Source organism: Centruroides sculpturatus, unplaced genomic scaffold (assembly GCF_000671375.1).
Source record: "Centruroides sculpturatus isolate CEXI.00-Female unplaced genomic scaffold, Cexi_2.0 scaffold710, whole genome shotgun sequence".
In the NCBI taxonomy this organism is placed as follows: Eukaryota; Metazoa; Arthropoda; class Arachnida; order Scorpiones; family Buthidae; genus Centruroides; species Centruroides sculpturatus.
Window position 1 is genome coordinate 16,287 of NW_019385086.1, and position 126,284 is coordinate 142,570.

The following is a 126,284-nucleotide window of genomic DNA, read 5'->3' on the forward strand; positions in this document are numbered from 1 at the left end:
CAACTAGCATACAGTTGAAAAATATTTGGGCTGAGATGGCTTTAATACACCAAATGCACCGTATTTTTTCCTAAATATACTGTGCTGGAAAGCATCTTATATGCTGTAAAATACAGTAATATACAACATGTGTATAAAAATAAAATTTTGATATTAAATGTATTCACTAGTGCTATAATCCATGGGAATTGAGTGCTCAGTATGACCATTCATAAAACAAGACCCAAAAACTTTACTGTTAAGTAGTGCCTTATTATTGTGCATATGACTAAATTTGGACAGGTTCCCTTGACTTTAACATCAAATTCAGACTCTCAGATTATTAAAAATACTGTAGGAGAACTGAATTTGACATAAAAGATTCTGGATAAAAAGAGAGCCAAGAATATCAAGTGCATGTTTCCTTAGAGTTGTATACATCTCCAGTATGACAGGTGGATTTCTTTTCTTCCTTGATTTATACTTACCAAAATCATGTGTTTTGTATAAACAAGGTTTCTCTGTAATTTTACAGTGAAAATAAGATGCTATTTTGAAAAATGTTCCAGTCAGCAATTATAAAAACTCTGCCACTATTCAACATCCATCCAGTTTATTACCACAATCAATCAGTTTGTTCGAGTTGTACTCTAGAATTACAATTATCACGAGTATTAAGAAATACAACGTATTCCGCTTATTAGCTAAATTGTAAATAGACATTTCAAAATATACAACCGAAAACAAGATTTTTGGTATGGCTATTTAATCAATATAGTTTTCCCATAATTATACAAAAGTATTATGTGCAATCTTTGTATGTATTTACATATTTAATCACTCTCGTTAAGTAATGTTAGATAATTAGATGTTTCCACAAAAGTGTGCCTTACAAAAATTGTTGTTATATATAATGTATAGAACTAGGACTTTGTTCTCTGTTATCACTAATGCTAATAGCATTGGAAATCTTGTCGGCTTGGAATATTTTTGCTACTAGAATGTACTTAATTCTGTATATTTTCTGAAAATTAAAATATTTTAGTGTTTTTTAATTTTGTGATATTATTGCCTCTAATTTTGTAAATTTTACTCTGCACATCTTTTAAAGAATATCCTACTAATTACATTTTCTGTAAGCTGAATTTGGTCAAAAAAAAAGGATTGTTTTACAAGAAAGGCATTTTGACGGCACCCGTGAGGCACACTCCCTCTCGTACGTCACAGATGGTATCCTGCGGACAACAGTGTACTTTATCGGAACAACATACAGCATTCGGAAGGGGACAACATCCCCATTGACCACTCTGTAGCTGACAGCAGGTAGCGTTATCGTTACACCGCGTTTGATCTTCACAGACGACGTCTTCAAACTTGAGAGCTCGTAAGGTTTTTAGTTTCGTAAAGACTCTACCTTCCTTAGCTTTTATGCAGGTGTTGTTTCTGTAGCAAACCAAGCCGTAGGGGCAGCAGTGGAGTCCGTCCGTGCAGCAACTTCCTGCAGGATAGGGACAACAGGTATACTGACCCGCTGGTGTGATGCAACAGGGGTCACTTCCTTGGCACATGTGGATGCGATCGGGACAGTAATTGTTTACACTAGAAGCTTCCTTTGTAATCTGAAGTAGATTATTGGACTCTTGCAAGGGAGCAATATCTAAGAGTAGTATTTATAAAATTTATTTAAAAAGATCCATTCTGAGGTGGTAAATTCTGTTAAAAAGTGAAGCATTTTCTTACCTTCCCCATTCACATCAGGACAAATTGCAGTAACAGCAAAAAGTGTTAGAAACCACAAAGCATTCATCATCCTATTAAATTTTAAATGTAATTAACACATTATTCTTTTTATAGTAAATTATAGAATCTATGTTTTGAAATGAATGAGGAAATCTTACCAATACTAAGCATTCAACATTTGATTATGTTGTGCTACAAAATCTCTGCCCCAGCGGCCATCATCCGAAGCCAAGGTAAATGGACTATGGATAAACTGATGATATCGAAGGAGACTAGGGTGCCACTGTACACTTGGATGGGGGCATGTATTGTTCAGTGTCACGTGTATAAATCATACCTGCATTGTACGTCTGATCTGTTTCATTTGGAGAAACCACGTATTTATGACTTTTTTTTAAATATATTGCAAAACGACTTCCAACCACTTAACACTTATATAACAATCCACAAAACCTTTTTTTATAATATTAAGTGAAATGTGATCATTAAATATAGGGAATAAGCAGAACACAGAGTAACATAAAACAAATACAGCAGACACGTGCTAATCCGGCCATTCTTTGCACAGAGGAATGCAGGATTACAGAGTATATAGGATTAAAGGCAACGAATGACATTGTCTGTCGCCCTTCCGTGCTGATTCTTTTTGGAGCTGTATTTTGTTGTGAGATTGTGCACAGAGAGACAGTAATTGCAAGTTTAATTCTTTAATAAAGTTTATGTTACCAGTTTCCTATATGTACTTTAAAAAATAATAAACATGAATCAGAGAAAGATATCTTGATGCGGTATGTCAGATAATTGAGAGACCAGATTAGCAAGAGTATACTTTTTTTTTGGTTGGATTTTTTTTAACTCTCCGCCCTGTGGGCACTAAGAGGGCTTCTTATTGCAAGCCCATTATGGGTTCGGCCAGGCCCACAATGGGGCTGCCGGGTGGTGAGGGACGGGGCCCGACATATCCGAACGGACCACCCCCAAAAAATTCCTGGTGAATTTTCGACCCGTTCAGATTCGAACCCGAGTTCCCCAGAGCGGTAGGCTGCCATCCGGCCGCAGCAAGAGAATACTGTTATAAAAGCAGTTTGAGGGCTTTGTTTGTTTGTTTGTGTGTGTGTGTGTGTGTGTGTGTGTGTGTGTGAATGGATAAATCGTTTTGGATGATGGCCGCAAGGGCTAGTTGTTAAACAATAGCTGTTCGCTAGACGTAAATTCATATCAGTAATGAATACCTCAGATTAGATACAATACTAGTCAATACCATAAATGCTGATAAAAAAGTAATGAAAGAGACGGTTGATTCAGATTTGTAAAGATTTAAAAAAAAAAAAAATAGATAAAATTTAGATTATAGATAAAATAACTAAAGTCTGGGCAAAATTTGATTTCTAAATTCAATGCAACCAATTATAAGCAAACTAACTCTACTAACGGAAATTTAGCTAAAAACCAAACTGTTAAAAATAATGTAAAAACAGGAATCGATAGCAAATTAATAATTAACTTAATCTGTCGACTAACGTCTTCGCAATTCCTGGTTAAGTTCAATAGGTATAGTTTGACATTAAACTCGTTCCACTAGAGGGCGACGAGTCTTCGCTGTCGATTCGTACGTTTTTCCTATGTTTTAATGCACTTTTTAAAGATATGTTTTTAAGTTAAATATCTGTTTTCTTAAAATAAATTTAATTTCTTTATACTATATTAAGGGATTTTATCTATCATCGTCACTTATATCCAATAAAAATAACCCAACATTAAATAAAATTTTGATTTTTCTTCTATCCGAAAGTAACTTCTACCAAATTATAAGATATACACGCTGCTCTAAGTGCAGAATATAGAACAATCGATTATAAAATTATTTTATATAATCTTTTAAAAACGTACTACACAACGTGACTAGTAGAATATATTATTTGTTAATATTCATTTGAAATAATAATAATATTAAACACAGTACTTACGAAGTAGTTTTCGATCCCCTTAATTCAGAAAACGAAGATACACTCTTCTCCACCCTCTCCTGTATATATACTCAGCTGATATTGACTGGGAAAGATCACGTGCTGATATAATCAACGGTTCCTGCAGTCTGATAACCAATCACGTTATTAGAAAATGTTTTTCTTCTATAGTAAAAAAATACGAGTGCTTAATTATGGCTTAGTAACAAGAAAAATAAATATAAAATTTCCTAAATTATTGTATATGATTTAACATAATTATATTCTTAACAAATAGAAAGGATTATTTTAAAAAATCTAGGATGAAATGTATTTAAAATATTACACATTGTACACACACTATGGGTTTTTATTTGTATTTATTCTTCGATTTGTAATATTTTAAAATAAATTATTACATGTTTTACTTTTAGAATAGAAATTAGAGGCTCTAAGTGCAAATAACAGTTTGTAGGATATATACAGTGAAGAGGATAAATAAACAAATGACTTATCTACTTCAGGTTCAAAGTTTTATTAATTAAATAAAGTTAAAGTTAAAGTTTCGTCGATACAATAAATATATTGCATAAAATTGATGTTATTAATACAGAATTATTTTAAACACATAGATTTGCATTGGACTCTCCAAAATATAGATAATTTGATATTACACACGCACTAGTAATATTAAAAAATATTTATATATTAATCTAATCTCGGTTATTTTCATTTAAAAAGTTAAGCAATGCCAAGAAATTTTTTATCATCAATAATTTAAAGGAGATTAGTAATAACAGAACAATTTTTGAAGTACGATATTACCCCGCTTTACTACCTACCTAGTCATTTAGTCAGCAGTCGTAAAAGCGAACCGGGATTCTATAAATTAACAGTGGCGCGCCGCTTCCCTTGTATTTTCTAAAAAATAAATACATATTAATTTTAATTATATGAAAATAATCCCACAATATTTTATTATAACCGCATTATCTATCTTATACAAATTTCTATACTACACGTGAAAAAAAGATAAGATCGCTATTGTATTGTATATTCGAATATTAGTAGCGGAGTGGAAGCACTGTATTGTTGGCTGTATTATTATATTACTCACGGATTTCAATGTTAACCGGTATGGGTACTCTCGGGATTTGGCAGCCCGCGTGCATGCATGCACGCACCGCACACCTAGCAGGACCGTCTCTGATTCCACTCGTAGGGAGCTATTTGACTAAGTGGTTAATGTGATGCTCCGGAAGTGGGTCGAAATTCGTGCACGGAAAATATTTTAATTTCGTATGAAAAAATTTTATAATTATTAATCTTATTGTAAAAAGAAACCGTCAAACGCAAAATGAATATTTTATGTCCATATAAGGACATATCTGTAAAAACTTCTAAGAAAGTCGAACTACTCAGGTTAAAACAATGGATGAATTTGAGTACTTAGATCGAACGTCTTCGATAGGAATCAAATTGTCAATCGAAGTTGACTCACCCCGCGATCTGGGCTCCGATCCCGTTACAATTCGTAACGAGGAGGGGGACCAATTGGAGAACGGGGGAAAGTCGACATCGACCTATCGGAGTGTTCGATCAGGGACTCAGAAAAAACTTATAAAAACCGCGCAAAAATAGGATGTGACGTTCTTGGTTCTAAGTTCGGTGTGCTCCGCTTCTGGATTTTTCCTGCGGTTCAACAACGGGAACTTGGTCGTCATTCCGAAAGAAGTTTTCGCCATCCCGTCCCAGCAAGTTTCGCCAAGGGTAATCTGCTACGAGAATCACCCCTTCAATTTATGCTGTGCGCCCCGGAGCCTACGTTTTCCTCATCATCTTCGCCAAAAGGAGAAATGATCGTAGAAAAGATTGAACTTTATTTACGAACTGATTCACTCTGCGGATAGGCTTTACGCCGAAGTAAAACAGTAGTTGTAAGAAAAATTTTTATTTTTAAAATTTTCGCTGGATGATAATATTGTTAATATAAAAAAAGACAGTCATTTTCCAAAAATATTTTGGAGCGATTACCGTTTATTTCTTTAAAATGTTCTGTCTTTTTTATATTAAAAATTTTTATATTTATTAAACGGTATACGATGGAGAACCTGTCTCAGTAAGTTTTTTCACTCCCACAAGACAGTGCTGACCGCTCGACTGTCGTGACACTTTCTCCCTAATCGGCAAACCTCACACTGGTGTCCGAGAAGTGGGATTTTAAGTCCCCAATCTCCACCGGGTCAACGACTTCACATGAGTATTTGAAGCAATTTGGAAATCGAAGCGGAATAGAATTTAACATTAGTAAATAATATAAAATAAATATTGAAAATTATAACGAGATAGTTACGGCTAATAGATATATTTAAATTAATAGATGTTATATGTTTTTATCAAAGCGAGAATCGGCATTTAGAGGGCATAGGGAATCTATTGAATCTAATAATAGAGTTAATTATATTGAACTTTATTAATAACTATTTATTAATTACGTCAGATAAATAATATATTAAAAATACATATAAAGAATTAACTGATCGCCCCTGGAAGTCGGCTTCTTACAGAAACACAGCTTCCCTATCATCAAATGTCACGGCACGCCACTGTAAATTAAGGTTCGGTACCCGGAAAGAATTTACGATACCGAAGAAAGTTAGAGAGGAAAGAGTCAAAACAATATCGGCACTAAGAGAACCTTTTTTTTTTTTTTTATCAAGTTCATCGTGGGTTCAATGTGGCGAGTCCCATAAAAGTTCTGCATCTTTTTTTCCTGTCTTTCTACGTTTTAATTTCATTTTTTCCAGATTTTTGATGGTTTTGTAATTACGTCTAACAGATATTTTTGTGCGGAAACACGTGCGGATTTTGATTTATAACCATTTTTTGTTTCACAGACCGTCAGCAGGAGTGAACTTTTTGAAAAACTAAGAAAAAAGATAAATGATTCGAAGTACAAAATATTATCGTAGATTACATTAAAAAAAAGTTTAATTTAACAAATCCTAGTCGAGTTATGTAAAATGAGTTACGAGGAATTAGACACCTTCCTTTAGATTCTGATAGCGTGGGTGTCATCGTCACCGATTAAACGCTATCAGAATCTAAAGGAAGGTGTCGAATAGACCATCTCTAACCGACTTTTCCCGCGACCGACACGGAGCTTCATTTACACCTGGAGACAGGTGGGACACCAATTAGAAAGCGCGGAAGAAAAGTCCGTCCAATTAGCGACGATTCGGTCACGAAAAACTTATAAAAACTTCGACGTCAAGGACAGAAAGTGGCCTCCTCTAGTCTACCTGTGGTTTTAGTTTCCTCTCCGCTCGTCATACGTCCGTTCATCATTTTTTTGTGTGCTGATTCTCCCTATACGAACTATTAAAGTGTCGTCGCCCCGGGGGCCCTGTCGGCGTTGGACTGGAACGGAAAAAAGAAACGACTGAAGACAACTCACCGAACTCTGAACCCCGGAATCTTGATAATTTTATGTAAGCACATTCGTCAAAAATAAATGGTTTCCTTGTAAAACACTTGTCTTTCCTGCCTCCTCAAAACCGACAACCACGTACGAATAGACCTTAAGCCATCCCGACTGTAGGGAATAAAAACTCTCCCTCCTTACAAAATCAGCGACGAGATTGAAAAAACATATAATCGACCATCGGCACTACACAATATCATTCTCCCGAGGAAGCTCTGGCTTTAATTACCTCCACGAAGTTAACTAAATCGCAGTATATAATGTTACGGCAAAGTGCTATAGAAAAAGGTGTTAAGTGAGAGTTATTCCCGAAAAACAAAAGACTAAAAACAAACGAAATTTTTACGTCACCAAACCAAAAAAGTAAATTATTTTAAAAACAAAAATAACGCCCTCGGGTAAATTAAATTAAAATTATTACCTACAATACATCAAAAATATTAGTGTAATTGCAAAATGAGTTATTCAAATCAGATATAATTTACAGTAAAAGAAGAAATAAATCCAGGGGACGAGGGTAATTAGTTGCTACAGCGTACTGATGTATAGATTTTGTTAAAGGGTAATGTAATGAAATAGTTTAAAGGGGGAGGGACTCGTGCTAACAAAAACTATTTAGCTTACATTCGTGGTATTTGGCATTTTGGTTAAATTCAAGATACGTATACCGTCATGGCGGCTCATCTCTGATTCCAGCAAACAAAAGAAAGGAAACAGTGGGGACGCACGTTCTAACCTAACTTAACCTATTCTAATAAATTACCATAATTATTACCAACCAAATTATTAGATTAGGTTAGGTTAGGTTAGAACGTGCGTCCCCACTGTTTCCTTTTGTTTGCTGGAATCAGAGATGAGCCGCCATGACGGTATACGTATCTTGAATTTAACCGGCATTTTTTGACAGACATTTAACATTCTCTATTAATACTCTCGGAAGGTAATAAAAAAAACCATAATAGTTTCAGTCGAGAGTTTGTTGCCGTTGTTCGTTTTAAAATGGTAACATTGGTTGTGAACCCCTCAGCAGTAGTTATTCATTAGATCTTAATCCGATCCAGAAATTTGTCTGTTACGATGGGTATAATTAAGCTATTCTTTATGTTGTAAATTCTAATGAACAAAAACGAATAATAAAACACAAGACTCTTGCTCGAGTTTCCTTCTTTTCGGACAAGATCAGGAAATTATTAGATATAAACATTATTGATTTATTTATCTTAAATGCTGTAGCCTATATTAACAGTAATGTCATAAATAAACAAGGGATTAACGCTTTCTCATTATAACAAAATACAAAATTTCCCATTGAAAATACACAGAGAAAACAATTCATTGGTACTTTTCGGTTAATGGGACATCAGTTAATTTCTACATAAAATCGCTTTTTTATTTTGTTAATTATACTATTCGAAAATAATTTTAGAAAAATTAAAATGATTAAACTTACGAGCTTTTCCCATATTACATGAGAAGCATAAACCTGCAGATTTCGTGTATCGTCGCTGTAAACATTTCGGTCTTGGAGTGAATACCCAACTGCTGCGGAAGAACACGTCCGATATATTGTTTTCTGCGTATAAATAGACTGTCGTTCACTTCTATAACTTTGTTCGAATCGGCAATTGCCAAATTGTAAAATCCATTTACACTGAAGAAAGAAAAAACAAGAGAACAGCTACAGTTTAATTAATTAACATCGACAACATTAAAGTAACATCGTTCTGCATCACTTCTCCCAAGAAACGTAATTTACATATCAACGCGACGTTAAACGACACATTAATTAATAAGCAAAGTAGTTAAGGATTTTAATAGATATTTAAATTTACCATAATTTAGAATTTTTAATCAACTTATATGTATAATTAACATCGATAATCAACATTGCAAATGAAATCAACGGGAAAATATGCAAAACATTTTATGTATTTGACACGTGTCAATGAATATCGGTTGTCGTCCCTATCGATTTTTGTAATTTTTAATAAATTTGAAATAAAAAGGCATTTCTTTAATTGTACTCTAACATCATGTTAAGCGAATAAAGATAAATAATCAAGCCGTTAAAAATCACAGCTTGTGTTCCGTTAACGGAAAAGTACCCAACCATTTCTTTGTATACATTTTGTTAAAATGATTAAATTCAGTAAAACGTAATCTATAATCGAATTATAATGACTCGATAATTCCGGATATATTTAAACGGAACCTCGACAGAGCACAACACAGCGCGTGTTGTTGTTGGTTAAGTTATGGCAACGCAACACTTGGGCGATCTGCCAGAGGGATGCCTTCCGGTAGGTCTTTTTTTTTAAGGGAAACTGGAGTTACAGACGTGGAGAAAACACGGAAATCTTCACGTGGCCAGCCCGTCCGAGCGAGGCGCAAAACCCACGACCGAACTCCTAGTGTTCGGGGTACGAAGACCGCTTGGTCACTGGTGGGCACAACACAGGGCATTCTTCTTCTTATTCCGGATTGATGGGATAAAGCAACGCAACATAAGGGCAATCTGCTAAGGGGATAGATATCTCTCTCGAAGACTTTCTACCGGAAACTGGTTCTTATTTAAGTTAAATACTTTAGATAGGTTAAGAAAACTCGAAAAACTCGACGTTGGTAAGGTACGAACCCACGACAGCGTAGTTTTATCCACTTTAAACTTTTTCCCTTTAAAATATAAAGTGGTGGATAAGCGAGTAAAGTTAATTTTAACGAATTTTTAAAATAAACTTTTAATTCTAAATAAGTAACTTATTTATTTTTATACAGATAAATTCATTTAAAAGATTTTTAAAAAATGTTAAGAGTCCTTTATGGATAATTTAAATAGTGTACACAGGTGAAAAATAAAGATTTTGTTTTTCTGAATAAGACTTTCTCTATTTGCAAAAACTGATACAACACCAGTACAATAAGTGCTATTAATATACTAAGCTCAATGTAGACAACGATATAATTAAAATTCAATTTCTACTTTCTGCATTCTTGAGGCGCCTCTTCGTACTGTTCGTGTGATACTACTACAATAAGCCTACACAATCAGAATCAAAATCTCTTTTCATACGCACTGCAAGATACAAATTCATCGTCTCGTATTTCAGCAAAACACGAATTACGTGTAAAATTCTCTTTTCCACATCTGCACCACCATCTACAAAAAATAGTAGCTAAGAATTGTTGATCGGCATCCCGAAATATAAATGAAAATGAGGGTCCTCGCTCTTAGTATAAGCAAATCTAATACTTTTCTAATGTTAATCTTTTATTCTTGTTATCAACATGCTACAATCTACACGAAAACAAAGATAATAAATCGATTGTAAAACCCCTACACTGTATAATCCACCAGATTCATCTCCCTCCCTCTTTTCCGTCAGCAGATTCGCAGCGTAATGCTATTAACCAGCATTACAATAAATAATTAACTCACATTCGCACCCATTCGTTACGCTTCCTTCTTAACATCTACATAACACGTCACGAATTGTTATACTCAAATTATTAAAAATAAACATATATCCATTTGATGAAAACAATATATTAGCCAATCTGTATTTATACCTTAATTAGTTTGTACAAAAACCCTCATTCAACATCCACCTGTTACGCTTCCTCCTCACCATTAATTAACATAACAGGGCATGTTTTGCTATTCTCGAGCCACCGGATATTAACCAATTAATATATTAAATTCAATCGCTAATTATCTATTCGCTCCTTGGAACCATCTTCGCCAGACATTTTGTGAAAAAATCCTATTTCTCTGCCGTATTACGTCATCCGTATTTTACTGAAGGCTCTCGCCAATCTTAATTAATATTTCTAAGACTGTTCGTTCCTCTCAGTCTATTTTTATTAATCCATCTTATTAATAGATACTATATTAAACATTGATACATTTTCATTTTATAAATTCGTAACATTTGCTTCTTTAGTCACAGCGTGGCCTGTTGTCGTGTGGCGGTTTCTGTGGTTACCTTTATTAAGGATTACCTTGAAAAACTCGACTTCTACACCACTATTTTACATGTGTTTTTAGATGTGTAACTACAGAAACCGCAGCACGACAACAGGTCGCGCTATGGCTAAAAAATATTACACCTTATCTACTGTACTGTACTGTACACGATTGGCAAATAAGTAAATATAAATTCGTGCGTACTGAATATTTTAATGTGAACATATAATCGAAAATATCTCAGATTAAATCAAATTTTTGCAATTTATTTAAATTGTTTATCACGAAAATAACACACAAAAAGGCAAATTAATAAGACAGATCGATATAAATGTTGAAAATAAAAAAATTTCAAATGAGAAATGTGTAACAATAAAAACAAGCAACTATGATGAATCGTCATCTTTACGAGTACAAGTATTCATATCACAAGTAGTGTTTGCAGGGCAGCAATGTATTTTATCCGGACAACACACTGCATTTTCAAATGGACAACATCCCCAGTCGCCGCTAGGCAACTGGCAACAAGTGTCGCCATCTTTACAATGACCGCCATCTTTGCACGTGACGTCTTGTTGAGAGGCCGACATGGTCTCCATTACAGATATATTCTTGTCACGATGTGGCAAACAAATTTTGTTATCTATGCAAATGGTATTAGCGGGGCAACAATGAAGACCATCGGTACAGCAGGATCCGAAAGAATAAGGACAGCATTTATTTCCAACAGACGACACGCAACAAGTCTCACTCCCTTGACAGTAGTGTTTACCGTCCGGACACATACTATTCACTTTAGACGCCGGTTTGGTGTGTTTTAAGAAGATCGAATAGTCCGAAACTTGATGCAAAAGAACTCCCACGCATCTCATCTGTCTCAGATCGCATCTGGTATTTGCAGGGCAGCAATGTTCTCCATCCATACAACATACGGCATTTTCTACAGGACAGCACATGCTGGAATTGCCTTTTCCGGGACAGCAGGTGCCATTTTTAACGCATACAGTACCGTCTTCACATATTAGATTCGCATCATCTGAAAATGAGAAAAATAACTTATTAATTTAAAAATTATTATAAAAGTTATTTTATCGAAGATAATAAAATGTTATGTTTTAAACAGTTATGGAGAATGTGTATTAAGAAATTCTTTATCACATGAGCAAAAAATACGAAAAAACATTCACTTATTCTAGTTAATGAGTATAGAAGAAGGACCTTCTTAGGTACAAGGAGGAAAGTGGCATGTTATATTACACGAATTAACTACGCGCCTGTGAACCATTTATAAACAGTTTTATACAAGTTAAAATAGAAGATAAACTTAAAAGATGTATTATTTTAAACTAGAAAACAATATATAAATGGCATAAAGATCTTACTTTCAAAACATTCGATATCCCCATAAAACGTCGAAAGGATTAAAAATGATAGTACCAACACATTCTTCATGGCTTTGGCTATATAAAATGATATAAAAGAAAACGATGGTCTATTTAGAAATGATTGTTCTCGTTAATAAAATCTCACTAAGTAATTTCGGCTTTACTGAGTGTGTGATATATACTGTATTGAATATTTATTTAGGGTTATAGGTCAGCTAGTACAAAGTCTCTACCATCACGCTATATTCGTGTTTATGTTTAAGGTACCTTTTAAAGTGATGTGTTAAAATATTTGGCAATTGCACAACATAATTTATTTTGGATTTTTTAAATAAATAAATACTTCAAACGGATATAATGGCCTCAGGGTCGGCTGGAGCAAGCGGGGCCTTGGAAAATCGCTATTAGTGGGGCCTTGAATATTTGCAAAGAGATTTTTCTTATAAATTTGAAACTTCGGGTCCTCTCTGATCGCGGGTGTTTGGGCTAAGGCCCGAAAAACTAACTGATGAATCGGTCTTGAGTGGCCATCTGATAATATAGCCATATATATATATATAGGGCTATAATGTATTGAAAGTATATATATGTACTGTATATATAAACTATTAATTGTCGTCAATAATCTTTATAGATTCAAGAGAAGCGCGATAACTAAATGCAGATTCAATCTTTCGATAATTAATTTAAAATAACAGAGTTAATTTACATAGATCCAGATTTGTGTATTTTGCTTGTCGTTCTTTTAAATATTAAAATTATTTGTAATTTTATAAATTTAACAGACGTAATATTAAAATATTTGATTGGGACTCTGTACTTGGCAGATTACTATAAACAAAATAATTGACGAGTAGTGTAGTACTTTCATTTTAACTCCTTTCGGTATTGAATCGGAGTGTCGAAATTGCACCATTATGTGTAATAACGGCGCAGTATATTTGTATTTGGTTTAAAATGCATGTTAAAGGTTATTAACGACAATTAAAAGTTTATATATAATTAAAAGCTTTTCTCTTGTAAAACAGACGTTAATTAGCTAGTTAAATATAATTAAATGAATTTAATCTGTTATATTATTATTTAATTTAAATACTCTCCCAAATAATATCTTCGTATGCTATCAAATACATCGAGAGGCAACTCGATGGTTTGATTGATTGCAAGAAAACCTGAAAGGTAAACCGTAAACTAAACGATAAACTTACTTTTCGAGTTTAAATTTACGTTAATATTGTAAGTATTACCAGTAAGCCAACAGTAATTTCACCAAACAATACTTTTGAAAACGAACTGGCGCCATACTTCTAGTCTACGAATTTTCAATATGGCGTCAATACAGTAGACCCCTCCCTATAATACGGTAGATACGTTCCGTTTTATATGAATTCGTGTTTTACGATCACTTAAATACATAAGCCAATCACAGCCCGGCACGTGTGCAGTTTAGGGACTACTGTTGTTTGAAAGGTTTTCTTCCATAAAATTAATCGATTCGAGACTAATATGACTCAACATTTCCAAAATAATTTTGGGAATAATCCACATAAACTATGCTATAAAGAAAAAATTGTAGGATTACTTACCGAGTGTGCACCGTCGACGACGCCATTGCTTAAGCTTGTTTTCGTCGTGGAGCTTGTCATCGAATGGCGCTCGCGTGCTTCCTGATAAATTATTTTTTTTGCGAAAAATTCGCTGAACTTTGGAGACATCATTAATAGAAATATAATTTTTATGGACGTTAAATAATAAATGGTTTTTAGTAGGTCCGCTGCTCGTTTAAACTCAACGGTTTGTACAATATCCGCTATTGGTCTAGATTCGACCAATCCTGTCGCGACACGAGTCGGCGATGACGTTTTACCGTATTATACGAGTTTCTTTTAGCGTGTTTATACGAATACGGTCGCAATTTTTTGCCATTATATACGAATCCGTATTATATGAACCCCGTTTTATAGGGGTCTACTGTACATTATGCCATATTGAAAATTTGTAGACTGCTCCGAACAAAATATTATTAACAACTACAGTTTTATTTTATATATTTTACAGATTATCTAAATAAATTTTATTAAGTAAGATCGTTATTCGCTTCAGTCAATACGTAATGCGATCATACAGTATGTTCGTGAATGTGTATATACCGGGGTTTTAATTAATTATAATTAAATAACTTCATTAAACGTTTCTAAAATAGATATTTTTGTTTTTAAAATTACAAGGTAGTACAATAAATTCGAGTAAAATAGTAATAAAAAAGTGATAAATAGGAACACAAAAGTAAAAACACGAGTAAGTTGGAGCACAAAACTGAAAAAATTTGGGAAATAGGCATACAATATTTAAAAAATAAACGTAGGGAAACAGAACTTTAAGAAAGTAAAAACAGGAGCATAAAATTTAAAGAAGAGTAAATAATAACAATTTAACTATAAATTATTTGAGAATTTCGAATTTTTTATTTATTTGAAGTGTGTAATAACTGCACATGTCACATTCTAATATTTTCTCAACGTTTAATTGATTTTTTCTTAATTACGTTAATCATTTCTTAATTTATTCTTAATTATAAAAGATTACGTGGTCGAGATGATCTATGCCCCTCCTGGTTACGCTAATCCCTTTTCCTTCGAGTAATTTTCATCCTTGTGATTGAAAACAAGATGGAAAAGTGATTAAATATTGTAAACAATCTACTTTTTTTATAAATATATTTTCGAAGAAAATTTAATTTATTAATGAAATAAAATAAAAATTAACACATTGTATTTAAAAATAAATTTACTTTATAGAAGTTAGAGTCGAACTACATGAACTGATTATAGTGAGAATTTATACAAGTATTCGTAAGCACACATACAGTAATAACGATAAAATGATATAAATGATTAACATTTTATAATAAAACATATTAATTATAACTAATTTTCGTCAGAAGAAATGCAAATCGCATTATAGTCGTCACAAGTAGTTTTGGCAGGGCAGCAATGTATTTTATCTGGACAACACACAGCATTTTCAAATGGACAACATCCCCAGTCGCCGCTAGGCAATTGGCAACAAGTGTCGCCATCTTGACAACGATGACCATCTTTGCACGTGACGTCTTGGGGAGAGACCGACATGGTGTCCATTATAGATATATTCTTGCCACGATCTGGCGAACAGTATTTGTTATCTATGCAAATGGTATTAGCGGGGCAACAATGAAGACCATCGGCACAACAGGATCCGAAAGAATAAGGACAGCATTTATTTCCAACAGACGACACGCAACAAGTCTCACTCCCTTGACAGTAGTGTTTACCGTCCGGACAGATACTATTCACTTTAGACGCCGGTTTGGTGTGTTTTAAGAAGATCGAATAGTCCGAAACCTGATGCAAAAGAACTCCCACGCATCTCATCTGTCTCAGATCGCATCTGGTATTTGCAGGGCAGCAATGTTCTCCATCCGTACAACATACGGCATTTTCTACAGGACAGCACATGTTGGAATTATCTTTTCCGGGACAGCAGGTGCCATTTTTAACGCATATAGTGCCATCTTCACATATTAGATTTGTATCATCTGTAAAAGGGGAAAATGGTTTACTTACTTCATGATTTTTAGTTAGAAATATTGACATAACTTTTTAGGGTGATATGCGTAAAGTGTAGACAGTGAGTGTAGTATATAATCGGATTGACATTGAGTTACCCAAGATGAAATTGCCCATTAATCATGACGAGAGTATACATGGAACTTAGCAAACAACATTTTAAGTTTATTTTAGTTGGAATGAATCTGTTTCCACTCGAAAACATCGCTTAGTGTCAAGACATAAATGAAAAATTAGGCGTTAGTTATAAATGAACTAGTCATTTTCGATCTATGCTTACGTTGTTTAATTAGTAATTCGAACGTCATTTATTTTGCATGTATTGTATGTATTTGACATCATTTGATTTATCTACTCTTCATGCCAGAATTTTTACAAGCCAACCTCCAATAAGGACAACCTCCCGACATCGGTCATCTGTAAACAGCAGCCATTTTTGAACCGCGTACAAAGTAATTTCCAAACGACGACCATTTTTCTCATCGGTGGCCGCCATTCGAAGGTTCGACTGTACGTAATTGTTTATTAGACATTTCAGAATGAAGGAAAATAAATACGATCTAGTTTTTCTCTATTTAAATCTACTCTTTTTTATATATATTTATATTTTCAAAAAACTGATGCAAAGTAGAAAATAAAAACAATAAGAATAAATTATAATTAAAGTTAAATGCAAATAAAATAACAATCTTACCTTCAGAACGATTGACAGAGAATATGGAAACAATTAAAAATGAAAGTAACAGTAAATTCTTCATGATTTATAATAAATGAATAATCCAAATTGTTGTTACATGAAAGCAAAATTGCGAACAAACCGGGATTAACTACAATATAACCCAAGTGAGACTTGACTTTACAGTATTTTGTTTATATTAAGATCACTTGTCAAGTACAAAGTTTCTATCAGATTATTCCGTAGTTTAAACTTTAAACAAAAGTAATGCTTAACTATATTTTTTAAACAGTAAAATTATCGTGTTATATAACATTTTTTGCAAATTAAGTAGTTTCTTTGAGTTCAAAGAATTAGTTGAGGCAAAAGCTGGAGCATTCATGTTTTTTCCTCAACTAATTCTTTAGACTTTTCGAACACTCTTTACATCTAAATTGCAATCGTGGGGAAGCTGTTAACAATAGTAATTCAATAACAGTAAATGGTTATGGTTGAAAATAGGGGTTTAGGGGTGCTGAACTCTCCCTGTAAGGTTTCTCTACCAAGTAATGTCGGGTACCTCACGTAGTAAAAATTTAGTGAGGTACAAACTGTTTCCTTTTTTCGCCCCATCTAAAGATTTCTATTGAAATGTTTAATCGTTCTACAGTATAATGTCTGAGAAGTATAAACAGGAGCTGAGAAAACAAAGAGAAAGATGCTTTACCACTTTATAAGAGAGTCTTAATTACTTATCCTTATTGTTATTTTACAAGTATAATGACGTAAGTCATTAAAAATTAAATAAAACTAATAGTAGTTTAGTTTCAATATAACTAAAAGATGGCGACACTTCAATTCACAACCAGTATCAATTAAAATACCGCCATCTGTTCGTTAATATTAAAACTAAAAATCTTTACTTCTTAATTTTCTCGTACACCCATAAATAAATAAATTATTAATTAATAAAATAATAAATATATATTTATCTCGGAACGTAAAGCATAACAATAAAATCAATAGTTATTTAGAATACTTAATTAAAAGGCATATCGTCACCAAGTTCAATATTGTTTACTTGTATGCAAAATATTCTTAGGAATTATTTACATTCGGTAAAAAATTAATCCTAACCGTTATCTTACTAGAAAATTGACGAATAATTAAATTATAATCCCGTAAACTTTCATTTTTTATGCGATGTAATTTTTATGCTGAACCAAAATTTCTGCTGTGTTCGGGATTTTGCTGACCCCGGACGAAGACAAGTACCGAATGTTAGTATTTTATGTAAAAAGCACGATATGGAAATATTAAAGTAAAGTTTTCTTTCGATAATTGGTGAAAAATCTGCTTCTGGTTTAAAGAAAGTAATGGGATCCACATATGTGATGCCAGGGTCTCATCTCAAGCCTTACATATGGTTAAAAAATTATTATAAAAGTTATTTTATCGAAGATAATAAAATGTCATACTTTAAACAGTTATGGAGAATGTGGATTAAAGCATTCTTTATTATATGCAGAGAAAACTCTACCGATGCGCATTGGTTTGGTTTGTGTGGTTATGTTAACGCGACACGTGGGCTATCAGTCGAGCGGAATGTCTTCCAGAAGGACTTTTATGAAAAACTAGCACATATTTAATCGATAAATAAATAAAATTTTGTCATTGATTAAATTAACATAAATGTTGAAATTTTAACTTAGATTTTTGGTACACATGAAGAAGTAAGCAAAAATTACGAGAAAACATTCACTTATTTCAGTTAATGAAGTACGGTCATCGCGCTTCAGTTGTATGATGTAAATATGCCATACTTTGGTATCCCAGCACGGTATGGCATATTTGCCATAACTTTTAGTGGGAACTAAAAATATGGCAAATACGCAAACATTACAAGAAGCGCTTCTAATAATAGGGTCATATGACTTTTTCAGCTTTTATATAAAATCTGAAAAACTCGTGTGACTAAAACTTATCACAAATATATTTATAACTTAGGTTTTATCTTTATTCTAAGGCCCTACACAAGACCAATACGCAATAAACAGCACTTTTCAGTAATGATAGTAAATAAACCAAAGAATCTTTTCGAATTTATATTATTAAATCATATTGCAGCTGAAGTTTTTGAGCTATGCATAAATTTTAAGACATTTTAATATGTGTTCCATTTGTGGCACGTACAATATTTAATGTGTTCAGTTTCATGCCACGCATTCCTTAGCATTTTGGGTTTTATTGTTTCAATAACTTTCGTAATACGTTGTTCAAGTTCAACAATATCAAGCACTTCAGTTAGGTAAACACGACCTTTATGTGGAGGAGCCCTACATTTTGTGTTTCCCACACGAAGATCATTGTGCCAGGTGATGTGGATCGGGCTCAACATATCCGGGACACACCATTCCCGAAAACACCTAGGGGTTTTCGACCGCCGTATTCGATCCTGGATCTCTATTGCGGTAACCTAATTTTTACACCTCTTCTAAAGATTTCCCGATCCTTTATTGGTATAGTGCTCTGGAGGATCCGAAATTGCGTACAACTTCCCACATTCGTAGGAAGTTGTACGCAATTCCGGATCCTCCAGTTGTAAGCAAGTTGTACGCAACTCCGGAATTGCGAGACTTCGCGATTCCGGAGTTGCGTACAACTTGCTTATTTTTAACTTCGCGAAACTCGCGAAGTTAAAAATAAATTTACTATTTCTATAGAGAATTTTCACTTCTTATTTTACAATTTACCTAAAGATATTAGTAAAATGAAAGTACTATTATAAAATACAATATGTTTATCATAAATTTGAATGCTTAGTAGTCAAAGTATAATATTTTAATTTACAATTGCGGTATTTTAATTGATACCGGTTATCAATTGAAGTGTCGCCATCTTTTAGTTAATATTGAAACTAAACTATTATTACTTTTATTTAATTTTTGCCCCAAACCCTGGAAATAGGGCCACCTAAACTTAATTTTTTATGTAAAAAATCGATATAAATTATTGTGTCGTTTGATAAGAGAGAATCTGAGGATTCGTTTATTTTTTATGAGACCCTCTTATAAAGTTGTAAAGCACCTTTCTCTCCGTTCTGTCAGTTCCTGTTTATACTTCTCATTCGATTAAACGTTTCAACCAACAGATAATCCAGAAATCTTTATATGGGGTGAAAAAAAAAGGAAACAGTTTGTACCTAAGTAAATTTTTACTACCCGGCATTACTTAAATAAAAACCCCTACAGGAGAGTGCAGCTGCACCCTGCGTACCCCTAAACCCCTGTTTTCAACCATAACCATTTACTGTTATTGAATTACTGCTGTTAACAGCTTCACCCACGATTGCATTTAAATATAAAGGGTGTTCGTGTGAAGACACAAATTTATTTTCAAACGATATGCAACACGTACTTTTATGTCACCAGGAACTTAGCGACGAGAATTCGCTGTTGGACAAAGACGTTGCAACTATACCAAAGAAGGGTAAGGGAAAAAACGGGGAGGACCCCGAAATAAAAAGGAAGCTCCGATGACGACACAGAAAGTTCGTTGTCTCCAAAGTTTGTTACTCATCTCGGGTACATCTCCCTCCTGTCGATCCTGATCCTAAACGAAGAATCCTACGGATCATCGATTCGCCGCTCCTTTAATTAATTCATCGACAACCAACCTCCTCGATTTTTCAAGGTATTTATCAACTCGCAGACAATTGAATACCTCCATCCTTTCATTAATTTTCTCATATACTCATAAATACATAAATAATTAAATAAACTATATTACTTTCTATTTTATTTTATCGATAACCTAATGGAGTAATGATCTTCAATATATTCTTTATTCATTTAGCAAATAAAAATGAATATTTATTATATTTTAATTTATAATTTTTTTGATAATTACAAGTCGACCCCCCTATAACACTGTTGATTATTCCGTTTTATATGAATTCCATGTTGTACGAGTCACTTAGATTTTACAAATACGTGAGACATTCACAGCCAGGCACACGTATTTGTAAAATCTAAGTGACTCGTACAACATGGAATTCATATAAAACGGAATAATCAACAGTGTTATAGGGGGGGTTGACTGTATATAACTTCTCCCTCTTTATTCATTCAAAAATTATTTTTTTTTATTTAATAGAAAATGTGATTATCGCACACACTTGAAATAAATAAAATATGAAAAAAATTCTAAAATAATTTATAATTAAATTGTTATTCTTTATTTTTATCTTTAAATATTTTTATATTATCAATTTATCGTTACTTTATCAATTCTTAGAATATATCAGATATTTATATTAAAATTCAAATTGTATAAATATATTTTATTATTTATTTTAAAATTATAGAAAGATTTTAATGCTGTATTAATTAATAAAAGGAAAGTAAATACATTTTTACTACTATTTTTTCAATTTTTTTTCTGTAAGAAACAGTCTACAAATTTTCAATATGGCGTCAATATATGACACCATATTGTTTCAAAAGTATTGTTTGGAAAAAATTAATGCTGACTTGCCAATAAAAAAATACTTACAGTATTTTTTATTGGCAAGTCAGCATTATTTGCTTTATTGAACTCGGAAATTAAATTTATTCCACGTTTTACCGTTTACCTTTCAGGTTTTCTTGCAATCAATCAAAGCATCGAGTCGCCTCTCGATGTATTTCATAGCATACGAAGATATTATTTGGGAGAGTATTTATTAAATTAATTAATAATATAATACATTTAATTAGTTAATTAACATCTGTTTTATAAGATAAAAGGCACACTTTTATTACGTACAAACATGTCGCGCTGTGATTGATTTTTTTATTTATTTATTTTGATTTTAGACTTTGTCTTGTGTTAGGATCTCTGACCTTGAAATATCCTTCTCTCTCTTTCCACTTCATCTATTGAGGGGTGTCATAAGGGAGCAAGTAGTCTGACGAGTACTGCACGTCAATTAAATTTCGTAATTTTTTTTTTTAAGTATAATTTACAAATTTATTTTAGAATATCTGTAAAATCAAATAATATAAATTGTCTGGTTTATTTCTTTCAATAAAAGATAAAGCTTAAGATGAATTAAATCGATAAAAATGTGTGGAATTCAAAAAATAAGTTAACTCTTTGGACTACTGGATAATTCTTCACTGCCTCAACACATTAATTATTATTTAAATATTATATGATGCCTTCTAAGTTGACCTTAACATAGGAAATTTCAGGGTGTACAAAGGTATATTTAAATTATCCGCATTCCACATTTAAATTATAATATAATTATCCACATTCTATACGGAATTATACCGATATGAGTAAAAGAAAAATTATAAGTATTACGTTAAAACGTTATTATTTTGATTAAATTTTATATTAAATATTAATTTTCTACAAGTTATTATAATTATTTTTTAAGCTGTGTATAGAATAAATACGTGGATAAATGATTATCTCTGCTGATAACTTGAAAAAAAATTTGTACTTAATATAAAAATTTCGAGGCAATAGAAGTAATTTAGAAGAACCATAGAATAAAGGAATTTCTGTTGACCTTATAGGAGAGTAGCGTGTTGTAAGAAGGTCTCTGTTATCGCTTGACCTTTGACATTGTTTATCCCTCTAGAGGGGAGATTAGCCACAGAACGTGTATAGCGATGCTCTAGTCGTTGAAGTTCACTCTCGGTTTGGTCGGCGCTGCAAAAGGATGAATCGCTACTTTCTCCTCCTCTGTACCATTGTCATTTTATGTCATGGATTCGGTGAAGGTGGTATTCTTACTGATCTTGAAAAAGGACTTAGTAACATCGATCCATTAGGGGACTTGAAAACTCAGATTGAAAATCTGGAAAAGAATCTGTCGTCTCTTTGGAGCATGGTTTCTGACATGAATAAGAACGTTAAACATGATCTGCATCAGCTGCATCTTTTTCAAATGGAAGTAAATGATAAATTGAAGAATTTTCTCGGAATGCCACTAAGTAAGTAAATCGTTTTCTTTGCAGTGATTTTTATTTTATGTACAATACTTATTAATCGTTTATCACGTAGAGAATGAAGGAAAAGATATGCATCATATGAATGAAGATGGTCTCGAACATTCTGATCATTCAAAGTCCTATCACGGCTCTTTTCATGACCGTCATCGTGACGATCATCATCACGGAGGTCACCATGACGATCATCACCACGACCATCATGGAGGTCATTACGACGACCATCATGGTTATCATAGACCTCATCATTATGGATCCGATGTACATAGTCGTGAAGATCATCATGACAGTCACGAAGATCACCATGACAGTCACGAAGATCACCATGATGATAGCCATCATCACAATGATAGTTCTCACGAACACGACGACTCTCACAAAGGACATGACTATCATGGTGACCACCATCACGGGCATGACGATCATAGTGACCCCCACCAAGGACATGACTATCATAGTGACCACCATCAAGGGCATGACGATCATAGCGACCACCACCAAGAACATGACGATCATAGTGACCACCATCAAGGGCATGACGATCATAGCGACCACCATCAAGGGCATGACGATCATAGCGACCACCACCAAGAACATGACGATCATAGTGACCACCATCAAGGGCATGACGATCATAGCGACCACCATCAAGGGCATGACGATCATAGCTATCACAGTAGTCACGATAATTTTCATCACCATCATTCTGACCATCACGATACTACTACTCAAACAAACCGTTCGCACAGCGACGACCATTCTCAACACAAAGATGTGCATAATGTAAGCCACGACGATCATCATCATCACCATGAATCTCACCATGATTATCATCATCATCATCACGATCAATCCCATCATTCAGAAAGCTGTAAGTACTAAAAATGTATTTAAAAACAACAATAAAGTACTTTATAAACACATATTATAGTATAAACTTTAATCTGTAGTAAACTTCGATTTTGCCATCTGTAACGTAACATCGAACAGAGCCATACCTGAAGAAAAACAACAAAATGTTACGGGGCTAATTAGATTATGGCAGAAGGTAAGAGGAGCATTTACTGTTATTATTACTATTATTTTTTAGCCAAAACTCAAGCGAAAATTGATAATTTATACTTTAAATGGCACAGGAAAATGGTACTTTACACATTCACATACAACTAGAAGGTTTCAAGATTCATCAACATGATTCGGGAGATCACAAATCAGAAAAACACACCCATGGTTTTCACGTGCACAGGGATGGAGATTTAAGCAATGGGTGCCAATCAACCGGTCCTCATTACAATCCGTTGGAAGTCGCTCATGGTGGTCCAAAATCACCTGTCAGGCAAGTTTAATCATAATTAACCGTTTTCGGTACGATTTTAAATGTTAATTTATTTAATTATCCACGTAGACACGTGGGTGATTTGGGAAACATTGCGTGCGATGAACATGGAGTGACAAATATTGTGATAACTGACGAAATTGCTTCGTTACAAGGCCCATATTCAATCATAGGGAAATCGTTAGTGGTAGGTAGAAATGAATAATTCTCTTATAAATTTATTTAATATGGATTATAGATTAATTAAATAAATATTTATTTTTAAGGTTCATGAAGATGTTGATGATTTCGGTACCAATCCTGATATTCCAGCGAGTATATCGAGTGGAAATGCTGGTAGTAGAATAGCCTGTTGCATTATAGAGAAGGTAGAACGTCTTCCACCTCCAATAAGAAAGGAGAAAACTAGTAACTATCATCATCATCATCATCATCATTCCAGCCATCATCATTAATAAACATCATGTTCCGAAATTTTTATACATTTAACATTTATTCATTTTATGTTCAATATATGGAAGAATTTAGATATTTTTGGATACTATTTTGAAACTTTGTATTTTTTTTCATATATCTGTGATGAATATATAAATAATAAAAATTGATAATTGATGTGTTGACAGTAATGACGAAACTGATTTTCAGTGGTTTTTTTAATGTGAAAACTTATCTTTATACTCGTTTTAATTATTATAAAATGTCAAAAAGTTTAATTTTAAGGGTAATGACGAGTTGTATAAAAACTGTAAATGATAGTAACCAGTAACCAGACCCTACTGGAGATATGAGACACTATCCCGTATATCTTCTCACTCCCGCGACCTTTAACCATAAAAATTTAAGAGCATCAAGCCCCCTAATACAGAAACCTCCCTGCAAAATTTCAGAAATTTTTGACAATAGGCATAGGAGTTATTAAGCTTCAAAGTTGGTGAACAAAAAATCGTGCCTCCCACACACTTAACATATTAGCATCCATATATACAGAAAAATCCTTAGCATTTTTACATTTCTTGACGTTTTGAAAGGTGGAATGCGTACAAAATAACCTCCAAATAACAGACGTTTTCGTTAGTGGCCTTTGTGTAGAGGTTTTTCTGTATTAATAAGGAAGAAAGAATGCATAAGAATTAAGATCCGATTGGTATCATTAAGATCGCAGACACGCAGACAATCAAGGTTAAATCAATAGAGTATACAACATGTCACTCAATTTTGATGTTGAAATATTGTTTCAATATAATTAGCTCTACGTTAAATAAATATTTAAATTATAGTTGATACAGGAAATTCTTTTTGATATTGCTGACAGTTCATAAAGTATAGCTCGTAATTTATTTTTAAATACAGTATATGGTAAAAACACTTAGATGAACTGTTGGGGATATAGTCAAGGAAGAACCACGGTGTCATATAATACAGTTCTAGTTAGTGAAGATATAAAAAAATTCACATATGAAATAAAATGGGTTAAGGTAGATTAGAGAGTAAAAGAGGAAAGATTAGCAGAGTTCATATACTTTGAATTGAATTAATGAAATAGGGAAAGTCAATGCTTGGGAGGTCTGCCAAGGACGGTGCCTCCCAGTGACTTTCTATAGAAAATTGGTCCCTAGTTGGTTTGACACGTGAAGAAAACACGAAAAAAACCACGTGGCCTGCCTGTTGGTGAGCGCGAATCCACTAGTATTCTGTGATCTTATCGATTCGACCACTGGTGGGCTCGATACATTTTAACTTTAGTGGTAAGGAGAGAGAGATGCAAGTTAGTTATCGGAGAAAGGAAAGTAAAGAATGGAGAAATTTAAGTACTTAGGATCAATGCTAGAGATTGGACGAGAGCTAGTCACAGATATAGCAAACAGAATAGGTACAGTTTAGGGTGGCAAAAATGGCAGAATGCAAGTGAAATGCTTTGTGATAAAAATGTACCACTTAGCTTAAAATTAAAGTTTATATGACAGCTGTTAGGACTGCAATGTTCTATGAATCTGAATGTTGGTGAATGAAGAAATCTCAGATAAAAAGAATGCTGGTAGCAGGAATGAGGACGCTTAGATTTGTGTATGGGGTTACCTTAGCTGATAAAATTAATTTAATTAAAGCATAAAAGGGGTAGTTTAGGAGAATAATTGAATGAAGCTTCTGGAAAATAGACCAGTTTGGTAAGTGGTTAGAAGAAAAAAGGATAAATTAATTAGACTCTTCAGACGATCAGGGATTTAAGAACTAAGAGAAGTAGAAGTAAGCCAAAGAAAAGACAAGAAAGATTTAATGCAGTAACAGTTAAATGAGTTAGCTCAAAATGAGATAATTTGGAGAGCACTGTGAGAGGGAAAAGGGATGGATGATTACCATAGTAACTTTCTAAGATATTGTCAGATTAATATTGAATCCTATAAAGCTTAACATTTTTTTAAACGAAATGTCTATATTAAAATAATTTTTGTCTATTTTTTTTTAAATGTGAAAACCATTTAACTCCGAAATTTTTGTATAACACGAACATGAGATTATCTGTATGAATAGAAAAGACTGATACACAATTCACCATAGAAATATCACTACCACACAAAAGCTGGCAAGTACTCGACTTTCTCAGCACTCGAACAGGAGGTCAATTATTATAAAAAGGAAAAAGATAATTTATTTTTGATGGTAGAGTTGACCTTTTTAAAATATTATAAATGCCAATAACGAGAAAAATCTTCATTATGTCTGACTAGAGATATGTCACCTGACCCTATCTCCCCACCCCTTCGACCTTTAACCACCAGAATTTAATAGCATCGATACCCCCTTACACACAAGCTACCGTGCCAAATTTCGTTTCTTAATCTTTACCCCTTTCTGAGATATTAAACGAAATAAACGCCAACACACAACCAAACAAAGGGAATTTTTTCCCTTTGTTTGCTTCACTTTTTTGGGTTCAGGGATTGAAAAAATCGATATTTGCAAAAAACTCAAGGTCAAATTTGACATTATTATAATAAAATTCCCTAACAAATGAGAAAGTAAAGTAAACTATAAAGAAACGTGCCTCCCTCTAGTGTCAACGAACAAAAATATTAATTTGTAATAAATTTAATAAGATAAACACTTTAAAATACCAACTTATTAATATAATAAAATAAATATTTAAAAAGATTAGTTAATTAATATAATATTTTGTATTATGTAGGGTTTGTAACACATGAAATTCGTGTGACCACTTGTCGTCACTTACCAGGAGTTTTAGCCTTAAATACTTTATAGAACTCAAAGAAACGATATTTAATTTGCAAAAATGTGTGCAGGTAGAAGGGGGAATTTGTTGAATATATTATTTAAACATGCTCAAGGCTCGTGTTGTTTAAAAATTTTCTTATATCGTGCATAGGCAAAGATGTACAGTAGACCCCTATAACGCGGGTTCCTATAACGGAGATTCCTATAACGAGGCGAAAAAATTGCGACAACATTCGTATAAAGACGCTAAAAGGGACGCGTAAAACGCGGTAAAACGTCATCGCCAATTCGTCATCACGGACGAGCAACCGAACTACTTTCCGCCGTCCAGCGCCACGCTACGGAGAGTTTAGACGGGTAATTTACATACTGTAGACTATCGTCTGTACAGTATGTAAATTAGGTACCGTAAGTCTAATACAGTACTGTAATTTTATACATTTCTTGTGAAAAAAACATTTCTTATTCAACGGCCATAAAAATTATTTATATTAATGATGTCTCCAAAGTTCAACGAATTTTTCGCAGAAAAATAACATCAGAAATCGAGGCCGCCGTTTGGTGCGCTGCTCCGCGACGAAAACAAGCTTGAGCAACAACGATGTCGAATGGTGCACACTCGGTAAGTAATCCTACAATTTTTTGTTTATAGCGTAGTTTATACGGATTATTCCCCAAAAAATATACGTATTTTGGAAATGTTAAGTCGAATTAGTCTAGAATCGATTAATTTTATGGAAGAAAACCTTTCAAACAGCCGTAGTCCCTAAACTTCACACGTGTCGGGCTGCGATTGGCTCGTGTATTTAAGGATTCCTACAACGCGAAATTCGTATAACGAGGAACGTATCTACCGCGTTATAGGGAGTCTCTGTACTTAGATAAATCCAAAATAAATTTTTCTATCTCCATTTGTTAACCGATGCTTTATAACACGATTGTAATACTGTTTAAAAAAATTCAGCAACGAGTTGCGTAACTTTCCCGGCGAAAAACATTAAGATATACTAGCACAAAGTTGAAATTGTTTGTGGTGATATCTGTTAAGAGATTTTGTAAAAAAATAACTTTTATATTATTAATTATTATAAAATGGCAAAAACCTTAATTTAAAAGGCAGAAATGAGTTTTATGAACAATTGTAAATGATAATAAGAAGTAAAATTTTCATTAAGTCCGAACCTGCTCGAGATATGACACGTAACCCCCTGTATTTCCCCACGCCTCGGCCTTTAACCATCAAAATTTAACAGCATTAATAACCCTTATATACAAGCTACCGTGCCAAATTTCATTTCTTAATCTTCACCCTATTCTGAGTTATTAAGGGAAACAGACGTTAATACAAATACAAACACAAACACACGGTACAGTTTAGGGTGGCAAAAATGGCAGAATGCAAGTGAAATGCTTTGTGATAAAAATGCACCACTTAGCTTAAAATTAAAGTTTTATATGACAGCTGTTAGGACTGCAATGTTCTATGAATCTGAATGTTGGTGAATGAAGAAATCTCAGATAAAAAGAATGCTGGTAGCAGGAATGAGGACGCTTAGATTTGTGTATGGGGTTACCTTAGCTGATAAAATTAATTTAATTAAAGCATAAAAGGGGTAGTTTAGGAGAATAATTGAATGAAGCTTCTGGAAAATAGACCAGTTTGGTAAGTGGTTAGAAGAAAAAAGGATAAATTAATTAGACTCTTCAGACGATCAGGGATTTAAGAACTAAGAGAAGTAGAAGTAAGCCAAAGAAAAGACAAGAAAGATTTAATGCAGTAACAGTTAAATGAGTTAGCTCAAAATGAGATAATTTGGAGAGCACTGTGAGAGGGAAAAGGGATGGATGATTACCATAGTAACTTTCTAAGATATTGTCAGATTAATATTGAATCCTATAAAGCTTAACATTTTTTTAAACGAAATGTCTATATTAAAATAATTTTTGTCTATTTTTTTTTAAATGTGAAAACCATTTAACTCCGAAATTTTTGTATAACACGAACATGAGATTATCTGTATGAATAGAAAAGACTGATACACAATTCACCATAGAAATATCACTACCACACAAAAGCTGGCAAGTACTCGACTTTCTCAGCACTCGAACAGGAGGTCAATTATTATAAAAAGGAAAAAGATAATTTATTTTTGATGGTAGAGTTGACCTTTTTAAAATATTATAAATGCCAATAACGAGAAAAATCTTCATTATGTCTGACTAGAGATATGTCACCTGACCCTATCTCCCCACCCCTTCGACCTTTAACCACCAGAATTTAATAGCATCGATACCCCCTTACACACAAGCCACCGTGCCAAATTTCGTTTCTTAATCTTTACCCCTTTCTGAGATATTAAACGAAATAAACGCCAACACACAACCAAACAAAGGGAATTTTTTCCCTTTGTTTGCTTCACTTTTTTGGGTTCAGGGATTGAAAAAATCGATATTTGCAAAAAACTCAAGGTCAAATTTGACATTATTATAATAAAATTCCCTAACAAATGAGAAAGTAAAGTAAACTATAAAGAAACGTGCCTCCCTCTAGTGTCAACAAACAAAAATATTAATTTGTAATAAATTTAATAAGATAAACACTTTAAAATACCAACTTATTAATATAATAAAATAAATATTTAAAAAGATTAGTTAATTAATATAATATTTTGTATTATGTAGGGTTTGTAACACATGAAATTCGTGTGACCACTTGTCGTCACTTACCAGGAGTTTTAGCCTTAAATACTTTATAGAACTCAAAGAAACGATATTTAATTTGCAAAAATGTGTGCAGGTAGAAGGGGGAATTTGTTGAATATATTATTTAAACATGCTCAAGGCTCGTGTTGTTTAAAAATTTTCTTATATCGTGCATAGGCAAAGATGTACAGTAGACCCCTATAACGCGGGTTCCTATAACGGAGATTCCTATAACGAGGCGAAAAAATTGCGACAACATTCGTATAAAGACGCTAAAAGGGACGCGTAAAACGCGGTAAAACGTCATCGCCAATTCGTCATCACGGACGAGCAACCGAACTACTTTCCGCCGTCCAGCGCCACGCTACGGAGAGTTTAGACGGGTAATTTACATACTGTACAGTATGTAAATTAGGTACCGTAAGTCTAATACAGTACTGTAATTTTATACATTTCTTGTGAAAAAAACATTTCTTATTCAACGGCCATAAAAATTATTTATATTAATGATGTCTCCAAAGTTCAACGAATTTTTCGCAGAAAAATAACATCAGAAATCGAGGCCGCCGTTTGGTGCGCTGCTCCGCGACGAAAACAAGCTTGAGCAACAACGATGTCGAATGGTGCACACTCGGTAAGTAATCCTACAATTTTTTGTTTATAGCGTAGTTTATACGGATTATTCCCCAAAAAATATACGTATTTTGGAAATGTTAAGTCGAATTAGTCTAGAATCGATTAATTTTATGGAAGAAAACCTTTCAAACAGCCGTAGTCCCTAAACTTCACACGTGTCGGGCTGCGATTGGCTCGTGTATTTAAGGATTCCTACAACGCGAAATTCGTATAACGAGGAACGTATCTACCGCGTTATAGGGAGTCTCTGTACTTAGATAAATCCAAAATAAATTTTTCTATCTCCATTTGTTAACCGATGCTTTATAACACGATTGTAATACTGTTTAAAAAAATTCAGCAACGAGTTGCGTAACTTTCCCGGCGAAAAACATTAAGATATACTAGCACAAAGTTGAAATTGTTTGTGGTGATATCTGTTAAGAGATTTTGTAAAAAAATAACTTTTATATTATTAATTATTATAAAATGGCAAAAACCTTAATTTAAAAGGCAGAAATGAGTTTTATGAACAATTGTAAATGATAATAAGAAGTAAAATTTTCATTAAGTCCGAACCTGCTCGAGATATGACACGTAACCCCCTGTATTTCCCCACGCCTCGGCCTTTAACCATCAAAATTTAACAGCATTAATAACCCTTATATACAAGCTACCGTGCCAAATTTCATTTCTTAATCTTCACCCTATTCTGAGTTATTAAGGGAAACAGACGTTAATACAAATACAAACACAAACACACACACACACACAAATATAAACTTTCCTTGTAATGTATATCTAACAGCCAGGAAAGTAAAATCAAGTTTTATTTTGTTTAAATTACATTATCAAATAATCCTATAGAAATTTTATACTTGTCAAGAAATCTTAAAGTAAATAAAAATACTTTATATAATATTTTAATATAAATAGTGAGCTCAGTTATTTCCGGCTTGATTGTAATTTTGTTTTTATGTTTCATGCACTCATAAATTTATTCAATTTAGAAAGAATACTTTGTCTCTATGATAAGTAAATACCTATTTAATATGCAGTTTTATGTACTTGTACCTATACCTGTAAATCCCAGTAGGGGATCGCAAATGTAACACGTGATGATTTTATGATGCGATTTACGTCATAAAGTCGTAACTCTTCTTCAAAACAAGAAACTTCATATTGGCCTTCAATGTCCTTGTTTGTGTTTAGACTAATGAATGACTTTCCTTATAACCTCAAGAAACCTTCGTAAGTAATTGTGTCGGCATTACAACAGGAGGGCATAGCATTAACAATACGAAAACAATTCGTATACCAAGTTTTTATTGGAAAAAAATAAGAAAAAACGTCATTAATGCCTTGTTCCTAATCGGAATAAAGGCTCATCAGTGTCCAAGCGGTTCCACTAGAAGTTCGTACCTCTTCAAAGACGGGCTGGATGACCACGTGGAGTTTTCCGTGTTTTCTCCACGTGTGTAACGCCTGAATAGGGGCCAGTTACTTTTAAAACAGACTTCCCGGAAGGCATTACCTGTATAATAGTATTGTTATGGTGTATGCGGATTACGATGTGTTATGATAGAGTGGGATGGTTTACAAAGACGTTACATAATACTAGGATATTAACCGTTTGGTAACAACGATTTATTTATTTTTTCCCGTAGAGTTGCATAGCGAATTGTATTGTTTACGTCACGTTTTGCATGTTATACACGTAACTAACAAAATATCATAATGTTCAGTACTCGTACTGTGTATTATTCCTTAGTACAATTAAGAGTGTTGATGAGGATACGCGACAACGTTACGGGTTGGATAATAGTAATTTTATTTTAAAACATTTTATATTTTTAATTATTATAAAATTAATACAGCTGGTAACCAGGCTAATAATATTATCCGTTTCAAATAAAACGAACTACATCATTGGCTCGTTTAGACCCACTTTATAGCCAACAAGCTAATTATTCTATTGTTCTGTGTTAATATTATGAAATTTAGCATATTTATTTATATAGGTGTTCTAAATTTTTACGGAAGTTTACATAAGTATACAGAATATCACATATTATATAATCAGGAGTATATCTTTTTACACAAAATAACAATTAATAATAATGTAAAAAGAATCAATAAATAATAACAATACAGAATAAAATAACAGAATGTAAAATATATAAATTTTATAAGACACAATTACATTTCTGGTTTACGTTTTATAGAACAATTGACACAGATATAAATAAAAAATAAAATAAAATAGAACGTTGTATGCGGTAGTGAGCGCACGTACCTCGTTCTATAATGACGTGTATATATATAAAGGTATTGTATATTTTTGTTTTTAATAGTTTAAACTGGAAAGTTTACGTCACGTGAAGTAAACCCCCACGTGGTTTACAACAGAATTATGACCAGTATACAGTCGGTTCAGATGAAGGTCTGGCATAAGTATTAATATAAAATATACTTATTAAAATATCTTACGAAGCCTTTTTATAACGATTTCAGAAAGGAATTTCAAGCTGGATTGATTATCAGGTTAGATAAAGCGTAACAGCTTCGTACCTAGAGAAAGTAAGTTGGTGTTTCGTACCTATTTATTATTTCGAATTTAAATTGATATAAGCTAAAAAATAAGATAAAAACAATTATAAATTTATTTACTAAATGTATTTTAATATAATAAGTTTAAGAAATAATTAAAAAAATAATTTATTTTTTTTAATTGGTGGTAAAGGAAGAAAGGGTTTCGACCTTGAAAAACCAGTTCTTCTTGTTGGTGTAAATAAAATACTTTCATTGTTTGTCAGTTTTCCTTATGTGTATTTATATCGTTATTTTATGTGTATTTGTATTTTAAGTAGTTAAATTTTTCTTATTCTCTCGATAAAAGTGATTAGATGAAATGACTAAATCCATTCGGAATGAGACTTAATATACGCCTAAATTAGTTTCTTATGCCGATTGAATTTTTATTTTTATTGTGTAATTTAATTAATGAAATTTTAATAATTTAAACTCCAAATAAAAAAAGATAAAATGATGCAAATTACAGTCGACATTCGTGACAACATTGCCTACACGTGCTATTGCCAGAGGCCAAATTATTACACAGGATTTCGGTCTCAGTCCTCGTTTCTGGTTAAGGTATGGCATAAACATTAATGTAAATATGATATAATATAATATAATTCTCAATTTAAGAGGGCATTTAATTAATTTATAGCAATATAGACGTATATACCCCGCTACACGAACCTTAAGGATTAGAAGAAACACCTGAACCGTGTGTTTCTTCTAATCCTTCTCTCTCTATTCCTCTGATTTAATATCCTTTATACTTTAAAAGTAAGTGCCATTATATTTTTATAAGTAGTAAATGTTTAAAAAAATTTAAAATAAAACCTCATCTCCTAATGAATATAAAGATAATTACACAATTGTTTTATCGCCTAACATTTCAACCCATTTCGTAATAATAGGCTTATTACAATGACAAATTTTAAATAAATTTAACAATTTTTTAAAGCTTCAAAGACAAGAATCCTTTTCTAAAATTCTCCTTCTTCAATTTAAAAATTCAAGGACATGCCACCTGTTTTTTTTTAAATAAGAGATGATTGCAAAAGTAGTCTTTCCACTCTAGAGACCACTAACCTGTTAGTGGTCTCTAGAGTGCTTGGGAATTTTACATCAGGGCTTGGGAATTTACATGAAAACGTCTCATAAAATCCATTCGAACAGGTAACAATGAATTATAATTCATTAGATTTATTCTCTCTTTCAGTGTAAGTATCAAATTTAACTTTTTCTATTGATTGCATGCCTTTAAAGTTTAAACAACTGAATTGTTTAAAGTCCACCTTTTATTAGAAATTATTAATGAGAAATTTCTTTTACACAAGATCTTTTGGTTTTAACACGTGTAAAAGACACAACGTGAGCTAACACATTAAATTAATCATAACATAATATAAAATAGAAGATTGCATGATTTATAGATTATTAATCAGGTTTAAAAACATAATATATTCTGTGAATACTATGATACGCTTCTTGTCTAGTCTTCTAAATGATTTGTGAGCATTAAGATTGGCTTTACTTTACCGCTAGACTTATTACACCACCACAGGACATCAAATTAGATTTACAAAAACACTATTTTATTTTTAGAATGCATTTCGGACATGGAATCCCTCATCAGCTTTTTGCTACAAAGAATAATAGGAAATTAACAATTTTTATAAAAAGACCGTGATTGACAGAAATGAACAAAGAATGTGGACTTACATTTGACATGTGGATTCGATGCGTTGAACATTAATTAAAAGACTAAGCACGCGATAAAACAAGATTTTTATTAAAAAACGGTAATGTTGATACAATAACATAATAATAAAGTGAGATTCTGATAAAACAATAAAGTCGTAAAAATATACATTGTTAAAACAAAATGATAAGTAGATTCACAGTAACACGAACACAGTAACAAAACGATTCGAAGGACATTCCAGGGTAACCGTCACCCTCCCCCCACGCCTCCTCTGGTCAAATATACGTACCACGATTCGTGTAATTTTTGACCGGAGTTGTTATTCATGATTTCCTCTTTGTTTTTTATTATTTCTAAGTGTTCGTACAATCTTCTTTTATAAGTATTTTTTCCTTTGTAAGTATCTTTTACAATCTGACAGCCTTCATTATTACAGTGGGCAGCTACAGTCGAGCTATCATTGTTGTGTGCTATGGCAAAGATATGTTCATTGAAACGGACCTTTAATTCCCTACTAGTTTCACCAATGTAAGATTTAGGTGTGCTACAGTCGCATTCAAATTTGTAAACAACGTTTTTTTGGTGTCATATGTTAGTTTTTCTGTTAGGTACGTTTATTTTCTTATGTAAGCTGTTGCGATGTTCGGGTATCGAAATAATATTATACTTAATTAATTTTCTTTTAATTCTTTCAAAGATATTCATAACGTAAGGAATTTAAAAAAAATTTTAAGCAGTGTTGTCAATTGGTTATTTGTGTGTATTAACATATTTATTATTTAGCCAGTTACTGATTATGCGCTTGCTATACCCGTTCATTAAGTACGTTTTTATGATGTCTTCGATCTCATTGAATATATTGGTATCATAGGTGGTACGTTGCATAATTTTATCCAAGTACATGTAAAAAGTATTCTTTTTATATATGTAAAGTGTATGACGCTGTCAATAGTACAGGGTTTTTTATATTTTTTAAAGGTTGTTTTGTCTTTGTGTCTNAAAAAAAAAAAAATTATACTCTGAGAAGACGTCTTTGTCGTTTCGAAACACCAAATAAGTATTGTTTACATTATGTTATTATTAATACAAGTATAAACAAGACATTGATATGTGTATGTGCGTATATATATTTCAAGACTAGAGATACTTCCTCAACACAGCTCTGAAGTTCATTGACACTGGCAGTGAAATTCGTACAAACTATTGAATTTTCAGTGTAAGAGGTCATTTAATTAATTTTTTAACTAAAAAACGTGTCATTATACAACTTAGGCCTATATTACACAACAATTTATAATTATATTCAAGGTATTTATTTTCTTATTTATTTTTTAGTTATTAATTTTATAAGTTATAAAATATAAATTATTAAGATTTTTTCCTTTTAAAATTTTTATATAGTTATATTATAAATTATTTAAAATTAGGAAAATATATCTTGTAAAATAGTAAATAGGAAGTAAAATTTAAGGAAGTATCTGCTTTCTATTATGGATTGGTTGATAAGCAGCAATGAACGATTCATTTCACAGATAAGGAGTTTAACGAAATAAAGCGTAAAAGCTGATTAAAGAAATAACGTATTATATTTTAATTTGATTTTTCTAATCATAAATTATATTAAAATAAATATAATCCCTGTTCAAGGTTCACAAATTCATTCTTATATTTTATACCATAAACTACAACTGGTTTTACGTACATGTGTGTAATTATGTTAGCAGATATATTTCGTAAGAATTAATGTACTCACAAAAAGAAAAATATTGTCTGATTGTTGCATTGTGGATTGTCTCCAAGGTTAAATCTATGCAAGTATTGCTTTAAGTTGCTGCGTTATGTAAGTAGTTAAGTGAGGGTGTAACAAGGGTAAAAGTGGCGAAGAATCGCAGTAGTGTCAACCTTGGGGATGAAAGTGTAGATGAGCCTATCGGTAATGTCACGGTCCCAGCTGTATTGCCAGAGAAGGAAGATTTCTTCTTGACATTATTGTTGATGTACGAGGTAGGAATGTACTGAAAACTTTGCAGCTTGATTAGCAAGACGGTCGGCGGTCTCGTTGCCGAAAACACCCGCATGACCCGGGACCCATTGGAAATCTATTCTAATGTCGTTGTCTAAGTGTCTGAGAATGTGGTGTATGAGGTGGACGAGTTTTAAGCGGCTATCAGACTTCGCAATCCTTTGTAAAGTTACCCTACTGTCAGAATAAATACGATAGTGTAAGTAGTGTCTTTTGTTCTTCCTACGCCTAATGTGAATTAAGCTCATATAAATAGCTAAAGTTTTCGGCTGTGCTATTGAGCAGTGTGTACCGAGACGGAAGCAAGCGTTGTGAAGCCTGGTACTCACATTTAAATCGGATAGTAATATAGAGTATAAATGAAATATATTAGCGTATTATTGTACAAATAAAGCTTTTTAGCTTGCCGACCGCAATAGTTCAAATGCTATCGTCCCACGTGATCTTTAAGACGACATTGATAAACGGTCTTCCTATTGGTCTAATTTTTACCGTGCCGCTTTCCGTCGCGGCAAAAGTTGAAAATTTTCAACTTCGTATTCCGTCGACGTCGACGGCAAAAGTGACGTCATTTTGCCGTTCCGTCGACCGTTTCCGTCGTCCGTCGTCCGTTGCCGCATGTGGGTACCAGGCTTAAGTCTGAATAAACTACAAAAGCGGCACTCACTTCGTCACTCATCTTGGAACCGTCAGTGTAAATCCTAAACATGGACGATCACCTGGATCTTCGAAGTAAATGTCAGGAGCAAGCTGGTGGAAGGGGTGGTAATCGTAAGTCAGGAGGGTATTTTTGTCGATGTTAAATTTTTTGATATCATCGATCAAGATCAAACTGGGGGGGATTTTACCTACTCTAATCCGAGTCGCTATAATCTCGCCAGGATAAGGTGACGAGATTTTCCTGACAAATAATGCGTTTAATTTCTAAGTCGATTGGGGGCCAATCCTGACATTACCAGTTGGTGCGGTCCTATAAGCCTTACAAATGCGGAGAGCTGCAATCCTTTGAACAGATAACAGTTTTTTACGGTTATGGACTTTGGCGGCCACGTGGCCCCAGATTACGGCATGAGGGTTGCAGGAATTGCACCCCTGTAAATAAGCTTAGTAGCGTTACGGCCAAGGCCCAATGTGTTCATAGTAATACAGAAAAAATACACGACTTTTTGAATTCTCGGTGTTTCAAGGTCCTCAGAGTCCAAAAAATGTAATAATCTTGGAAATTACTTTTTGACCGATTNGTAATACAGAAAAAATACACGACTTTTTGAATTCTCGATGTTTCAAGGTCCTCAGAGTCCAAAAAATGTAATAATCTTGGGGATTATTTTTTGACCGATTGCCATACTTTCCCTCTGTTATATAACATGTTATATAACAGGGAAAGTATAAAGAGAAAAATACACTGAGTACTTTTTATATACAGATCTTTTTTTAATACGATTTTTATTTTAAAATTGGCTATTTTTTTTATAACATTTGAACGTGCGAAAAGCCTTGCCCTCGATCTTTCTTGGCAAGGCCAAGAAAAATTAATTGTCACTTGAGATTGCCTAGTGTAGACGTTGGCGTAAATAACAGACAGTTCTATTGAATTGGAGGATTAATTAATTTTCTATTAAGGCTCTCAGCAAAGTCAGTCCATCTGTCAAGAGGAACCTTGGCACCAGTTCCATTAAAATTCTTCAGGAATATTTGGAAAAGTCTCCAGTAAAATAGCGTACGGGGCTTTCGACTCATTAGATACATCATTGTTTTTTAGAGGCATACTATTAATACAATTGTCATATCATTAAAGACACTATCATTAGCATAGACTACTATGTAATAATAGTCGTATTGTCCCCCCTTAAGATTATGGTCGGAAACTTGCGTAATTTTCTCGAAATGTAGATAGAGAATATTCGATCACGCGATTTGTAAGTAAAAATATATATTAAATACATACCATAATGACATGTTTTTCTTATTAATGATGTTCTTATTAATGACGAAACAGGATATTTCTCTTGGTAACTTATAGAACATAAATATTCAAACACGAAAACATGTTTTTTAATTAGACGACCTTAAACCAGCGTATAAATACATTAAAATAAGTACAATTTTCCTTTCAAAATACAGATTTGGACAGGAAAATTGCACATTTAGAAACGAGTCATTTATTTTCTTTTTTATTACTGGTGAATTTTTTAAATCCATTTTCCTCTTTTTCATTTATTGTCTATGAAATTTCTATTTAAAACTATATTATTTTCTTTTTCTAATCAATTTTACGTATGCACGTATACAAGTACGTATGAAAGTATGTTACATGTACAATCTTAACCTTGGTGTTTAATTGCCGTTTCCAGTATATTGCGTCACAATTCTCATAACTTCTGAAATACTTGAACAACACATCCGTCACATTGGATACCGTTGTATACAGTGAAAACGTACTGTTCTACCCTCACGCAATTGTTTATAAACGTAGGTTTTATATAGGTGAAAAAAGTGTTGTTATATCTTGTTTTTATCCTTAGAGCATGGTTGCTAGGTTATCTTTATCAGTTGTGACGTAGTGTTTAAAAAGAGAATAAGTGTCAAGAGCTGAGTTTTTGGTGGTGCGTGTCTAGCCTGTGTCTTAAGGCACAGCACTTCATTAATTTTAAGAATTAACGTATATAAAAAACTTCTGACGAACCAACGATGACAATTACGTATGAGAATTCCGTGTTTTCCTATAGGTTGAAATAGTAATTATACTAGGAAAGTATCGTATAAATAAAATGAACAGTCAAGGTCTCAAGGTCTTGGCATTAAATTGGAAAATATTTTTGGATGTAAGAAGTAATTAAATTATTTCGTTAATTAATAAAGTTATAAATATTTTAATATTAAATTACCAAACAACAGTCAGTAAGGATTGATTTAATATTGAGTTCTCATGAATATTATTAAATTACAGATTAGTCTACGATGGAGTATGATTACATCAATAGATTTATATCGTCAAATTATAGGAAATTAGGATGGTACATAGGAAAGCACCCCTTACTCTTTATTTTCGTTCCTTTAATCGTCGTTGGGATACTCTCGACAGGATTTAGTAAACTGAACTTTACAAAAGATGCCGAATATCTGTATTGTCCCGTTAATGGAAGAGCTAGAGATGAAAGGAGAGTGGCAGAGACTTTGTTTCCTGTTGACGAAAGCGACTTTGATATCACTAGAATGATGCGATTTGGTAGGTTGGGTCTATTATTAATGGAAGCTAAAGATGGAGGATCAATGCTAAGAGAATATATCATCGACGAAATTAAGAATGTTAACAAAATAATTGAAAATATTAGCGTAACTTACCAGAATCAAACGATAAGATATAAGGACTTGTGTTTGAGAACTTATAGTGGAAAATGTCTTGACAATTTGATTACGTTATTGTCCGGGAAAACTGAGGCAATAAAAAGAAAAAAATATCCTATCAAGTAAGTGATGCATTTGTTTTGTTATACGCGTAACAATACTTATATATTATAATAACATTTAATAAATTCTGTACTGTACATCGAAACTATGTTATTAAGATACATTTAATATGGCCTTTTGACTATTGTGAATACACAACTTCTTCCAATTACTCCATAAGTTCGATAATCTACTCTAGTCTAAAATATTATTATTACTAATAATGATACATAAAGCAATATCAAGTATAACCATTCACTTCTATTATGTGATAACTGCTTAGTCTTGCTGTAATGTGTTTTGCATTTCTCTATATTTATTATTAGAAATACAATAGAATTTTTTTATAGAATAAATTAGCTTATATATTAAAAGACCAGAAAGAAAATAATAAATAATAGTAGCGGTACGGTTAAAAAGAACTTAATAACTTCAGTTTACATATGAAATATTTACTTAAAAATATACTTAATCTCTATTTTAAAGTAATGGACATACTGTAAATAAATTATTATTTACGATTAATTGTAAGTTTATATTAAAAACTTAACCTATGGAATTTTATTTTCAAAGACTGCAGGAATTTATGTTATAAAAAATTATATAATATTTTCATTATCAGTTGTATATAAAAAAAAGAGGAAGTCTTTCATAATCGGAAGGTCATGACCTATTTTACTTAAAGCTAGTGATATAGCTTACAGCTTACGTAAGTGTATATATTCAGCACAAACTCATAAAAGAATGCACATAAATTATATTTAGATAGATGTGTTTATTAAAAAAAGAATAGAAAAGATACTTTCATAACAGAAACTTTACGGCAATAGAATTAAGATTATACTATTTTATAGCTTGTCACATTACAATAAAAGTCTTCATTTCTTGAATAATAACGTAATAGCTAAGAATAGATTTTAGCTAACAAAGAAATGAGTATAAATGTCAAGTAGTGTAAGTCATTGTTTATTTTTAAAGCCATTGGTTTTACTTAGATAATTCGAAGTATCATAATAACACATCTGGTGAACTATATTTGTACTTTTTTACTATTACAATATGGCTTTCAGTAACTTACAGTAAACACCTGTTGAAAACTCTCCAAAAAATGTCTCTTTTAGAAATCTGTAGGAGTAAATAAGCTGTAACACCATAAAGTTTTTACAATTTCTCCTTTAGTGTCCTGCTTTTCGACAAGGCGTGCTCACCACCGTCAAAGCTCTACATCAGGAAACTTACGATATTTTCGAATTCACAAAACGCATCGTAGTGTTTATAACAAAATAAAAGAAATCGGTGACGAAAGTATGTCTTGTGACGTCTCTAGTAATGGCTTTCGGTTTAATTCAGCCAATCGGAAAGCGTATTTGTCACCTGCTTTCAAAATTTTGTAGCTTCTCACGTGTTTGCAATGCCTGAGGAAAAAAATAACAGAATTTTATTTTGTTAGAATTAAAATGATTTACAAGTATAGCATCATCTTTCCCAGTGTATCGACTTACGAGTTATTACGTATCGTAATATTTACGAGACTTTTTACAGTATCACAACTAACGATGTTCTTCTCGTATTTGGCAATTTACAAGCAATTTTGTCATAACTTACAATACGACCTGTCCCAACTTCTTTGACACTTATTGCAACATCTTTTTATGCAAGTCCTGTATCTGGAACGTTTACTATTATAGTATGTCAGTAAGGAACGTTCTAAAAAGCCATCTCCTGCTGACTGACTTATAATGAAGGGGAATGACATCAGCATATTAGGTGTCATCATTCATCTGTAACGCCGTGTACGTAACTTCTTGAAAATCGTCCTTAACGCGTTGGGAAAAAACGCCGCAACATTCAGGTGTTTAGTTGTTAAAGATATTACACACTACTTATTTTTGCTCAATAAGTGATTATCTGGGCATAATATAGGTCTATATCCATGAATATAGTTAAAGACTGTAACATCTGCAGAAGACAACTGGTGATGTTTTTGTAATAATAAAACTTATTACAACTTCTTAAACCCAACAGCCGGATGGCCGAGCAGTTTAGGTGGCAGCCTGCCACCCTGGGGAACCCGAGATCAAATTCGGTCGGGTCAAGAAATCCCCAGGAATTTTTCGGAGGGTGGTTCGTCCGGATATGTCGGGCCCCATCCCTTACCACCCGGCTGCCCATTGTGGTCCTAGCCGAACTCATAATTGGCTCGCTAAAATGAGACCCTCTTAGTGCCCATAGGGTGGAAAGTTAAAAAAAAAAACTGTCTTAAACCAATAATAAATATCGAATTCGTTGTTTTTATCATAATCTCTAGTCTATCTATCTATCTATATACTAGTATATAAAGCGAGAACGTTTGTTTGTTTGTTAGGGGTAATTTCAGAATCTACTGAACCGATTTAAAAAAGTTTTTTCCTATTAGAAAGCTTATTATTTTCAAAAGAACATAGGCTATATACTATTTTCATATTTAAATATAAAAATGCACGAGATAGATATTTTTACCATGCTATTTCTCTACACTCTTGGAGCAAGGTCTATAAACACAAGGCCTGAACACGATACTGTTATGCATCTCGGCAGTCGCCATGTTGGGTCCTGTGAGGTTGTGTGTACGGTGTTTCTAGTACGAATTTGGTTATTTTGTTTTTTTTTCATCTCAATTAGTTGTGTGGGTAGCCGTTTGGATAGGCAACAGTTTGATGAGAACTGCCCACTGGTTAGTGGATGGCTTGGATAATGTTTTTCTATCCCGTAAAGTCGGGATTCTTTTGTCAGGTCGAGTGGAGGAGGTGAGAGAGGTCGTCGGTAAGACATTGGCGATACTCGAATTAAAGACACCAATTAACAACAAAAGAAGGATTTATTTAGACGATAACATAACTAACATAAATACATTGAGCTTATCTCGAGCGGACACGCGGAAGTGGAGGGAAACGCGCGAGAGAGAGTTTACATTAATGGGTATCATACATCTACGATTTGGGATCGGAGCGTCGGACGTTTGCTAATCGGATCGGACAAGTTGTCTTGAGGAACGGACGGCGGCGATGAGGATCTGCACGGGTTTTCGGCGATCACGAGCGGTGATGACGGACCGTGTTCACGGACGGCGACGACGGACCCCCTTTTTCTCGTCGTCGCCCCTCTTTTATCCCTTTCGTCACGTTACTGGGTTTCGCCAATCGCCGATTTTTAGGATAAGTTCCTCATGAATCATTTTTCGGGTTCCTGAGAGATAGGAAACGGCTCCATGGTAAGGAAATGTGTATATTCTTTTTCGTAAAATTTCGAAAAATGAAGTTTTTCTTTGTTTAACTTTAATAAAGATATTTAATTTAATTTGAGCTTCTTTATTTAATTTTATTTTTTTCGGTCCGACCCTCACAGTTGAATTTCTTGTTATCTATTATTTTTTTTATGGTTTTGTATTCAGTCAGAGGTATAAGATTGTTTTGTTTTCCTGGTGACAGATCCAGGAGAGTGGTTATATAAGAGTTAATATAAGTAATTGTTTATTAATGATTATATACAGAGGAGCAGGATTTATTAAAATTGAATAATAATAAATTTTCCTGGTAAATAATTGAAGAAATGCTGCCTTAGAGGTTTTTTGTTTCAAGGTGACATTTTATTGTTTGATAATGTGATCAACTTTCTTAATGTACATTAAGAAAAAACATTCTCTGCTTACATTTTAGAAACTTTTTTTTAACAAATGTTTTTAGGACATTAAACATTGCTTTTTTCAGATTAAAAAAATATACATATACTGTATTTATCACAGGAACCACACAATATTATCATAAGAAATATTCACTAATCAATTATTTTTCAAAAAAACATCTTATTTATATTAATTACATTATTACTAATATTTTTTTTATTCATTATTGTAAAGATTTCTGCTGTGTGAGATTTGTAATATAATAATAAATGTTTTAATAAATAATGATTACTTGCTTAGAAGACTACAGAAAATTATTTTCCTCTTCTAGTTGATGTTTTCCTTTATCAGGAACAACAGCCATACAAGATATATTCTTTGTATAACAGCTTGAATATATTCAATAAGAAAAATTCAACTGAAATTTAGTGCATATTTTATAATTATTATTGTTTAAATTAGATTTCTGCTGTGTGAGATTTGTAATATAATAATAAATGTTTTAATAAATAATGATTACTTGCTTAGAAGACTACAAAAATTATTTTTCTCTTCTAGTTGATGTTTCCCTTTAGCAGTAACGGCAGCCATACAAGATCGCATGAATTTAAATTCAATAAGAAAACTTCAACTGAAATTTAGTGCATATTTTATAACTATTATTGCTTTTATAACTTCATATTTTGATACAAATAATGCTATTTGCTGCATAAACTGTACTTTAGTCTGAACATGTTGCATTTTCTGGAGTAACAGTTTTAGTGAAATTGAAAAATACAGTATCATGTTACTAATACAGATTTCTTTTAGATACGAGTAGAAAACTAAATATATTCCTTATTTTAACAAATATCTCCAAATTTCTTCTCTAATTTTACATTTCAAAACTAAATAAATTTATCCTCATACTGTATTATACGAACCAATGACATAAGTTTTTATTTTGAAAACTATTTAGTTAAAGCTTTTAATTATTGGTCAGAGTAACCTCTAAATGAAAAGCTACTCCATTTGAAATTATAAAAAGAATTCCGTGGCTCGAATTCGAAGAAACGTGCAGTTTACTNAAGGTAACATTCCAATAGACAATATGCAAAGCTTTTTTTCAGTTTACAGCAGTATTTATTACACAAAATTTAAGTAAAGCTTAACATGCCGATCTTGCCCCGGTCTCCCCTATATTTAATAAGAAATATTCAACTGAAATATAGTGCATATTTTATAATTATTTTTGCTTTTATAACTTCATATTTTGATATTTTGATACGAATAATGCTATTTGCTGCATAAACTGTATTTTAGTGATCTTAAAACTAAGGACCCAATATGACGGCTCCTTTAGGAACATTGGTGTCCTGACCTTGTGTTTATAGACCTTGTTACGAGGTCAATTCGCTTTGCCACATGGCGGCTTTTTTAAACTTATTATTTATTCAGTTTCGGTTTTGATTCGTGCAGTTCGGTTAATTACGTATATGCTTTGTTTATATTGTCTTGGTCGTTCGTTTCTTATAATAATACTCTTATTATCAGATACAACTATAAAGAGCGAATTTACTTCCCTTATATGAAACTAGACTTTTGTACCTAGGCCTATAGTATTTTTATGTGTTATTTGTTTTAATAGCCTATTAATCCTACCATACCATTACTTAAAAATAAGGATTATTCTTATGTTTCTATACTAATCTATAAAGCGAGAACGTTTGTTTGTTCGTTGGAGGTAATTTCAGAATATACTGAACCGATTTCTAAAATTCTTTCACCATTGGAAAGCATTTTCTTTCTGAGGTACTGTACATAAACTACCTGAAAACTCGGATTACTCACTCCTTCCTGATGATTTTTTCTCCCCTACAAACTCCAAAACATTCAGACCTATCTGGACCAAATTCCGTAAAGTTACTCTCTACAATCCTCCAAAAAACGCTATCTTGAAACTAGTATCATCACTCCTTCCCCTAATTTCATCTCTCACAAATTGCTAAACCCTTTGGCTAATTTGCACCAAATTTTGCATAATTACTTTCTGCCAACTCCAGGGAAACATACGGTATCTTATAAAGACGTTCTCTCCCTGAGCATTCTTTGCTATTATTTATAATTGTCACTTCTTTAACTCTAATTTTTCCGAATTCATGCAAATAGAAAAAGAAAATTAATAATTCGTATGATGTAGGAATGCTATGATCCCGCTCTTTTACTTATATGCGTCCAGCAGTCACAGTGACAACACCAAGGCAAAAGGCAATTTCCTGCTATGTACACTGAAGCGTGTCCTGTCTCACAGTGGTGATGGCTGCGATCATGTGCCCCCGAAGATTCTGAAGATCTCTGACCGTAGTTTCATAAACCATATATTTCATGTAACCTTACAGAAAGAAATCAAAAAGGATCAGATGGGAAGATCTTGATTGCCACGGTATCGAACATACCTGACCATGATCCGCGCTTTCTCTTGTGACGAAGCCATGACTGAGCAATAATGATCACGATTCGTTTAACGCGCAGTCTTGCAGTATGATAAACATTTCTAATAAAACTTGATGAGTTTTCCCATTAGATGTCAGTTATTGTGAAATATATAAAATCATCTACTGGCATTAGATGCCAGTAGATGGTTTTATATATCTTAAACCATCTACTTTTTATGGCGATTGAAAATCGGGTACTTTCGAGCCGAATGTACATTAAATGTGAAAAGAAAGTTCACACTTCAATATTTAGAAATTCTTTCAAGAAATATAACTTAATTATTTTTAAAAAATATATATTTTTCNACTTGTGTTATAAGCAGGGCTGTGGAATCAGCAGACCAAAACCCAATTCCAAATCAGAATTTTAGAAAGTCTGACTCAAAAAAAATTTAGAATTTAATTCAGAATATCTAAAAATATAGTCTCATTCTTTCACTTAATATAATAATTATTCTTTTCTTTCCCAAAGATTTCCATTTGAAGTAAAAGAAGCATCAAACATTCCAATCTTCTCTATTATGAATTTTGGGGGAGTGACTATGGATGAGGATTATTATATTGAAGATATTAAAGCTATCCGGTTGTTGTACGCATTGAAATATAATTCAGAAACATCAAACAAACTAGCAGTAAAATGGGAAGAAAAATTCTTAGAGACAGTTTCTCGTTTAAATTCTCAATATTTAAATTTCTACAAATTTGTAGGAAATACTTTTGATTGGGAATTTCATAAAGTCACGAAACTCGTCATGCCGTATATTTTAATGGCTGCACCATTAATGGCAACATTTGCTATAATTGCTTCTATGACCAAGGATTGTGTAACTAGCAAACCTTTCATAGGTATCGCTGGATGCATTTGTCCTGTTCTTGGTGGATTGGCTGGATTCGGTTTCCTTTTTCTGTGTGGAGCTGAATATATAGATTTAAATATATCTGTGATATTTCTTCTGATAGGTAAGATTTAAATATATAATAGCATATTTATGAAAAATCACTGGAAATTATTAAATTGTATTCATTTCCAGGTGTTGGTCTAGACGATTCCTTTGTACTTCTTGCTGCTTGGAGGCGTACGAATATCAACGATAGTGTAAAAAGAAGGATGAGTGATACGTATTCAGAAGCTGCAGTATCGATTACAATTACTTCATTGACAAATTTCTTATCTTTCTGTATTGGAATGACTACTCCTTACAGAGTAATTCGGATCTATTCCCTGTATGCAAGCTTATCTGTTATTTTTGCATATTTACTGGAAGTTACGTTATTTGGAGGAATGATGGCACTCAGTGGCATTAGAGAAAAGAAAATGTTGCATTCATTTTTATATATAAACGTTAATTTTGAGAAGATTTACAGTAAGTATAATGACTATTGATAGACAATTGTATAATGTAATATTCCTAATCAGTATTTCTTCTTTCAGAAAACAAATTATATCAATTAATTAGAGTTGGATTGGCCAATAAGAATCCAATACTCAGCAATAATGATATATTTATAAAGATATACAGAGATACTATTGGTGAAATTTTAACAAAATCAAGTGTAAAAGTCCTTGTAATAGTTCTTTTTGTGGTTTACATATTTGGAGGAATCTTCTGCTTAAGATATCTCAAAGAAGGTTTTGATTACGTGAAAGGTTTTCCTTACAGCTCTTACGCTGTAAATTTTACAAGAAAGCATTATGAATATTTTGTACAGTATCCTCACGGCATACAAATAATCATAAACCAAACTTTAGATTATTCTGATCCTGGAGTGCAGAGGGATGTTACTGAAATAGTTAATAAATTCGCCGCAGATCCTTACATGGGAGGAATTAATATGGTCGATTCTTGGTTAAAATATTACATCCTTTCTTTAAATGATTCAAAGTTGTGGCTATCGTATCGAGGATATGACATGACAAATTCTGAAGATTTCATTGATGGACTTCGTAATATTTTTCTAAAGTTTCCCTCCTCCCATAGATACAAGAAAGATATAATTTTCAATGAAAATTACACTCAGATAGTAGCATCTAGATTTTTAGTTGTCAGCAAAGACATTATAGATGCTAGCGTGGAGAAAGAGATGCTCATTAGATTGTGGAATATTGCTGATTCTTGTAAGTATCCAGTTTACGTTCACAACTATTGGTTTACTATACTAAACCAGCATGTTAATATTAGAGAAACTACCATACAAACATTATGCATTGCAGCAGCCTTGATAACAGTGATGTTTTTTGCATTCATACCTCATATTGTATGTGCTATTTGTGTCGCAATAACAATAATATCGATACAGGTCGGTGTTATTGGTTACATGTCACTTTGGAATGTTAGTTTGGACACAGTCTCTATGCTGATACTCATCATGTCAACCGGATTATCGGTGGATTATGCTGCTCATATTTCTTATGCATTTCTCACTGCAAAGACGAAAGATTCGAATGAGAAAATAAAAATAGCTCTGGAATGTGCAGGACATCCAATTTTTCAAGGATGTCTTTCGACTGTTCTTGGTGTAGTTGTCCTTGGCTTTGGACCTTCGTATGCCTTTGTTACATTATTTAAAATTATTTCACTTGCCATGTTCTTTTCGTTACTTCATGGTTTATTTGTTCTTCCAGTATTTTTGAACGTATGGGAGAATTTTAGTACTTTCATATTTAATAAAAAATCTAAAAACAATAATGTAAAAAGTGAAATCGAAAGTAAAGAAGTGAGAAATTTGATAACGAATAAATGTGAAATCGATAAAAATAGAAATAAAATGTTACGAATTTCGGAAACGTAGCAGTAGTCCAGAATCTTTTATATGGAAAATGAAAAATTATCAAATTTGCATCGTTTTTCTTACTATATTATTATTTATTGTATAAAAGACTGCGCAATTTCTTCATTATAACATATGTGTTCAACAATGTACCCTATCTTCAACAATGTACCCTGTATACTAGGTATCCGAGTAATTGCTGTACAGTGGAAAAGGTTTAATAAAAGTGAAGTTTTACGTATGATGTTGCAGTTTCTCCGACAGAAAAATGCCGGAGAAACTCGTACCACAAAGGCACCAGAATCCGGTTGTGGTGAGGTCGGAAACCTAGCAGGCCAGATTACAATGGAGATTATGCGATCAGTATGTAAGTCTTCCAAACACTACAGTATCTGTGAGCAAGCAGAAATGCTGCGAAGTGGAAATAAGGAACATACAATTTACAGGTCTCGTATGTACTGCCGTACGTATAACTTTAATGTCATTACAAATTTCTCATAGTACAGTGACTTTTCGGATACCCTGTATTTACGTCTTTATGAAGTAATTCAATACATTACGAAAGTGTATATGTAAATCTAATTTACTAAAGTTTATATTAAATTCTAAAGAAAATATAGAATGTGAAAAATAAAGTATCAATACGTTAACATATAATTTATCCTGTTTATTTTTAACCATTTGAGTATATCTAAATATAAATTACTGATACAAGAGAGTAAGCACTAAGATAAAATACCGTAAAAACAATTGCAGATAAAAAAAATTTACGTTTGTAACTAAGATTAAATGCAATTATAAAATACCTAACAAATTGCATATTTATTTCTGAATTATAATAAAATTAAAAATAACTAAAAAACATCGAGATGTGTCAGCTTAAACAAGTAACAGGATTAAAATAACCGAAAATATTTAATTCGTAAAGACAAGCTAATATTATGAAAATTGAGTACAGTATCAAACACATGATACCAAGTTTCCAGTTGAGCTTCCATTGTGTAATATACAAAGATATATACAGCATAATGATAGTTGTTAACAGGGTGGTTACTGTATATGTGAGAGCAGAACTGTTAATGATAAGAAAGCCATCACCATTGGAAAATCCAGCAGTTTTGACAAGCCACGGAGCTCCAAGACAGAATAAAATATCGAAAATATTACTTCCTAACAAATTACAAATCGCCATATTACCCAATCCTATAACAAAACAATAAAATGTCATAACTGTAATAATAATAATAATAAACATTTTGTAAGAAAAATTCTTCGTTGGACATACCATTCTTTACTACAATTATACTTGATATAATCTCTGGTATACTCGTACCAGCTGCTAAGAGAGTGATACCTGCAACAGTATCAGGAATACCAAGAGTATAACCTGAAAAAATTTGTATATTTATTTATTTAATTAACATATGTATAATTTTATAGTATATACTTACTTATAATTGTTACCATCCATATAGTTAAATAAGAAATAATTGCGAGCCATATGACACTACTGAAAAACGTAACTGGAAAGAATTTTCGAAATCTTGGTTTTCTACAATCAATAATTGTTAAGCTGAATATTAATGTCGCAGGCCACATTAATACCCACCAAACTTGAATACCAATATTTTCTTTTGGCATAGAGAATAACGAACCTTCTTCTTTTTTAATGATTTCTAATTCCTTTACTGAGATATAGATAATTTTTAAAATATGTTATAGAAGTGAAGGAGGATTATCCTGTTAAAAATCATCTACTAACTACTTTCAATTAAGAGTTTACTTTCTCTTCTAGTTCTTCTACCGACTATTTCTTCTTCTATGGAAAATTCATCTTCAGTACAAAGTAAAGGGCCATCAGATTGTGGCTGTTTGGGTGGATCAATAATAATTTCTGGTCGAAAGTGTTGATTACCAAGAAGGGGAGTGTGTTCGTCTATTTGCTTTTCTTTGTGGAGCCACTTCTGTATTTTCTCAACCTAGAACGAGAAAATCTCAATATAACAGAAAGAATTAAATACTGTATAATCATTTATTACTGACCTTTAACGTGCAGAAACCTTCGATTCTTGTATTAAAGTACATAATGAGAATATAAAATACATACATTAATAGCATAATAAGGGCTTCCCACCTAGAAAAAGAATTGTATTAACCTTCCTATAAACATCATACACTTAAAAATATATTTTATAAAATATTACCATGTTACTATATTATTATTTATTATAACTATTAAAGCTGAAACTGTCAAGCAATACATAAAACAGTCTCTCGTTATTGGATACCAGTCGACAGGTATATCCTATATAAAAATACAAATAAAATAAAATTATTGTTTTAGTTTAAATTTCAGATTAACATTATATTCACTACACTTAATTCAATGGTGATTTTATTTCCAGACTTATTACTGATATATCAAGGTTAGTATCAATTCAATATTCTTTTACATTATTAACATTTATTTATTCCTTCAATAGGCATTTCAGGAATACTTTCCTCTTCTGTTGAAGTTACAATTATAAAAATTGAAATTTCAATTGTTGAAGGCAGTGGCGCGTTATCCTATGGGCAAAAAGGGCACTGTCCTGGTGCCCATATCAAGAGGGGGTCCAAACCAATCTTTTATAAGAAAAATTTCCCTAAAACATTCCCCCGAAGAAAAATGTCTGAAGTGATTACTGTACAATACATGGGGTTCTTAATTAAAATTCGTATGGGCCCCATGAAGCAATAACGAACCACTGGTGAAGAGAAAACCTTAATTCTAAGTTACTTATTTTTCTGATAAACTTAACCAGACAATAAGCGATAATATTACCTTTGAACCCACTATGATTCCCGTCATACTTGCGACTCCTAATATATTGAAAACAGCTGAACCTACGATAGTACCAATTCCAATATCACCTTCGGTTACGAATGATCCTAGTAAATAAACACTACGGTGTTTAGGAATAAAGACAATAGTTTAAAATTTTAAAATACTTACCTATTATAGAAGAAAATAATTCCGGTGACGATGTACCAATAGCCATAAACGTGGCTCCTGCTACATCGGCTGGTACACTAAAATCTGTTTAAAAAATACTTTCAGCACGGAATCATTTTTTATTAATTGAAAGTAAAATGATTTACTTACAATCGGCGATTATTTCGAGCGAAGGAACGAAATAACTGTCGCATATGATTGCCAGCATTGAACAGAAGTAGATTACAAGAAGAAAATGGACGACTATACCACCTTTCAGCCTTTCTTCATTAGTAAAAAAGTCATCTGGAAACTGTTCTAACGATGGTGGAAGGCAATCTTCTGTTGTATTAATGGACTGTAGAATTTTTCGCGACGAGTAATCTTTATATTGTAGTTCTTATAAAATATAAAAAAACAACATTATATATATATATATACTATATTCTGCAATCATACAAGTTACTCCGACAAACCGGAGGTGCCGCCATTATTTCTCTCGCGCTTTAAAGATCTAGTCCTTATATGGCCTTACATTTTTATTTAAAGTATCTCGTAACGTGAATATATTTCGATAGTAGTTATATATTTATTAAATACTTTCCGCATAGTTGTTTTAAATAAAAACAATTCTTATACCTCACGATACTAATGGCGGCACTTTAGTTCCGTAATTTTAAGGTTGGGTATGTGCAATAACGTTAAGGAATATTACAGGAGACTGGTATAGTAGTTGAAATGTATAAAAATACGTTACGAAATTTATGGACTTTTCCTTACTAAACTGTCACGACTTTCCCTAAAGGGATGGATTTCCCAAGAATAAAATTGATTTCCTGTGCACAACACCCTGGAAGATTCAGTACTCTGAAGAACGTAATTTAGGCAGGGCATAGCGTGCCAGAACACTCATCCAAACTTTCACTCTGGAGCCTGCTGAAATCATGCACTACACCATACCTGACATACTTGTGTCATTTCTATCTATCTATCCATACGTACTGTACCTCTTTCGTTTCTTACACATTCATGATTCTCTTTACATACTCTCGGAGCTTTCTTTCAATCAGAATCTACGGAAACTTGTCTCATTTACATGAAGAACCCACGACCAACTACAGTGTTCAGTGCTTTTATCCACTCGATCATCCCCAGAGTGATAGACTTACTTATAAAGACCAGTAAGGCTTTATCTTCGGATGGATTATGTCTTACCGCTTAGTCCATTCGGCCATTAATATAATAATAATAATAAAATGTTTAATGAAAAATGTACGTATAAAAAAATATTAAGGAATTAATAAGAAAAAAAAGAATTAAACTGTAGACGAAACCTGCAAATAATGATTTATTCGAGTTTATGATTAATGATTAAAAACTTATCAAAATTAATTAAAACTTATCTTTAATATTTATCTGTACAAACAATACAAAAGATTATGTAGTTGTGATTAATTTCAAATCTCGTTAAGCTTTATCACAATCTCATTTATCAAGCATTAAATCATGATATTGGCATTTGAAAACATTTAGAAATTTCATATTTTCGAATTTGAATACGTACAATAGAACCTGTTCAAAACGGAAACCTGCCAAACCGAAAAAAAAAAAATATATATATATATATTCGGCACCGCGTGAGTCCGGTTTACACAGGTTTTACTGTATATTTTAACTTTATACAAGAAAGTTATCAATAATATATTTACTTTAAATTTATAGGATAATTTAGTGTTATAGGTGTTATTGTTTATGGGTTCTATTTTTGAGATAAGTGAAATAAATATTCTATTTTTGCCTGCTGATAAACGTTATCTACATCAATAAGATAATTATAAATTTATATTACTATTTTGCAACGATGAAATTGTGTGTATAAGACATAATACTCCAGGGACCTGTCAGAAAGGCAGAACACAAGAATGTTCTAATACAGAATAAAAATTCATACAATTATAATATCATTAAAAAGTATTAGTTGGGTAACCTATTTAATATATCAAATAATCTATAAATTTTTTTTTATCTTTTGTATATTGTACTTGGTCTGAAAACCGAAACTCACACTGAAATGTGACATTAAACATTAAAGAGATTGCATAATTCACTATACTATAACGTCACAATTTATCTCTAGTGTTAAACAGCCGTGTTATAGATACTACTCCAGCTAGACTAGAATAGTATCTATAACAAAACAGTTTGTATGTGTTGTCAGATGTACTGTATACTAAGTAGTAGACTGCTATCAATGATTCCATTTCGGCGTTCTTTCTAGTAAAGTTTTGTTGCTAGTGTAGTAATTATATTTAATTGATATTAAATTTTTAATAGCATAGGATTAAATAAAGAAAGATAATAGTTATTTCTGTGAAAAGAACGTGCAACTAAAAACAATAGGTTATTTCATATAAATGAGTAAAAATATTCTGGTCTTTTAAACAAATGATGAAATAATAATAAGAGAAGGGCAATACCCTTATTTTGTACTATTATACTATCCTCTCTGTCTATTGTGTACAACGATGTTCTTTTGGTAAAACCTCCTCACTTGTACAAAAGTAAACCCCCTCATCTTCACTATTGTAAAGGTGAGGGGTTTCGATGTTAAGTGTTGCATGAACTATTGATAAACCCCTCACCTTTAAAATAGTAAAGGTGAAGGGGTTTACCAATAGTTCATGCAACACTTAACATCGAAAAATGACTTGAAAATATTCTGATAGTTTATTAATATGAGTAGTAAGTGGCATAGGAACAAATTCGTATGCCACTTTAATAAATTGAAATAGGGAATCTATTTGGAAATAAGCCGTTGTTTATATAACAAATTTAGTTTATCGAAAGTACAATAATTTGACAAAGCAATTACATTGTTAATATTTTATCTCTCCGAGTTTCATCATAATGATGATAGCGAATACGCCGAGCTTAAATATTTGCGAACGTTCTTGCTAAAATTTGTAAGATTTGACTTCTTATCAAAGTTTGAAAAACCCATTTTATGTTGCAATCGACTAAACGTTTTTATTTTTCTTCGTTAATTTAAAAAATTAAATTATTAATTTAGCCGAATTTTTTAATAAATAGAGTGAATTTAAATATTGCTTACCATTATCAGTCGACTTATAAAGATTACTTTCTAAACTGTTCCGAAATAGCTTATTAATAGTAGCACAAAATATAATTAGACAAGGCAATAACCACAAAAATCTTTTGTGTCTTTGATCCAAATTGTTTTTCTTAAAATTTGTAGTCCTAAACATCACAGCACAATGTAAAGCTTTGCTTCCAGTGCGTTGAACACCTTTCGAAATGACTGACTGATTCCAATTATACCCTTTGGAATATTTCTTATCTTATCGAATAATATTAATATATCTAAACATAATAGAATTATCTTAAATAGCATTCGAGTTTAATGATGTTTTTAAATTAAATTTTACAATTATTTCAGTTTAAATTTGAAGAATACATACAGTACTTCTGTGATTTATATTGTTGAAAACCATCTACTGAAAAATGTATAGTAAAATATTGTAAAATAATTAATAATAATGAAATTCTGATGATATTCAATAAAAATGTCACATATCTAATGGGATTTGTGAGGCGAAGACCTTTTTGACATAATGAAGTGGGTTGCTTTTTTTTGAAATATGTCAAAATTAATATTGTATTATATCATTTATTAAATTTCAATTTCGAACACTGTAATTGGATCGTGGGTTTGCAGCTGGCCTCGTAAGGTTTTTTCCTAAATAAGGCCTCCCGGGATACACCCCCTTGGAAGAACGCCCACTTGTTACTTTGCTTTGTTTGTTTTATTAAGTTATGGCAACGCAAAACTTGGGGAATGACTTCCGGGAAATCTTTTTAAGGGTAACTTGCCCCCTATTTAGGCGTTACAGACGTGGAGAAAACCCGGTAAACTCCACGTGGCCAGCCGTCCTAGCGAGGCGCGAAGCCACGACCGAACTTCCAGTGTTCGGGGAACGGAACCACTTGGTCACTGGTGGGCCTTGTTGCGTTGCCCTTATCCCATCAATCCAATCCAAATTTAAGTTTAAGTAAACACCAAATGCTTTAAGAAGTTTATTTTTCCGTAGGACACTTAGTGATAAAGAACAAATTCTTTTCTTTCTAATAACACTAAGAATAATAAACTGAAGACTTTTACAGATGAACTGAAGAACCACTGTTCTATGTGCTTAGAAGAGTGGAACAGAAAAGACTTGCATCCTTGAAACTCAAATTCAATTTGTTTTTAAAGGGCGTTCGAATTTCAAAGAAATTTTTTTCCATATGGAACAACGTAAAGAGAATTAATCTTCATCTCAAAAATGATCATTTTAATTCTAAAAAATCATAATTTAATTTAAAATAACATAAGTAAACGCCCTAATTAATGCATAAAACAACGAAAATAATAATAAGAAAATAATAAATAGCGCGATAAAATGAAAATACTGTATTGTTACTTTACTTTAGTGAGAAGTGCTGATGGTCCAAGAGGAAGCTGGAGAGGAGAAAAGATTGAGGAGAAAAGATAATCACTTTCTACAAATGCAACAGGTAGCTGTCATTACGGTGTTCATTGAACTTCATTTCCATGGAGAAGAATCTATCCAATGTTGGCGACATTTTGGATCTTCCTACATAATCCACTAGGTTGTTATTGGAGGTACAAACCAAATAAGACCCCAGGTTTTGATGGGATCCCAATGGAATTTTGGAATTTTGAGCCGTTGAGACCACATCTTTTGAGTCTTTTCTCAAAGATTTTTCACACTGGGATAATACCGGAGTCATGGAAGACGAGTATTTTAATTCCGATTTATAAGAATGGTAGGAAGGATGTTCCTGGTAATTATAGAGGTATCTGGGTTATCATCATGGTTATCATCGGAAAACGTAGGAAAGTGTATGCATTTTTTGTTGATTTATCTTCTGCGTTTGATACAGTTTGCAGGAATTTGCTGTGGTTAAAGATGTTGCGTTATGATTTTAGTTATAAATTTGTATCTTTACTCGTTGCTTTGTATGATAACTCCTCGCTTATGATAAGAGCTAGAGGTAACTGTTTGCCATTAATGTTCTCTAAGACTGGTGTTAAGCAGGGCTATATTTTGAGCCCAATTTTGTTTAGTATTTTTTTGAACGATCTCTTTGGCATTATTAATTCTTCCGGTAATGGTATAGAAATAAATGGTTTCTAGATTAAAATGTTGGCTTACGCCGATGATATTGTAATTTTATCTGATTCTGTGGTTAGACTGCAGAGATTGATTGATAAATTGGCAATTTATTTTGATGAAAATGGTTTGAAATTGAATTTGAATAAGTCTAAGATTGTTGTATTTAGAAGAGCAGGTAAGAGTGCGAGGGCGAATAAATGGTTTAATTAAGGGTTCTCCAATTCAAGTTCTCTCTAACTATAAATATTTGGGTGTTACATTTTCGTTTAATGATTTATTCCGTATGCATTACATTAATAAGAGAACTCATGCAAGAGTATTGATGAATAAAGTTATTCGATTAGAGAGATCTGCCAAACTAAGTAATCTGACTAATTATTTACGTTTATTGAGAACTGGTTTTGCCCTCTTTATTATATGCTTCAGAGATTTGGGGTTTTAATTTGGCCAATGGTGTGATGGCATACAGGTTGAATTTATTAAAAACTTATTTTATTTACCTCGTTGTACTCCTGGTTATTTAATCATGATTGAATGTACTTTGATCCCTATAAAATTTATATTATTTAGCAGGATAAGAAATTGGATTATAAGAATTTCTAATCTTAATGATCATCGTTTGAGTAAAGTTTGTCTGAAATTTATACTTAATAAAAAGTCTATAGACTGGACACGTTATTTTATTAATACCTGTAATAATCATGGTATTAATCTTAATAACTAGCTTACCCGTCGCGCATTGCTGCGATCTCAGAAGAAACGAAATTCAAGCAAACTCGTTATGAAAAAATTAAATTTTCATTTTATCATTTTTATTCAAACTTATTATTATTATTCATTTTCATCGGGAAAACATTTCAAAGTGTCGTTTCAATTCTATTTGTTTATTGGAGTGTTTGTGGATACACGATATTTTTTGTTTTTCCGTCTGGTGCGTACACGAATAAATCAGAAAGCTTTCCGACGCGTGAGCTGGCCACATACAGTTGTCCACGCGAGAAGCACGGATTCTTTAAATTTAGCCCACATACTCGCAGAGATTGTCAGAAGTGCGATATTCCCCATTTTTATATATATTTTTTAATCCTTTATAATTTTCATTATTTAATTGCTCCTTCCTCTCTTCCTTGGCATGTTGTGAAATTTCTGATAGTTGGATAATAAACCGTTTTATTGTAATTTGTCTTTTTAAATTATTTTGAGTCGATATTAAAATTTGGAAAAAGGGGATCCCTAGATCGGTAAAATAGGCGAATTTCCTCCTACAACTTCGGTTGTTGTTCGGAATACAGTTAAGGTTTTAACAAAGTTTGAACGAATACATAATTAGCAAAAAAAAAAAAGTTGAAATAAAGTGATTAAACGAAAATTATTACAAATATCGTAAATAACAAATGCGTATATAGAGATATTTTTTGGAGGGGGAAATGGTCTTCACAATTTGAAATCGATCGAACACACTGTGCTTGTATACACGCGCGCCATCTATCGTAGGATAAATGTGCTTCGCGAGAGTGTATTAAAAAACTTTCCAGAGTTTCATGGCAATCGGATAAACGGTGTGGTAATGCATGAAGGACAGACACACATACATTCATTTTTATATATATAGATAAATGAAAAAATAAATAATAGTGTATATGTTGCAGTCAAAATCCATTTTTAGTTAGAACGCGTTTTAACAAGTTGAAACTAGTTTATACTTGATGTCTTTGATAAAACCCGTTTTGACTAGTTAAAACTAGTTTTAATTCATTTTTGACTAACAGTAAATTCTAGTTTTAACTAGAGAAAACAGGTTTTATCAAAGACATCCGGTATAAACTAGTTTTAACTAGTTAAAACGCATCCTAATTAAAAACTGGTTTTGACTGCAACATAATAGAGTGATTCGGGATAAGATGGTAAGCGGGGGAACGATGCCTAATTTTTGATATTTTCAACGATGACGTCACATATTGTCACGTATTTGTATGATGAATCGTTAGGCCAATATTGAGTGCGGAAAGCTGTAGTTGGCTACCGTTACTTCATTTTCTACATCTGAGAAGAATAAAAGCTAGATAAGAACGAAGTTTTTGTTGTGAAATGTTTCTAAAGTAATTTTAAACTAAAATTTAAAATAGAATTTATTAAAAATTGCGAAAAACAATTAATGTATGATATAGTTAAGGTTCTAAATTTTCCATTGTCAGCTACCGACGATCCCCGATCGGACATGCTGGAGCACGTGACTCTACTAGGCATATTACCCCAACAAAATCCCAAAAGATGCCACATTTTTCTTGGGGTAACATGCCTATTTTTTTAAATTGAATTCCAATGCATATGCATAGAAATTATATAAGGACTTCTCAAAAAAGTTTTTGGACTGAAAAAAGCTTTCAGCTAGCTATAGAGCATGTTAGAACGGGCGGAAACTTAACAATACTTATACTGTGCTGTTATACTTGCTATAGAAGTACTTTGTACTACATATGCAATAAATTAAATTTGGTTAAGAAATTCAAAAATTAATTTTATACAATTATATTTGTTATCTTACCCTAATGGCATTTGGCATCTCACCCGGATACTTGGGGTGAAATGCCTAAAAAGCCAGACAGTGAAAAAGTCGCCATTGCAAAAACAATATACAATTTTTTTTTTAAAATAAACTCCAAAGTTTTATTTGAAAAACATACGCCAGAATATGATATTTTCATTAGAGGGCTCCAAAACCTAAATTAGCGCTATACTTTCATTCATAAGCAAAATGTTAGGCATCTTCCCCGAATCACAATACATAACTTTATTTATTTCCCCCAACCATATTTATGTAGCTAAAATTAGTTTTAACTAATGTTAAAAGTTAAAACTAGTTTTATCTAAAATCAAAACATGTACAGCAGTAAATTAAACTAGAATTTACTGCTAGTCAAAAATAAATTTAAGTTAAAACCAGTTTTAACTAGACAAAACTGGTTTTAACAAAGACATCAAGTATAAACTAGTTTCAACTTGTTAAAACACGTTCTAACTAAAAACGAGTTTTGACTGCAACATATATAATTGCTGGTATAAGGATTTAAATATTACTTTTTTTATGGTAATTTTTTATATAATCAAGATGTTTCGCTTAATATTTTGTCTTTATTTATACAGGTTAGGTGTAATTCTCTGAATTTTTTGAATAATTATTCGAGAGAATTGTGTAACTTTTGTATTGAGAACGAAATTATTGATGCCTGGCATATTTTGGCTAAATGTGGGCGTCTTAAAGTGTTACGTGATGAAATTTTTGGTTGTGAAGTTCTTACCAGGTCTTTATATCTTAAAATTTTATCGGAACCATGTTATCAATTTAAAGTGTTTTGTTTTCTAAAAAAACCTGTTGATCTTTTGTCTTAGGGGGCGTGATTCATCTACTGTAAAATTGGCCTTACTGCTGGTGTTGTTTGGGAGAATCTGTCAGTGCTGTGTTTTCGTTACTAATTTATTTCCTTTGTATAGGTAAGCAATTTGCTTTCTCTTTTGGTTGATTGTTTTATTTTTATCTTGTTTATTGGTTTTGTATTATTTTTGACAGATGCTCCCAAATCTTAACTTTAGCTTTAAACTTTAACTAATTATTATATTTGATTTTTATACCTTATTATTTAAATTGTTATTTATTTAAATTAATATTATAATAATAATTTTTGATTGTGATCTTATGCCTATTAAGTGTTTTGTTTTTTTGGGGAGATGGTTTTGCTCCCCCGCATCAAGGAGTGTATACAGTGTGCGTATTAAATAAATAAATAAAATATTGTTATTGAAAAAATTAATTCTCCTACTCACCATTACTTTATCAAGGTGCCACTTTTCAATAATGGCTTGTGTTTTAAACCGAAGAAAACAGAATTTCTTAATGTCAGCAATGGAAATGGCCTCTTTACTACCTTCCTTCTACGAAAAAGAAATTTCTTCCGTCCTTGCATATTGCTGCATCTTGCGAAGGTAATCGAGTTCTTCAGTTGCGAACTTTATCTTGTGATCTTCCAGTAACTCTTCAACATTATCATAATTCACTTCCAAGTTCATGGACTTGCGCAAAGAGACAATCTCATTCACCAGAGACCTCGATTGAAAGCCTTCAAAGTCTCTGTCTGCAGCAGAATCTGGCCACAGTTTCTTCTAGGCAGAGTTCATTGCCCCAAGAGAAATTTCCTCCATGCTTTATTGATGGCAACAATAAAGTGTGCTGTAATGATTCTTCCAAATGTCTCTTAAGGTCAGTTCTATTTCAGTGATCGCCTCAAAGGACTTCTGGAGCATTGCCTTCGTGTGGTGCTTCAAGTTCGAGATGACTTGCTGGTCCATGAAATGACTGATATTGGGTCAAGATCTCGATGAAGCTGCATTTACCCACCATTTTTTCAATCAAGGAAGGAGGACGAGTAAGAGCATTGTTCATCACTAGAAGAGCCTTCACAAGTAAGTTCTTTTCTTATAAGTAGGCTTTCACACAGAGAGCAAACTCTTCCTGAATCCACTCAATGAAAAACTGCCTGATAACTCATGCTTTCTTGTTTGTCCTCCAAATAATTCTGAATTCGTTCTTAATCTCATTGTTTTTTTAAACACACGTGAGCTGTCGGAGTACACAAGCAATGACTACTTTTTAGTCGTCATTTACAGCAACAAAGTAAGCCTATCTTTCATAGGTTTATGTTCTAACACGGTCTTCTCTTCTTTGGTAATGTGCGTTTGGTTTGTTATCTTCGTTCTTCCAGAACAAACCTGTTTCGTCATAGTTGAAAACTTGCTGCGATACAACTCCTCACTGTTCACAAAGGTTTTGAACTTTTTCACAAAGTCCTTTACTGCTGCTAAATTCACACTAGAAGCCTTTCCGTACCTCACAACACTACTTATTTTCTTCAAATTATCGAATTAACCCGTACTAGCTTTAAACTTTCCCTTTTACCACTGCTTTCAGGCATGTTTTGTTTTAGATCGCCATATAACTGCTTTGCTTTCTTACAAATTATTGATTCAGATATGATATTACCATCCAATTATTTTTCGTTACTCCACACTATGAGCATATTTCCATCTGCTCCATAGTCTGCGATATTCTTAAAGTTGTAACTCCTTTCGCCACATCTGCCGCTTTTATTGATTCTTTTTGCTTCAGAATCGTATACACAATCGACTTTGGCATACCAAAGATGACTGTGTGATTAGACATTGCTCTCATGCTTAGCGATGAGTTCCTTTTTCACACCAATCGTCGCTGTTTCAAGCTTTCTCTGAGGTTTCGTAACCTCAACACTCTTCTTAGGATTTATTATTTGAAGGTTACTTGAAAATCTTTGTGCAATTTAATCACATCTATTGTTGGTTTGACCAAGCCTACAGTGGGATGGGTCGGGTTGAATTAGCATTCTAGCGATAATGATCCTCCTTTCCTGTATAACTCTACACTGTCGACTATATTAATACGACTGAAATAGAAGCAGAAAACCAGGTTAAAAAATGCTATTCTGTAATGGTTGCAACATCAGTCCCGAACGTGGTTAATTATAAAGATTATATAGAATCAGATGACAATTTAGAGTAGGAGCAAGTTGAAGGACCAGGAAATTTTTGATAGTGTGCAGGATACTTCGTGATATTTGAGAGTAGACATGGCAATGAGAGTGTAATTGAGTCACTCGATAAGAAAATTTACCTCTTACAAGATTTTAAATAAGTGATAATCTTGTAAGATATTATTCAGCAATTAAATGGTACAGTACTAAATTATGGCTCAATAAAAAAGAAGGGACTTTTTAATCAAAAAGTAAAATTCTTTTAAGAATTTTTACAAAAAAACTTGTCTAAAACGGAACCTGAATAAAACGGAAAAAACTCTTCTATTTTCAGGTTAGAAAAAACAGGTTTTTTTTCTAACACAGAAAATAGAACCTGTTTTTTCTAACCTGTAAAATTGACAAACCGGAAAAATATTCCGTACTTTGCCATTCCGGTTTATACAGGTTTTACTGTATTATACACTACTAATATAAACATCGATATCAATTTGATTAACACTAATAGGATAACATTTAAAATAGATAAAATATGTTATACGAAGTACAACCGAAAAACAGTAAAACCCTTGTAAACCAAAATGGCGCAATACAAAATACTTTTACCGGTTTGAACAGGTTTTTTTTGTTTAATACGCAAAATCGTTCCATCTCAAAGAATTTTTTTCCGTTTAGGCGGTAAAACCTGTCCGTTTCAGACAAGTTTTACTGTTCCATACACTTTCTGAATTACATTTAATTTACTAAAAATGTATATTATTATATCATTATTATTAATAGTATATTATTTAAATTAAAGATATAAATGTAAAACATAATAATTCAATGTTATTTCTATTTTAATTAATAACAATTTTGCCCGACAGATAGCAGTATGTTAGTTTGGGCGTGATGCCTTGGAGTGATAGGCCACAGCTGAATAAGCAAACCACAGTATATTATGTTCATTAGCTGTGAGTGAGGAAAGTGTAAGTGTCTGTCTATCCTTTGGTTACGTATGGAGACTCGAACCACCCATAGAAACAAGTTCAATAAATTATTTTTATAATGGGGAGGCCAAATTTTTACCAAGTATAATTTCGTTTACTATATTTCCATAATTCTGGAGAGTAGCAAAAAATTAAAACCGAAGAAGCTTGATTTGTGTGATGTATTTTGTGTAGTGTTATACGTCCTAAAAAGTGGCTGACAGTGGAAAATGCTGCTAAAATGGAGAAGTTATTAGAAGTACTTTAAAAAGTCGGAAGATTAGCAATAGAGAGGTTGCGGCCGAAGTTTTCATCTGTAAAACGTAAACGTCGAACGTCGAGCGCCGCTTATAAGATAGCGGCGCTCGACGTTCGACGTTCACGTTCGACGTTCGACGTTCACGTAAAATATTTTTTTAAAAATACCTCTGAAGTTTCCTCGAAATTCCTGCTTACTCGGTATTACTAGAGACATTATAAGACCATTAAATAAATTATTTTCAGGTCACATAAAAATAGAATTTCTGACATCGTCCACTACAATCGGCTACTTCGGTATCGAATATTATTTTATTCTACTAATTAATACTGTACGGTAAAAACTGTTTAAAACGGAAACCTGCCAAACCCAGGAAAAAATGTTCGTTATACACAGGTTATAACTTATAATTTATAATTTCCTATTATTTTTTTAATACTACTTCTTTTTTTTCTCCTTTCTCTCTCTTTTTAAAACGGGTTCAATGGTTTATAAATTATATCTTAGGTCTACTTAATCTTTTTTATCTTTTTTAAAATAATATTTTATCGATTAATTTATTCTTTAAAAGGCTTATTTACGATCGTGATCCTTATCTGTTTATTGCAGTTTCTATCAATATAAGGAAAGCGTGATATGATTTATATGTTATTGATATAATCCTACTTTTTAAAAATGTTGTAAAATAATATAATACAGATTAACCCAAAACTCAGTTGATTATTTTCTCGTATTTTAGAATACAATGTGCATAGATTTCATTTCTTTAACTATACAGATCAACAAAGTGATCAGTCGCGTGTATTCCCCGTCTCTCATCATCCGGCCTCTCCCATTGTGGGCCTGGCCGAATCCACTATGGAATTAGAAAAAAAAGGCACCTTAATGGAAGGAAAGTGTTAAAAGTAAATGGGTATAATTTAGACATAATGATTCGAAGAGCCAGATTAAATTTAAAGCCTGATTTGGCATAGCTCGATACAATACATTCCTCCTTCTCACCATACAGGAACGACAACTGCCTTGTGATATTGTTCCTATTGTGTGAAGACAAATGTCAGCTTTGTTTTTCTTCTATACGTAAATTTTAAATATAATTTTCTTTATTAGATAAAATACAATGGCATATATTGAGGGGTCATTTAAAGCGTACTTGGTAGCACTAATAAAAATTACACTACGGTACTTCATAGCTTACCACGAGTAAAAATTTAAGAGAGAAGCCAAATTTAGGACAGATTTATAAATAGATTTAGGACAGAAATTTATTGCCACTTGATATTTACCACTTGACCCTTACTTTTATGTGGCATTTAATTAGGAAATTAATCGCCCGTTTCGAAAAATTTGAGAAGGTTTCTGCTTTATTCAGGTTCCGTTTAATACAGGTTTTACTGTATATAATCTTAATTAAGTAAACTGTTATTCCGTTTAATTTAATTAACAATTTAAATGTAGAAAAAGAGAAAGGAGACCAATTTCTTTCTTACCAATGTTGAAAGACGTGTCTTGTGATTACTAGGAGCAATGTGTTAATTCTTAATTCTACTAGGTGACAAGCGGTATCTAACGCCAAATTTTGATAAAACTACGAATATCTGTTGAAAGGCCATTTAAACAATGCAATCACTTATCATTTTTCTTTAAAAAAACATCAATAATTCTTTGTTTTTTCTATAATAAATGACTTGTTATAAAAACAAAAGTTCTGTTGATCTTACGATAAGAGATTGTTTGATTTTTAACTGCTTAAAATATACAAAACTATAAATTTAACTTGTCATCTACATCCTCGAATAACTGTTAAACCGAAAGGTTTAACAATAAATTCTTACTTCTCCATTAATAAAATGAAACTATACTTAAATTAAAGTATTTCTGTAAAAAATACATATTTTAATACAGTAAAACCTGTGTAAACCGGACGATTTGGCAAGTTTCCGTTTTGAACAAGTTATTTTTTTTAACACAGAAAATCGCTACATTTCGAGGAATTCTTCTCGTTTAGGCAGGTTTTACTGTATTTAAAACAGTAAAATTTAAACTTTTATACATAAATTATGTAAAACCTGTCTAAAAAATATTCAGTAACGTGTCATTTTGATTTACAAAGTTTTTACTGTAAAATACAGTTTGTTTTTAATAGAAAATCGTTCCGTTTTGAAGAAATTTTTCTCTGTTTAGGCAGGTTTCTACTTTATTTTAGACAGGTTCGGCCGTATATTATTCATAAATACTGATCGTTTTCTTCTTTTATTAAAACTCCTTCCTTAACAGATAAATATAAGGAAAACAATTTAAATTTTGACATTTTATATCTTTATCAAGTTGGAATATAGAATATTTATTTGACAATATGATTGTATAGGAAACAAAGTAACAATATACACTATTTTAAAAACACTTTTTTTTTTTTTTAATTTTAAATTATTATTTGCGAAAAATCTCTAAAAGGTAACCTTTTACAGTTTTCCTCGACCTTAAAATAGCATATTCATTGACCTATACTCGCCTAAAAGCATTTCATATAAAGTATGGCCGTAATTAAAATACCTTTATTTAACGTTATTTAGAGAGAAATATCACCAAACTAAATTTCCAGTATTATTCCAGACAGCGTTGAATACAGGTATTTTAATTACGATCAACCGATATATAATATAGAGCGGTTTATACAATAATAAGTAAGGCAAGAAAAATTTAAAAATAAAATGTTTTGATCGAAATGATGATCTTAAACACTGATCATGTAGTGTATCAATCATGTTACAAGCATGTAAACAACCTCCTTTTATGCATTAATGATTCCGATACAAGTGAATGATTATGAAAAATAATACAGGGTTGGACAAAATGCATCGTGGTAGTCACTAGTGCTGTTTGTGCATGCTTGTGATAAGGCTAGTTTGGAAAAAGGATTGGAGGAATTCCATTAGTAATCATAGCATTGTGGTGGCACAGAACACCGCGCGTTTACTGTGGAGACTTACTGTAAAGACTACGAATCCCTCCTCTGATATACAGATGTGGTTCAATACGATGAGGAATTGCCCATACTGCTCCACGATCATTGCTAAATTACATGGAGTAATTTCCAGATTTGGGGACATTGATTGGCCGCACGATCGCGCTTTGGATTTCTTGTGTAGCACCCGAAGAATCAGGTTTAGTCATTCGCTCTCCTTACCTATCGCGTGCAGAACATTTTCTTAATCGTGTTTTATCACATGATAGAGGCACTTTTCCAGATACGGGAGTAATAAATTGCCCATAATGATGGATGTTTAAGAAACGAAATTTGATATCCGTGACATGAAAACTTCATAACTTTGTCTGTTTATTGTTATTTTTAAATGTATTCTTCTTCAATTACTTCCGTCATGTTGCTTCATTTCCTGCTATAAATTTTGCCCAACCCTGTATATTCATTGTTACATTTAATATAATTATGCTGTACTTCAGATTAAGAATTAAATAAATTAGGATATAGGATTAGGATTTTGAATATAGGAGGAAAACTTTCCTGTTTAATACATATAGACACAAATAACGTCAAAGAAAATTAGATAAGCTTTGACGGTTATTTAGGTAAAATTTATATAGTTAGATAATAATTATTTTACTATTTTTGGGAAATTACACACACATAGTTTCATTTCTATATGCTTGTAATTTATCACAGAAATATTTAGAAAACAAGGCTTTATATCAATAGAATATTGTTTGATCTAAACTTCTCAACTTTACAATTGGTGAGATGGTATAACAGAATCAATGGTATAACAGAAACTGTTAACTCTTCTAAGTTATTTCGCTGTATAATCTAATAAATAACAATAAATGACTATATTAAAAAGCTTAATTAAGCAAATGAGTATACATACTAATGATTGTTAATAAAGATGTATATATAGAACAGGAAATTTTCCAATGAAGAAAGATGAGATGCATTAATTTATATTATGTCATTATAAACAGATTAGTATTCTAGAAGTGTTTTAAATTTTACTAATTTAGTATCATCGTTAAATATTTCAAAGCATTTAGTTAAATTTTACATCTTTATAAGCAAAGATTTACTATTGTTTTTCTCTATCTTCATGTGTTTTCGCTTCTTTGTTACGTAATAATTTTAATTTATAACTATAAATTATTTTAAGGAAGTAAGTTCTTATTATATAAATTTATATTATCATCAATTTTAACTATCATTAAACAAAGGATAATTAAAATTTATATAATAAGAAATTACTTCCTTAAAATAATTTATAGTTATAAATTAAAATTATTAAGTAACAAAGAAGCGAAAACACACGAAGACAGAGAAAACAATAGTGATAATAATGCAATAAATCAGTGTTTAATTTTTCAATGTTTGTGTGTATGTACTGTACGTGTGTTATCCTGTATTTTGCTTTATATCTGAAGACCCCGTGGTTCAAACGTTTTTAAATTTGGAAAGAATTCAACTGGACTCTATCCCCTAAATAAGGCATTTGATTTTGTTTTCAACTTTTAGAAATTATAATTGAGAATTATAGAACTTCCTTCCTGGTTCTCTTAACTTCCTGTTTGTGTGACGAAAAAGTCGTGCAAGGGACATTCCCAGTTTTATTCGTTGTAATATAAAATCTACGTATTTACTTCGCTACTACTACTACTACTACTACTCTACCATATTCCAAGAAAAGATTAATAAATCGTATACAAACTAGTAATTATGTACATGTTTGACTACCATATAATTGTATAATATAATTATAATTAACATAAACAGGCTAATTAAGGTACAGTACATATATGTATATTTTTTTATGTACAAATTTCAGATTTTTCTACATATATATATGTAGAAAGTCTGAGAATCATTTAGTTTTATTTTATTTTATTTACAAAAGTATCCTTATGATATAAACCAGTTTATGGTTAGATTATTTCGAAATTAGGTAGATTCTCTAGAAAGATTCATATCAAAATCTGGTTTTATAAACTAGCTACCAATGTTTATATGTCACGTAATGCTAAACCGATAACAGTTTAGTCTTTAAATTAAGCAAAATAATCTAAATATTTAAATAAACTTTATAGATATTTAACTCTATTGTTCATGCTCATATATGATAGAAACTGAATTTAGTTGATGTTATATAAACGATACTTTAGAAACATGATTCAACTGGCATTCAGGTAAGAATTTCTTAGCGTTAAATAATACTAATGACCTATTTTTAAGTGATTTTTTTAAAATAGTAAAGTAGTTTAAAGTTTAAAAAATTATAAACATTTATTATTTTCTATAAAAAAGAATTTTTAATTCGAACAAATCTAAGACTTTTAAAGGCTATAAACACCTTAATTATAATAGAACATTGATATAACAGTCACAATAATGATAGGTTAAAAAGAGGAGTTTACTGTGTCTAGAGATGATATGTATTTATTATTATATTTAATATATACTTATTAAAATAAATATATTAAATTTTAGAAAAATACTCACGTGTTATTTTCCCGACTGTTATACAGGAGGAAAAGTATAGCAATTGGTTTTTTACCTGTATATTTGGGAGATACGATTTTATTACACAGTTTGAAAGCTTAATAACTCCTGTTCTTTTCGTTGAAAATTTCTAAAATTTTACAGGGAAGTTTGTGTATTAGGGGAAAATGTTTCTAGAAATTTTCAGGATAATCGAATCATTCGTTCGAGAATTATGGCCCACTCCCTTGATATGTCCTGAACAAATCTGAAGACTTATAATAAAAGTAACGATAGCAATAAAAAGAAATAAAGAATAATTCAATTATTTATATTATCAATTGAACAAGGCTTTCATCAAAGGATTTAAGATGGAGTGATTGGATAATAAGCGTTTTTTGTATTGTAATTCTTAAACTATCTATATTTTAATTTAATACGAGGTAAGTTGAATTATAGGGCAAATTAAATTAAGCTAAGAATTTAAACAGTTTAAAGTCAATTTAAATCAGCGGCACTCGCAGACTATACAAGCTATAAAAAGAAGGGGAATACATTATGCAAGACGCAGTCAAGGTTAACATGGCCATGAAAAGAAGAAATGTTTCTTGTTTTCAGTGCCAACTTTTGGTCGACACACGAAGATATTGTCCATTCTTTATTAAGGTATTTAAATTAGAAAATAATACTTTTTAATTATATTATATAAACTTAGTAACATGTACAGGTACTGTACATTTAACGACCCAAGTATTTACAATAATGAAACTATAAAACACAAGAAATTTCTCGGGCTTAAGTCAAGAGTGGTTGGGGTGAGGACCCCATAGTATATTTTTCTAGGGTGTCGAATAATATTTATGCCGATACATTGAACGGCATAGAACCCTTTACCCAACACACATACATAAACACAAATTGATAACCTGAAGAGTTTGAAAGTATTATACTAAAATACAATTTGATTTATTCAAAATATCAGAAGCTGAATCAGAAACAGAAATCACAAGTGACTATTTTCTATCATGGGGGTAGAGTTTTCTCTTAAGAATCAATAATAAAATTTATAAATCGAATATTTCTTTGTACTCATAAAAATAATTTAGTAAATGAAAATGATCAATCTTAGTTGAATGACCTACTTTAATTTAAAAAGTAAGTAAAGAGGAAAACACTCGAAAGTATTTTACGTCAAATACGCTTGGCAATCACATAGAATATTGACTGATACACGAAAGGTATATAATTATATTGTTAATAAAATGAATTTACGCACGGAAATAGAAGGAACCATTATATTCTTTCCTTCAACAATTGTTTTAGGTTGATTCCAAGTGATATGTGTCTATTCGTGCTTTGAGTACCGCAATGATTGGCCTCGGAGGATACAAACCATTGTATTTCTAAACACAAAGGTGATGCCTGTAACTAAAATTATTTCCATGACGTTCTTACTTCAGTAGAATTTTTAAGGAAATCTTTTCAGGTAAGTCAGTCAATGTAATTACATAATTTCTTTTTTAATGTCATCTATCGTGTAAGAATTATTATATTAATTCTTCATTACTTCAAGAATAAACGTCACTTATTTTTAGTAATTACGAAACAATAAAACTGAATAACTTAATTATACATTATAGAATTTCTTTTATATATATATATTATTTATTAAAGAACATGTTCTAATTTTTGAAGTCGAGTTTCGTATTAGAATCGTGGTGGATGCAGTCACGAATACGATCTCTAAATCTAATAAGGTTGTTAACTAATTCCGTAAGTAATATCTTAGTTTACTGATTTAATTAACTTAGAAACTAGTAACTGAAGGGTCTAATTTAAAAAAAAAAAATTTACTAAGTTACATTTTCCTGTTATCAAAACAATTGAGATTCTGGATCTTAAACGTCTCCCGAAACAATTTCATTGTAGATTTTAAATCAGCAAAGATACAAAACTTATAGAACGTATCTTTGTCCTGTATTTTATGCAATTGTACATTAATTAGGCATACGTATTCGCTTGGTGTACAGAAAGAAAGATATGTACTTAGAGATTTTTTTTCACTTTGACAGTGCACTGAACCTTTAAAAATGTACTGTTGTTCGAATAAACGAAAATAGCAAAGATTACAATTACTACTGTACAATATATGAATACTTACATTCTCATTAGATGTATCTTACAGTACATTGTAAACTGTCTTTTAGATAGTGTACATACTATAACAATTGCCTGATATTCTTTATATATATATTTAATAAGTTTAATCTGTATTATCAATAGGTAACTCATGGATTTAGTGCGATTTTATACATTCAAATTTCCGAACAATGACCGTCATAAGAGGTTATTTTATATGCATTTTTGTCCAAAAAAAAGTTCCTGAAAGCACGACAGCTGTGTAGAATGGGTCGTTGTTGAAAGATTGCCTGTACTTACTTTTGCTTTTGCGACATATTTTAAATTTATTATCATATCAATGACATTCTTTCTACATTTTATTATCTGAACAGATAAGGAAACTTGTATCTCACAGTGACTTGTTTTGTTTTTATTCTCAATAGAGGGGGGAAAAATCATTTGTAAGATAGCCTAGATACTGTTTATAAGGTGTAAAATTAAATGAAGCAGAAATGCCAAAATTTAATCAACTTTACTAATGCATATTATATTATTTTAATAGTAATAAATAATAAAACAAACATTAATTTAATTTGAAAGCATATGGAAGCATTCTAAACATTTGTTAGTATCAGCAATCTTTTAGATTAACACATTTTATATTCTTGTTTACAATATTCTAATTTTTTTATAAAATCATATATTATCGGATATGTATTAAGTATTATAAATTATAAGTCAATAACCAGGAATATATAAAGAAAAATAGGTTTTTACAATGTTTATTTTAATGATTTGATAGGGAAATTCTTGTCAGTTGCTTTATATAATTGTAATACGTATAAAGAATTATTTTAAAATATTAATTTCTATCCTTAAAATTGACGTACTTTTATTAAATCGATTTTTAAAAACAGAATAACTTTCGTTTAATTTAAATTTATCCTATTTTTCTGTACTATTATTTGTTCGATGTACACAAAAGGTTCAAGTTAGAATAAACAGAAATTCTGAATTCAGTAACATTTCTTTAATAGCCATTAATTTAAAAATAGCATACAGGAAACTTCCATAAAGATCATTTAGGTCATTCTTACTAAGAAAGAACATTATATAATGAAAGCCCACCCAAGGTGAAGTCTACTACTCAACAGTCGAATTAGTTCCTGGATGATTTTTCATTAAAACAACGCCATTATTTATCGTTAATAATGTCTAAACAACACATCTAATGTATTAAATTAAACTATTACCAACGATTTTTCAACTACAGTACAGTACAGTATCTATTAACAGAAGCGTTGAACTCACTTTATCCAGCTATATATTTAATGGACGAGTAATTTAATCACAAGCCATGACCCATACAAATTAGAAAAAACAAATTGTAAGGCACTGAAGCTTAGTAAACATAAAAGATTTGATAACGGTGACAGCACAACACAAAGGATAAGTGTGAAGTAGCGAGTAGGTGAAAGGGAAATTTACATTTAACAACTGAACGTAGACTCGACGGTTCAACGTTACAGAAAGAGGTCATTGCAATGGCAATTGATGCTTCGAGGAATAAGCGGTTATATATAACGGATTTTCCTTCATAACGGTTGCGACTTTACAGCTTTACAGATTAACATTAGTGTTATGCAGTTGAAAACGTGATAAATAAGGTACGTGAATTGAATTTTTATTATACTTTTTAAAGGTAGAAGATAGAGACGTAATTTTCTTTTCGTGTTATAAACTTATAACTTTATTCTGACACGCGAAGTGTAAGAACTCCTAATGTCTCTTCCGCCATTTTTAAATTGATACAATGTTTCTATTGTTGTATACCTTATCGATCCTTCGTAAAGTAATAAATTATAATCAAATTAAACTGTATTTTAGTAATTTTTATATGAGATTTAATATCCGAGTAGACTTTAAAATATATTTGCTTGTCTGAGATACATTCAATAAGGTTAAAAACAATTTTAGGTATTTAAAAATATTTTATTATTTAGAAGTATTTTAATTTAAAACTAGTATAAAATGTATCTAAGTTATAGATAAGATCTTCAGGCCTTCGGGCCTTTTGCAATTACAACTGTGGTGGCCTGGTAAAATTTAAAATGGTATAGATTTAATTTTGTTGTCACGACTTTGGAGTTAAAAAATTAGGTTTTTTTCTTCTTTTTTTCAATAAATACTATATATATATATATATATTCTATCTGGTAATTTTATATACTTTTGCATTGTCAGGGCCGGCTGAGAATTTTGTGGGCCTCATAAAAAGTTATCAATGGGACCCCGAAACACATGTAATGTTATACGAGTTTGAAGTAATCCCCGTGTTTTTAATTACATTTCCTGGGACGTTTTTGAATGCCCCTCGTATAAATTTGAAAGAATGGGGCTTCTCTAAACTTTAGGCCCTCCGTCTAAAGCCCTAAAACCGACGTCATTGTACTATATACCACGAGTCTTTTGAGTCCCTCTTATAAGTTCCCAATTATAAAAGAAACAAATTTTAAAAAAATAAATGATTACAGTTATTTTAAAATTTATTGCACTAATTTAAAATAGGGCATAACTAATTTGCATAAATGAATTATAATACTGTATATATGTTTTATTATATTTAACTAGTTTATAACAATGGCATACGACAATAAGTGTCTAGTAACGTATAAAATGCTTCATAAAAGTAAGCTCAATAACCTAAAAATGTTTTAAAAATGTAATATTATTGCTCATATATTAAGAATTAAAGCTGTAACACTAAAATAGGTCTCACATTATCCTTTAAAATACCCACTTTTTATAGTTAAAAATATATTGCAATAGATAAAAAAAAGTTACAAAAATTAATTTTAAGGATTTATAAATGAGAATTTATAGTATTTTTTTTTCTTTTGTACTCGCATTACCTTTTTTTTTATTTTATTTTTATTTCCCTGTGATATATAAATGGTTTATTTATTGAAAATTCCCAACAGTTCCTCTTTAAAATGCAGTCAGCGTATAAAGGGGATTTTTTAAGCTATTTTTTATAATGATATTTTAAGTTTATCTGAGTGATAGAAAATTTTAAAATTATCCTTAAAATAATACATTAAATGAGTTTATAATAATAAATAAAACAATACAATACCTTTAAAAATTATTACAATTTATACAATATTTATTATAAGTTTTATTTAACGTATAAAAGTTAATTTAAATTAAATAAAAATTAAAATTATTATAGTCTTAGGTAAGTCACAAAATATGTATATAAATATAAGGAAAATTAAATAAACCTTATATTTATATATAAGGGCAATTAAATGCATATTAAATACTTTCCTCTCACTCATACATGTTAACACACCTGACGATACGCGTGGCAAGTATGCTTCCCGTAGTACTATGTTTTCTACGGAGATACTTAAATCACTCTACAGAAAGAAATAAAAGTAATGATATATTTTCATAATTAGAAACTCATAAATTCACTCGAAAAATTTAATATATATACATATATAAGGGTGGATCAATAAATAACCAACCAAAAGCAGCAACACAACTGGTTAATCCGGCTGGTTATTTACTGAGCCACCCTTATATTTTATTTATAAATATATAAATTTATCATTAAATAGTCTAGTTAACGTGTAAGAATATTTAAATAGATGATTTTCTATACACATCTATCAAAAGCATTTATAAAAGTAAGGTAATTTTAATAATGTGTTGCACTCTAGCACAAACCAGGCTATATTATATAATTATAATTTACTAAATTAGCATTTTTATAAATAATATATGCTTCTCGTTAAGAATAGAAGCCGTAGGGTTAGTTATACAACATTTAAAACTATTTTAAAACGAAATTAAGTCACATATAAGTGTAAGAATTAATGACATATCATTATTTTTCTGTCAAGTTTTGTCTCATCTTACTGTCATTGTTGTTTGACATAAAGGAAAAGTAACGTGATGTTTAGATAACATAGTTTCTAAAAATAATATCTTTTTAATTTACACTATTCACAGACAAACAAAGAAACAATGAAAATGTGAAGAAGGAAATAATATTATTAAAAAAATATTTTCTTTAAATGTAATAATTTTAAGAGTTTTCATGCATTATGAAAACAGGACTGGTGAGTTAGCTTTAGTTTAGATAAATATATTTTATTAATTACAGTGTTCTGAATGTCTTTATATAACAACTTTGAGAAAATAACAAGAAGAATTCACATACTGTATATCGGTTGTTTACACTTAAAGCAATCAAGCAGCAAACGTTTTATGTAAGACACTGATGTTTAACACAGACTTGCACAACGTGGCCCTCTTTCTAAAACTAGAAGGCGATGAACAGTATGTTCAACGATCAATAGTAATTGATTCTGTGTGATGCTTCTCATATACAGTGTTATACTGTGTTTCAAAATTCCCAAATTTTCAACGTGTCCTCGATAAATCACACTTTATAAGAACCCACAAATAAAACTGCTTTTCAATTGTTTGCAGCGCTAAAGTGCATAGTAATGAATTATAGTGCTAAGTTTTTTTTTACGGAAATGCACTATTTAAATAGACCTTTCAGTGTACTGTACAGTACATACATTTGAACAGCCTACACTTCACGTAAATAATTATTAAGTAAGTTATAGTTATAACGGCTCTATATTTATTAAAAGTATTCTCATTATAACTAATTTTACAATACTCTAGGTCAATAATTTAGGCCTAGGATACTGTATTGTATTTAGAAAAGGTGTAAAAAATTATCTTGTAGCCTATTTTTGTATGCCATTAAAACTATAAATAAATGTGCTATAATTTAGGCTAATTGCTGTATAAAACAGCTTTATGACAATACTACTTTTTCCATATAAACGATTACTTAATTATTGAATAATAAAATTCAATTTAAATAGGTTATATATTAACCATTTTTTTAAATTAAAGACGAAACTGAAAGACTTCTTTATAACTATTGATACATACTTTTAAGTTGCTACTATAGAAAAATTTAAGTTATTATTTCCTCAAGCTTACTCACAGTACACTATAAATAATAAATTTAAATAGTTAAATAAATAAAAGAAAAATACAGGTAAAGTATCCTTATCGTATAAGAATAATAAAACTTAAAACACCTCTACAAAAGTTCCTTTATCAGTCGTACGCTGTAATGCATTGTTTTAGGTTGAAGTGAAGGAGAGGAAAAATTGATAATTGTTTAAAGAATTTAAAAAGCATCCCTATTAGTTTATAAGGAGACTGTTAAAACAAGAACTGTGCATTTAATCGAAACAGTATCAGTGATATAATGCTCATTACCATGCTTTGATACGATACTGACACTATCGAGTAATGGATTTAACAATGGTTCTTAAATGTATTTAACAGATTATTTATTATTATAATTAATTTAGTATATTTTTCTTTAACAGGACATTATTAAAATGAAGTACGACTGCGTTAACAGATTCATATCAGCAAAATTTCGAAAATTAGGATACTGTGTTGGGAGGCATCCTTTGTTATTCATTTTTGTACCAACGATCGTTGTTTGTTTGTTGTCCATTGGATTTACTAGACTCGTTTTAACAAACGATACGGAATATTTACTGTGTCCAACAAATGGAAGGTCGATTGACGACAGGAGAGTTGCGGAAACACTGTTCCCACCCGACGAAAATGATTTCGACATCATTAAAATGATGCGGTTTGGGAGGATGGGTATGATACTAATGGAAGCCAAAGATGGAGGTTCTATGCTAAGAGAAGATTATATTAGAGAAATTCGTGATATCGATAACGTCATACAAAACATTACTGTAGTTTCTTTAAACCACACTTTCATTTACAAGGACTTGTGCTTGAAGAGTGATAATAAATGTATCGATAATTTTGTGCTTTCGTTAGTAGGTAGGATTCACGATTTCAGAGCTAAGAAGATTCACATGAGGTAAGTATATTTTATTAATTAACAATATTAATTAACACAAAACACCTAAATCTTACTGAGAAGATGCTTATTAAACAGTTACGATCTTATTCTACAAGTCATCCTCAGGTGAAGGCCGTTGTTTGGAGGTTATTTTGTATATTAAATAAATGCCCCGTCTTTTAGAGGATGCTCGTATTTATTTTTATAAATTATTTTAATCAAATAAATTAACTTTTATTTATTTTAAAAGTAAATAAGATATTTTATTTAAGATTCAATTTTTTATTTAAATGAGGAAACGAACTTGGAATAATAACAACTAGGAAAAAGAATTTTATGCAGGTCGCCGTTACGGTTCATTCAAATAAAAGTCGTAATAGAGTAATCTTTGTAACAGGTAAATGCATTTATGACGTAAATGAACAAGGATGTTTAGCTACGCGCATTGTTTTATTATATATTGTTCTGTTTGCTCGTAACGTATCGGTCTGTAAGACTATAAAATTTTTATGTAATTTCTTGACCTTGGTAAATGACATTTTATATCTTATTTCCTTTTATCTAGTCAGAAAGAATTGCTGAAAATAGAAATCTCTTATTGTTTTCTTTTTATATATAAGTTATTAATATATTATTTCTATTTAAATAAATAAATATATAAATTTTCTTCCTGTAAAGTCATATATGGAAAGCTTACAAGACTAACTATATACGAAATTTCGGTTTGGACCGGAAGTCACGTGATTTTGTTTAATTAAGAGATGATTAAAAATTGCAGCACGGTGTTGTGACGATGTCACAATAATCTCTCGTTAATAATATATTAATTAACAGTCGCATTTATTTACATATTCACGTTTAATTTACTGAAGCGAGTTTAAACAAATCTTATTATTTTCTTAATTAATTTTCTAGAATAAATTGTAAACAGTTTTATAATTCATGTTTATGTAGAGTTTTAATATAAAAACTAGAAATAGAATAAAAACTGGACACTACGAGGCGCTTTCGATGCTCGCAATGAGGGCGCTCCATATTCGGTGCAAGAGCGCCACCTGGAAAATTCCTGGGAGTTTTCCGGATTCGATCCAAGATCTCCCAGAGCGATAGGCTGACTTTTTAATCGTTTCGGCCATTCTATTAGTGAAATTTTATTAATTATTAACTATTTTGTCTTATTTTCTTAGAATAAAAATTTTAACGTTTTATTCTTCTATACAATGAAAATAAATAGCAAAAATGATTTTTTTTTATAAATAGAAAAGTATTATAAAAATGTATTTAAAGTTAGAAGATTTAATGAAACAATGTTATATTATTTATATACGTTAATATTGTATATATTTCTAGATTTTTTTATTTTGAAATTATTGCGACGAAAACGCGATATGAACATTTAATTTCCATTAAGTGAATTTTTTATATATAATAAATTAATTAACATTAGTCACGGTAACTGAAACTAATGACATGAACTGAATAAATGAAAACTTTCACCTTAATCGGTTCAGCCATTCCTTTAAATATATGTATAAATATATATATATTTGTCACATGATACTCGAACAGACAGACATGAATTCAATTAGCGTATGTTATGTGAATGTAATAATATTATAATAGGGTCAAAAATAAACCAAACTTTTTACACAGGTTTTACCGTATAACATAGAAATTCTTACTTTACAATAGTTCAGATTAAGTTTTTTTTTTTACCTGCAGCACATATAATACTACTGCTAGTATTATGTCAGTCCTGAAAGCCAGTTTTACTTTCCCGGCTCTATTATATATAACAGAGGAAAAGTATTGTAATCGGTCAAAAAATGATCCCTTAAGATTTTTACATTTTAGGAGATATGGGCCCTTAAAACGTCGAGAAATAAACAAATTCAGGGGGTTTTCCAATATGTATGGATGTTAGTGTAGGTGAGTTCATGTGTGAAGCACGATTTTGTTCACTCACTTTAAAGCTTAATAACTCATGCCTTTTGTCGAAAATTTCTGAAATTTTATAGGGATGTTTGAGTATTAGGAGATTGATGATATTAAATTTCGGTAGTTAAAGGTCGAGAGAGTGAGGAGACAGAGAGGGGTCGTGTGTCATATCTTGAGTAGGGTCGGACATTAATCATCAAAATTTAATAGTTCAGTCTCCCTAATAACAAACCTCCCTGCAAAATTTTAGAAAATTTCGATAAAAGACACAGGAGTTATTAAGCTTCAAAGAGAGTGAACAAAATCGTGCCCCCACACATACACATTAACATCCATATATACAGGAAAAAACCCCAAATGTTTTACATTTCTCGGTGTTTCAAAGTGCCCTAAGACGAAAAATAAAAATCTTGGGTGGTCATATATCGACTGGAAGCCATACTTTCTCTCTGTTATACAAAACAGTGCCGGGAAAGTAATTACTCTATATTATCGTTGTTTTATTTATAATTTTCGATTTTTCTTAATTTCAGTTTCCCTTACGATACAACTGTGGAATCAAACAAAGTCAGCTTTCCTGTAATTAATTTCGGCGGAGTTACTACTGACGAAAAAAATCACATAAAAGAAGCCAAAGCCATCAGATTAATGTACTTATTGAAGTATACTTCGGATCGATGGAACAAAATATCATTAAAATGGGAAAACGAATTTTTAAAAACCGTCTCTGATTTAAAATCCGAACGTTTTAATTTCTATAAATTCGTTGGGAGTACATTCGATAGCGAATTTCATAAAAATACCGAAATGATCTTACCATTAATCTTCTTTGTTGCACCATTAATGGCCGCTTTTGCTGTAGTTACATCAATGACTATGGATTGGGTTACCAGCAAACCGTGGATAGGAGTTGCCGGTTGTGTGTGTCCTACTGTTGCTGTCATTGGTGCTTTTGGCTTGCTTCTTCTATGTGGAGCAGAATACATAGATTTAAATATATCAATTCCATTTTTACTACTCGGTATGGATTTTTATATTATTTTCTTAGAATAATTGAGAAGTGTATTTTTTATTTTAAAATTTGTATATTTACAGGTATAGGTCTGGATGATTCATTTGTACTACTTGCGGCTTGGAGACGAACTGATCCTAACGATAGAGTAGAGAAAAGGATAAGTGATGCTTACTCCGAAGCTGCCATTTCCATTACTATAACATCATTGACAAATGTTGTATCGTTTTCAATTGGCATGACAACTCCTTACAAAGTTGTACAAATTTATTCACTGTATGCTTCGATATCTGTGCTTTTCGATTATGTTTTTCAAGTTACTCTCTTTGGTGGAATCTTAGCACTTAGCGGGTTCAGAGAGAAGAATAAACTCCATTCTTTATTTTGCATAGGTGTGAATCCAATGAAGACATACAGTGAGTATTATATTACTTTCATACATTGTGTAATAATTTCTTTATTATTTAATGCTCAGAGACATTGTGAAAATAAGTGTCATTTGTTAGTCGTAAAAGTTCGAATTTTCATTATTCTTTAAAGGTTAAGTGTAATATATGAAGTTAATCATTGTTGGTCTAAAACTCTAGCAAAAGGACAATACAAGCCTTTTTCCGTGGCTCTTAAAATACACTAAACACAGAACAAAACTGCATTGTATTGCCTACATGACAAAACTGCGATTTTATACTTGTACAGTTTTGTCCTGTAGGCAATAGAAAATAAAGTACAGTACATACAGTAAAACTTGTGTAAACCGGAATCGCGTGGTATTGAATATTTTTTTCGTTTACTCAAATTTTCTTTTTATTCAGGTTCCATTTGGACAGGTTTTCTGTATGCCTCAAAAATTCTAATAGTTACTAGTCATTTATTTATTGAAACAATATATATATATATTGTTGCAATAAATAAATGACTAGTACCTATATATATATATATATATACATACACACACACGCGCATGCCAAAAAATAAGCATAACCGTTACTTTGGCCTATATCTAAAGAAGTGCTGATCAAAATAGCGTGAAACTGTACTTGCAAGCAGAACATTATATTCTTTATGAGACAAAACAATTGAAAAGCAAAAAATTTAATCTAAATTAAGTCAAACGAAAAAATGCAAAAAAACTATGAAACATTGTTGTAAATCATTTTGCACAGAAAATGATTAATATGGCGTGGGGTGCCTCCTAGAAGCACAGAACATTGCTCATTTTGAGGTTATCTTTATGCACGATGACATTATTGCGTACGAAGATAACATCTGCACTCATAACAGCTCGGAAAAGTCTCACGCGAGGTTCCCATAACATCGTCTTTGTATCTTTTTACAGTAATGGCACCTTTTGCAAAAACGTGAAGCGCTTCACGACATGATACCACCACCCTGATCTTTTTCCACGATGTTCATGAGATTGTGCAGTGTTCCCCGCTTTATCCGGATAAAGCGGGGAATCTTGTAGAGTCCCGCGAAAATTATTTTGTAGACTTTACCCGAATTTTTTCTTATCTATGGAATGGAATATTGTACTTACTTTTTGGACACGTCTTACAAGTCTTAGAAAGAAAAGACTTACAATCGATTGTATGGATATTAACCGAAATATATCTTGTTTATATCAATTAGCCTATGATAAAACTGGTTTCCTTATACGTTGTTTCGTTTAACGTTGCAGTTTCCAAGAGCCGATCGATGACGTTAAGAGAGGACTTCACGCTGTATATCTCTGCATTCTCTTGCTTAATTGAATACTATCTGTGTGTGCCCTGCGTTGCTCGAAATTTTGGGGAATGAAGGATGGTGAAGTTTCTTGGGAGAGGGTCTTAGTAACTAAAATATACAATTGTTGACAAATATTTATAATAATGAAACTTCAAAACACAAAAAATTACTCGGATTTAAGTTAAGAGGGGTGAGCTTTAGGAGTGGTTGGGGTAAGGACCTCCTCCACACAATATCTTTTACAGGTTTTCAAAGAATATTCATGAAAAATTTGGTGAGGATACGTTAAATGACATGGAACCCATTGCCTAACAAATATATATACAAAGTCAAAATATGTTCTGTACGTACGTACTGTACAGTGTATATTTCTAACTTTCTAAATATAGCACGTATTTGTTTTCTTTCACTGCTAAAGTTATTCCAAATTATTTATTTTTCACTTATCAGTTCGTTTTAAAATTTCAACTACGAATAATTATTTTACATCTGTTATATTTCAAGTTTTATCTTAAATTTACCACATTCCGTACAGACCTTATAGAAATGCCCAATTGAAATAAGAGGTGAAATATTATTTACGACGATTGTAATAGTGTCTGGAATAAAATGAGTGTTCTAGAATAACGATTGCTATATTTGCGACCAAAAAAAATCTTTGGCACTTCCTGACCATGTTTCTTTCCTCGTCTATTTTCGTTTGTAACTTAATTAAATAAAGAAAAAATCCAAATACTTTATATAAAAATACTTTTACATACCCTTTTTTTTTTAATTCATTTTCATAATTTTCAGCTAGTTTTAGTTTTAACAAATAGAGTGATTGAGCTGTATAAAAGTCACACCAGAATATAAAACAGCGAATTACATCACCGTTTAAAATAATTTAAAAACTTGTCTTCCTCTTAAAAAATTTACATTTATCCCCTTAATTATATTGAAAAATAATATATTTTCTATCTTTCGAATCTTGTGATAATTTATATATAATTATCTGTTATTTCTCTCTATACTGACGTTTTTCATCCATCGTTCTTCTTTAAAATGTATCACGCGCTTATTATAATAGGAAGTAATCTTAGTATATAATGTCAATAACATTTATACAAGCGTGCAGAGTTATTACATTTGCTATTAGATAAAAAAATCTGTTCAGATGCACTTTTATAGTGATACATGATCTTCTCTATCTCCCCATCCCCTCGACCTTTTACCACTAAAATTTAATAGAATCAATCCCCCTAATATGTAAACCTCCATGCAAAATTTCAGAAATCTTTGACAAAAGAAACAGGTGTTATTAGATTTCAAATTTGCTAAGATTCATTGCATTTCAGTGCCGAAACAAATAGCAATTAACATTTATATAGAACATAATTTAAACTGAATTTATTTAATTATTCATTAAATAATTATTAACTGAATATATTTTCTTACAGAAAATGCCTTGCATCGTTTCTTACACGTTGGCCTGATAAAGGAAAACGCAAATCTCGAACAGAGTAATATATTTTTAAAAGTTTATCGAGATTTTATTGGTAAAGCTCTTACTTTTCCAGCTGTTAAAATAATTACTATAATGGCATTTGTGATGTACCTCAGCGGAGGAATTTATTGCTTACGATTTCTCAAACAAGGTTTCGATTACAGGAATGCAATATCTATAAATTCCTATGGATATGATTTTATCACAAAACATTACGAATATTTCGTACAGTATCCTCACGGAGTACAGATTATCATAAATAAAACTTTAGATTATTCTGATCCTCAAGTACAAAAGGACGTTTTGGGAATTGTCGATAAGTTTGCAAATGCCCCTCACATGGCTGGAACGAGTTTGGAAGATTCGTGGCTAAAATACTACTTGGCATCGTTAAATGATACGAAATTTTGGTTTTCCTACAGGGGTTATGATATGAACAAATCGGAAGATTTTATTAAAGGCTTTATTAATGTTTTCCTTAAGTTGCCTTACTATAGAAGATACAGGAACGATGTAGTTTTTAATAAGAATATGACACAAATTGTAGCTACTAGATTTCTAGTTGCAACTAAAGACATTAACGATTTCGATTTAGAACGTCAGATGTTATCCAAACTGTGGGAAATTGCCGAATCTTGTAAGTATCCGGTTCATGTCCATAACTACTGGTTCGTGATTCTAAATCAGCATATCAAAATCAAAGAAAGTTCAATCCAGGCGATATTGATCGCTTCGTTAACGGTTACTGTTATATTCTTCTTCTTTATACCTCATATCATATGTACAATATGCGTGGCTCTGTCCATAGCTTCCATATTAATTGGTGTAATCGGTTATATGTCATTGTTAGGTGTACAATTGGATACAGTGGCTATGTTGATCCTAATTATGGCAACTGGACTATCGGTAGATTACGCTGCTCATATTTCTACGGCATACGTTATATCGAAAAACAAAATCCCAAACGAGAAGATTATAAGATCGTTAGAGGTTGCTGGGCATCCAATATTTCAAGGTTGTATTACTTCTGTAGTAGCGGTAGCCATTTTTGGTCTAGCACCATCGCAAGCATTCGTTATACTGTTTAAAATTATATCTTTGACAATGATATTTGCATTTTTTCACGGAATATTTTTCTTGCCTGTAATGTTGAATGCGTTCGACACGATTGTTTTATTCTTCTGTGAAAAATTTTCAAGATCGAAGGGAACAGAAAATAACATTGGGAATAAAGATATTAATGTTTCGCTTATGAATGGAATAAACAGTACCGAAACAGAAAATTAAACAATTATGATAATACAATATATATAGTTACTGAAAAATTAGTGCAAGGAAAACTTCGTATTGTATTTTATAGGTTAATATATCGAAAAAAAAAACTGTTTTTATTCCTAAAAATTAGTAGTAATATATAATAAATGTTTCGTTTGAATGCCGAATAGCTGGTGTCTGTCTGCTGCTCTGGGGAGTCAGGATTCGAGTGCTAGTCGGGAATTTCTGGCAATTTTTAGCGGTATAATACGCCAGATCTCATCTATCATCACCCAGCCTTATTATGGGCAGGATAAATCCATGATGGGTATGGTTAAAAGATCCTCTAAGTATATGCAAAGAGGAAGTCAAAAGTTGAAAATATTTCATTTATCATTATGGATAATTTTAAATATATTAGCAGGCATATGGTGATATCACGCGCTATATATACGTATACATAATAATATAGTCTGTATTAAATTCCTTTTATGCTTCAATGTGTCATTTTTCGTTACTCTTAAATAATTACAAAAATCGTTAGCAATGTACAAGAATCGTCCATAAGTTACGTAAGGCTTTTCTATACTTTTCATTTAACATCTCACTTTCTTATAACGCTTTATAACGCATCGCACATACCCATTCTCAAAATTATGTAATGTTTATCCTTGATAAAGTTTTTAAAAAATTGTACTAAGGAATAATACACAGCACGGAGTATTGGACATTACATTATTTTATTACGTACAACGATTCACTATGAAACTTCGGAAACCAAAAGGACTGATTATGTTACTCAAGGGTTAAAATCCTATTATTTCTATTTAACATTTATGTAAACACCCCAACTCTTTGTAACGCATCGTACCAATTATTTTCATACCAACCTACATCTGCGTTACGTAATTTATAGACAGCTATTGTATTAAAATTGTTGACTGAGAGTCGACACAGTATAGAGAAACTATTATAGATGGTATTGTAATCCATAATTCATAATTTCGTCTTAAATTCTATCGAGGATTTGTGTTGAACCCAACGTTTATTAAAGATTGGTTAAACACTGCAATTATGTACTATAGTATATTGCAGGGGTGGCAAAACTTTATCAATACAGGAGCCCGTCATAAATATACGAGAGCCACATCTTGTATTTATATTAACGGTATATATTGTTAAAATATTATAGTCAACACTAAGGACCGGATTTGTATGCACACGCATGCTTCTTCCTTAAATGCTATGATATCAAAACCTCAATATAAATGTTATTTGAGTTTTGTGACGTTAAATTTTCGAATTTCTGATGTCACCTATTGTCGCGTGTTTATATCTCCATCTAAAAAGTGTGATGTAATACACGTTTTTAAGATTTTCTCTCAGAAGTACGTATGCATTTCAGTCTTTAAATTTAAGTGTATAACTCTTATTAGTCTAATACACTTTTAACATGTATCATGCATATTTGAAGCATTTTACATGCATATAGCAGTGCATATATCTGGCATTTAAATGCAAAATGAGTGAGCCAAAGAGGAGCAAAATCTATGATTTGTTCGACGGAAAAAAATAAATTTCGTTTTTGTTATGGTAAAAAATGAATAGTGTCATTTAATTTACGTTTTAGTGTAGGCCTATTTACCAAAAATAAAATCATCTAGAATGTTAATTAATTACTGTACAATATATAAGTATAGTGGTGCCTCGTACTTAATCCGTTCCAGGTGCACGTCCGTTAAGTGAAAAGTCTGTTATACGAAACGCATTTTTCCATAGAAATACATGTTAAAACATATAATTCGTTCCACAGTATAAAATAACCGTACTGTACCATAAAAAAAATGAAAATGGAGCATTCACCAATTATGCCGGGTAGTCAGATGATGTGAGGAGGTGGAGGAACACTTTTTTCACACATTCATACAGATACAGACTTTTTACACATTGCAGCAGGTCTCTTTTTATTGTTTTTTAATCGGAGTCAGATTCAAGAGAGGCTACCGGAGTTTGCAGGGTCATCTCTTGTTCCATCCTTTGTTTTTATTTGTTTTTTGGCAGTTTGCTTCTTGAAAAACATGTTCCAAGGTGGTCTGTTTCGCTCTCTTCTTCAACATCTGTCGGAAATGACGGGCAAGGGTGTCATTGTAGAGATCATTGATCCTGTTGGCCTCAGCTCTGTTTGGATAATGAGTGTTGGTAAACTCCTGAACCTCTCCCCATTTGACAAGGAAGTTTTTGTCAACTTTCACTCCTTCTGACGATTTCTTACTTTATTTAAATTGAAATCACCGTTCTGTTTTTTTTAGAAACCATGATTTGCACAACACTTGAATAAATGTAAATACCCTGCACTGAGGTGATGTACGTAATAAACAAGGGAAGAAGCCGAATCCCAACGAGAGCTACGTACTTCAGATATACTAATATTATATTCTAATAATACTAACATATTATAAAAATAGCAGATTGTCATTAGCAACGGCAAAAGAAGGGAAACATCATTCGCACTTGTTCGCAGAAAGTCCGTTGTTCGCCTCACGTAACTGCCGAACGGAAAGTCCATTATTTGAGGCGTACGTTATACGAGGCACCACTGTATATGTTTTTCAGCATAATTTTATAAAAATGGATTATTAAGCTTTTATAGAAGAACAATGTAGACAATTAGTGCTTTTGGCTGGTGAAACTCGATCACACCCTGTTATAAGTTGGCCAGAGCTGTTATAAATAATGTATACGATAAAAAACCTATTCTGTATAAGTGTTAAAAATTAAATAAAGTTTTAAGCATTGTTATTCTTTAGAAAGCATGCCACAGATCTTTCTTTAAAAGTAACCCCCTAATATATTTACCCTATTCCTAATTACAAATCATTTCTTTATAACTACAGCCTTGGAAATTCGGGTTTTGGAAAATACACAAACGGTACACGAAAATACACAAACACACAAATGGTTCGATGTATACAATACATCGAAACTGCTTAACTTGTACACATTTATTTTAGTTGTATACGAAAAAAACCCCAAATTATTTTGCATTTTTCGATGTTTCAATCTCCCCGAATCGACAAATGTAAAAATCTTGGAGGGAATCATTTTTTGACCGATCGCCAGAGCTTCAGTTCTGTTATATATAACAGAGGGAAGTTTATATGGAGTTTATATGGGAAACTCGCCCCTATTTAGATTAAAATCGTGTAGAAAACCCAGAAAACTTCACATGGACATCTTGTTGGCCAGGCGCGAACCATCTACCAACTACCAACGTTCAGTAGTTGGTAGTTGGTAACTCAGCCATTGATGGGCGCCTGCTTACTCAGCCCCGAAGACCCGGGATTGAATACGCTGAGGATTCATTTGTCGAAAATTTTTGATATTTTGCAGGGAGGTTTATGCATTAGGGGGAGGTTGATGCTATTAAATTTTGGTGGTTAAAGGTCGAGGGGATCATGTGTCATATCTCGAGCGGTGTCAGATCTAATGAATATTTTACACGTTGTATTTAAACTTTTTCAAAATAAAACTCATCTCAAAATTAAAAGTTTTTCCATTTTATAATAATAAACAATATAATAAGTTTTTAAAATAAAATTTCAACAGATGGCGCCACCACAATTTTAAATTTTTAAAAATTGGTTTGAAGCAGTTCAGTTATAGATGTAGCAGTATGTGAAAGTGCGTCAACGCGCATAAAAACATGGCTGATTTATCTAAATCATTATTAATATCAGATTCTTCTTCTTCTTCGTCTCATATAAAAGTTATAATCTATCGACATTGTCCACCTTGAACTGCTCCAGATAACATGTCTGGCTTTGATGTTGTTACATAGCCATTAGCGGCTCCTATTGGCATATATTGTAACTATTTTTTACTTCATAAATGTCTATCCCATCACTACACCTACAAAACTTTACAATTACAAGACTAATGTATGCCATTCTACAGGGGGACAAAATAATTACAATTTACAGTAATTATGATTACTTTTTTTATTCACCCTGTTTGAAGCTTAATAACTCCTGTGCTTTTTGTCGAAAATTTTTGGAATTTTGCATGGAGGTTTGCTTATTAGAGGGAATTAATGTTGTTAAATTTTGGTGGTTAAAGGTCGAGGGGATCATGTGTCATATTCTATTATATATAACAGAGGAAAAGTATTGTAATCGGTCAAAAAATGATCCCTTAAGATTTTTACATTTTAGGAGATATGGGCCCTTAAAACGTCGAGAAATAAACAAATTCAGGGGGTTTTCCAATATGTATGGATGTTAGTGTAGGTGAGTTCATGTNAGGGGTTGGGGAGATAAAAGAGGGTCGAACTTAATGACGACTTGACTCTTCTTATTTGAAGTTTGACAATTATTAATGAGGAAGGGGATACTTCGTTAAAAGTCTTCACTATAACAATAAACCTTTCTAAACAATACTTTTTTTCTTGTTTATCTAAAGACGGATTTGACTGTATTTACGTTTTAAGTGGAAAAAATATAAAAGTACTAGCTGTTACTTGTGACTTCGTCCGCGGAAGTTTTGCAAGCAAACCCCATTTACATTCAATATTTCAATAACCATAGTAATGTTATATAACATCTACCGCTGAAGAGAATTGCCAAGAATCAAACGAACTATTTTCAATTTGATCAATTTTCTGGAACGTTTACAATCGTTCTATAATCGAAGCAATATGCAATAACAACTTCGAATTTAAAATGGTTCGAACATTTTTAAAATTGAAATAGATAAAAATATTTTATAACAATGTCTGAAATGTTATCAATTTAATACACCTAAGTACTCAATGAAGACGGAATGTAGTTGAAAAAAAAATCGCATCTAAAATAGTACAGTAGAAGCCGTTTTTCCGGTTAAGTCTTAATCCTCCCCCCGCAGGGGAATTTCGAAAAATCCCTTCTTAGTGTGCGTTTTCATGACGTACCCTAACTGTGTACCAAATTTCATCTCTAGGTTCAGCGGTTTGCTCTGGGCGATGATGAATCAGTCATTCAGTTAGTCAGTCAGGACAAGTAATTTTATATATTTAGATAAATAAAAAGTACGTATTTTTCCAGTTTTTGTTACGTTAATATCTGTACTTTGTCAATGTAATTAGAAGTAATTGGTGGTTTTTATGAGGTTTATATTATATACATAAACAGAAAATCCTGTTTCAGATGATTCAAATACAAATCCTTTTGTTTCATATACTGTAATTGAGAAAATAATTGATGGGATAAGGTAACGTACATATTACATCACTCCGACCTCACTGGTCGTGTCAATATCCATGTTTTATATCCTAATATTATTGTATTCTGATTAATTCTCTAAATAAAAAGTTTTTGAAATCTAGTAAGAGAAGGAGTTCCTCCTGGGTCGTCTTTCTACAGAAAACTGGATCTATCAGGTAACCAAAAAAGTTCTGTCGTTTTTTGTCGAAAGAAAACAAATATAAAAATGTATAGGAAATAACACAATTTATTCATCAAAATAACCACCCTCATATTCAATAACCTTTTCCCAATGGGAAACAAGCTTATAAATTACATTTTTATAAAAGTCCTGATCTTTAGAGTTGAAAAACTTCTCTAACTCCGTTTCTATAACCTCTCTATTTCTGAACTGTCGATTTCGCAGATGATTATCTAGGCTTAAAAATAGGTGATAGTCAGAAGGGCTAATGTCAGGGAAATAAGGAGGGTGCAAAAGAGGTTCCCATCTAAGGGTCTGAATTGTATCAGAGGTCACACGCGCAACATGATGTCTTTAGCATTATCGTGTTGGAAAAGAACGCCTTTACAGTTTACTAAAGCTGGCTGTTTTTTTCAAAAGTGATTGGTGAACTCGATGGAGTTGGTCAGTGTAGATGTTAGCAGTAATAGTCTGGCCAGATGGTATAAGTTTATAGTGAACAATTCCATTTGCAGTCCACCATATGCACAATATTGGCAGGTGTCAATTGATGAGGTATCCATTTGCTGAGCTTGTAAACTTTTCCAAGACTATGCAAATGTAAACCTTACAGAGAACTTTTGTGCTAATATCTGACAAGTTTGAGCGGAATCTTCTTCAATTGCAGCCTGTAATTCATGATTATTAATGACATATGGCCGCCCTTCTCATGGCGCATCTTTAAGCGACTCATCACCGGAAGAAAATTTTCTAAACCACCTTTGGGTGGTGCGAGTGCTGATAGAACCTTGTCCGAAAACCTGGCATATTTTTTGAGCCATTTGCACGGCATTTTTTCCAAGTTTAAACTTATACAACATACAAGCACGAATTATAGAGTTTGGAGTACTCATCTTCAGGTCAATTTTTATAATATTAAGAGATAACCTTTCCGCTTCTCTTTATATAAGATGAGTCAGCATTAAATCTTGATTAACATATTGCTGGAATTTTAGAGACATCTATTGTGTATTGCATTTAACATTCTTTAAACTTTGTAGTTTCACAAAAAACGACAGAACTTTTTTGGTTACCTAATATTTTAAAACTTCATATAGCCACTCCATAATCTATTTAGTATTTTATTCCCTTGGCAACTGGTGAGCGTAAAGAAACTCTTATAGCACAGCTCTCAGGCAAATTTGAATTAGGGGACTCGTGTACAGTATTGACGTCAGACATTTTTCTTCTGTAAAATTGTTTTGACAAGATATTTTCTTATAAAAGATTGGTTCGAGGCTTCTTGTAGGTGGGGCCACAAGTAATTGTATTTTTTATCCGCGGGATAACACCCTATTGTTTATGCTCACCATTTTCTACACAAGAGAATAAGGAAAGTGTGTTAGTGTAGGGAATAATAACTGTGATTTTTATTACTCATACTTCGAGAAAAACTTTTATTATTTTTATTTAAATAATAAAAATACCAAAATATTTTACAGTGAATTCATTTATATTGTTTAATTAATTATAATCGAATTCTATTATCCGAATCGAACATTTTCATTAACGTCAACGACTTCCTGGTGACTCACATTAAAGTCATTATACTTAAGGAAGTTCACGTTAAATTGTTGTTATGTTTCTCTACAAGGTTGAAGTTATATATAATAATAAATAAAAAGCGAAAATAGTTATGACATAATTTAGTACCGTATTTTAAAAAATTAATAATGTATGATGCAATTTATCGTAAATGTCGAGTGTCAACTTCATAGAAATTCTGGCATCAGCTTTATGCAAAAGTATTCTAAACTTCAAATTCTGTGCATTTAAAATTGAGATTATAATATTTTAAAATGTTTAATTAGGTATAAAATTAATTGGACTGCAATTTGAAAATTTCATGCCTATACTGATAAATTAACGATAAAATGACACAGATGTATTGTATCCAAAGATTTATCACTCGACTGTTCCACTTTCATCTGGTATAAAGTGGTAATTATTGTTTCTCTTTATGTTGGACATACTCCAGAGGTGGGCAAACACTTCCTCAGTTGCCACACCAATTTCCGGACCTAACTCCATGTAACTTTGTTCTTGTGGGGGATACTTTCAAGAAAGCTTACCCACTCTAATGCTTTAATTCTCAGGGTTCTTCAGAAAAGGATCATTTGTATTGTGAAGGCTATCACATTAAACATGCTCGATCTAGTCTGACAGGAATTCAACAACCAATTGGATGACCAAAGGTGCTTACGTAGAGGGTCTGAGTGGCGCACATCACACTTAAACAGTTGAATTTCCGATTAAGACATGCAATGATTGTAGAGGAGAAGGTGGTATTATGGAACCCCAATTACATTTTAGTGAATTGTAAACAAGGTATCATAACTACACCCACATTTTTTGTGCAAAAAGTACTGGTAACTAGTAAACTAAATGTTCCTAATTGGATTTTTCGCTAGTGTAACTATAAGTATGGTTTTTGAAGGCTTTTGTACAAAAAGTCAGAAAGTAGGCTTAGAGAAAATCGGGTGGTAATATGGAACCTTACTGTATATTTTCAAAAAAATGCTTTAATGTAGCCAAAAACAAATAGGAAAGGACAAAAAATGTTAAATAATTACAAAATTATTTACTCCAATGTATTTTATCGCAAAAATGCTTTTATAATAGAAAAATATGACCTCCATCAACAATATATATTCCAGCAGCTCTTTTTCGATATTCTCAGGAAGAATTGGCTTTCTACCTAGTGTCTTTTTCACAAATTGCTCTGGAGGAATGTCTGCTTGCAAATAGAAAGTTCGGAGGAGTTGAGTTCCATATTACTGTAAAAGCACCAATGGGGTCCGTATTTCACGCATCGCCATCTCGAATTAACTTATGTCTGTCAAGACCAAAATTTAAAAAACGTGAACATCACACAGATTAATATGTACCCCTAAGTCTCTGGAACGGAATACATGCACCAGTGAACCTACAACTACACGATTTATATTTTAAAAATAATTAAATTCACTTAGCATTCAAAACTTGCGAATTTTGAAAAAAACAAATTTGCTGATTAAATACGGACAACTGTTTAACTGAAGTAAAACGGGTTTTCCCCTTGCTATGGATGTCTGCCTAGTTCAGTTCAGCCACATTCCGATACAGTTCGCCTTTATTATCAGTTCGAAATGGGGTGGTTCCATAATACCTGCAGTGTTCCATAATACCACCTTCTCCTCTATAAGATAAAGAATAAAACAAATACATGTCTGTGGAACTTCAATTTTCGGGAATACCCTGTACAATGGAAACTGTGTAGAGATATCAGAGATAGAATACACATTGTTAGAAATTGTAAAAAAAAAAGAATTTTTAATTTAAAATATTTAACTTATATAAATCAATAAATGTTCGAATAGTACACTGACCTCATTTCAACAATATCAAAAAATCAAAATTAATAACAAATATTTTCTCGTTCGTGTATGGACACAATCCAATGCATACGTGACTTTTAAACTTGTATACAAAGCTACAGAATTTTATCTGTCTAGTTTGAACATGCAACTATTCAAATGCCATCTCGCATTTTGCTATATTTAGTAAATATTTTGTAGGAGAGCATAGAAATTAATTCAGTTTCCTCATTCTTAGATTAGTAAATAAATTCGTCATTTCGTCAGTTTTTCGGTATGTTGACTTATTTATAATTGAATGTTTACAAAGAATTTTTTAAATTTTAATTCCTTATTACACAGAAGTTATAGCTTCATAGGGCATAGGCGAATTTGAATTAGGAGACCCGCGTATAGTGCTGACTTCAGACATTTTTCTTCGAGAGAATATTTTGTGGGAATATTTTCTTATAAAACATTGTTTTGGGGACTTCCTGTTGGTGTGGGCTTCAGGCAATTGCTCTTTTTGTACGTAGGATAATGTGCCACTGGAAATTGCAACGTTTAAAAGTTATTTGAAAGGTTTCTGTCAAGAGATAAACTTTCAAGTGACAAATCGTAAATAATTAATGCCTTAATCAACTCCAGAGCAATATGCAGAATTTCAAGAATCATTTTATGGGCGATATCTCGAATATGTCGGACCATGTTCTTTAAATTCGTCGCCATTGTTGTGGGCACCATACGATTTACGATTTTGTGTTAAAATTATATAAAACAAAGTTCTGTTCTCTTCTGTTTTGTTTGGAATAAAAACATTATAATGCTTTATTAAATTAACATTTGTCTGTGGGTACTAAAAGGGTACTGCGTCATCCTGAGACTTGTAATTCTTCAATAACGAACTTATATTTTTTCATAAGATATTTCCCAGATGAAACGTTTCATCACATCTCTCATACAGAAGAAATGTCTACACATGGATTCGATCAGGCTCACAGTGGATGAGCGGTCGGGTGGTGAGGGACGGAGCCTAACGTATCTGGGACATACCCCAAAAGTTTCTGTAATTGTTCACACAGAAAACTTTCTATTTCACTAAAAAAATTAACCTAGGAATTATTAAATGCACAACACTTGATCACTCGATGTACCTCCAATATAAACGAATTTCTGGATTATCCAAAACTTCGTTTATCAGAATGACCCATCAAGTTCGGATAATCGAGTGGTTTTTATTACTTTATATGGATATATTTCAAATGCTTGCGTGTGTAAAGTCATCTTGTTAATCTCAATTTTCCATATGACCAGGTACTGTAATTCTTAAATCGTTTGCGGTATGTTTAACAAGATTAAGGAAATTTTCAATACATAATTCATATAAGAACATATTTGCATTTTCTTTCCTGTTGCATAAATAGATACAATTTTAAAAAGTAGATCAATAATATATAAAATACTTAGTATTTTTTCAGCCTTTGTTACTTAGAAAAAATAATCAGGAAAAAGCAGATTGATTTATTTAATAAATTATTTTGCTTCCTTCTTATCTTTTTAAGTATGCGAGCTCATTATAATTTTAAAATATTTTAAAACAGAACACTGTAGACAATGCGTGCGATAAATGTATAATTTACATTAAAAAAACATATAAATTACATTATGATTATCGTATTTTCCGGCGTATAAGACACATTTCGTCCCCACGGTTGAAAATGGGATGAGTCTTATATACCGACAGATACGTTATATCATTTCTTCAACTTTATATATGTGGCTATTCCACAAAATTATCTACATTTTTGTATTAATTGTCGGAGGTATATGGAACAAACAGTAAATTTTAAGTGCAGAATCGTATGCCAATACAAAAGAACGAAATAAAACTGAAGGGAAACGTGCTCACTGGTGGCTTAGTAGATAAAAACACTGGACACTAAAGAACTAGGAATAACTCCTTACAAATGAATTGGTCACGTGGATTTTTCCGGTATTTTATTACGTGTGTAATGTGTAAATAGAGCCAAGTTTTTCATAGAAAGATCTCTAGAGAGGCATTCCCATTGACAGATTGCCCATGTGGTACATTGCAGTATACCATCGAACCAAACCATTCGCGATATCGTCATTGTATTGTGCTTGACTAATTGTTAATGGATTATATTCTTATTGTTTTAAAGGAATTTATAGAAAAAACAATTCAATAGAAGAATAAAAGTTCTCAAAAATTTAAATCGAAAAATTTAATTTATTCACGTCATTAAACTTCATTTTTTAAAATTAAATTTAGAACATGTTCTATATTATTTTAACGTGTAATACCAACGACCTTAAATACTATTAACATTAATTTTTTTAATTAACCATAAAATAGAATGAAATAAAAATTAAAAATTCAATTATATTAAGCATAAATTATACTATAAATAATTTTATTAATACGTGCTAATTAAAAATGATCGTAAGCTAGTTTTATCGTTAAGTCTTTAATTTAATTTAATTATAATTCAATACTATATTTTATATTTAATACTAAAAGGCATTCCTTGTAGGGACAAACAATTAAAAACTTGTATATCCACCTCCTAATTTCACCCCTTGACACTATACGATAAACAATATTACATAGTGTCAAGGGGTTAAGCACGCGCGAATGCTTCCCTCCCATCCATAACATACAATGACACGTCTAATGTTACGTGAACATCACGTTACAAGTGTGCCCACGTGAGGATTAAATAGTGGCTCGAAAGTCTTTATAAGAAATGAAGACATTCGAGCCAATACCAGTTGACCCCCTATAACACTGTTGATAATTCCGTTTTATATGAATTCCATGTTGTATGAGCCACTTAGATTTTACAAATACGTGTGCGGGGCTGTGAACGGCTCACGTATTTGTAAAATCTAAGTGACTCGTACAACATGGAATTCATATAAAACGGAATTATCAACAATGTTATAGGGGGATCAACTTGTACTTAATCCTCAGCGTAACCATAATAATATGAATTTCGATGCAAGATGTAGATTCATGGTGACCACACTGCGGCTCTTCTACACTATTATTGAGGCTCCCGTATATTTAATTATAATACTTAACCATTTAACATTAACTACATTATATAAAATACAGTTTCAATAGAGTATGCGGCTCTCGTGTTCCTATTGTAACAAGGCTTGGCCAACCTTGATACACTTTATGATTCGAAAAAATATAGGAATTAACTTAATGCATTGCAATTTATATATATATAAAAATAGAAAGTAATATCCAGAAATATAGGAAATTGTTAACAAAATTATATACTAGGCTTCCGCAAGATAAGTTAATCATAACAATAGAAAAAAATGTATAAAAAATCTGAGATAGATTATATATAAAATTACTCTAAATATAACGCTGAATTGAAGCAACTAAGTTTTTTTTATTTTTATTTATTTATTTTACACATTTGGGGCTCCCTCGAATGTTTAAGATGGCACAGAGCTTCGCAGAGTTTCAAAGTACAATGGAACTCACTTATTATAATCATTTTGGCTGATTATAATAACCGATTGATAATATTAAACGATACTAGTACTACAATTAGTGAATATTCTATTGTATTGATTAATATTAAAAGTATAATTTGAAGATTTATTTATTACTATTAATTAAGTATTTCTGTTGGTTTTGCAGTGCAGTCTTTAACAATAGCTAGTATATAATTAAAAGAAAGAAATGCCATAAGTTTAAACTACTGTGCTTTAAATAAACAATAATTAAAGCGAGTAACTTTTAATCTCACGTCTGATAACGATAAATAATAATGTTATCAGCCGCGTGATGAGTCAGTGGCGTGTTATCCTATGGGCAAAAGGGGCAACCCCCATAAACAGGAGCTCCAAACAAATTTTGTAATAAAAAATTCCCCGAAGAAAAATGTCTACAGTCAACACTTTATATGGGGGCCCCCGAATTCAAATTTGCCTGGGCGCCCATGAAGCTATAACGTGCCACACTGTGTTGAGTACAATAGGGCGAAAAAACTGTTTAAACGTTTATTTACTTGAAAGAAACGTTGATTACAAAATTAACAGTTTCGTAAGCGTATTTTAACTTATAGTTTTGAACCGTCTAATTTTGATAACACTAAATGATTGATAATAATATTCTTGATTATAATGAGATTCTATATATTTAGGAATAGAAAAAACAAAGGGCACGCTAAATATATAGAGTCCAATGTACTAAGGATTGTTATTTGAGGCATAGGAGTGTAGAAAAGGGTAAATATGGGTTGATGCAAAAGTTCGTCCCGTTTTTTTTAAAAGAATCAAAGAAAAATTTTATTTACTAAAACTTACATTTAATCAATATAGTAAGTGCCATTCTGTTCGATGACCTTTCTCCATCTTTTCGGTAGCTGCATAATCCCGTGCTCATAGAATTTCTGAGATTTCTGGCTAAAAAGCTGATCCAAGTGATTTTTCAAGTCTTCCAAGGAAGTAAAGTTTTTACCATCTAAGCTGTTTTGAAGTGATCTAAATAAATGGTAGTCAGAGGGTGCAAGGTCAGAAGAGTATGGTGGATGGACCAAAACATCCCAATCAAGTTGTAAAAGTTTTTGTCGGGTGGCCAAAGACACGTGTGGTCTAGCGTTGTCTTGATGGAACACAATGCCCTTTCTGTTGGCTAATTCAGGTCGCTTCTGGTCAATTGCTCGCTTTAATTCACTTAGTTGTGAACAGTATTTCTCTGAATTAATGGTCTGATTTTCAGGTAACAGCTCATAATAAATGATTCCCTTCCAGTCCCACCAAATGCATAGCATAACCTTCTTTGGATGTAAACTGGCTTTTGCGCTGGTTGAAGGGGCATCTCCGTGCTTACACCATGATCTTTTACGCTTAACATTATTGTACACAATCCATTTTTCATCACCTGTAATGATTCGCTTTAAAAATGGGTCGATTTCATTGCGCTTCAATAGAGAATCGCAAGCAGAAATTCGGTCTATCAAATTTTTTTCTGTTAACTCATACGGCACCCATACATCGGCCTTGCTAACCATTCCAAGTTGATGTAATCGCCTTGATACTGTTGACTGATTGATTCCAAGAATTTCTCCAATCTCTCGAGTTGTTTTGTGTCGATCACTTTCAATTAGTGCCAATATTTTGTCATCATCAGCCTCGGCTGGTCGTCCAGAACGTGGTGCATCGCTAAGGTTAAAATTGCTTTCACGAAACTTTCTAAACCACTTACGGCACGTGGAATCATCAATGGCTCCCTCACCATACACAGAACATATCTTTTTTTGTGTCTGCGAAGCATTCTTGCCTTTTCAGAAATAAAAAAGCATAATATGTCGAAAATGCTCCTTATTTTCATTTGTAATGCTTAACATAATTTTAAAAACACAACTAAGTAAGACAACTTTATTCTCAAATACTAGCTGAGATCCCTTTTGTCAAACAACGTCAAAATTTTACGCATGTGAAAGAAATAACACTTCAGTGTTGTGCTTTTAGCCTACTGGTGCTAAAAAGCGGGACGAACTTTTGCATCAACCCATAGAAGCATTTGTAATCGAGTATAATTTATAACTTATATGTGTTTCAGATATGTAACCTTACACCATCAATCATTGGGTGCTTTGTTTGCCTTCTTGTATTCTATTTGTGAATAAAATCCTAAATTTAAATAATTAAATAAAAGTTTATTGATGTAATTATTTGTTTCCAAGCTTTTTCTCTTTCAAAATTTTCTGCAGGCCATAGAAGTGGGTATTTACTTTCAGTTTATATATACAGTATATATATAGAGCATTGTATGAATAAAAGATAATTTCACATAAATCTTTAAAAAATTTTCCTTAAAATAGAATTTAAAAAAAAAAATTGTTTACAATACAATACGTTTGAGATTAAATTTTATTATAAAAAATTCGACTTTTTAAAATGTATTTATCAGAGATAATCGTAATATTTCATATTTAATGGTGTATTTATTTATAGATTACATTAATATAAAGCATTACTTGAAAATAAGTATTTATACTTTGCTATAAATGTAATCTTGGGAAAAAATGAATGACATGGATACATTTCGTGAGAATTGTTCTATAGAATAATACCAAGTTGATAACTTCATTATATTTTATCGTATTTGTTTGTCAACATCTTACTGTATCATACAATTCACTTCTTTGAATATATGGGTCAATAGAAAAATATTAACGGTTATGTACAATATTTATGAATCGAAACTCGAGTTAGGAACAAATAAATTATAAGTAAAAACAATAGAAACAATGACATAAATAACTTGCAATGATTGTTATTTACGTCACTCTTTCTATTGTTTTTATACCCTTTCAGCCTTTGTTCCCACTCAGGCACCTAACAGATCCATCTTTTCTCATGTATCTGATGAATACTGTTAAGGGTTGTTGAGGGTCAATTAATTAGTGCATTTTTGACTGGTAATTGATACAATACTTGAGTGTCTTTGTAGTTGTTTTATTTCAAATTATACAAGTCTAAAAAGTAAGTAAATTGACTTTAATATGTAAAGGTGACTGCCCCCATTCAAAGTAACCTTCATAGTTAGTCAGTTTTATATTCGATATACTTGAACAATTAGATAATTAGTTCATTAAATATCGTATATTATGATAATACAAACAATATAATTGCGATAGGAAAAAGTTTGTTTGTGGAACTCCCACAAAATAAATAAAAATATAAGATTGAAAGAAAACTAATATGTACTGTACTGTATATAAATGCTTTTTTTACTGATAATACATTTTATTGTATCGTCACTATTTTCGAATCACCAAATTACAATATTTAACACTAATTTCTTTTCAAATACACAACTAAAGAGACTTTCTTATCTACATTTTATCATTATATTCTGTATTATTATTGTTCTATCTTAAAAAAAAACAGGTTTTATATACGAATATTTTATATCCTTGAATATTTATCTTAATTTCTTATATTAATATTCTACCTTTATTTATTATTGGGCTGCAATTTGAAAATTGCAGATCTGTAAATTCTCACTGTCGTCCGTCTGTTTGTTCGTTATTCCTTCTTTAATCTCGGAGTTAGATAGATGTAAAATCCTTATATCACATATAATTAGTCGGGGTTACCCCTAAGTTTTCCATATTTGACCTCGACTTTCAACTAACTAATTTTATTCTCGAGATTAACGAAGGACAGTCAGACAGACAGTAAAAATTTATAGGTCTTCAATTTGAAAATTGCAGCACAATAATAATAATAATAATTTATATATCACTACTATACAACCAAACTTCTGAAGAAAACACAAGAAATGGCCGCCATTTACAGGTAGTCGTTAGTGCAGGTTCGACTGTATTTGTACATAAGATATGGCTTATTGACTTTTTTCTTTTTTCATTTGATCGTTGGTCTGATTTTAAATATAATAAATAAAAATTTGTATATATTTAATCAGATATAACAACTTACAAACTATTTTCCTCGTGTTTTTTTTTATTTTGTTTAATAAGGATAAATGTCCCAAATTTCGAAAGGGCACCAAATTAAATTACTTGTGCACTTCCTTCTTTAACCATACGCGAGAAAAAAAAAACCAATAATTTTTAATTTTCACGTTCTAATAATTAATTAATAAATAATTCTGGGGATAAAATAAAAATGATTGTAAATAATCAACAGTTTACAATTATTTAAGCCACTAGATATACAGTAAAAAACCGCTACTGATAGGGGTGAATGTTAGGAAAGCCCTTCTTAGAGGGGTGTAAAACGAGAGGGTGGATTCGGAGTGCAGTAATTTCTTACGATCATCTCTATATAGAGAAAATTTAAAATTTGATAACCCACTTTAACATCCCTTCCTCCTGGGCCCTGTGCCTGTACGTGCCTCTCTACGACACTGGTTTACTGTATACACTATACTACAAGGTCCCAAGAGGGAGAATAAGCAGGCACTTGCGCCCGATAGGATAAGGATTGTGATGATAATAAATTATTCTTACAAATTTTACCTAAATTTTCTATCATTTCGATAAATAAATATGAATTTTTCTTAATTTTTCTTCATTGTTAGAGGGTCCATGAACTTTCGTACATGTAATTAAAGGGGAGGAAGGTTTGCCAAAAGTACACGAGGGAGAACGGGGTTAAAACTGGTACATAAAGTGTATAAATAATTAAAGGAAGACCCCTATCATATAACATATAAATTGAAAGATAAATGCCGGTACGTAGCAAGAGATTATATTGATTATAGTCTTTAATTTATAAGGTAATGAAATAAAGAAAAAAAGAAAGCCACTCGAGAGATAACGAGAATTAATTATACAGAATAATATATTAAAAAATTAATAAATATCAATATCTGTTTTATAAAATAATAAGTTAATGATAGAAAGTAACAAGTCTTTTCACTAAAACACAATGGTACTGTACATAACAGGTTTTATCTTTCAATTTTGTGGACTAAAAGCCCACAAAATTGAAAGATAAAACCTGTTATGTACAAGTAGCTGCTAAGTAGTTATGTACAAGTAGTTATGTACAAGTAGTTATGTACAAGTATTTCCTAAGTAGCTTTCAATTTTGTAGGCTAAAAACCCACAAAATTGTGGGCTTTTAGCCTACAAAATTGACAGCTACTTAGGAAATACTTCATTATCTTCGAGTTATGTAGGATTTTAGCTCACAATACTGAAAGATAATTAGGGAATTCCTCTTTATTATCCAATTTTATGGGATTTTAGACCATAATATTAAAAGATAAAGAAGTATTCTTAATGAATGCGACGATTATTTTTTAGATAAAAAAAGTTTTATACGTTATTATAACTGTAATTCGATATCAGAGAGAGATGTAACAACGATTACTGAACTCATTCCCAAAGAAAAAGAAAGAATACCCACGCTTTTGATGCTAGAAATGAGATAAGGCAAGAAGTACTTTCCACTTAGTGAACGTTGAACTTGTGACCTATAAACTTTTACACGTAATAATGGCACATCCAACTTTTACATTATTTATTCTATTTATAGACAAAGTGTATAAATCATTACTTTCAAAAAAATAACACATCTAGCGATTAATAAATTTATATAATTTTGTAATTTTAACCGATTTCTAAACTATTAATTTGTAATTGTTATTTTAAAAAATCCAATAGTAATATCGAATTTTACAGTGAAAACTTGTTTTGTGACTTTTCGAATTACAAGTCACGTATATGGCTTATTTAGAGGAAAATTTTGTGAAGCGTGGAATTATCATTAACGTTAAAACCATAGAACACTGCGGTTGTGCTGCAGTTCACTACATCAATGATAGGATATACAACAATTTATGCTGATTTAATATGCTTATAAATTCTTATATCTAATTTAAATTTTGTATTAGTAAATATAATACTATAAACAATTTTTATTACAATTAATTTTACGAGCCTTCAGTTTAACAATCTAATTGGAATCTATGGTTTCTTGTAAGCAAAAAAATGAGAATATAATGCACTTATATTAGATTTCAAGAAGAGGAAATTAAGCTTTGTGAACTTCTTCTGTTGAAAGTTAAGGTTAAAAGGTAAGCTTAATTTATTACATAATTATACGTGATATTTATGTAGATTCTTCTTCTTCTATTGTGAGTTTATCTTATGTTAAAATGTAATTATTAATTGATTTTTTATTATAATTTCTAGATTAATACAAATATGTAGATTATTCTTCTTCTATTGTGAGTTTATCTTATGTTAAAATGTAATTATTAATTGATTTTTTATTATAATTTCTAGATTAATACAAACATGAAGTACGATTACATAAATAGATTTATTTCGGCAAAATTCAGGATATTAGGATTATACGTGGGAAGGCATCCGTTTATATTTATAATCGTTCCGCTAATAATTGCTAGTATATTGTCACTTGGATTGAAAAAATATCATCTGGTATACGATACAGAATATCTTTACTGTCCACGAAGTGGTAGAGCCATACGTGATAGAGAAGTTGCCGAAACTCTCTTCCCTCCGGATGAAAATAATTTCGATATAATGAAAATGATGCGGTTTGGAAGAATGGGAATGCTTCTAATGGAAGCTAAAGATGGAGGCTCGTTGTTAAGAGAAAATATACTAAAAGAAATTAAGAACATAGATAAAATTATTCAAAATATTACCGTGAATTACCATAATAAGACTTACCAATTTGAACAGTTGTGTTTAAGATCTGCTAATAGAAAATGCGTCGAAAATTATGTTCTTAGTTTAAGTGGAAAAATGGAAGATATTAAAAATAATAAATTTCGTATGAAGTAAGTAAAGTCTTTAAGGATTATTATATTATTTGTATAATTTAATTAAGTGTACAATTTTTGAGCCACTTTTTAATCTCCTCCTTTGTACTTTTGGCAAATCTACCATCCTTTATGGTCCTCCTGGCATTGAAGAAATGACTTTTTAACTGATAATTTATTTATTTAACTTATAAAAACAAAATTCCCATGCCATTAATAATATTAATATTAGAAAAAGTCTACGTTGACAACCTCGACCACTTCCCTCCCCTTAAACTGTACACATAACGAACGGTTTCTAACAGACCCTTATTGTAGAAAACAGTTAAAAATTTTACCAATTTAATTATAAAATTTTGTATAATTATAATTTGTTAGCAATATTTTATAATAATAATTTATTAACAAGAAGTAGTGTGTTTGTTAGAACACACACTACTTCTAGAAATCATGTCATAATTTAAAATTAAATTCATGTTTTAAAATAAGAGAATTTCCTTTAAAAATAGCGNAGACAGTAATATATTTTTGAAAATATACAAAGACTTTATAAACAGGGTATGAAAGAGAAAAATGACGACAGAATGTAGAGCATGTGTTAATAATCATGATATACTAGGAAAATACGTGACTTGTTTTTAATTTAAAATCTCCATTGAACTGTTTAAACTATACAGTATATATATATATATATATATAAACATACACACACGCACACTAAATGACTATTTATAATCCTCTTGTCAAATTCACTCACATATAAGTTTAATCTACCGAAAAAAAATATATATATATCCTACTCTTTTCAATCGTACAAAACGAAATTAATTGGGAATTTTTATAGGAAAACTTTATCCATGACAGCTGACGAATATCCAATTGATTGTAATACTTATCAAAACAAGAATATAAAATAGTAATTTACAGGAAAAGAATAGGATATAGTAACTTCCTTGTGTTATTTTAAGTGTATAATTATACGATAAATGCCATGGGATAAATATATTTTAGTTAACCGTATATAATGTAATTTAGTTGACACTTTAATTAAGATAAATAATACAATTAAATGTTTTTTTTTTTGTTTTTTAGATTTCCTTTCGAAGTGAAAAAGGAATCGAATAAACTTTTACTTTCGGTTGTAAATTTTGGTGGTGTGACGACTGACGAAAATGATTACATTTTGGAATCGAAAGCAATTAGACTTACTTATTTATTAAAATATACAACTAAAGAATGGAACGAAATATCATTAGAATGGGAAAGTAAATTTTTGGAAACTGTATCACGTTTAAAATCAAAACGTTTGAATTTTTATAAATTCATCGGTGGTACCTTCGATAACGAATTTCATAAAGCTACAGAAATGGTTCTGCCATTCGTTCTTTTCGTTGCACCATTAATGGCAGCATTTGCCGTTATAACGTCCATGACTAAAGATTGGGTTACAAGTAAACCTTGGATAGGAATTGCTGGATGTATATGCCCCATAATTGCTGGAATGGCTGCTTTTGGTTTGCTTCTTTTCTGTGGTGCTGAATACATCGATTTAAATATATCTATTATTTTTCTCCTATTAGGTAAGAAAAAGAATTTATTAATTTTTTTTATTTTCCGATTATATCGTATACTTTATATACTGTATTTTTTTATATACAGGTATAGGTTTGGACGATTCGTTTGTACTTTTAGCTGCCTGGAGAAGAACGGATTCTAACGATAGTGTTGAAAAAAGGATAAGTGATGCTTATTCCGAAGCTGCAACATCCATAACGATTACTTCTTTAACAAATTTTATATCATTTACTGTAGGGATGACAACACCTTATAAAGTGATACAGATTTTTTCTGTTTATGCAGCATTATCTATTCTTTTCGATTATCTTGTTCAAGTTACTCTTTTTGGAGGAATATTAGCCCTTAGTGGCTTCAGGGAACAGAATAAACTGCATTCACTCTTCTGCATTGGTGTAAACCCTACCAAGCATTACAGTAAGTCATATATACCTTATTTTAATTGTATAATTTACTAATTAGTAAAGATTTCATTGTACAGTACACAAAGAGCTCACATGAACAAAAAAGAAATCAAAAATTAAAAATATTAAGTGACAAGTTAAGTTCATATTTAATATTCTTTAAAGGAAATTTGAGCTATTTAAGCATCACATTTCTTCTAAAGTTAGATTGTCGACATTACAATTTGACTGCTGTCACCATTTGTATTATTTGTAAGATCTAGGTTGGTTATACTTGAACATAACTAAATATAATAACCCGAAGTAAATAAAGACACGATAAATAAAGTTATTTAAATGTCAAACTGCACAATCCATTATCATAGTTTAGTTTCTTTTTTTTTCTTTTATTCATTATTAACAGCGTTGAAGGAAGTTTACTATTGAACAATGCATTCATTATTTTCCCATTTCGATTTTCTCAAAATCTCTCATAATAGATGTAATAACAATTAATTAGTTGTCAATTACATTACTGTGTGGCAACTAAAGTAATTAACATTTTATATTTGAAAGCTCGTGTCTTGTGTTTATCTATTCATCTATTCAATACTTTTTCTATTCGATTTTCCCACAGAAAAAGCATTGATTTTTAACGCTCTAATGGCGATTGTGTGCATAAACAATTATCTTTCAACATATCGACAGCATTTCTTATATAAAACAAGCTTATAGTTACCTAATTTTATTTTATTTGTCATTAAAAAGGGTTTTTTATTCCTGTATTCTGTTAAAATACATGCGAAAGGAATTGCATATTATGAGATACTCACAATAATAACTTTTTAACAGTTAAATATAATTTAGGGGAGATCGGGGCAACTTCGGCATGCGGGGCAAGTTTGTCAAGCGCTTTTTTTTAAAAACAAATTAAAAAAAACTTTGATTATAGGTTAGGCAGTTGAGTTTCATTGGTGGCTTGTTGAGTGTAGTGTTTTTATTGTTTTCCAACAAGCGTAGTTGAATTATCAAGCAAATTTTCATTTTCGTTGAATTCCATATAATATTTTTTTCCATTTATATTGAATTGGCAGGTTTTGTTATAATTCCATGATAACGAAAGTTACTTTTCCTGTTAGAATGATGTAACTTCAACTTATTCACGTGGCCAGATCATGGCTTGGCATTCTGTTCTCAGGGTTGTACTTAATGTTTCGAAATCATGACTAGCGGGGTAAGATCGGCAACATAAAGCCACATTAGAGGCAAAGGATAAAAATCAAACAGATGATAAATGAAAACATGTTTGCATTTGTTATTCATGTATATATGTCTTTGAACTTGCATTTCGTTGTAATAATATTAAATGGGTGTTGGATTTGTATTTCTTTGTTTTAATAGTGAATTCCAACTTATACATTGTTAATAACATAATTTTATATACGTGCCTATCTTACCCCATTACTGTTGCCCCTATACCAGGGGCAACTTTAATAAAAATAATTAAAATAATTACAACTTTACAAAAAAAGAGAAGTTGCCGATGTTGCCCCTATACCCGGGGCAACTTCGTCAATTTCTCTCTTTTTGTAAAGTTGTAATTATTTTAATTATTTTTATGTCCAAACTGATTTTAACCAGATGTATAGTAAGGTAACATTCCAATAGACAATATGCAAAAGGTTTTTTTTCAGTTTACAGCAGTATTTATTACACAAAATTTAAGTAAAGCTTAACATGCCGATCTTGCCCCGATCTCCCCTAATACTAATTGGAGTGCATAAAAAGTGTATGGTATCACACTATGATATAAAAGCATTAAAATCCTTTATTTAATTGTTAGCAATTGTATATAGTATGAGGGCTGTATCTAAACGAATGCAAAAGTGAGAATGACATTTTTATTTGCTGATATAAGTAATTCAAATTTCACTTGTTAGTAGAGTAACTCTTCCTCTATACATCAACTTAGTCTCTACTATAGACAATGCATTTGTACTATGGTTGAAAACCTCCTTGAGAAACTTCAGGTGCTCACTGTTGTGCTCACTTCTTCACAGCCACACTTTCATTGTCTCCTCCTAAAGACTGATCTTTATTGGACCAAACAGGTGGAAGTCCAAGGGCACCGGATTAGGGCTTTACGATAGATGAGGATCAGATAATGGCACAGACGAGTTGAAAGTGGCTGTGAAGAAGCGGGTACGACAGTGCACACCTAAATTTTTCAAAGAGAATCTGGGTTATATTCACTTTTGCATTATTTAGGTACAACTCACGTAATTAAATACAATAATTAAAATACATTTATCTTTCAGAAAACGCATTGCATCGATTTCTACATGTCGGTTTGATTAAAGAAAGTGCAGATCTCGAAGACAGTAATATATTTTTGAAAATATACAAAGACTTTATTGGAAAAGCACTGACACAGCCATCCGTAAAATTAATGGTTATATTATTTTTTATAATATATATTTCTGGAGCCATATATTGTTTAGGAATTCTCAAACAAGGTTTCGACTACAGAATTGCAGTTCCTAAAAATTCCTACTCGTTCGATTTCATTACTAAGCATTATCAATATTTTGTTCAGTATCCTCACGGTATACAAGTCATTATTAACCAAACATTGGATTATTCTGATCCACAAGTACAAAAAGATGTTACTGAAATAGTTCGTAAATTTTCGACTGCTCCTTACATGGCTGGACAAGATATGGTAGATTCGTGGCTTAAATTATATTTATTATCATTAAATGATACAAAACTCTGGCTATCGTATAGAGGATACGATATGACGAAATCAGAAGATTTTCTTAAGGGTTTTGTTGATGTTTTTCTTAAAATTCCTTATTATAGAAGATACAGAAATGATGTCGTGTTTAATAAAAATATGACCCAAATTATTGCATCTAGATATTTAGTTGCCAGTAAAGATATCAACGATTTTGATTTGGAACGTCAAATGTTAACCAAATTATGGGAATTAGCTGATTCTTGTAAGTATCCTGTATATGTACATAACTACTGGTTTGCCATTCTAAATCAGCATATAAATATTAAAGAAAGTTCAGTACAAGCAATATTAATTGCTGCTCTAACTGTAACTGTGATGTTTTTTCTGTTTGTACCACATTTACTATGTGCTGTTTGCGTGGCTCTAACTATTGCTTCGGTATTGATCGGAGTGATCGGTTATATGTCGTTACTGGGTATTAATTTGGATACTGTATCTATGTTAATTCTCATAATGGCTACTGGTTTATCTGTAGATTATGCTGCTCATATATCTTACGCTTATATTACAGCCAAACAGAAAAATCCAAACGAGAAAACAAAGAGAGCTCTAGAGGTAGCTGGTCATCCTATTTTTCAAGGGTGTATAACATCTATTGTTGCAGTTGCCATTCTTGGACTTGGACCTTCGTATTCTTTTATTATCGTTTTTAAAATTGTAACATTGCAAATGGTGTTCGCGTTTTTGCACGGTATATTTTTGCTACCTGTATTGTTAAATGTATTGGAAAGTTTCATTTTATGTTTGACCAGAAAATTTCCCGAAGAAGAAGAAGAGCATTCAGAATGCGATGTTGAAAATAAAGAAGCCATAAACTTTCTTATGAAAGGAGAAGAATCCGTAACAACAGACTGTAATAATTAACATACCTGGGATTGATTTAGTCATTAAAACATACACTGACAAATTATTATATGTTATATAGTAAGAAAAAAATTAATAATATTAATTAATTTATTTATAGAAGTGCAAATTGTATTGTGATCATTTCAAACACTTGAAACTAATATTAAATAAAAGGCTTTCATATGAAGTATTTTATGTGTAGTTATTACATATAATTTGGAATAATTATATGTAAATTAAATATCACTTTGGCTACAATATAATTACAAATAATTGTAAAATAATTACTATTAATGTTTCCAGTTGGTGTTACAGTTAAAAACGACATTTTATTTAACCTGTAAACAACGGCCACCTCCGAAGAACGGCCATTTTTTAATGTTTTCCCTTTTCCCATTGGCTGTTGTTCGAAGAAATATGTATTTAATACACAAATATAAAACGTTACATAATAAATTACTTCACAGTCAATTGATTAAGTAATACTAACGGTAAATATTTCACGATACTTTCAGTTTAAATTATTCAAATAAACGAGAAGAAACATTTGGATATTCACATAATTCCGATGATAGATTGATATCTTTATTCTTAGTTTTTCGCCATAAAGAGAATAAATTATCAAGAAAAGATAGAATTACAGGTATTATAAATAAACCAAGAAACAATGCAGAAAACATTATAAGGAAAAATATTTTTAATAAATCGTTAAAAACGGGATAAGGACTGTTAATAAATATAATAAACGGAGAAATTGTGGAAATACATCCCTTTACGATTGCACTCCCAGCGGAATGAAGCGAATCCTTTATTTTTTCATTAGAATCCGTTTGTTTAGAACTTGCGTACGCGTAAGAAATATGAGTGGAATAATCTGTACAGAATCCAGCAAGAAATATCAAAACAATCTGTGATACTCCATTAATACTTATTCCCCACGCGGACATATAACCGATGGTAATTACCTCAATCGATGCTATTGTAAAACCTATACAAATGGCGCAAAATAAATTCGGTATGGTTATAACAAACACAAGAATCACCAGACAAGAACTAGCAATTATTGATTGTTTAAGTATTACTGGAGATATAAATAACATATCGAAATATGTAAATCGATAATTGAAAGGTCTTGCGGGTATATCCGATTTTTTTGTTAATTGTACCATGTTGTAAAACACTTCTTTTTCTTTATCCGTATTGTCGACTAAATCGGTGAGAATTAAAAATCTGGAACCTAATATTCTCTTGCCATCATCACTGAATTTGATGTCATTATTAAACGATTTAGCCCATGTAATTTTCAAGAAAATATTACGAAGTACTGTTACAAAATCATCAGGGTTACTCGTATTATAACCTCTTAAAGATATCCAAGAATATGGATTCTGTATAAAATGAAGATACATTCTAAGCCATGATTCCGTATAATTTTGTCCAGCCATATGCGGGGAATTTTCTAATTGATTTGTTAATTTTTCAATCTTCTTCTGTATATTCAAATCTGAATAATCTAATGGTTTATCGATCAATATGTGAATTCTGTCTCGGAATTTCGAAAAATATTTAACGTCGTCACGAAAAAAGTCATGAATATAGGAAGTTTTGCGGAATGCAAATAAGTAATCCGTAGACGAGTGTGCATATTTTAGAAAATATATTCCTCCGGTAAGATATATTATAAATAGTAATATGACAAAACATTTAACTGTTGGAAAAGTCAATAACTTTCCTAATTTATCTCTGTAAAAATATGTCTCAGTTTTATCGTCTTCTCCATCATTTGAAGATGATTTTGCTGTTAAACATCCGAGAAAACCTGTGAAAGAAAGTAATGTATAATAAGTGTGATAACTATTATACATTATACAGGATAATTCCAAACTATGGGATAAGTTTCAGAAATGGATTTCTAGCAGGATAAAGAAGTATAGTGATCCTATTAATTCTCTAGTGCTGAGACAGGATGACACCATTAGTATCATGAACACACCCACAAGATACAACAATACGGCATAAATACATTTCTTCCGGCAAAAATCACAGTATCCTTTATGAGTCTCAATATGTTACATCACTGTATCCATGGTACAATTGTGAGGTCTTCTGATATTACCCATTCACTTTTCTGTATGTAAATAACTTTTTCACCTGTTCCTGATAAGAATATTGTGTCATTCTCCACTATCCCATACACTTATATCATAGACCTCTTCTGCAGACAGACAGCATATTGCATACTTCCACTTTCACTGTTAGGTTGCTGATAAGCAGATCTGATGTTTTAATGCCCATTGGTCTCATCCATCTCTGGTGCATTTCTGGACTTATACAGTTCTTTTTCCTTCCAGGAATCCACTAATCAAAGGTTTGTTTCCGTTGTTTGGAATCATCCTGTATAAATGGTAAAAAGTTGTTATACTTATTCGTAAAGTTTAATTAATCAGGATCGTTGATAGATTTCATCAATCAAGTTGGTAAATTCTTGGGATTATTTATGTGTACAATGTTGACGTATATTCTTAATTAATATATACAAAGAATATACAGTATACAACATACAGTCTACGTAATTGAAATTAACAGGAAAGTCCTAATACCTGATTTCGACGTAACAGGCATGCAAAGAAATGCATGCAAGTTCTTGGCCTCCCTGTAACCGCTGATTGCAAGACAACCTCCAAAAAATGTTATCTGGTAGACGTAGTCCATAGCTAAACTTAAAGCCAAATAGATGCTGATAATTTGAATTATCCTAACAGGAATATTTATCCCAATCAGCGCACATATTGTATTCGTCAACGAAGTAATTGTAATTGACACAGCAGCTTCGGAGTATGCCTCACTTATTCTTTTTTCGACACTGTCTTTTGGATCAGTTTTTCTCCAAGCAGAGACTAAGACAAATGAGTCGTCTAATCCGATTCCTATAAAATGAAATTAAATTAAAATTGTAATTTCAATTAAGCATTAATTGTTTGTATTAAAATGTTTTAATACAAACCTAAAACTACAAATAGAACAATTATAGTCAATTCGACGAATTCCATTCCGCAAAGAAGTAGAATGCCAAATGCTGATATTACTCCTAACGTGGATGAAATGCAAGCAGAGATTCCAATTAACGGTTTACTCCTTACACAATCCATTGAAAGACAGGATAAACTTGCGAGTATTATCAATATAACTCCACTGATTAAAACGTAGATTTTCATGTGTTTGATCATTCTTGATTCGATATTCATACTAACACTACACATTTTTGACAATTGAACGTGAACGAATGATACACGAGAAACATAATTTATTATTTCCTCTTCCCATCTTTCTGAGATTTGTTTCTTCGTAGAATCGCTGTTATCTACGAAATATGCCAAACGAATTGCTTTAAAATTCTCTACGAAATAGTCTTTATCCGTTAATACACCACCCAATTGTATGGCATCCGTATTGATACTTGATGAACCTATTGTCAGTGGATATCTGTCATAAACGTAATTTTTATTTATTGTAAAAACATTATTATATATTAATTTTATCATTTTTCTAGAATTAAAAGTTTCCAAAAAGTAATGTTAAATTTACACATTGTTTTAGTAAGTGTGAGTATTCAAAATTAAGATTTGTTGTTAAATTATATCTATAAACTTTATTTGTAGATAAATTTATTCAGATTTAACATTACTGTAATATATAATTTAGGCTAAATAAATGCAGTAAATTATTTTGTTTATTATTCTTTAGCATATTCCTAATTAATTTCTAACACTAGATAAAACCACTGAACACTTGGTGGGCCCACCAGTGGCCAAGCTGTCTTCGTACCCTGAACACTGAGAGTTCGATCGTGCATTCGTCAAAATAGATTGCGTTTTCCAGTTTTCTCCACGTCTGTAACACCTGAATAGGTGCCAGTTACCAGAGTCGGTACAATAACTGGTCTTTCGACTACGTATCTTCGGTCGTTGCTAAAATCAACTAGAGACAAATGTTACCACCAAGGGCATTGCAATCACTTCAAGAGCGCTAGATCGAATCGCTGTGAGGTCGAATGTTTTCTTTTTATTGAAAGATATATAACCTTCGAGTTCGATTTCATAATTTTCTATATGAATTTTATTATAAGAATGAAAAAGCTTTTATTTAAACCCAAAACCAGGTTTATGGATAAATAAATGACACTTAATAAAACATTAAACACCTTCCATCGCTGAGAAATGTTTATTTAATAAAACACTAACATTTTCAGCCTCATGGAATAAACTATCCTCAGGTGTAAATGAGTTCGAACGTATTTTATTAAATAAACATTTCTCAGCGATGGAAGGTGTTTAATGCTTTATTAAGTGTTTTAAAAACGCTGATTTTATATTTAGTTAAATAAATGACAAGGAACAAAACTGACACAATAGTATTATTATTATTAAATTGTGCTATTATGTGAATTTATTATACGTTAAAAATTTATTGTACATACAAACAAATTATATTATACATATTAATAATAATAATAATTATTATTATTTGCGTTATTAAAATTTACTTTAAGTGAGAAATTTTTCTATGTTTTTTACTTTCAACTGATGAAATAAATGATTGATTAATCGTTCGCGTGAAAAAATGCAATCGACAGGTAACAAAAAAGTGCAAAAATCTGGAAGTCAAGTAGGACTTGTGTCCAGCATTTGTCACATCCTATCATCGATGTAACAGAACACTGATTTAATATAATATCCATTATTGAAAAATAAACATCTGTGTTTGAGTTTGTTAATTTTTCACATACTTTGCTTTCTGCCCAGTACATCAATTGGCAAAGCTTATAGCCATGGGCGTAGCGAGGGGGGAGCCTGGGTGGGCACGGCCCCTCCCAGGGAACCTGGTGCCCCCCAGGAAATCACAGCCGAAAAAGTGTTGAGTCGATTTGTAAACACCTAAAGCTAAAATAAAAGTTTTGAATACTAAAAAAAAGGTGAACGGCTTGCTCGGTGCCCAATAATGAACAATAATTTGAAATAATTCAATTTTGTGTCAGGTTGGCCTCCACTAGGCCCCCCATAACAAAACTCTGGCTACACCCATGCTTATAGCTCGGATATAACAAATCTCCTCGAGATTTGATGAATGTAAATGTCTTCTCTGGTGCAGCATCTTCGGGTTTTGCTGTTAATATATTTTTGCATTCGTCACAACCGAGAGATGGCAGTAGATGATAAAAAATGTAACCTCCTAAATAATGTAGAATAAACTTAAATGTTTCTGGTGCACAATAACCGTGATCTAATAATTCACTATTACTAGTATCTCCATAGTATAGGCTTGGATCACAAAGCAAATTTTCTAAATGTTCTTCCAATTGTTCTTGAACTTCTTTAAAATGGTTTTTTATGACTATGAAGGAGATTTTTTTTAAAAGTAATAAGGATAAATTCAGGATCAGTTTGAACTGATGCTCGTTTGGGAGGACGAACCAAACGAGTCATCAGTCTGTACAGGTATAAGAACTGCACTGTTGTGGGATGAGAATTGCTTCCACTTCCTTATCTTATCATTCCAAAGAAACGCTAATTGAAAAGAAAACATAAGTTAGGAGTTTAATACAAGATTATATAATCATTACACTAAGTCAGTTTTGATTGATAAAAAAAAAATATCAGGCGATTAATCTTAAAGTATTTACAAGGAAAGGTGGGCGACAGAGAGATAGCCCTCAGTGAATCACAGTAAGTCTCACAAACCCAGCTCAATCTTTAGTTAACATGTTTTTAAATATAAAAATACAGTGGTACCTCGGTATACGTCTGCTTTAGAATACGTCCAATTCGAAATACGTCCTGTTTGGATGAAACAAGTTTTGCTCGGTATACGACTTTTGTTCGGTATACGACGTAATTCAATTATACGCGCCATCTACGAACAAGTAGCACTATCGGTGTATTAGACCAGACTAGACGTTCGCGGTGCAACGGTTTATAACTTTGTTAAATTTCTTCTGATTTTAATTTGTAAGTAAAATTTTATTATTTTTATTAATGATGAACTTCAAAAAGGCAAATGAAAAGCAACAGAAAACTAAAAAAAATGACTAGAATCACAACGGAACTGAAAAAAGAGATTGTTGAGGAATATGAAGGTGGTACGCGTGTTCGAGATTTAACTGTTGCATACCGTATTCCGAGAACGATGATATCGACAATCGCGAAAAATAAAGACATTTAATCTGCTAACTTGGGAAAGGAGTTAAATCAATTTCTAAACAGAGATCGAAGACATTAGATCATGTTGAGAAATTGCTTTTGCTTTGGATAACTGAAAAACAGTGCTGGAGTCAGCGTATCGGAAGCAATTATTTGCGAGAAAGCTAAAAAGATACATGCTGATCTCATGAAAAATCAAGCAGGAACTAGCCAGGAAAGCGAGGTGTTTAAAACCATCCATTTTTTTCACGTGAGAACGGATTAATCATTTTTACATTACTTCTTATGAGAAAGGTTGGTTTGGTATACGTCCAATTCGGTATAAGTCCAAACATCAGGAACGGATTAAGGTCGTATACCGAGTTTCCACTGTACTGAAAAAATTTATATTCTTCCAACTTTTCAGTCCGATCAACATGCGGTTAGAACATTTTTTTTTATTTGACTTTAATTGGACTAGGTGTTATATCAAAAGCTTCCAGTCGAAAAATTTACCTGGGAAACTCATTACTTCTATATATTGCGTAATAGAGGGAAATAATTAAACCAAAAGTATTTTAGTTTTGCGGGCAATTTTACGTCGAAATGTTTCAATCAAAACACTTATTCGGTTAACGTCAATAAATATGTAAATTAGAGCTAAATTGGAGCTGAAAAACTACGAAAATAGCGATTATCTAACATTTGTTTACAGTTTTACCTGGATTTACGTAGAGTGAGCGATTTTCTTATTGTAGAATTGTCCACCAGAATTGTCTGGTGGAAAATTGACATTTTCCATCAGACAATTCTGACTCGTTCAAACAGAATCAAACAACTAGAAGTTAGCTAATTAGACCCTAAACGTTATGGAATAATATAAATAAAAGAATGATAGCTACGCCACAATCGTGTCGCGTAGCTATCAAATTATATAAAAATAAACATTAAAAACGCAATTTTGTCATCAATACAGCAAGAAAGAAAGAAAGAAAACAAAGCGCAGAATTTAACGGTGAAATTGTAGCTTTTTACACGATAGATAAAATTTAATAATTTTATTTTAAAACACAGGGTCCGAGAGACCCATTGCGACTCAGCAAGGGCAAAAAGTTACATGGCTCACTGAGGATTAAGATTACATAAAAACACATAAATATTTACCTCCGGTATTGTGTTTTCGGGATCTCTTCCTAGATGGTTCTTCATTTCTTGTGAGACATCGCGTTGATCGTTTTTGAGGTAAAGACTTACTAATGTACTTAGGACAATTAGGGAAATTTGATGGATATGCATCCGACGTTAATGCCCAGCGATCTCGTGGAATTTCTACTTTCTCTCCATTTATGACATGGGAGTAGGTTTTAAAATAAATCTACTCGCAAAATGTACGTCACAAACGTAACATTTACTTGTTAGCATCTTGTCGTCTCGTGGAATGCATCGCATCCACTCCTCAATTTTATCACTAGAAACACGGAAAAAATGTCTTTTTTCGTTCGATGACTTATATTCTGCCTTGCATCCTGGCACAAAGCACGTTAGCATTTTTATGTAGCTACTAAAAAACACAATTATTATAAGTCGAAATCACTGACCTCAGTATACACATAGCAAGAACAACTCTCTTCTGCTAATAGTGGCGCCAACTAGCGACAAATATTGTCTCTAGTTAAGTTTGAACTATTAGTCGAAAGACCAGTTAATCTACCGACTCTGCAGTTACCCTTAAAAAGACTTCCCGGAAGGCATCCCCCAGGCAGTTCGCCCAAGTGTTGCGTTGCCATAACTCAAACAAATCAAACCTAAACGCTGGTACCTGGCCAACAGATTGGCCGTGTGAAGTTTTCGGGTTTTCTTCACGTTTGTACCACTTAAATACAGGCGAGTTTCCCATAAAAGTCTTTCTGAGAGATATCCCTCCTCGAAAGATTTTAAAATATTACAAGGCAAAAACCTAATTAATTTTTAAAGATATATACGACAATTTATATATAAATTAGCAGACTTCCTGGAAAATAACTACAAAAAAATAGACTATTAAATCTACTCTAAAATTAACTGTATAGACCTATATAAAGAATATTTGTAAAATTTATAATTTAAACACGAAACCAACCTGATTCGGTACTTCTTATTTTTAATATCCTCAATTTTATCTCTTAAAGTTAAAATTCCATTAAAATTACAGTTTCCCCTGTATTTCCTACATATATCATTATATGTAAGATTGAATTGATTCCAATATATATTCAAATTCCAAATATTTCTGTCTAGTCGTTGTAATTCATCAAAAATTGTATCATTTAGCATAAATTCATTATTTTTAGCTGTTGCTATAATTAAACAACATCCTTTCATGTCTATTATTCGAGAAAAATCAAAATCCAATTCATTTTGTGGAAGTAATCTTTCTATGGCCTTTCTTATCTTTGAGCTTTCTCCATGGATTGGAAAATGTAGATATTCTGCATCATGCACAATGTTTAATCTCAATAGACCCAAAGTTGTAAGTGCAGCAAAGAGAAGAGGGATAAATACAAAATATAATGGATGTCTACCAACAAATAAACCAAGACGTTTGTACGTAACAGACAAACGTTTATGAATAACAAAGAAGCGTAGTTTCCTGCACGGCATCTTTCAAATTCTTCAATTTCTAAAAAAATATAAAACCATTTAATACAATTCTTTTCATCATAAACCTTCTCATTGTTTAACTATTCTAAAACTATTCTACATTATTTATATATAAATACATAAAATACAATAGATACTCTCTACTCTAAAACAATTTTTATGTTAATAGAGTTGTTTAACTTTCCCGGCAACATTTAAAACTGCGTGTGTGGAGCCATCTGTTATGATATTTTATTATTAAAAACTTTTTATATTTTTAATTATTATAAAATGGTTAAAGGATTAACTTTGAGGGTAGTGATGAGTTTTATAAACAATTACAAATGATAATAACCAGTAAAATCTTCATTAGATCCGATCCTATTCGAGATATGACACGATCCCCTTTATCTCTCCACCTTCTCGATCTTTAACCACCAAAATTTAGTAGCATAAACCCCCATAATAAACAAACCTATTTGCAAAATTTCGTAAATTTTCGACAAAAATCACTGGAGTTATTAATCTAAAAACAGGGTAAACACAATTGTACCCCATACAGACACACACTAACGTCCATACATACAGAAATTACCCTAGAATTTTTTTATATTTCCCAACGTTACGTGGTGTTTTAAGTCAAAAAAATATGATTAAATTTAAAAAGATATTTCTGTTTTTTACTGTCGAAATTATATATAAATTAGATTAAGAATAAATTATTTATCTTACCAAATATAGTGATAATCCATTGTAATGGTTCCTCACTGACACTTTGTACAAAAAGGATAGAATTTCTCACATAGTATCTTAAGTAATCAGTAAATTAAACTTTGATACTAATAACAGTAAAATAGCTTTTAAAAAACAAAATTTTAATGAACCAAATCTAAAAATTGTGATAAGAAATGTATAGTGTAGTGGTTAAGTTTGATAATTCGCTTCGATAAAAAGTAAATTGACCTCCGAAATGTAGATATTCGATATGCCTTAAATAATATAATAATATCAGTAGCTATTATTTTCTTATATAATTTCAATTGTCTTTTTTAAAATTTATATTATTAATACAAATACGGGATATTTATTGCTATACTTTAAGTGAAAATCGATTTTCATACACTCGTTCGTTATAAAAACATATAACACAAATCTCTTCGATTTAGAGAGGTTATCGGTGATGTTTTCTATTGAAATGATGGATATATTTATAAAAATAATATTTATTTTATCCGCAGATAAAGCGTTTTTTACTCTTTAAGCAATTACTGTTATTAGTAGAACTCGTATTGCGTTTAAAATATACTGTACTTGCTTATATCTATAAAACTAAATATAATTTGAAATAATATAAGATAATGTAATCGATTATTCGGTTACATTATTCTTATATCTTATGCTTACATGTCGAATTTCCTAATATGAGGTGCATTCTAGTTCTATGGTCTCCGAGGCTCACCAGTGGCTAAGCGGTTTCGTTCCCTGAACACTGAGAGTTCAGTCGTGTATTCGCCAGAATGGATTGAGTTTTCCAGGTTTCTCCAGTTTTCTCCACGTCTGTAACGCCTGAATAGGTACTACTTACCCTTAAAAAGACCTATAATGCTAATTTATTTTGGGCTGTATCAAAAATCAGAAGTATCCCAATCATAAACTTGGTTCTTTAAAATAGCCTAACACCGGCTCCATATTGAGCCTTGTAATTTCTATTTTATTTATTATTTCCTTATAACTGACGTTTAAACTTTTTAAAATACAACTACAACGGAAAAACATTTTACTTTCAAGGACTAAAGATACGTTTATAAGAATATTTCTTCAAATTTCCTTTACAAATAATTACGGGATATAAAAATGAAAGATATTTTAAACTTTTAAACTGTTTTTATAAATTAATACTATAAATATTCTTATTAAATGTAACCATATATAAGAAACAAAATCACTTAGGTGTTAAATTAAACCTGGTGACATCTAATTGTTATTTTAAATTAACTGTCTTAACGCGTTAAAAAGTTAAACTTCGAATGCATCTGTAACTATTATAACTAAAACATTAAAAATAGATAAATAACAAACCATTAAACCATGTGAATAGCTGTATTGCCACAACAACGTAGACTACTTGTGGTAGTAAGTACTGTATATAAATAGAGGGAAAGTCTGACTATTAATGAAAATTTTTTTATGATTTAATCGATGGCCAGATTTTTCCTCTTATCTTACAGCCAGGAAAGTAAACATGCTTTGAATTCAGTGGATATTTTTCATTAAAATAATATAAATTAACATATAATAATACCTACCAGAAGTTTAGCGGTGTAGGCTACTGTACAATAAATTTTTCCTGAATAAAATTTTGTAGTTATTTGATTTAATTTTAACTTTAGTAAATGCTATATAAGCAGTCATTGTAAATTAGCAGGAGAATTTGAGTGCTAACATAAAAACAATCCTGTGTACGTGAAGAAAAGCCGCAAAACTCCACGTGGCAAGAGCGATGGTGTGGCGAGAAGCCATGACCAATTACAGTCTATTTCCCTATAACACTGTTGATAATTCCGTTTTATATGAATTCCATATTGTACGAGTCACTTAGATTTTACAAATACGTGTGCCGGGCTGTGAACGGCTCACGTATTTGTAAAATCTAAGTGACTCGTACAACATGGAATTCATATAAAACGGAATTATCAACAATGTTATAGGGGAATCGATTGTACCAAGTTCAGTGGTTTTAACCACTTGTCCACTAATGGGCTCCTGTTTTTCTTTATTGCTATTGTTACGGACATTCAAGAAAGTTATTTAATTATGGAAAAATTCGATTATGACTTGAATATAACTTCGCTGCAATTTTTTTTAATGAAATAATGTAATATTTAATGAGAGAAATTAGGTCACTTTTTCTTGTATAATTTATATAAAGATTTATTGCTGAATTCTGTGATAATTTCAGAAATAGCCAAGTAAAAAAACCTGAAATATTTTTTGTTACAAGGACAAACGTACAAGGATAAATTAATGTAAATTTATTTTTACATTTCTTTGTTTAAAGATAAGTTATAGGGCGTATAATATTTTCGGATGGTTACAAAAATATTATTTTTATTTTTGCATACAATAGAACACTGTTTCAATTCTAAGATTTAGAAAATTTTGTCGTTTCATAAAGAAAAGCGAGAGTTTCCAGTAGAAATTAATAAAACGTGAGTAATTAATGATATATATTTTTTCTGCTTTTTAATTTTTACTTTTCCAACAGAGGGAAAAGTATGGAGATCGATTAAAAAAAATGACTTTTTTGGACTCAAGGGATTTTGAAAAGTCAACAAATGTTAAGATGGTGGGGATTTTTTTTTGTATGTATGGATGTTAGTGTGTGTGTTAAGCACGATTTTGTTCGCCCTGTTTGAAGCTTAATAACTCCTGTGCTTTTTGTCGAAAATTTCTGAAATTTTGCAGGGAAATTTATGTATTTGGGGGATTGGTTCTATTATATTTTGGTGGTTAAAATCGAGGAGATAGGGATAATTCGACGTGTCATATCCCCCATCCCCTCGAATACGTGTCATATCTCGAGTGGGGTCGGATTTAATAAAAAAATTTTTTATTCAATTTTGGCATTTATAATATTTTAAAAAAATTCTTTTTTATCTTCAAAATTTATTATAATTAATAATATAAAAGTTATTTTTTAATGAAATCTCACAAGAGCTGGAAAAGTTACGCAACTCGTATTATATTGTGATCCAAATAATCAAATTGACATTTAAAATAAGTAGCAAGAAATTGTCCTGTTTAAAATTATTCATACTTTTCAAAATGAATAAATTAAAAAGAATAAATAGTGAATTGAAAATTTCAAATGCTGTTCAATGTACAAATTATACAGTAAAAAATTTCATGACTTAGAAGCTATTCGAGATATTGTCCCATTCCATTAATACTCCAGCAACAGATATTAATAAATAACGACCTATTGAACCTATTTCGTAACAAGGGAGTTAATAATCTCCTGGCATGACTTGAAGGTTGAATTTGTTTTATATAATAATTTATGAAAAATGATAAACGTACATTTTCCTCAAAAACCGAGCCAAAAAACTTTCAAAAGTCATTAATATTATCTTTTTGATCTCATTTGATTAAATGATAATATGTTAATTCAAGTTCACCTATCTTAGCCATGAAATGTAAGCATGTTGTAATATTATATACTGGCCAGGACACGGGAACCACATTATCAAACCGGAATAATCCCGTTCAAAGCGGTACGTATAGCAACGAGAGTTGCATAACTTTCCCGGCTGTTATGAGTTTTTATTTAAAAAAACAACGAATAGAATTTTTAGTAAGTCCTACTCCTCTGGAGATACATGACCCTCTCTATCTCCCCACCCTCTCCACTTTTTACAACCAAAATCTAATAGCATCAATGCCCCTCATATGCAAACCACCACGCCAAATTTCGTTTCTTAATCTTTACTCCATTTCGAGATATTAAGCGAAATAGACACCAACACACACACACACACCCACACACCTATCCATGGAAGTTTTTCGTGCTTTGACATTTTTGGGTTCAGGGGATCTTAGAACATGGAGATTATCAAAAAATTCGCCGCAAATTTGACACGATTCCAATAATTTCCTGTGTTTTGTAATTAACAAAACAGAAAAATAAAAGGAACGTAAAAAATAGCAGTTTCAGGAAATATATTATTTTAAGCGCTTCTATTAAACAATATAATTTCTAATATACCTAAATCGGATGCGCCTTTATTATTATTGTGAAAAATAAGAATTACTTTCATGTATACAAACACCAAACCGAACAAAAATGTAATTAATAAAGATAAAAGTGTTATAAAATATATGCATATATGGGCCGTTCATAAATTACGTAAGGGCGATTTCGGCCATTCTAGATCCCACCCACCCGTGTGTAAGAAACTGTAATATTTTCTTTGATCCCCTTTCCCTTTCCCTTCCCCTTCCCACTCTTACGTAATATTTTGGCATGAAGAGAAACCACCACACGGCCTTTCTCCCATGATAAAAAAATGTGTAGAGCGTGAATCTGCTAGCGTTATTACTCTATCACGTCACACGAACAACAGCGTTCTTAATAGAAACCGCCAAATTGAAGCCAAATTCAAAACGCCACCACTAGATCAAAAACTAAAATAAGTATATTACGTAAGACGAGATCTATTAACCCCCTACCCCTGAGTAAGAAATCGTAAGAAATCCTTGACCCCATCCACCATAAAATATCTTATGTAATTTATGGACGGCCCTAATGACGAAATTTTGTGGTGTAATTACGTGAAAACCTGTATTAGATCTAAGAAGTGAGGAAGAAATAATGGCAACGTTTCCAGTTGGCTGCATTAATGTTTGATTGTTTAATTGGCATAATATATATTACGTGTCACAGAAGTGTTTTAATTCTTATTTATTATATTCTATAAATACATTTATAGATATTTCGTAAGTTCTGTAGGCAAACTCAAAATATACAGTAGACACGCAACTTCAAATTTCTTTTGTATTTATCTGTTATTTATTCTTATGAAAATAATTGATTTTTATTATTCCTGGTTAAATAGGTTTTTTGTAAATTAGTATTACAGGTAAGAAGCTTTTTAATATATTGTAACTTTACTAATTGTTTTTTTGTAATTTTTAAAATATACATTGTTATTATATTTGTATTGTTTTTAACTAAAAGCGACCTTGAATTTAAAGAAATAAAATGGAAACGATAGCAAGAAAGATGGCCACGAGATTTCTAAATGAATGAACGAACCGATTTATTGCAGTTTTAGAAATAATTAATAGTAAACTTTTACAATTAAATAACTGTAGAAATTTACTTAGGTGTAAAAGAAAAAGAATGGAGGAAAATGTCACTCTTTGGCAGATTGCTATTTCGCACGCATAAAATTTTTGATTAACTGAACGTATAATTGAGTTGTTTGACTACTTTAGACACAGCAGGAGACACTTTCAAATTCTCTGTTAATATAGCTAGGTACTGTACAACGATAAAGTATTTACGTGCCGAATAAAAATAAATTAGAGTTTTCAGCATAATAGAAGGTAAGTAAAAAAAAATATATATATATATTTTATTTCTATGTTTTTACCTGTATTCTTTGAGGATATGATAAACAACTAACGTTTGAAAATGTATTTAGCAATAAGAATTCTAGAATTTAATTTATTATACTCTCTTAAATCTTAAGCTGAAGAGGAGTCTGAACTCCGGTTTACTCGTGTAAAACTGTTACAATAAGGCTGGATAACAATGTGATGAAACGACGTAATAGAATTCTGGCTGTGATACATCAAGATAAACCGGTTCTTGTATTCTCTTAGCATAAGGGTGTGGTTGAGAATAAATCACACAGGAACACTTTTAGTCGGTTTATAGGAAAGGATATGCATTTCGGGCTTAATGCTCCTATTCAGTCCTATTATAACATATTTATCAGCAAAATTATTAGAGAGTTACAGATTTACCGATTGTATTGAAATATTTAGGATACGCGTACAAAAGTTTATACAATAAAACTCGTGAGAAAACATAGGTGAAAAAAGGGGAGGAAAGTGGAGCTAAAATTCTTTTATCTTCAACCTTATACACATTAGAACAGTATAACAACATGTGGTAGAATAAAAAGGGGGTAATAAAACTATTAAATAAAATATTAAGTAATTAAGAAGCAAAATTTTTATAAAATTAATAAGGGTGTGAAATAATTCCGATGAAATGTATAGTATAAAAAACATAGACCAGATAGGAAAGGTTAAAAAGATGTGAGTATTCCCTGTATCGTTCACTGAATGTTTGGTGTGTTGACTTACACAGTGGAATAGGGAGGTAGTATATATTAATTAATGGGCTTTGCTATTTAGTTAGGAATAGTTGCCAGATGTCATTGATGACTGCACCTGTATTTAGGTTCGTTCTGTGTATTTCATTTGCTTTAATAATTTCAACGTGTTCATAAAATTTTCTTTTAATAATATATAGTCTATATTTTTTCTTTTTTAAAAATTTTAACGCTGTGGAGTGACATCTCGCAGCCAGCTTGGTTGCAATGAGCTACCTGTCGTCACTCAATAATAATTTTGCTGATAAATCTGTTATAATAGAACTTAAGAGGGGCATTAAGCTCGAAATGCATTATCTTTCCTATCAATAAACCGACTTTTTTCCACTAAAAGTGTTCCTGTGTGATTTGTTCTCAACGGCAACCTTATGCTAAGAAAATAATACAGTAAAAAGAATAGCAAGAAACCAAGATCTAAACCGGTTCTCGTTCTGATAATAATCAATTATTATAAATAGGTATATTATAAGTAGATACATTAAATACCCTACGTTTACGCCTATTTGTTTGTTATTAATGCAACATGTTTAAAATAATTAACATAAAATATATTTAAATCTGTTGCAATTGTTGTTAGTTTTCATTAAATATTTTAAAATATTTGTTACATGTGAATTTCATTTTTAAAAATTTAAATCTTTTCGTAAAATAGGCAGAAAATT

General features: G+C 31.5%; 8 protein-coding genes and 1 long non-coding RNA gene across 24 annotated transcripts; 5 read left to right on the forward strand and 4 right to left on the reverse strand.

Annotated features, from left to right (window-relative positions):
* Positions 1-575: 575 nt before the first annotated feature.
* LOC111634466 (granulins-like) lies at positions 576-16,973 on the reverse strand. The gene is made up of 9 exons (XM_023379236.1): positions 16,801-16,973; positions 15,427-16,075; positions 15,312-15,319; positions 12,496-12,624; positions 11,501-12,149; positions 8,685-8,800; positions 3,687-3,756; positions 1,720-1,790; positions 576-1,636 (listed from the first exon to the last, which is right to left on the reverse strand). Exons 1-9 carry the CDS (start codon positions 16,862-16,864, stop codon positions 1,149-1,151), a joined length of 2,244 nt encoding a protein of 747 aa, XP_023235004.1. The 5' UTR covers positions 16,865-16,973; the 3' UTR covers positions 576-1,148.
* Positions 4,735-7,191, forward strand: LOC111634465. Its single transcript, XR_002758225.1, has 2 exons — positions 4,735-5,602; positions 6,563-7,191. It is a non-coding gene; the product is annotated as an uncharacterized LOC111634465 (long non-coding RNA).
* Positions 16,974-22,427: 5,454 nt separating the features above from the next.
* Positions 22,428-24,737, forward strand: LOC111634464 (ubiquitin carboxyl-terminal hydrolase 34-like). The gene is made up of 6 exons (XM_023379235.1): positions 22,428-22,748; positions 22,819-23,634; positions 23,714-23,811; positions 23,900-24,099; positions 24,169-24,286; positions 24,366-24,737. The coding sequence occupies exons 1-6, from the start codon at positions 22,475-22,477 to the stop codon at positions 24,552-24,554; spliced, it is 1,695 nt and encodes a 564-aa protein (XP_023235003.1). The 5' UTR covers positions 22,428-22,474; the 3' UTR covers positions 24,555-24,737.
* An 8,268-nt stretch (positions 24,738-33,005) lies between these two features.
* Positions 33,006-49,354, forward strand: LOC111634487 (patched domain-containing protein 3-like). 9 transcript variants are annotated; one of them, XM_023379271.1, is made up of 6 exons: positions 33,006-33,091; positions 33,163-33,228; positions 39,901-40,420; positions 47,008-47,495; positions 47,567-47,899; positions 47,968-49,354. In XM_023379271.1, the coding sequence occupies exons 3-6, from the start codon at positions 39,912-39,914 to the stop codon at positions 49,323-49,325; spliced, it is 2,688 nt and encodes an 895-aa protein (XP_023235039.1). In that variant the 5' UTR covers positions 33,006-33,091; positions 33,163-33,228; positions 39,901-39,911; the 3' UTR covers positions 49,326-49,354. The 9 variants fall into 9 exon arrangements, with proteins under 9 accessions (XP_023235039.1, XP_023235036.1, XP_023235044.1 ...); XM_023379268.1 differs by having other exon boundaries at positions 33,060-33,228; XM_023379276.1 differs by lacking the exons at positions 33,006-33,091; positions 33,163-33,228 and adding an exon at positions 33,776-33,801.
* Positions 49,355-50,004: 650 nt separating this feature from the next.
* On the reverse strand, positions 50,005-69,821 carry LOC111634488 (sodium/potassium/calcium exchanger 3-like). 4 transcript variants are annotated; one of them, XR_002758230.1, is made up of 11 exons: positions 55,391-55,662; positions 52,450-52,677; positions 52,300-52,383; positions 52,129-52,235; positions 51,509-51,609; positions 51,348-51,438; positions 51,067-51,283; positions 50,960-50,992; positions 50,756-50,856; positions 50,590-50,691; positions 50,469-50,507 (listed from the first exon to the last, which is right to left on the reverse strand). XR_002758230.1 is itself a non-coding variant. In XM_023379280.1 (10 exons), exons 2-10 carry the CDS (start codon positions 52,505-52,507, stop codon positions 50,179-50,181), a joined length of 1,326 nt encoding a protein of 441 aa, XP_023235048.1. In that variant the 5' UTR covers positions 52,508-52,677; positions 69,762-69,821; the 3' UTR covers positions 50,005-50,178. The 4 variants fall into 4 exon arrangements, 3 of the variants coding, with proteins under 3 accessions (XP_023235048.1, XP_023235047.1, XP_023235046.1); XM_023379280.1 differs by lacking the exon at positions 55,391-55,662 and adding an exon at positions 69,762-69,821 and having other exon boundaries at positions 50,005-50,507; positions 50,756-50,992; XM_023379279.1 differs by lacking the exon at positions 55,391-55,662 and adding an exon at positions 61,299-62,032 and having other exon boundaries at positions 50,005-50,507; positions 50,756-50,992.
* Positions 69,150-86,954, forward strand: LOC111634486 (patched domain-containing protein 3-like). 5 transcript variants are annotated; one of them, XM_023379265.1, is made up of 6 exons: positions 69,150-69,448; positions 71,064-71,226; positions 77,294-77,811; positions 80,265-80,752; positions 80,827-81,159; positions 83,908-86,954. In XM_023379265.1, exons 3-6 carry the CDS (start codon positions 77,306-77,308, stop codon positions 85,239-85,241), a joined length of 2,661 nt encoding a protein of 886 aa, XP_023235033.1. In that variant the 5' UTR covers positions 69,150-69,448; positions 71,064-71,226; positions 77,294-77,305; the 3' UTR covers positions 85,242-86,954. The 5 variants fall into 5 exon arrangements, with proteins under 5 accessions (XP_023235033.1, XP_023235032.1, XP_023235031.1 ...); XM_023379264.1 differs by lacking the exon at positions 69,150-69,448 and adding an exon at positions 69,856-70,406; XM_023379263.1 differs by lacking the exons at positions 69,150-69,448; positions 71,064-71,226 and adding an exon at positions 71,302-71,513.
* An 11,386-nt stretch (positions 86,955-98,340) lies between these two features.
* LOC111634471 (histone-lysine N-methyltransferase SETMAR-like) lies at positions 98,341-100,403 on the reverse strand. The gene is made up of 2 exons (XM_023379245.1): positions 100,391-100,403; positions 98,341-99,329 (listed from the first exon to the last, which is right to left on the reverse strand). The coding sequence occupies exons 1-2, from the start codon at positions 100,401-100,403 to the stop codon at positions 98,356-98,358; spliced, it is 987 nt and encodes a 328-aa protein (XP_023235013.1). The 3' UTR covers positions 98,341-98,355.
* A 3,424-nt stretch (positions 100,404-103,827) lies between these two features.
* LOC111634472 (patched domain-containing protein 3-like) lies at positions 103,828-110,099 on the forward strand. The gene is made up of 4 exons (XM_023379246.1): positions 103,828-104,336; positions 105,411-105,898; positions 105,978-106,310; positions 108,589-110,099. Exons 1-4 carry the CDS (start codon positions 103,828-103,830, stop codon positions 109,938-109,940), a joined length of 2,682 nt encoding a protein of 893 aa, XP_023235014.1. The 3' UTR covers positions 109,941-110,099.
* A 5-nt stretch (positions 110,100-110,104) lies between these two features.
* Positions 110,105-118,750, reverse strand: LOC111634484 (patched domain-containing protein 3-like). The gene is made up of 4 exons (XM_023379256.1): positions 118,218-118,750; positions 112,927-113,405; positions 112,523-112,849; positions 110,105-111,741 (listed from the first exon to the last, which is right to left on the reverse strand). Exons 1-4 carry the CDS (start codon positions 118,736-118,738, stop codon positions 110,444-110,446), a joined length of 2,625 nt encoding a protein of 874 aa, XP_023235024.1. The 5' UTR covers positions 118,739-118,750; the 3' UTR covers positions 110,105-110,443.
* Positions 118,751-126,284: the final 7,534 nt, after the last annotated feature.

What these genes read in the sequence shown, in the direction of transcription:
- LOC111634466 (XM_023379236.1), bottom strand. Translation starts at nt 16,864, where the DNA reads ATGAAGAATTTACTGTTACTTTCATTTTTAATTGTTTCCATATTCTCT. An exon ending in CTCTGTCAATCGTTCTGAAG is followed by an intron (nt 16,076 to 16,800) that starts GTAAGATTGTTA and finishes CCCCTTTTACAG; the next exon opens with ATGATACAAATCTAATATGT. An exon ending in TGTTCTTCCGCAGCAGTTGG is followed by an intron (nt 3,757 to 8,684) that starts GTATTCACTCCA and finishes ATATCAGCTGAG; the next exon opens with TATATATACAGGAGAGGGTG.
- LOC111634464 (XM_023379235.1), top strand. Translation starts at nt 22,475, where the DNA reads ATGAATCGCTACTTTCTCCTCCTCTGTACCATTGTCATTTTATGTCAT. An exon ending in TTTTCTCGGAATGCCACTAA is followed by an intron (nt 22,749 to 22,818) that starts GTAAGTAAATCG and finishes TTTATCACGTAG; the next exon opens with AGAATGAAGGAAAAGATATG. An exon ending in ATCCCATCATTCAGAAAGCT is followed by an intron (nt 23,635 to 23,713) that starts GTAAGTACTAAA and finishes TTTAATCTGTAG; the next exon opens with TAAACTTCGATTTTGCCATC.
- LOC111634487 (XM_023379271.1), top strand. Translation starts at nt 39,912, where the DNA reads ATGGAGTATGATTACATCAATAGATTTATATCGTCAAATTATAGGAAA. An exon ending in TGTGATATTTCTTCTGATAG is followed by an intron (nt 47,496 to 47,566) that starts GTAAGATTTAAA and finishes ATTCATTTCCAG; the next exon opens with GTGTTGGTCTAGACGATTCC. An exon ending in TAATTTTGAGAAGATTTACA is followed by an intron (nt 47,900 to 47,967) that starts GTAAGTATAATG and finishes TTCTTCTTTCAG; the next exon opens with AAAACAAATTATATCAATTA.
- LOC111634488 (XM_023379278.1), bottom strand. Translation starts at nt 55,544, where the DNA reads ATGTTTAGGACTACAAATTTTAAGAAAAACAATTTGGATCAAAGACAC. An exon ending in AATAATAATATAGTAACATG is followed by an intron (nt 51,439 to 51,508) that starts GTAATATTTTAT and finishes TTCTTTTTCTAG; the next exon opens with GTGGGAAGCCCTTATTATGC. An exon ending in AAGGTTTCTGCACGTTAAAG is followed by an intron (nt 51,284 to 51,347) that starts GTCAGTAATAAA and finishes TTCTCGTTCTAG; the next exon opens with GTTGAGAAAATACAGAAGTG.
- LOC111634486 (XM_023379263.1), top strand. Translation starts at nt 71,463, where the DNA reads ATGCAGTCACGAATACGATCTCTAAATCTAATAAGGTTGTTAACTAAT. An exon ending in GCTAAGAAGATTCACATGAG is followed by an intron (nt 77,812 to 80,264) that starts GTAAGTATATTT and finishes TCTTAATTTCAG; the next exon opens with TTTCCCTTACGATACAACTG. An exon ending in GAATCCAATGAAGACATACA is followed by an intron (nt 81,160 to 83,907) that starts GTGAGTATTATA and finishes ATTTTCTTACAG; the next exon opens with AAAATGCCTTGCATCGTTTC.
- LOC111634472 (XM_023379246.1), top strand. Translation starts at nt 103,828, where the DNA reads ATGAAGTACGATTACATAAATAGATTTATTTCGGCAAAATTCAGGATA. An exon ending in AATAATAAATTTCGTATGAA is followed by an intron (nt 104,337 to 105,410) that starts GTAAGTAAAGTC and finishes TTTGTTTTTTAG; the next exon opens with ATTTCCTTTCGAAGTGAAAA. An exon ending in TATTATTTTTCTCCTATTAG is followed by an intron (nt 105,899 to 105,977) that starts GTAAGAAAAAGA and finishes TTTTATATACAG; the next exon opens with GTATAGGTTTGGACGATTCG.
- LOC111634484 (XM_023379256.1), bottom strand. Translation starts at nt 118,738, where the DNA reads ATGCCGTGCAGGAAACTACGCTTCTTTGTTATTCATAAACGTTTGTCT. An exon ending in AATAAGAAGTACCGAATCAG is followed by an intron (nt 113,406 to 118,217) that starts GTTGGTTTCGTG and finishes CGTTTATGACAG; the next exon opens with ATATCCACTGACAATAGGTT. An exon ending in TGTTCTATTTGTAGTTTTAG is followed by an intron (nt 112,850 to 112,926) that starts GTTTGTATTAAA and finishes TTCATTTTATAG; the next exon opens with GAATCGGATTAGACGACTCA.